Here is a 144,179-nt window from a genome sequence, read left to right on the forward strand (position 1 = left end):
TCAATCAGCCTCTTTCTCCAGCATTCAGGTCACAACCCAATGGGCTCAAGAACCAAGTGGCCAAGTGGCAAGGATGGAGGTTCTTCTCAGCAACATGGGCTTCCACTCGCCAAGGCTGATGTCACTATAATCACTGCTGAGGGCCCGATCTGCAAGAAGCAGAGACCAACAATGAGCCCTTGATATGGCATCAGTCTCCAGAGTGATGGGCCAGTTACCAGGTGGCAGGTGATTACACTGGACCACTTCCATTAAGGAAGGGTCAGTGCTTTGTCCACACTCAAATAGACACTCTAGATATGGATTTTCCTTACCATCTGAAGTGCTTTGGAGAAACGAATATTTATAGACTTGAAAAATGCCTGATTCACCATCATGGTATTCCAATCCGCATCACTTCTAAATAAGGAACCCATTTCACAGGAAACGAGTGCAGCAATGGAGCAGTGTTCATGGAAGTCACTGGTCTTATTGTGTTTCCCCTCATCCTGAAGTGAAATGACCTTTGGAAGACTCACATATGTTTTTAGCTAGGTGGTAAAAACTTGAGGGGCTGGGGCAACAACCTCTAGGAGATGGTAATGCTCTATCTAAGTATTTATATGCATAGATATATGGTGCTATTTCTCCCATCAAATGGATTCACGGGTCCTGCAATCAAGGTATGTAAATGGGAGTGCCTCTCCTCACTATTAACCCTGGAGATACAATAGAAAAACTTTGTGTCTTGTCCCCACAACAAGAGCTCTAGCTCTTCCGAGGTAGAGATCTGAGTTCCAAAGAAAGAAGTGCTTTCACCATGGGATACAACAATGACTTCATTGAATGGGAAGTTGGAACTTCCAGCTGACCACTTTGGACTCCCCGTCCCTCTCAATCAACAGGTGAAGAAGGGCTATACTGTCCTGGCCTGGGTGATTTAACCTGACTATCAAAGGCAAATTGATTACCTACTACTCAAGGGGCTATGGAGGACTATGATATATCTAGAGAGCTGCTTGATACTCCCATATTTTGTGATTAAAGTCAGCAGACAGTGTATGCATATCAAATCATCACAGTGTACACTTTAAATATCTTACAATTTTATTTGTCAATAAAGCTGGGGAGAAAAGTCAATGGATAATTATAATAACCTAATTGAGGCAGAACATCTAATGGCCAAAGCATTCAAGAATGAACGTTGAGTCACCTCCCCAGGGAAAGAACCATGAAGAGCTGAGTGCTGGCTGAGGACAATAGTATTGAAAGAAGGTAGTTATAAATACCAGCAATGTGACCTACTGCACAAACCAGGACTGTAATAGTATTTAGCCTGATGAGTTAATAACATACCCCTCCTCAAAGGGAAAACAAATAAATAGGAAAGCAAACTATATTTTCAAAGAAAATTCTTAGGGCCAAAGCCAGATTTTACTGACATAGAATCATAGCAATAAAAAGCTCCACTGCTTTTTCTTTCTGGAAGGCAATTCCCTTGAATGCCATATTCTAGGAAACTTCAGCAATATCCAACACCATCCTACAGCACAGCAAGCTTTTCTTTGTTTCTCACTGATGGTTGTAATAGGATTATGTTTTGATGTAATTAACTTTGTTGTGAAGATGGTGGGAATTTATTTTTCTAGTACCTTCTCAAGGTCCTGAATCTTCTTTTAAATCTGAAAATAAGCAGGTATTTCACTAACCAAAAGACGCCTAAAACACCTCTGTTGTATAAGACATTGTGAGGGATACAAAAAGGAGCTTACAATCTACCTGGGATTATAAAATGAAACCCCATGGAAAGTTTCAGGATGCAAAATCAACACACATAAATCACTTGCATTTCTATACACTAACAATGAACAATCTGAAATGGAAATTAAGAAAACAATTCCATCTATAAGAGCATCAGAAAAATAAAATACTTAGAAATAAACCTAACAAAGAAGGTGAAAGATTTGTACACTGAAAACTACAAAACATTGCTGAAAGAAATTAGAGAAGACACAAATAAATGGAAAGGCATCCCATGTTCATGGATTGGAAGATTTAATATTGTTAAGCTGCCCATACTAACCAAAGCAATCTATAATGTAATCCCTATCAAAATCCCAATGTCATTTTTTACATAAATAGAAAAATTGATCTTAAAATTCCTGTAGCATCTCAAGGGACATTGAATAGACAAAAAAAATTTGAAAAAGAATAAAATGGGAAGACTTACATTCCTGATTTCGAAACATATTACAAAGCTATAGTAATTAAAACAGTGTGTTACTGGCATAAAGGCACACAAATAGACCAATGGAATAGAATAGAGATCCTAGAAATAAACCCTCACATATATGGTCAAATGCTCTTCTATATGGGTGTCAAGACTACTCAGTGGAGGGACCTCCCTGGCGGTCCAGTGGTTAAGACTTCGCCTTCCAATGCAGGGGGTGTGGGTTCGATCCCTGGTCAGGGAGCTAAGATCCCACATGTCTCACAGCCAAAAAACCAAAACATAAAACAGAAGCAGTATTGTAACAAATTCAATAAAGACTTAAAAAAATGGTCCACATCAAAAAAATCTTTAAAAAGGAAAAAAAAAAGACTACTCAATGGAGAAATGAGTGTCTTCAAAAATATGGGACTTACCTGGCGGTCCAGTGGTTAAGACTCCACGCTTCCACTGCAGGGGGCGCAGGTTTGACCCCCTGGCTGGGGAACTAAGATCCCGCATGCCACGCAGCGTGGCCAAAAAGTTAAAAAAAAAAAAAAAGTGGTGTTGGGAAAACTGCTTATCTACATAAAAAGAATGAAGGGACTTCCCTGGTGCTCCAGTGGCTAAGACTCTGTGCTCCCAATGCAGGGGACTCAGGTTTGATACCTGGTCAGGGAACTAGATCCCACATGCTGCAACTAAGAGTTCACATGCCGCAACTAAAGATCCCACATACCGCAATGAAGATCCCGCATGCAGAAATTAAGACCTGGCGCAGCCAAATAAATAAATAAATATTTTTTTAAAAAAAGAATGAAGTTGGACTCTTACACCATAAACAAAAATTAACTCAGAGTGGATTAAAGACCTAAGTGTAAGACCTAAACTATAGAACTCCTGGAAGAAAACATAGGGGAGAAGCTTCATGACATTGGACTTGGCAATAATTTCTTGGATATGACACTAAAAGCACAGACAACAAAAGCAAAAATAAACAAACGCTGTAATGCAGAAAAGGCTTTTGCAGGGGAATGAGTTCAGAAGTTCAGTTTAAACACATGGAATGGATTGAGTTTTAAATGTCTCTTAGACATGCCAGTGGAGATAACGTGTACGTATTTGAATTTAAGTCTGGAGTTCAGGAGTAAGTTATAGTCTAGAGGTATAAATTTAGGAATTGTTGAAATACACATCATATTTAAAGCTCTAAGACTATGTGGGATCATCTAGGGAGAGAGTATATTCAAGGGAAGAAGGCCCAGGATCCAGATTTGGGGCCCTACAATATTTAGTGGTGGGAATGAAAAGAAACAACTAGAAAAGGAGAATGAAAAGAGTATCGGCAAACAGGGAAGAAATCAGGGAAATGTGGTTTCTGGAAGCCCAAGAAGATTTCCAGGGAGGAGTGAGTGAAAAACTGTATCAAATACTGCTGAGAAGTTAAAAGCAACATGGAGCAGACACTGGGGACTTGACATGACAGTTTCAGTGGAGTGGAAGTTGCAGAAGCCAGACTCCTCTGGATTAGAATATGAACAGGAGGTGACAACATGCAGACCCATCCTCTTGTTGAGCCCATCCTCTCCTACTGCTTCAGGAACCTACTCCATCCTCCTAACACTTGCAGCAACTCCAAATTGTTGCATCTTATTAGATTCTTTCTCTTCCACTTGCAAACATGCTCATATCTCTCTGTTCCTCAAAGACATAATTACCATTTTCCTTCCTATTTCATCAACAGCAAGGCCATACTCTACCTTCTCTTAGATGAGGAAAGACTACTGGGTTCTTTAGGACTTTTCATTTTGTTTTCAAGTCCTGCAGCAAAGTCATCAGCTTCATCAGTCATCATTCACTGAAAAAAATCAATCAACATATTCCATTAATGACAAAAATACAACCATCACAAAATTCAAAGTCTTCAAATGTGTATACAACCATGCGTTTTCACCATTAATATGATTTTAATCATGGGGCAAAAATTTGCCATCCCCCAAGGAACACTCTGTTCTCAGAAATGCGACTTAATTTTAATCCAGTTTAAGTGAAATAAGGAAGTTAAAATGCAAGGTGTTGTCCAAAGCCAAACATGGTACAGCCATGATTAATCAGAATGTTTGGGGAAACAGCAGCTCTCATCAACCAAAAGGGAACAAACGCATAATCACCCATTGAAGAAGTACAACTCATTCTGCATCAACCCTTTTTAGAGAAAGTCATTCTTTTGTGTGTGTGTCCTTTTATACTTTAAACTCATCATTAACAAATACTGATTACCACTTTACCCAGTGCTACACATAGATGGTGAAGGGTAGGGTGGTTTGAAAATGTAAGTCCCCTAACCCCCAAACACAAGGAGATTCAAATATGCCCACCTAGGTACTGGGTCGGTGGGGGGTACTTTTCAATGTTGGGGGATAAGGATCAGAAGTATAGAAGGCCATCCTTAAGCTGTTATCATCCAAGGATAACAAAGACTTTGTCCCCCCCCATTATTTGAATAGGGTCATGATAAAGAATGTTTCCATACCATTTGCATTTCCCATTATAGAACAGTCCAAAGAGGGTGAAGACATTTCATTGAGCACTTACTACCTGCCAGGTACAATTCTAAATGCTTTACATCTATTAACTCACTTAATCCTCTGCAGAACCCTATAAGTTAGGTGTGATTACCATCCTCATTGTTATAAATGAGGAAACCAAGGCACAGAAAGATTAAGGAAAAATCTAATTAATTGAGGATTGGGGTAGATGGAATAAAATTATGTCTAATTTTTGTTAGACAAGCATTATTGCATGTTCTGTACCTTAATACCAATGGTCTCTTCCATGAGTACAGATATAATGTGCTTCTCCCATCCCTGCCAGGACTGAGATAGAGCTCCAAAGAAGAGCCACCCTTCAGGGCTTAGAAAGAACACTCAAGGGAAAGTACCACTCCCAGGACAGTTAGAGCACCCAAAGAAATGTCCCCACCAGGGCTGAGACAACAGCTCCCAAGGAAAGCCTGCTACTGCATAGCTGAGATAGGGTCCCCAAGGAAACTTCCTCCCCCAGTACTGACATAAACACCCAAGAAAGAGTGCCATAACTTGGCTGAAATAGAGTACCCAATGAAAAGTCCTCTCCAGGGCTTAGAGGAAACGTAAGGGGAAAATACCCCTCTCCAAAAGGGTTGAAATCCAGTTCTTGTTAGACAGACCCAGCTGTGACTCAATGTGTGGCAGAGAATTTTTGTGGTGCCACAAACCCACCCTCTGGGATTAGAGATGTAGCACCCAAGGAAGAATCCCTTTGGCTAGGGCTGAGATCAAACACCCAAGGGCAAGCCCCTCCTTTAACACTACTGAGATAGAAGGCCCTAGGAAGAGCTCCTCCCTGCCATGGGGCTGAGACAGGGCACTCAAGCACCTCCCACCCATGGCAAAGATAGAGCATCCAAGGAAGAGCCCCCGCCCCAGGGCTAATATAAAGCACCCAAAGTAGAGTTCCTCCCCAAATCTAAGAAACAGCCCCAAACCCAGGGCTGAGATGGAGCAATCAAGGAAGAGACTCCCCACTACATGGCTGATAAGCAAGCAAGGAAAATCCTTTCCCCCAACATAGCTGAGATGGGGAGCACCCACAGGAAAGTCCTCCCCCAGCACTGAGATAATCACGCAAGGAAGAGATCCTCCTCAATGGACTGAAATAGAGCACTCAAGGAAAGCCCCCTCATCAACACGGCTGAGAGACAGTGCCCAAGGGAAAGTTCTCCCGCAGTGAGAGAGATAGTCACCCAAGGAAGAGTCCCCCCACCCCATGGCTGATCTATAGTACCCAAGGAACAGTTCCCCCTCCCAGGGTTGAGATAGATCGCCCAAGGAATAGTACCACCCCCTAGACTGAGAACACACAAGAAAGAGCCCCCTTGCAGGGTAAAGCACCCAAGGAAAAGTATTCCCCCGCCCAAGGGTTGAAATCCTGACCTTACTGAAGGAAACTAGAAGCAACTCAGAGAATGGCAGTAAAGTTGTGGCACCACACCAGTGGAAATTTCTAGAAATCTGCCTCTGGGGTATCTGAGAATGTTGTATACAGAGATGTCTCACCAGAAGCAGTCTCATGTATACTACTGCCTGAGAGGGTTTCAAGGGAAGCTGCTGGCCATCGAGTGCTGCTGGCCACTATGCCTTGCACCAGCCTGGCAGTGGAGAAGCTGTGTGCAGTGCAGGGCCTGGCATTGGAGAAGCCTGATGCCCAGCAGGAGCCCTCTGTGCCAGCAACCCAGGACCCAGAAGCAAAACTTTCCCCTTACAATGTCTCTGGCGCCCTCTACAGACAAACTTCTGTGACAACTGTTATAAGAAGAAGAAACAAAAATTAAAGGAAACCACCATTTCCACAGATCAGACCAAACAGATTAATTTGGAGCTGAGAGGCAAGAAATGGATAACCAGCACACTGTATTAACAAATAAAGGAGGAAAGTCATACAATCATCTTAATTAATGCAGAAAACACAAGCGATAAAATGCAACAACTATTCATGAGGACAAAATTAAAAGCATTTGTTAAGAAGTGAATCTACCAGAAATCTATAGTGTACATTATTCCTAGTTGTGAAAAATTAAAAGTATTCCTTGTAAGATCAAGACAGGGATGTCAATCACTTCTATTCAACACTGCACTCCAAGAATCCCTAGCTTGCACCCTAAGACAATAAAAGATAAATAAGTTACTTGGCTAAACTAAAAACTCAAAGTTGTCTACAGACAAATAAAGAATTTGACAACGAGAACAGATATAAAATCAACACATAAAAATTAATTGTATTTCTATATAACAGCAACAAGAAATTCAGGAAATGTAAGTTTTTAAGCTATTACTAAAATTAGCAAGATTATATAATAAATAAATATTAAAGATATATATATAGGACTATATATAGCATATATGAAATATATATAGAGAGAATGTGTGTGTGTGTATGGAATGAATATAACTAAACGTGTTTAATAACAGCAGACAATTATAAAATTTTATTGAAAGATATCAGAGAAGACTTAAAGCAAGGTCTACACATAGATAGGAAGACTCAGTGTCCACTTCCTCCACCCCTCAATTTAATGTATAAATCTAACACACTTACAATCAAAATTCCAATAGTTTTTCATGGAACTTGACAAGCTGATTCTAAAATCTATATGGAAAAGTAAATGCCCAAGAATAGCCAAGACAAACACAAAGAAGAACAAATTAGGGGGATCTGCCTTACTATCTCAAGACTTATTATTATTAACCTTTAGTAATAAAGACAGTGTGATATAGATGCAGAGGTACACGAGCTGAACAATGATATAGAATAGCAGAGCCCAGAAATAGTCTAATGCATATATGGGAATGTGATACATTTCAGAGGTGTCATTGAAGATCGCTGGGGAAAGACTAGACTTTCTTTTTGCAGCATATGGTGCTGAGACAATTGGCAATCTATGTGAAAAATAATACAATTGGATCTCTTCCTCACACCATATACAAAAAAAATTTCAGATTGATTAAGTACTTAAATGTGAAAGAAAAATTAAGACTTTAGAAGAAGTTAGAGAAGAATATCTTTAAGACTTCAAAAATAGGAAAATATTTCTTAAAGAGGACACACAAAAAAGCCCACTAAACATAACAGAAAAGGTTGATGCAGTAGTATTGGTAATACTCTTGTTCTTAAGTTTGATGCGAGTTTATGCAAGTCCCTTTTGTTAAGTTTCAGCTTACATATATGCTCCATACATTTTTGTATGGACCAAATACTACATTATAAAATGTTTGACTGCAAAAAAAAGGCATATAAATTACAGCAGAGAAAGAAGTCAGTACCCTTAATAACAAAGGAAGAAATAACCCAACTTTTAGCAGAAATCTAGTTTCACTAGTGAACATGTGGTTTAAAGAAAGTATTATAAAGGCAGGGTTAACATTAAAGAAAATCATAAAAACCAAAAATCCTAGCAAGCTGTTATCGTTAATGGATATTTGCTTCATCCCATGAATGCAAAACTGGGTCAACACTTAAAAGTCTATTCTTAAAATTCACCATTGTAATAGGTAAAAGAAGAGAAAAACACATGACTATCTCAATAAATACCAAAATTACATTTGACAAAATTCAAGATCCATTCCTGAATTTTTAAAATAATGATAAAAGGGAGTAAGATACAAGGTAAATATACAAAAGTCAATTGCTTTCCTAAATGCCAACAATGACTACTGGAATTTGAAATTTAAAAAAGAATACCATTTACAATAGCACCAAAATAATGAAATACATATAAATCAAACAAAATATGTACAGGATCTCTATATGGAAAACTACAAGATCTATATAAATGTAGAGATATTCTATGTTCACAAAATGGAAGATTCAATATTATTAAGATGTCAATTCTTTCCAATGTGATCTATGGACTCAAAGCAATCCCAATCAAAATCCCATTAAATTATTTTGTAGATATCGACAAACTGACTCTAAAGATTATAGAGAAAGTTGAAAGATCCTGAATAGCCAATGTAATACTGACAAATAATGACAAAGATGGAGGGCTCACACTACCCAATTTTAAGACTTAGTGTAAAGCTACAGTAATCAAGACAGTGTGGTATTGGTAAAAGAGTAGACATGTAGATTAACGGAATAGAGTAGACAGCCCAGAAATAGACCCACACATATATAGTTGACCTATTTTTGACAAAGGAGCAAAGGCAGTTCAATAGAGAAAGCAGAGTCTTTTCAACAAATGGTGTTGTAACAATTGGGTGTCCGTATGAAAAAAAAAAAAAAGAAAAAGAACCTAGACACATCTTATATCTTTCACAAGAATTAGCTAGAAAGGAATCATAGACCTAAATTTAAAATGAAAAACAATAAAACTTCTGTAAGAAAACATAAGAGAAAATCTAGATGGCTTTGGGTTTGGAAATGAGCTTTTAAATTTAATACCAAAAGCATGATACATGAAAGAGAAAATTGATAAGTTGGACTGTAGTAAAATAAAAATTTCTCTGTGATAGACATTATTATGAGAATGAAAAGGCAAACCATGGACTGGGAGAAAATATTTGCGAAACACATATCTGTAAAGGACTTGTATTCAAAATATACAAAGAACTCTTAAAATGCAACAGTAAGAAAACAACCGGATTTCAAAATTAAGCAAAAGATCTAAACAGATACTTCACCAAAAGAGAAATACAGATGGCAAATAAACATATGAAAGATGCTCAACATCCTTTGTCATTAGTGAACTGTAAATTAAAATGAGATATCACTACACATCTATTACAATAGCTAAAATTTGAAACCTGACAATACCAATTGCTGGTGAGGATGCAGAGTAACAGGAAGTCATTCATTGCTGATGGGAATGCAAAATGGTAAGGCCACTTTGGAAGACAGCTTGGCAATTTCTTATAAAGCTGAACATAATCTTACCATATGATCTAGCAATCATGCACCTTGGTATTTACCCAACTAATTTGAAAAAATAGGTCCACACAAAAACCTGCATGCGAGTGTTTATTCATAATCATCAAAAACTGGAGATGTCGGGCTTCCCTGGTGGTGCAGTGGTTGAGAATCTGCCTGCCAATGCAGGGGACACGGGTTCAAGCCCTGGTCTGGGAAGATCCCACATGCCACAGAGCGACTAAGCCCGTGAGCCACAATTGCTGAGCCTGTGCGTCTGGAGCCTGTGCTCCGCAACAAGAGAGGCTGCGATAGTGAGAGGCCCGCGCACCGCGATGAAGAGTGACCCCCACTTGCCGCAACTAGAGAAAGCCCTTGCACAGAAACGAAGACCCAACACAGCCATAAATAAATAAATAAATAAAATTAAAAAAAAAAAAAATTAAAAAAAAAAAAAAAAAAAAAAAAAAAAAAAAAAAAACTGGAGATGTCTTTCAATAGGTGATGGATAAACAAACTGTGGAACATCTATACAAGAAACTATTATTCAGAGATTTAAAAAATGAATTATCGGGCTTCCCTGGTGGCGCAGTGGTTGAGAGTCTGCCTGCCAATGCAGGGGACACGGGTTCGAGCCCTGGTCTGGGAAGATCCCACGTGCGGCGGAGCAGCTGGGCCCGTGAGCCACAATTGCTGAGCCTGCGCGTCTGGAGCCTGTGCTCCGCAAGGAGAGGCCGCGATAGTGAGAGGCCTGCGCACCGCGATGAAGAGTGGTCCCCGGTTGCCACAACTAGAGAAAGCCCTCGCACAGAAACGAAGACCCAACACAGCCATAAATAAATAAAAAAACAAATACTTAAAAAAAAGTAAAAGTCTATTAATTAAAAAAAAAAACTTCCTTGTTAAAAGACAGGGAGTTCAGAATCAAAGCCATCAGACTCACTGTTAAAAAAAAAATGAATTATCAAGCCACAGAGAGACATGGAGGAAACTTGAATGCATATTGCTAAGTGAAAGAAGCCAGTCTGAAAAGGCTACATACTGTATAATTCCAACTATACGACACTCTGGAAAAGGCAAAACCATGGAGACAGTAAAAAGATCAGTGGTGAACAGGGGCTCAGGGGAAGGAGGGGGTTGAACGTGTGAAGCACAAGGGATTTTTAGGGCGGTGAATTTATTCTATATGATAATGCAATTGTGGATACATAACACATGGATTTGTCAAAACCCACTGAACTTCAGATCACAAAAAGTGAAACTTGATGTATATTTTAAAAAATCATTTAGGTCAGGGGAATCCCAGGATAGAATGCAGAATGTGACAAAACAATCTAACTATTATTACAAATTTTTGAAACAAACGTACTGAAGAGAGTGGGCAGGAAATGTGCTGACCTAAGTAACTTCGGAAATGAGTGGAGTCTATAAAACGAATGGCAAAAAAAACTTACACAATCACTGTGCTTTGGTTGAAAAAGTTGTTTCCCATGGGAATATGTGTTAACAATTCTGAAAACACTGCACTTGTGTACTGGAATTAAACAATTCAAGTAAGTGGGTAGCAGACGGTGGGAACCAGGTCTCTCAGTGTTGGAGTGGTTTACAGATAAGCAAGGGGAGGAGGTTGGAATGATACATGTGGTGGTGGATCAAACATCAGTAAGAACTTGTGTTTCACTTAATTGAAATACAGATGTTACATATAGGAATATCTATACATATGTGTATAGGCACAGGTTAGTACACACCCATATATTTCCTTGCTGTTAGCTGGAAGGGCCTTGAAGAGACAAACCCCAGAAGCAACTGAGCAAAACTAGGGCCCAGATCTTGGTTTCTAATACCATTCTCCAATAAAAAGAACCAGGTTCCTTGGAGAAAAGGCTGACTCTAGGACTGGGGAAGGAAATATACAAGATGAGCCTGGAACATCTCGTAGTGCCAGAAAGTAAGAAATGCTGGGGGAAAAATCCACAGTAATGGGAGTGATGTCAAAGGGAGTGATGTCAAAGGGACACAAGAGTCAAATGAAAGAGCTACCAATGTTCAAAACTGGAACAATCTCAGCAACAAAATTAAGTAGTATTACATGATAACCCAGAGTACAAAATAAATTAATATCCATGAGCCAAACTCATATAAATAAAATATGGAATAAATTAACAAGTCGGGGAGAAGAGACATACCTCCCGTGCAGAATTCCAAATAATTGATGTAGGTACTCCATCCTCAAGGAGCTGGAGCCTAACTCCCTACTCCCTAAGTGTGGGCTGTGCACAGCGACTTCTTTCCAAAGAGGACAGTATGGAAAGGGTGACTCTACAATGGAGAAACCCGACAAACACTGCTTTAGGTGATCAAGAATAACATCAACAGGGAATTCCCTGGCAGCCCATTGGTAGAACTCCGCGCTTTCACTGCCATGGCCCAGGTTCAATCCCTGGTCGAGGAATTAAGATCCTGCAAGCTGCGTGGTGCAGCCAAAAAAAAAAAAAAATCAACAGTTATAATTCATGTTAATAAATGTGTGCCCTGGGTATGATAACAATGGCACACATAATCCAAGTCTAATTATGGTAAAAAAAAAAAACACTGGACAAATCCCAGTAGAGGCACATTGTACAAAATACCTGACCAGTAATCCTCAAAACTGTCAAGGTCACCAGAAGTAAGGAAAGTCTAAAAAACTGTCACAGCCAAGAGAAGCCTAAGACATCGCAGCTAAATGACCCAGCACAGCCAAATAAATAAATAAATAAATATTTTAAAATGAAATTTAAAAATGTAATGTGGTATCCTGGATGGAATCCTGGAACACAAAAAGGACATTTGCTAAAAACTAAGGAAATCCGAATATTAACTCCAGTTAAAAATAACGTAGCAATATCTGTTCAAGGATTGTTATCAAATGTACCATGCTAACATGTTAACCAGTGGTGAAACTGAGGCGGGCTATGTGGGAATTTTCTGCACCATCTTCCCAATTTTTCTGTAAATCTAAAACAGTTCTAAAAAATAAGTTTATTTAGAAAATACCATTTTAAAAAGGAGGTAGAAGGACTATTTAAAAGAGACTAGAGAGACAAACTAACCAATGTAATTTGTGAACCTTGGTGGGGGCAGCTATAAGTCATTCTGGGGATGCATGGGTAAATTTGAATAGATTAGATGGTTCATCCTTTCCTTAAGTGTGAGAATGGTATTGTGGTTACATGGGAAAATGTCTTCACTCTCATAGGAGAGGCATGCTGACATATTTAGGAACGTCATGATGTGATTAAGTGTTATGATGAAGTCTGTAACTCACCACAAACAATTCAGGAGGGTTTTGAAAGAAGCACATTTGGAGAGAACAAAAGCAAAAGTAACAAAATGTTAGGAATGGTGAATCTAAATGAAAAGTATTTTGGCACTCATCAAACTTTTCTTTCACACTTTCTGTAAGTTTGAAATTTTTCAAAATAAAATTTTAGGAAAAATATCAATAGGATTTTAGAATTGGATAAAATGATACTAAAGTTCATCTAGAAATATAAACATGCAAGAATAACTAGGAAAAAAAATCCTGAAATAATATTGTGGTATGGACTAGCAATGCCAAATATGAAAATGCATAATAACTTAAAATAATTAAAAGACTGGTAATTTTTGCAAGACTGCAGAGTTCAGAAACAAATCTAAATATATATGGAAACAATGTATGAGGGATGGTTTTTCAAATCAATGTGGAAAAAAGTCAACAAATAGGGTTGGAATAACCAGATAGCTATTTGGAAGAGAAAAATCTTGAATTCTTACCTCACTCCTTCCACCTAAATAAATTCCAAATGAAGCAAAGATTTAAAGGTTAAAAAAAAAAACTTAAAAGTACTGGAAAAATACATTAAATTTATTCTTAAATGTAAAGAAGGCCTTTCTAAAGCAAGGCACAAATCCCAGAAGCCATAAAGACTGATAAGTTTAACTACATAAATAAATAAAACTCAGGAAAATATTATTAAACATATGACAACGGACCAATTTTCTTAGCTTACAAAGAGCTCATACAAACTAATAAAAAACAAATCATCTAATAGAAAACAGAACATGACCACACAGTTCACAGAAAATGAAATATAAGTAACCAATAAACATGAAAATGTGTTCCATCTCCTTCATTAAAATGCATTATAACCATTAAGATGCAAAATACCATTTATTCACTTTCAGATGATCAAATTTTTAAAAGTTGAGGGCCCAGTATTTGCAAGAGCCTCATAAATAATTATTCTTATACATTATATGTGGAAGCATAATTGGGCAAAGATTTCTGGAGATCAGTTTGGCAACAACTACTGACCTGAAAATGAAAACTATCCTTTAACCCAGCAATTCTATTGCTAGGAAGTAACCTTGTTAGTTTAATCTCATTATATGTACAAGTAAGTTCACTGCAATATGGTTTAGCAATAGTAAAACATTGCCAACAACCTGAAAGCCCATCAATGTTTGAACATTTATTACACATCATATATTAGAATACCACAGTCATTAAAAAGAATGAGGTATTTCTGTACATACTGATACAGAAAGATCTTATAAGACACAGGTAGCAAAAAAAGCAAGGTACAGAAGAGTGTATACAGTCTGATTCCATTAATGTAAAAACTTTTTAAGTATATATTTGCTGGCAAATAACTTTTTTCCTGAAAGAATATACAAGACACTTAAAGCTGGTTACCTTTGGAGAGAGGTATTAGGAGCAGGAGGGAAGGGAGCAAGTTTTAATCTCATGCCTTTCTGTACCATCTGGTTTTTTTTTTTTTGCCATGTGCATATATTATCTTTCTTTTTTTCCTTTTAAAAGAATACTTGATTAGTAGGTTATTTTGAGATATTCCTATGTAGATTTGAATACTAGTAGTGCTATCTTTCAAAATACTGCAGATAAGCGCCAAGCTTTGTGAACCAGAACTTCCTCTTGGATTTCCATTAAACTCTAGATTTGTCCCTTGATGCTTTAATCATAATGATTTCCTATTAAGTATAAATTGCCATTTTGTAATGGCAGTTTGGCTATATAACACATTTGTGCTGGAATGATTAGACATTGCTACTCAAAGACCAATATTCTTATACTCCAAAGGGCATTTGATAATTCATAAATATAAATATAAATGAGATTACACATTCTATTTCAACTCTAAAAAAAACATAAAATTGCGATAAGACTTTACATGTACAATGAAAAGTAAAGTATCCACTGAATTTAGTAAAACAGCATCACATTGGAAAAAATACAGTCATTAAAATTAGATCTTACATTTTTCTGGGGACAGAGAAACAGAAGAAAATGAGATTAAAAGTAAAACGAACAAACAAACAAAACAAAACAAAAAAAAAAACCACTACCAAAAACAGGGTGAGACAATCATTTATTTATTGGACAGGGCAAGGTCATTTAAAGAGAGGAAACATATCCAAAAGAATGTGTTTAGCTTGGTGTTACAGGCATCGATGCTCACAACAAACAACACTACTCAATACATCATGGAAACAGGCCACATACAACCAGGGGGATGCTGTCATGCCACTCAAAAATAAGCCACAATGCTTAGAAAACAATCATTAGGGAGTTACAGAGCATCACAGTCTCTAATTCACAAATCTGCATTTTCTGCAGCTGGCCCACTAGGCCATAACATTTGGCTGGTTCCCTGGTCATTAAGTCTTCCTATATTCTAGAGAGCCTTCAACAGTACACACTTCTGAATGTCACTGAAATCATAGTCAACTGCAGGCTTAACTAGCTCGCATGACTACATTTTTGGCTACCTTAGTACTGCCTCATAGTAGTATAAATAGAATTCTGAACTTAATCCATTTAGCGCTGTTATGAAGCACCCAAATCACCCAAATCCTATGGTACCTACTTTTAAAAGACAGCATAAATTCACTGGAGGAAATTAAAGAAAAAATTTGGGAAGCTCACCTGACCAGAGGTATACAAGCTCCTAGCAAAATGAGACACAACTGAAGACTGCTATGTCAATTATTTGCCACGTTATTTGGCATCATATTTAGCAGGACTTTCCTGACTGGGCTATCCATATCAATATCCATTCTAGAGACTAGACAAAAATATTATAAGTAGTAACATATCATGAATGCTTGGTTCTGAGAAAAAACTATTCAGCATAAGACGGACTGAGAAACCTGTTAGGTATGTGACCCTCCCTCCTTACATCTACTGATTTTTACAAACCACTTCCTTTTACAGCAATCACAGTTCTCAAGAGGCGAAGTTCTCACTCCACATAGAACAAAACCATATTTGGGAAGCCAGTCATGAAAGCCCAGATACTGCAGGAATCCATTCATATTAAATGACCAGAATAGACACATGTACAGAGACAGAAAGTAGATTAGTGGCTGGGAGGCACTGGGGGAAAAAGACAGGTAACCACTAAAGGGCACAGGGTTTCTTTCTGGGCTGATGGCAATGTTCTCAAATTCACTGTGATCATGGTTGCACAACTTCATGAATATATTACACCACTGAATCGTACCCTTTAAATGGGTGAATGGTAAGGTATGTGAATTATACCTCAGTAAAGTTATTATTAAAACCTATTAGGAAAGGAAGACAGGCCCCCAAAGAGAAGAAAATAAGACGCTCTTGCGAATCAAGTCATACCTGAGGAAACGGTACACAGGCCTGACGTAAGGAGCTTGTTTCTCATACACTGTTCTGATTTAAATACAACCACTTTAACTCCTGACTTCACATTTTAAACTCATTTCTAAATTATTTTAGGTTTTCAACAGACTTCTAACTTTGTTCTCCTTAGAGAGCAGAGTCAGTGTTCCACAGATTGGGTTGGCAAAACAAAATTAAACAATGGATAAAAACCCAATGACAAAATAATCTTGTATTTCAGGCTGCGTTACCAGGCAGAAGAGCTGAGGTTCATTACTAATGGAAAAAAATGCCTTCAGGAATAAGGACATCTCATGACTCTTGCCTAAAGCACATTTCCTTTTCAAATCTGCATACAGTTATTCCCTTTATACCTATACAATTCAACAAAAGCAATGTTTCCATACCTGTATGATTCAACAAAAGCAATGTTTTCTAAGAAGAAATGTAGAAATGTTAAGCTTCCTGCAGATCAAAGAGCTAGCCAAATTCCCCTAAAACTTAAATTACTGTTTCTAAAAAAATTCTTCTCTGTACCCTCATCCTCACCTTCAGCAACATACAATGAAGATGGAAAACAAATCAGAAGCTATGAAACAATTTCTTCAATGACCTTAATTTTTTTTAAAGACATGAGTTCCAAATATTTAGAACATATTTGGCCCAATTCCGTTGAAGTCTACCTTTAATGAGAAGGTTTCCTTTATTTTTACTAATTCACTAGTTTAGTATGCAATAAAATAACAGAGATTTTGAATAAGTTAAACTGGCTAATGACAAGTAATCAGTTTTCCTCAGTGATTACTATTCTTCTACACAGGCAGGATAATTAATTCGTGGATGGTCTTTTTGGTCTATCTTCAACTATTCTTACACTACACAATCAATTCGGGACATTTTTTACCAATAAATGAAGAGAACACAAGTAGCTTTACAGCAAGCTGAGTTTGTTAAATATATTTGTTATGACAAAGGATTTCTGACACAAAAATTGCTTGCTGCACACAGAACCCCAGAGAAGTGATGAAACAAGACTGATGTTAGGAGGTATATGGGAGCGGGGTAGGGTGAGAAGTAATGGATAAATTAAAAACTGGCAAGTATCTGCTGAAGCAGAGCCACTTTTTAGGGTGCATAAGAGAAACTGATAAGTCACCATTTTGGTCTCTTTAGAGAAGTCCATTTGTTGTTAAGAACTTAAGACCATTTTACTAGCATTCATGCTGCAAAATGCAGTAGTCACACTATCTCCAAAAGGATCCTGAAAACTGTAGTGCAAAAGAAAAGAAATCTAAGAAAATAAATAATTACAAAACCACCATTTTTCAAAGAAATGTGTTCAAAACAGTGACTTTTACAAAACATGTGAATTTGTTTTAGATGAAAAAAGAATTCTCTATGAAAGATCAAAGACTCATTTCACAGATAACTTATATTGCATTCATGATTTGATTAACAGTGTATAAACAAGGGTCATAGACTTTTTTAATTAGGTCTGAAAGATCAATATAAATACTGATGGGGGGGGAGTGTTTTGTACCCCAAACTCCAATATTCCAGCTCTGTGTCCTGTCCTATTCTGTTATTATAATTTGTAAAAATCTTAACGACGCAGTGATTCAAGTTTTCGTAACTTCAATGATGTGTTAGAGGACAACGCATCTTGGTTTGAAGAATTTGTTGTATCCGAAGGCCGGAACAGTACTCGACCGCGATGATTAAATACATAAAATGATGGGTGATTCCTTAATGTGTCAAATGTCCTTAAAAGAAAAAAAGCATCAATTTTAGATAAACCTTTATAAAAGCCTATTTGAAAATAAGCAGGCTTCTAATAAATTACGAATTTGCTATGGGTTATAGTTTTAACTAAGTTTAAATCCATAAAATCAGACTATAATTGGTAAACATACTGTATCTCACTTTCTTCCTGTACAAGGAAAATAAGAAACCCAGAAATGCAACATAAAACCCTCAAATTTTTTAATTCAGGCATTCCTTCCAAGATGCCTATGAAAACACAAATAATTGCTCAACTTTAATCACCTCTATAAATCTAACACTAGCCCATGCCAAATAGTCCTTAAAAAAAAAAAACAGTACATAGATTATAACTTTGATTATTCTCACCTGGCCCTCACTATTCAAGCCATCTGATCATTGTACAGATCTGTCTTCCAAGAATCAAGTACAACGAAAAATTCCTTTTGGCCCTTCTGTACCTGCTGTTGTCCAAACTCGTACATTTTGCTACCACCTACTAAATTCATGTATTTTGCTACCACCTACTTAATGCCATTCTGTTTTACTTCTTTCTTTCTAGGCCCCTTGCATGTGATTCTTGGTAGACTCTTTGTAGGAACTGTAGTGGGTAGTGATAGTGGAGTATCCTTTCATTTTTCCAGTGAGATATATGCAGTCTAAAAAAAGTTCACAAACACCTAAGTGTATGGCTTTTGGTATTGGTTTGTTTTTAAATATTAACTTCCTGGAAGGAAAGAGAACTTTTCTTTTGATAAAAACTCAAATCTCAACGTCAGCCCACCTGAAAATCCAAGCATACCCCAACATAAAATGGGAAGCCTGAGATGTGACTATTTAAAATGTAAATTAAAAAGTAAAAGTAAAAAGGGGATGAATTTCCTCTAACACATAAATGTTTACTGTGAATTCTTCTAAGGAAATACTGTGTTGAAGTTTCTAGGATCAAGAAGGTGGGTAAAGTCCAGAGACGGAATTGAATAAAGCTAAAGGATGATTTTATGCAAGTCAGAAATACGGAAAAGAAAAGCAAGCAAAGCTCATGAAAATAGCTTAGAAGTAGTATAGGAGAAAAAAGGAAAGCAGAATAACAAATATACTTTAGTCCAAGGATAGAAAAGGGCCTAAGAGCAGAGTTTATGTCACAGACTAGGTTCAAGTGATAGAGGAAACAAAAAACCTCTTAATCTTCCAAAGATTAAGCTGGGACAAGAGGATAAGAAGAGGAAAAGGGAAGGGAGGGAAGGGAGGGAAGGGAGGGAGGAAGGAGAGGGGGAAGCAAGGCAGGTGGGGAAGAAAGAAGGAAAAAATTCCTGAGGGAATATCTTCCTATATATCTATTTCCATCCACCTATCTATCCAACCAGTCAACAAGTAATTTTAAGCAACCATAACATAACATCTTATTCTAATGTCAAAAACCTGTCATTCAACTTCCATTTTTCCTGTCACATCAAACACTGCCTCAATTTTTTTACCTCATTACTCATACAAACTGCATAATCGAAATGTAAAAACAAAACCAACTTTTATGTACCATAAAAAACATAGATTTTAAATTATGTAAATGAAGCAAAACCCCCATGAAATTAAATGCCTATGAAAAGGAAAAGACTTACTTATTTTTTAGTTCTGAAGTGGCATCCATGTCTTTAAACTCCCCTGCAATATGAACTATACCATAACAGGTAACTGCAAAGGCCAGAAGTGTCTGAAGAACTATCTGTGAGTATAAAGATTGAAATTACTAAACAACATACAAATATTATTATAAAAGTTTACAATTTTCTCTCCATCTCTTTCTAGCCTCTTAACAGGTATTTCTTCTAGATCCTATCAAGGAGTCTCACTTTAAATGATTTGGACTCAGACAAAACAGTATCTTCTATAAGTTCTGTGAATCGGCTGCAAAAATACTTCTGGGTTTTGCGCAAATAGCAAAAACAGGTACCAAGCCATTCAGAACTCAGTTATCAACTATTACCAGCTTCTAAGAGCAACTATGAATGTTTTAATGTATTACTGTTAAATATCACAGAGTATAAAAAGAACACCCCTTAGCCACCACCTAGAGCAACTATGAATGTTTTAATGTATTATTGTTAAATATCACAGAGTATAAAAAGAATACCCCTTAGCCACCACCTAGCTTAAGAAATAGAACATTACCAGTACCTTTCAAGGCCCAGGTATCCCTCTCCAATTATATCCTTCACCCTCCCTCCCAGTTAACTGTTGTCCCCAATTGTGTATTAATCAGTTCCTTGCTTTTATTTATAATTTTACCAGCTCTGTATGTACCTCTAAAACATACACTGCTTACTTTTTCCCATTTGAGCTTTTTTTTGGGTGAGATTCCTCCCTGTTGAAGTACATAGTTGTAGTCCATTCATTTTCATTGTATTTCATTACACGAAAATCCCACAATTTATACATTCTACTGTTGATGGCTATGTGGGCCGTTTCCTGTCTGTGACTTTTACAACATCAGGATGGCTATCTTTGTGTATGTCTCCTGGCACACGGCAGTGCAACCACTGGCGTAGAGTATACACAAATTCAACTTTATTAGGTAATACGAAACTGCTTTCCAAAGAGGTTATGCAAGCAAAAACTTGCAATGTTTGATATTAACCAACATGGGATTACAGGCATATTTTATTTTCTTGATTGTGATTTTCTGTATTTTTCAAATTTTCCCATTTGTAAACAGAAGAAAGTTATTTTAAATAGATATAAATGAGTGTGTATATGTGTGTGTGCGTGTGTGTGTGCGCGCATCTACCACAAAACAAAGGTGACGGGAGAATGAGTTAATAGCCACATCTACCGTGTCTTTAATTATGACAATTAAAGTCAAAATTAGCCACAGGCTACTACTCTTTCTAAACTAAAATCTAATGTCATCTGTTATACTGGTTTACATCCCCACCACCAGTGTACCAAGACCCATTTCATACAATGCAGTCATAGGCATCATTAACAAGGATGTGGTAAATCTATGAGTTGTCATGAAAATATGTCAAGATAAATTGTTAAGTAATAAAAAGCTAGTTATGAAAGTATACATATATACACATAACTTTTTTAAAAGAAACACTCTGTGTTTTGATTACGTAAAACTATACATACACAAAGATAATGTTGTTTATGCATAGAAGAAAACTAAACTACTGATATACTCCAAACTGTTGGGAGTAGAGGTAGAATTGTGAGCAATGGGGTCAGTTTTTTTTTTAATTGTATGGGGTCAGTTTTACTTTTAACACTTACTGGTTGATTCTATTACAAAGAACTTACTACTTTTGTTCTTTAAAATCCAATAAAGATTTAAAAAAAGGTGGGGGGGAATTCCCCGGCAGTCCAGTGGCTAGGACTCTGTGCTTCCACTGCAGGGGGTACGGGTTCAATCACTGGTCGGGGAACTAAGATCCCGCAAGCCACACGGCACAGGCAAAAAAAAACAAAACAAAAATCCAATAAAGATAAAAAACTGTGAGTGAAGTTCACATATTATTTCAGCTTTAAAAAAAAAGTACTTCCTTATTTTTCTTTAGTTTTACCACCTATGTATCTGTCCCTAAACAATGTTTTGTTAGTTTTACTTGTTTTTAAACTTTATGTATAAAAGGAACTTTCTAAAAAAAAAAGTCAAATAATCAACTTAAGTCCATCTCACACTACAGACAGAGCAACTTCTAGAAAGACTATTATAAACTAAGTTCTAGGGAATTCCCTGGCTGTCCAGTGGTTAGGACTCCACACTTTGACTGCAGGGGGCCCGGGTTCGACCCCTGGTCAGGGAACTAAGATCCTGCAAACTAAGATCTGCAAGCTGCGCAGCATGGCCAAAAAAATAAACTAAGTTCTAGAAACCAAACAGAAATCTTTTGTTTACAAATCTTTGGGTTTTACAATGAGTGACAAAAAGTAGATAACAGATATGCTATTTCATGTCTGGAAAATTAAGAGAATAAAAAACCAAAAAATTTTAAAAATATATTTTAAGCTATGTGGCTGATTTTTAAACTATACATACATATATATTTTTTATTGAAGTATAGCTGATTTACAATATTGTGTTAGTTTCAGGTATACGGCAAAGTGATTCGGTTATATATATTTTAATGGAATATAAATGACCAACTTACATCTATTGGCAGTGATTCATCTTCTTTTTCTGTTAATCGCATATAAGAACGATCTATAAACCAGAAGCATACCATTAAAGAAATTGTAGCCCATTTTTCTTAAAATGCAAGCAAATCTATATACCAAACAAGCAACTGACATGTGCTACAAAAAGTAATGCTAATCCTGGATTCCTCAAAAACCTCTACCTTCTAAGGCAGTCAGTCTGATCTTAAACTATTTTATTCCCATCATGACCTGCTCTGTCACCTTATAAAACAGGAGAAGAGTGAAAAGTGAGCAAATATGAGGAAGAAATACCTAAACATAATTTTTCTTTCATTACTACAGGAAAACTAGAATTCTCTGAAATTCTTTCACTAACTGGTCAAAGAAATCACAATTATTTAAAAATTAAGTCTACAGAAAATCTCAACTCTGAAATAGCACCACCATCACATAATATGGACAAAGTAATATTGTTATGGAAATGTTTTTCCTGAGACAATATGCTGGGGGGTTGTTGGAATAGGAGAAGTTCCTGGACATCAATTGCTGCTTCTATGATTTAATTATAATTCTGCTACTGCCTTAGCCTCAGGAGGCAGCAAGGTATGAAGGAAAAGGATCAGGATTTGGAAGCTGAAAAGCCTAGATCATAATACCAGCTCTTCAATTTATCGTAATCTCATTCAATGTAAGACACCCTCGTGGATTGTAACATGTATCTCAATTTCAGAGTGTTAAAGTGTAGGAGTGGGAGGTGGAATGTACCTGAGAATCAAAAAAATACAGTATCTATCTTTTCACTGCCTAAATTTCTGCAACTGTAAATTGGTAATAATATGAGGATCAAATGAGACACAGGATAGGAGCTCTGCCATAACAAAGTTCGTCACGGCAAAGACCAGCATGCCACAGCACCCCAGGGTGCTACCTGCTGCCACAACCTGACAGGACACAATTAGCCTCAAAGGTAAATATTGGTCTCTTTCCAACATGAGGACTATAAAGAGGTCCCACTGCAGTGACAAATGCCACAAGGCATCCTCACCTCACATAAAAACACAAAATCCTAATTCTAGAGGAATCTTGCACAATCCCTACCTAATAACATGCTTAAAACCTCAAATTACTGTGAGTGAGCATGCATTGACTCTTAAAAGAGAATGTGTTTAGAGACATTTCTTAAGTTTTATCTCACAGGTTTCATCATAAGGACAGGTGTAAAAGAAAAATCAAACCAATACCCAAATAGGTTTTGGCTAACTTCCTACTGCCTGTTCAATTCCCAGCTCCCTTTCTTCTTTGCATGAAGCATAATCTGACTCTAGCTTTAGCAGGGCATTTCCTCATCTGTAAAATGAAGGGGTTGGACTTCAGTCATCTATCTCCTTGCTCTAGGACAGTAAGATTTTACAGCTGAAGTCTATTGTAGAAAATGACGCAGTACCACTGTATCCTAATCTCCTCTAGGGCAGCTATTCTAAAATGAATGTACATACAAATCACCTGGGGATCTTATTAAAAAGCAGATTCGGATTCCATAGATCTGGGGTGGGGGGCTCTGAATTTCTGCATTTCTGACCAGCTCCCAGATGATTTCCAAGATGCTGGTCTAAAGACCACACTTGATCAGCCAGACTCTAGGTACCTTTCTTAACCCCTTCCCCCCACCCCCTGAAAAATGACTACTCCCATCTCCATGTATTTTACATACTTTTAGCATAGCATCTATATCACTTTATGGTGATTGTTGCTTGATCCACTTGTTTCTCCACTTGACTTTGAACTCCCTCAGGACATCACTGCACCTTCTAGCACCTAAGCACAGCGCAATTTCAACCAATTACTGAAGACTGAATTTTACCAAGCAGTGTAGCACACAGGCTCTAAAATCAAACTGCTTGTCTCTGAAGCCCAGCCCCACCATTTATCTCTGTAATTTTGCACAAGTTTCCTAGCAGTATGTCTCAATTTCTTCATCTTTCAAAGACGATAATAACAATAGTATCTACCTCCCAGGGTTTTTGGTAGTATTGAATTACATAATGCACGTAAAATGCTTAGTTCAGTGCCTGGCACATGGTAAGCACTTAATAAATGTTAGCTATTATTATTGTTGTCATTCAAGATTGGAGTTTTGGAGAAACTGTCACAGAAAGCGGAGCCTGAGGAAACATGACAACTAAATGTAATATGATACTCTGGATTGATTCCTGGAATAGAAAGAAGACACTAATGGGAAAACTGGTGAAATCCAAATAAAAGCTAGACTTTACTTAATAGTACTATACCAATGTCAGTTTCCTAGTTGTGACATTATAACATAGTAATGTAAGGTGTTACCAATGGGGGAAACTGAGTGAGGGGTATACAGTAACTCTCTGTACTATCTTCGCAACCTTTATGTAAATCTAAAATTTCAAAATAAATTAAAAAAAAATAAAGCTGAATTTCTGCCAGACAAATGTTGTCATAATACCTGTATGTAAAAAGTAACTTTAATAATTGGATCATTTTAATTATATATAATAAATAGAACAAAAGGTTTTATCTTGAAAACAATTGGAGCTTTGAGGAATTCACATTTCATTTTCTACTTTATTCCTGAAGATGGAAAGTAATGTAGCAAATAAAGGAATAAAGTTCAACTCTGAATTTCTTTCCTTCATTCAACAAATGTATTGAGTACCTAGTTGGGAACATTGTGCTGGGCACTGACATTACAGCAATGAACAAAATATATATTGTCCCTGCCCTTATGGGCTCTATAGGTTAGGAAAGAGCTCAGCAAACTTTTCCTGTAAAGGGCCAGAGAATAAATATTTTAGCCTTTGCAGGCCTTACTATCTCCATTGTAACTACTCAACTTTGCCCTTAGAAAGCAGCCAGACCATACCTACACGAATGGGCGTGGCTGTATGCCAATAAAACTTCACTGATGGACATTGAAACTTGGATTTTATATAATTGTCATGGATCATAAAATTATATTCTTTTGCTTTATTCCCCCAACAAATTAAAAATCTAAAAACATTCTGAGCTCACGGCAAAAACAGGAGGGAGGCTGCATTTGGCCCACATGCCAGAGTTTGCTAACTCCTGGTCTCGGAGAGAAGGTACACCTCAAAACAGATCAGCTGTCTCACTGTACTGCATCCTCTGCTGGACTCCAAGTTTTCTCTTGACAATACAATTGTATATGTGTGATAAAGCACTTTTTTTTTTCATTTAAACTTCCCAATCACTCTGTGACATAGAAAGTGCAAGAATTAAAATCCACCTCAATGAAGCCTCAGAGAAGGGACATGATATGCACAAGGTCACAGATTTAGCGGTAAAGCAAGTTTTTAAGAAGCAGCCCCCCAGTCCGGTGCTCTTTGCCCCGCATCACAGTGCCTCCCTGAGGCAAATGGTCACTTAACTTGTCAGTCCGCCTGGACAGCCCAGGAGTGCCCAAGACGTTGTCCACCTAGTTGTCATGGGACCATGAGCATCCGAGGTCCTCGATCTGACACTTTGCCAGCCCCACGCTGGATCTGACATCACTTGTCCTGGATTCCCGGATAGATTCCCTCTCTGCCCACCCTGCAGCCCACCGGTCCCGTACTGAGCCCTCTGCCCAACACCCCCTTCCAACCCTGCTGCAACCCCAGGTGCCCCACTCTTCTCAAACTCAGACTCCAAGCCCTCCACCGGGGAGCCCCGCACTGCTTCTCACAGTCACCCCAAACTCTAAGGTCTCAAATGACCGTTCCCGGGACACGCGGTCCTACACTCCCTCAAGGGTGCGCCCACACGCCGCCCCCGGAGTCCCGCACGGAAGAGGTCGCCGTCCCTCAGGCACTTACGCTGCGCAGCGGAAAAGGCCGCGTGGGCTAGGGCAAAGAGGCCGATGCCCACCAGCCCCTTCCACAGCGACGGCGCCATGACTCCGGAGGAGTAGCAGCCCAACAAAAGAAGCGAAGGGCGGCGGAGCTGCTCCTTCCTCCACCGGCGGGTATCCGCGCAGCGCAGAGAGATGACGTCAGTGAACCCCTGGGCGCGAAGCGCCTGAGAGGTGGGAGAACCAAAGAGCCGTGAGAAAGCGGAAAGGGGGATGCCGGGAAGAAGGGGAAGCGACACGGAAAAAGTCCGCGAGTACCGAGGGGCCGGGCCTGCGCCGCGCTGCGGCTTTGCGAGGGGCGGAGCTGAGCGGACGGCGTAAAAGAAGAGGCGCAAACGGATCAATGGGGAAGCGGAGTGGAAGGGCGCCAGCAAATGAGCGCGGACCGCGGGGCAGGGGGCGGGGCCTGTGGAGAGTTCCGGGCGGGGCAGAGGAACGTGGGGCACTGCAGGCGGTGGTTAAAGGCGGTCAGTGCTGGCTCACTACCGCTGGGCTGGGAATTTTTGTTTGTTTGTTTTGCTTTTCCCTCAAGCTGTGCCCTTTGTTTTCTGTCGACCTTTCCTGTACTTCAGCCTACTGGGAACCGGGGAAGGAGGCAAGGGTGTGAAAGCGAGGGGGCGGGTGGGGTGTAGAGGAAAACCACCCGGCATTTGGAGCCGCAAACACGTCGCACGCGGGGGACACTCAGTAAAAGTTAGTTCCCTTCTCCTTACCTTCAAAAGGTCTATGAGAAAGATTCGCGCCCAAAAGGGTGTAGCGCGGCGGGAGTGTTTCGTCACGAAGAGAACCAGTTTACATTAGGGAGAAATGAAAGGAGAAGAATAAAGTGATGCTAACAACACAGGCCCATCCATCTTCTGTCTCTCTGATCAGAATAAAATATACTCTCCTTTCTCGATTTTTTTCTTTGTCTTCATCCCCTACACTATAGACATTTTACATTGACCTCTTTCCACTCTATTCTCCTTTGGCCAGCTCACCTATTCATTCCCACTGCTTTAAGCCATCGTCAATATTAGTGATTCCAAGTCGACATCTCTATCTCAAATGTCTTTTCCTGCGCTCCAGACCTGCATTTCCAACTCCCTGCTGATCATTTATTTCTATCCTGTGGCCCTTAACACTTAATATGGCCAAAACAGAATTCACCCCTTTTTCCAAACTCCACCAACTCCTCCAGTGCCTCCTGACTGGTTGGCACAATGTTGTAAACTGCATATCACAAGGTAAATGCAAAGTGTGACCACCATCCTTTGCCCTTAACCCTGTCAGAATTCTATGTTTTAGCTGCATCAATTTGCTCACTCTTACTGGCTACTAGACGCCTATCCTGTCCACCCTTTTAAATTTGCATTCTTTCCATTCCTGATCCCCCTCACCTCTATTTTTATATCACCTTCTAACATACTCTATAATTTACCTATTTATTATGTTTGTTGTGTTATTATTGTTTACCAGCTCTCTTCCTCCAGGAATGTAAGTTCCAAGAGGACAGAGGTTTCTGTCTATACTTAGAACGTTGCCTGTCACATGGTAAGCATTCAATGTTTGCTGAATGAATGAATGAATTATGGGAAAGAAGTGGAGAGGGATGTATCCTCCTTTGAAAGAATCTCTATAGAGAGTCCGTCCATTATTTTTGAATTGGATTCAAAAATCCCTGTGGACTTGTACACACCCTTAGATTTTGGTAACACTTTGATTGATGATAAGCATTTTCCGACATACTTTAGCTTCCTCAAAGCTGAAAAAATTGAGAAAATAAAGAAGGCATCCAAGAGTCATCAGATTTCCTCAACTTTACCTATATAGTTTTTGTTCTGGATCCCATTTTCCAAACCTTTAATTATAGTCATTATTTTTCTCTGGGCCCTCTCCAATTTCTTCACCTCTAAGCCAAGAGTTGACACGGTACTTGATCAACGTCAAGTACAGTATATTGTATTCCTTACAAATGTAGCCCTATTTATAGACCTCACAATCAGGAAGAACCAGGAAATAATCTCTCTGCACTTAACAGGAAAGTGCTTCCTTCTCCACCGCTGGGAGGTGGCAAGGTTGAAAACATAGGTGATCCAAAAAAAATCTTAAAACTTTGTTTTGGCTTTGATAATGATCAAATTGAAATTAGTCTTTTCAGGTACCCTATTAAATTACTTGTGTTAATATTAATTTATCTGAAGCAGAAAATGATTAGGAGGTTTCTTAAAGGAGCTGAGATCTGGTGACTTTCTTTTAAAAAGATGAGGTTATAGAAAAAAGAGAGAGCCAGTAAGGAGTCTGGTATTTGTATAAACCACCAATACATTATCCTAGTCTTCAGGGAAGTGACCTCTGTCCAGGCCTTGAATTTTGTTTTCTCCATTACACTCTTAAAATGCATTCCCCACTCTTTTGAATCTGTTACCCACATACTGAGTGCAAGCTACCTAGTTTTACATTTTCTAGAAATAAATGGTTAACTCATATTCATGAGGTAGGATTTTGTCTCATCTATAGATTCCACCCTGAAAGGAAGCCAAAATATTCATAGTCACAATTACTAAGGAATTTACTAAGCCACAGTTACTAAGTACCTTGGGTCCACTCATGCAGTGTTCTCTACGTTAGAGTTAATCCCAAAGGTGCAAGTTACAGCTAATGGCAGCAGTGTTTTCACGAGCTCTTAGAACAAAAGTCAGACCTCATGAGAAAGAGCATTTAAATTCCTGGGTGACCCAAGAAGTGCCTTTACTTTTCCCAAAGAAACAGCCATCGTCCACATGCACAGTGGATAAATGATGTGGATGTTATTAAAGGTGGGGATAACCATCTCTAAAGCGTTTCCTATGGAGATGGAGATGTTGTTTATGAAGGCTCATCGCTGTTTCCCCAGGATAGTTGGTTGAATAGAGAAAGCACTGCAATCCCAGAATTGTCTTCAAGTTAATTAACTTTGTTACATGCCACCCAACTGGAGGAGTAACTTCATACACCACATCCATGTACCCACTTCCCATGCAGATTCTCCCTCTACCTAGCACACTCTGTCCTTTCCTACTTAGTTCAAAAACCCACCTTCCCTAGAAATACATTCCTGACGATTATAGGTATCTATAGGAGCCTTATATCTATTGTAGATGCTAAACCTTTCTTCAAGCTATTTATTACAACCCCCCTGGATCACAAATTCTAGAGGTTTACTACTATATAAACTAGGGTTTTATATATATATATATATATTTTTTTTTTTATTCTTTACAAAAGTAATGTCTGCTCAGTCTAAGAAATTCAACAAAGCAATGTGTCTTCCTCTTAAAACATTAAGTGGTGTGTTGGTATTTTGAGTTTTGAATCTTAGTAAAAAGACTGGTTACTTGATTCATATCTTTAAGATTATTTTGCTGGAAGGTTTATACTACTGTGGTTAAGAGCATATGCTCAAGAATCAGATTGGGTTTATTTTTTATTTTATTTTTTATTTTTTTCCTCCAGTTTTATTGAGATATAACTGACATTCAGCACTGTATAAGTTTAAGGTGTACAGCGTAATGATTTGACTTCCATACATCATGAAATGATGACCACAATAAGTTTAGTGAACATCTATCATCTCATATAGATGCAAAATTAAAGAAATAGAAAAAAAAATTTTTTCTTATGATGAGAACTCTTAGGATACTCTCAACAGCTTTCATATATAACACACAGCAGTGTTAATTATATTTATCATGTTGTACATTACATCCCTAATACGTATTTATCTTTTATAACTGAAAGTTTGTACCTTTTGACTGCCTTCATCCAATTCCCCCTCCCCCTAGCCCCCATCTCTGGTAACCACAAATCTGATCTCTTTTTCTATGACCTTGTTTGTTTGTTTTTGAAGTATAAATGACCTACAACACTATGCTAGTTCCTGTTATACAACATAGTGATTTGGCATTTCTATAAATTTCAAAATGGTCACCATGATAAGTCTAGTTATGATGTCACCATTCAAAGATTTTACATAGTTATTGACTAGATTCCCCACACTGTACATTTCATATACATGACTCATTTATTTTTGCAACTGGAAGTTTGTACGTCTTAATCTATATATGTGATTATTTTAGGCTTCTGATCTCTTAAGTTCAAACACATTTTAACAACCCTGCATTTTTACTCCCCTCCCCCCATATTTACTGTTTTGATATCATATTTTACATCTTTTGGTTTTCTGTATCCCTTAACTAATTATTGCGAATATAGATAATTTTATAACTTTTGTCTTTCAGCCTTCGTACTAGCTTTATACATGGTTGATTTACTACTTTAATGTGTTTTTGCCTTTACCAATGAGATTTTTCCTTTCATAATTTTCATGTTTCTAGTTGTGGCCTTTTCTTTTCGACCTCAAGAAGTTCCTTTAGCATTTGTTGTAAAGCTGGTTTAGTGGTGCTGAACACTTTTTTTTTTTTTTTTTTAGAGGTTTGAGAGACGACAATTATTTATTTATTTATTTATTTATTTTTGGCTGCCTTGGGTCTTCGTTGCTGCACGCGGGCTTTCTCTAGTTGCAGCGAGCGGGGGCTACTCTTCGTTGTAGTGCACTGGCTTCTCATTGCGATGGCTTCTCTTGTTGCGGAGCACGGGCTCTAGGCGCGAGGGCTTCAGTAGTTGTGGCACTCAGGCTCAGTAGTTGAGGCTCTAGAGCGCAGGCTCAGTAGTTATGGCGCATGGGCTTAGTTGCTGCGCGGCATGTGGGATCTTCCCAGACCAGGGATTGAACCCGTGTCCCCTGCATTGGCAGGCGGATTCTTAACCACTGCACCACCAGGGAAGTCCGGTGCTGAACTTTTTTAGCTTTTGCTTGTGTGTAAAACTTTTGATCTCTCCATCAAATCTGAATGAAAGCCTTGCTGGGTAGAGTATTCTTGGTTGTAGGTTCTTCCCTTTCATCATCACTTTAAATATATCATGCCACTCCCTTCTGGCCTGTAGAGTTTCTGCTGAAAAGTGAGATGATAACCTTATGGGAGTTCCTTTGTACGTAACGTTGCTTTTCCCTTGTTGCTTCTAATGTTCTCCCTTTATGTACAATTTTTGCCATTTTAATTACAGTATATCTTGGTGTGGTCCTCTTTGGGTTCCTTTTTGGGATTCTCTGTGCTTTCTGGACTTGGGTGTCTGTTTCCTTTCCCAGGTCAGGGGAGTTATCAGCTATTATATCTTCAAATATGTTCTCAGTCCCTTTCGCTCTCTCTTCTCCTTCTGGGACCCCTTTAATGTGAATGTTAGTATGCTTGATGTTGTTCCAGAGGTCTCTTAAGCTGTTCTCATTGCTTTTTTTAAAGATTTTTTCCTTTTTTTGGCTGCGTTGGGTCTTAGTTGTGGCACGAGGGATCTTCGTTGAGGCATGCAGGATCTTTCATTGAGGTGCGCGGGCTCTTTGTTGTGGCGCACGGGCTTCTCTCTAGTTGTGGTGTGCAGGCTCCAGGGCGCATGGACTCTGTAGTTGTGGCGCACAGGTTCCAGAGTGCGTGGGCTCTGTAGTTTGCAGCACATGGGCTCTCTAGTTGAGGCACGCAAACTCAGTAGTTGTGGTGCGGGGGTTAGTTGCCCCACAGCATGTGGGATCTTAGTTCCCTGACCAGGGATCGAACCCACGACCCCTGCATTGTAAGGCAGATTCTTTACCACTGGACCACCAGGGAAGTCCCTGTCCTCATTGCTTTTTATTCTCTTTTATTTTATATGTTGAGCTTCAGTGACTTCCACTATTCTGTCTTCCAGCTCGCTGATCCGTTCCTCAGTATCATCTAATTTACTGTTGATTCTTTCTAGTGTATTTTTAATGTCAATTATTGTATTCTTCATCTCTGTTTAGGTCTTTATATTTTCTAACTCTGTTAAAAACTTCTAACTTCTCACTCTGTTCATCCAATCTTCTCGCAAATTCTTTGAATATATTTACAATCATTACCTTGAACTCTTTATTGGGTAGATGGCCTATCTCCACTTCACTTAGTTCTTCCGAGGTTTTATCTTGTTCCTTTGTTTGGAACATGTTTCTTTGTCACCTCATTTTACCTAATTTGCTGTATTTATTTTTATGTACCTGGTAGGTTGGTTACATTTCCTGACCTTGCATAAGTGGCTATTTGTAGGAGATATCCTGTGCATCCCAGCAGCACACCCCCCTCTGGTCACCAGAGCTATATGCTCTAGGCGTGCCCCCTATGTGAGATGTGTGGGTCCTTCTATTGTGGTGGGTAGTCTGGTAGGCACGGCTGGCCCCCAGTCTGATTGGTTGCCAGGTCCTAACTTGTGCAGAGGCTGTAGGCTACTGGTGGGTGTGGTCAGGTCACAAGGTTGCTGGCTTGAGAGCCCCAGTGGGTCCCAGGGCTAGTGCTGGCCCACTGGTGGGCAGAACCAGGTTCTGGGGTGGGTGGTTGGAGGGCCGAGGTTCCCAGATCTGCTGTTGGCCTGCTGGTGGGTGGGGCTGGTTCCTGACAAGGTTGGCTGTGGTGTCTGCGGTGTCCCAAAGCTGGCACTGGCCCGCTGATGAGTTGGGCCAAAACCCGGGGTGGCTAGCTGAGCAGTCCAAGGTGTCTCACAGCTTGTGTTGGCCTGCTGGTGGGAAGGGCTAGGGCCCAGGGGATCCCAGGGCTAGTGCCAGCTTGCTGGTTGGGCAGAGCCAATTCCTCGGATATCTGGCTGCAGGGCCTTGGAAGTCCCAAAGCTGGTGTCAGCCCACGGGTGGGTGGGACCAGATCCCAGGCCACTGGCTAAGGGGCCCAGAGTGTCCCGGAGCTGGTGTTGGCCTGCTGGTGTACAGGGCCAGGTCCTGAGGACAGTGTCAGCCCACTGGTGGGTGGGGCCAGGGCCCTGGGGATCCCAGGATTGGTGCCCACCCACTGGTGGGTGGAGGTGATCCCAGGGCTAGTGCCAACCCACTGGTGGGTGGGGCCAGGTCCCAGGGTCTCTGGCTGCAGGGCCCTGGGCGTCCCAGGGGTGGTGCCAGTGCACTGGTGTGCGAGGCCGGCTCCTGGGCCCTCTGGTGAACAGGGCTGGGTCCCAGGGCAGCTGTGGGCTCAGGGGTTCTTAAGGCAGCAGGCCTGCTGGTGAGTGGGTCTATATCTCCTCTCAGCCAGTTGCTTGGCCTGAGGTGTCCCGGTACTGGTGCCAACAAGCTGGTGAGCAGGGGCAGGGCCAGGTCCCTGCACTAATAAGCTAGAGGGAGAATTCCAAAATGGCACTTGATAGCACCAGTGTCCACGTGGTAGAACGAGTTCCCAAAAATGACTGTCGCCAGTGTCTATGTCCCGAGGGTGAGCTGCAGTTGCCTCCCGCCTCTCCGGGAGACTCTCCAAAATCAGCACGTGGGTCTGACCCAGGCTCATTTCACATTACTGCTTCTGCCCTGGGTGCCGGAGTGTGTGAGATTTTGTGTGTGCCGTTTAAGAGTGGAGTCTCTGTTTCCCATAGCCCTCTGGCTCTTCCAAAAGTAAGCCTGCTGGCCTTCAAAGCCAAACATTCTGAGACCTTCTCTTCCTGGTGCAGGACCCCTGGGCTGGGGAGCCTGATGTGGGGCTCAGACCCATTGCTCCTTGGGGAGAACCTCTGCAATTGTAACTATCCTTCTGTTTATGGGTTGCCCACCCAGGAGTACGGGTCTTGAGTATACTGCGTCTCTGTTCCTCCTACCTGTCTCATGGGGGTTCCTTCTTTATATCTTTAGCTGTAGAAAATCTTTTCTGCTAGTCTTCTGGTCTTTCTCATCAATAGTTGCTCCACAAATGATTGTAATTTTAGTGTGCCCATGGGAGGAGGTGAGCTCAGGGTCTTCCTACTCTGCCATCTTGGCCACTCCTCCTAGAATCAGATTGGGTTGAAATCCTGGCTTCCCCTTTACTACCTTTGGCAGATTGGACAAGTTACTTAACTTCACTGTGCCTCAGTTTCCTCATCTGTAAAGTGGGAATAATAATAGTACTTACCTGATAAGATTGTTGCCAGAATCGAGTGAGATGATGCCTACAAGTTGTTTACAATAATCTCACACACAGGGAGCACTCAGTAAATGTTAGCCATTGTTATTATTGTTATTGATGCTCCTGTTGACTCCTCTAGCTATTTTTCCAGACTGAACAGGTTCTTTATCCCTTTAGTCTTTCCTAAAACATCAGTTGCTCCACCCCTTTGATTATTTTAATTGCTATTCTCTGGACTGTTTCCAGATCCACTAATATTTCTCATGGGGTTTCATTAGTACATCTGCACAAAGTATCCTAGGTTACTTGTCTGAGGTTAATACGAGTATTCATTTCAAATAGCCTTGACACTGAAAATGACACCAAAAATCTTATTTGCTTTTTTTAGCACATTGGGCTGGTATGTTCAGGAAATAAACTGAAAACTCCAGCATAATTATGTTGAGTTCTAACTGATATGTGTGACCTTCTATTCTTTCTTCTACTCTTTGAATATAGGCTTTCCCTATACTACTGTCCTAGTACTGGCTCTCTTTCTACTCCCTCTTCTTTGGAGAACACATGACTCCCACGCTTCAATATTGTGCACATAGCTCCAATTTCTATCACTGGTCCTGACTTCACTCCTGAATTCCAGACCCCAGCTTCTAACCACCCATTTCGATACCTCCACTTGGATGTCCCCCCAGTCCCTTAAATCCAACCTGTCCAGAGCTGAGCTCTACCTTCTGACTCCCATTTTAATGCTATTAGTAGTCTTATGCTTTCCAGTTGTCCAGGTTCAAAACCTTGGAGTCATCTTTCAATCCTTCTTCCTCAAACGCTCCCCATCCACCCACCAAATCAGCTGCTAAAACAGGTTATCCTACCAACCTCCACGTTGGCTTTCTCACCCAGCCTCCCGTTTCCATTCCTATTGCATCCCCCAAATTAAGGCCTCATTGCTTTTCGGCAAGACTACCTTTCCAACCTCTTAACTGGCCTCCCCCATCGCCCATCACTCTGCATTTTATTTATCCCCCTTTCTGTTGCCAAATTAATACTGGAGAGGTTTTGAGCAGGGAAATGAATGAGTTAAAATTTTTTTGCGGCATTAAGACCTTCCACAATATGGCCTCAACTTAGCTTTTTCAGCCTTTCCCCCAACATATGAATTAATTAATTCAATGTTTATCACGCACCTCCAAAGAACCAAGGACTGCAGCAAACGCTGGCCTAAACTTATGTACATTTTTCAATTATTAAGTCCTTCCTGAGCACTTACTATGTACCCAGTACTGTAAAGTCCTCTTTCTTTTATCCTTGAACTGAATCTAGGTACCTAGGGGAATTTAATGTCATCTGCAAACATGGAGATTTCCTTGGTACTCAGTGAAATTGAAGAGACATTCACTGATGCTCAGATATGTTGTATTGAGTACCTGTTTTGGTTAGGCCTTCGGCTACAGGCTGTCAGTAAAGAAATAAGTAACACCTGGTTCCTGCCCTCAAGATACTCATGACCTGTGGCATCAGAAACATTTCAATCAAACATAATATTTCAGGAGGGCTAAGAGAGAGATTTGCCTGGGGAGGGGGCGGGGCTCTGGAAGCCCATAAAAGGAGCCCCTAACTCAACCTGAGGGCATCCTGGAAAGCTTGGTGACCTTTAAACTGAGTTTTGTCAGATGAGAAGCTAGTTAGGTGAGGAATGCGTTGAGGGACTCTTCAAGCAGAGGGAGAACATGGCAAGGCACATAGATACATGAGAGCACATGAAGCTTTCAGGAAACTACAAGGAGTTCAGAAAGGCTGAAGCACAATATATTTGGGGGAGTAAGACAGGATATATGGTGAAGAAACAGCCTGGAGTCAGGATGTGTGGCGCTCCGTGTGCCAAGCTAAGGAGCCAGAACTGAAGGCCATGGGGTCAGTGGAGGGTTTGGAGCAGGGCTGTGATATATATAATCAGACTTGTGCTTCAGAAAGATCCCTCTGGTAAAAGTGTAGAGTAATGATTGGCAGAGGCCGAGGCAAAGGTCAGCAAACCTTTCCTGTAAAGGACCAGGCAGGAAATACTGGAGGCTTTGCAGGCTATACAGTCTCTCTCTCTTTTTTTTTTTTTTTTCCCCCTCATATTTTCTTTTTTTTTTTAACATCCTTATTGGAGTATAATTGCTTTATAATAGTGTGTTAGTTTTTGCTTTATAGTGAATCAGATATACATATACATATACATATATCCCCATATCCCCTCCCTCTTGCGTCTCCCTCCCACCCTCCCTATCCCACCCCTCTAGGTGGTCACAAAGCACCAAGCTGATCTCCCTGTGCTATGCCGCAGCTTATAGCTGAGTAATATTCCATTGTGTATATATACCACATCTTCTTTATCTATTCATCTGTCGATGGACACTTAGGTTGCTTCCATGTCCTGGCTATTGTGAATAGTGCTGCAATGAACATTGTGGTACATGACTCTTTTTGAATTATGCTTTTCTCAGGGATATGCCCAGTAGTGGGATTGTTGGGTCGTATGGTAGTTCTATTTTTAGTTTTTTAAGGAACCTCCATACTGTTCTCCATAGTGGCTGTATCAATTTACATTCCCACCAACAGTGCAAGAGGGTTCCCTTTTCTCCACACCCTCTCCAGCATTTACTGTTTGTAGATTTTTGGATGATGGCCATTCTGGCTGGTGTGAGGTGATACCTCATTGTAGTTTTGGTTTGCATTTCTCTAATGATTAGTGATGTTGAGCATCCTTTCATGTGTTTGTTGGCAATCTGTATGTCTTCTTTGGAGAAATGTCTATTTAGGTCTTCTGCCCATTTTTGGACTGGGTTGTATGTTTTTTTGATATTGAGCTGCATGAGCTGCTTGTAAATTTTGGAGATTAATATGCAGTCTCTTTTGCAACCACTCACTCTGCCTTGTAGTCCCAGAGCTACCACAGACAATCAGTAAACAAATGGGCATAGCTGTGTCCAGTAAACTTTTACTGGTGGACACTGCGATATGAATTGCACGGGATTTTCACGTGTCAGAAAACAGTCTTTCGATTTTACTTTTCAACCACTAAAAAAATGTCAAAAGCATGCCATACCAAAACAGGCGGCGGTGTAGACGACTCTTTTGAGAAGCTCGGTCTGAACGGGAGGAGAGAAATGGGAGGAGAGAAATCGTGCGGTAGAAGAGGGGCGTGTGGACTGGAGGGGCGCGGGCGGGGTGCTGTTTCTTAAAAGAGACCTGAAAGCGGTTTTAGAGAACAGGAAGGGGGGTGGAGAAGGAGCCGCTGAAGATGGTGGAGGGAGATGACTGTTGGAGTAGGTCCTAGAAGAGGCAGGAAGGAGGTGGCGGGATGCGGAGTGTAGACTGGGGCTTAACGTTTCAGAAGGGAGGAGGGAACAGCTCTGGCACTGCGGCTGGAGGGGAGGAGGAACCCGTGGGCACTGATGGTATATTGAAGGGAGACTGCAGGCTGAGGACGGTGAGGACTGTTTTCCTGAGGATCTTTATTTTCCCAGTAAAAAAGGAGGCAAGTCTCGAATTCCGTGTGACTTACCTGTACGAGCATCGAAGGCGGGGCTGAGGTGGCCAGGCGCGGGGCGGTGGGGGGGAGGGGAGAGGAAGCTGTGAACCAGATGCCCAAGTGCTCGGTGAAAGTGCGAGAGAGACCAGGAAGTCGTTAGAAGACCGGGAAAGGAGAGGGTGTTAGCGCTGCAAGGCAGGGTGGGGCCGTAAGGAGCTTGGAACCACAATCAATGGGGAGTGAGTGGAGTGCCAGCTCCTTCAGGCCACCTGATACAGGGCGTGAGCGTGTGTGTGTGTGTGTGTGTGTGTGTGTGTGTGTAGGACAGTGGAGTGCTGAGGAAATAAGCAGCCTCCACTTGAAACAGCGGCAGAGCTTGTGATGTCCTGAGCAAGATTCAGGTACCGGGAAAAGGAGGAGATGGAGAGGGCATCGGTGCAGCACCTGAGAGGGCTGGGTAGTTTGTTCCTAGCGGAGGGTACTCCAGAAAGCACATGACAAGGATTGGCAGGGGAGAGCAGTAGTGAGAGGAGAAGCTGGAGGGCGAGGGGCACACAGGGCACTGCTGGGTTGAGACAGAAGTGTATTCTGAGGGGAGCCAAGGGCTCATGGGGTTGGCCTGCCTGATAAAATTATCGGCCTCTCAAGATTCCTCCTGGAACTCTGCTCTAACCAGGTTGCTGGGGAAAGGGTGAGAGTGGGGATACTAAATTGCTGGGGCCAGAAAACAGAGGTAGAGTCTGGAGCTTGGAGACGTTTGTTAACTCTTGCCAGGCAAGCAATCTGTGACTTTCGTTTTGTTTTGTTTTCTTCTTGAGCTCTGAACACTAGGAGAATGAAAAATGGTTTTGTGCCGGGGCAAAACAGCCTTGGGTTGGGTGGTTAGGCCTGAAGAAGCAGGGATACTCCTTCGCTAGGTCTTCTGGGGTGACAGAGATAGGTCTGGGGAGGGGGCGCAGTGGGGAGACTGGGAAGGATCCTCACTTGGGTTTCTTGTCTCTACACAGCCCGGCCCTGTTCACACAGGCCAGTGAGGTTAGGCTGGAGGCAGGGTGTAGGGGACCGGCAGCCATGAGGTTGGGAAGGGACAGGCAGACCCAGGTACTAAGAGGAGAGACGGCTCAGTCACTGGCACAGCTCTTGAGCCGACAGGGATAGAACTCGGAGTTAAGCACCATTCCAGCACTTTTTTTTTTTTAAGCTCACCATCCTCACAGAACTTAATGAGCTGGTTAATGGGAGTGAATCCACACTGGGGCAGCTGGGAGTTGCCTGCATGTTGTTTGCCTTAGCAAAGAGGTTATATGGCCGTAACGTGGCCAAAACGTTTGAGAATCATGACTTCTAGGCAGAATGATAGGAATTGGATTGATAGCTAGTATCATCAGTGGTCTGAAAGAATTGAGAAAGACTATGTGTCGGTAGGGGTGAAATGAGCTCATTTAAAAACATTTTTAGTTTTGGAGATTGGTAGGAGCCTCACCAGGATATGCTCAGTATCCAACAGGTAGAGGCCTGAAGGGAGGGTGGCAGGTCAGGACTTGGGATTTGGAGTTCATTCCTGCAGAGGTAGAAATGAAACATTCTAGAGAAAGTCTAGAGGGAACAAAAAGCCCACAAAGACTAATGAGTGATCTGAGGAGAATGGAGAAAATAGAAATCCGCTGTTCTCAAAGAGGTGAGAACTATGAAAATTCTGGTGTGCAAGGTTGAGCGGCTGAGAACAGGGAAAATACTCTTTGAGGAAGAGAGATGAGATATGGTGTCAAAGGTGGCTTCTGAGCTGGGGAAATCTGCTTTAAGATAGCAGGGAAAAGGAGCAAGAGGAGAAGGAGAAACTGATCACACCACAAAAGATTTCTTCCTGGGGAGGGAGCGGAGTGTTTGGAGTATGGGTAAATTTGAGCACAAACCGATTGAATCTTTGTGAGACTGAGGAGTTTATCTGCAAGAGATGACTCACATCAGGTAATTTACGTGTAAAGAAAACCGAGCATACAGACACACACATAATCCTTGCCTTTGAGTCAATTATTTGTGAACTACTACAGTGCTGTTGGTTTTTTTCCCTATGAGGACAGAAGAAGGAGAATCCGATTTAAATTACAGATGGAGATTTAGGCCCTTCCCAAGAGGACGACTTCTTATCCTGTTAAGAGACACTGGGGGACAATATTGAGATGGGTTATGAAAGATCGATTCCCCTGAGAGCTCTAAGAATAGGATCGAACTAGACAGAGCGCAATCTGCCACGCTTTGATTACGCTGAGCCCAGGTTTCTTTTCCAGAAGGCAGTGGGCTAGATTCGACGGTCTTTCACTGCCTGGCAGCGGAGCCTGAGCGGGGAGCTGGTGCAGTGGGGGACAGAAGGCCAAAGGCTTGGGGCCCAGTGAGCTGGGAGTGTCGCGTCCCCTTTAAGAGCGGCGGCGGCGGCGGCGGCGCGCGCTCCGACGGCTTCCCTGGGGCCCCGCCCCTTTCCCGTGAGGCCTCGGGGAGTGGTCCGACCGCGGGCGACTGCGGGTGAGGAGTGGGGCGGGGGGTGGGGGGAGTCATGGCTCGGCGCGGCTGGCTGCGGGCGCCCCTCCGCCGCGGCGTCGGCGGCGGCGGCCCCCGGGCCCGCCGGCTCACGCGGCCCCTCTGGTTACTCCTCGCAGTGGGAGTCTTTGGCTGGGCCGGGGCTTCGGACGGCGCTGGTGGAGAAGCGAGAGCCATGGACGAGGAGATCGTGTCAGAGAAGCAAGCCGAGGAGAGCCACCGGCAGGACAGCGCCAATCTGCTCATCTTCATCCTGCTGCTCACGCTCACCATTCTCACGATCTGGCTCTTCAAGCACCGCCGGGCCCGCTTCCTGCACGAAACCGGCCTGGCTATGATTTATGGCAAGTGCCTCAACCCCGTGTCCGCCCCTGGCGCTCCCCCCCTTCTCTGCTCCCCGGCTGCCTCGCCTCCTCTCCTGGCCCTGCACGGCCTACGTTCGGCTCCCCTTCCAATTCCTTCCATTTTCCGTCTCGCCTTTCTCCCCCACCCCCGTTTCTCTCCCTCGCCTCCCTTTTTTTCTGCTACGCCCCTCGTTTCTCTGCCTTACCCCATTTCCTCCTCAGCCTCGCCCCCCGTTTTCTCCGCCTCGCCCCCCCCTTTTCCTCTGCCGGTCCACACCTTTTTTTCCTCCGACCCCACCCCCTTTTTCTTCCGCACCCGCCACCCCCTCCGCCTCTGCCTACCGAGCTCGGGACCCGGGACTGAGGATGGGAAGGGAGTGGGTGCGGTGTCTCAGATTGGGCTGAGGACTGGGGGAGGGGAAGCCAGCATAGCGATCCATTTCTCTGGGTGTCAGTTCGTTTAAGGTCCATTGAAGCTGCAGTAGTATCTCTGCTGCTCAGCATCTGGCGTTCTTTTGGAGCCGGAGTCCACCTTTCCCCATCACCCAGATCTTGCTACGCCCTGTCCTTTGGAGGTTGAGAATGAAAAACTGACTCCCGTGTACCCCAAGTAAAAACCTGAACAGGAAAGAAGCCGAAGAAGGCTTAGGGCATTTTTGATGACGTCCTGATGTATTGTACTATGCCTGTAATATCTGATATGGATACGTATGGTTGCCTCTTCTAATTCAGGCCGTGCCGCGGTGAGGACAAGAGGTAAAGATCTTCCAGCAGCATGTTGTACTGTAGGATGATCAGGACAGTTCGGCCAAACAGTAATTAGGAACACCACGCATATGCAGTATTATGGGTGACTTGCTGGTAGCATAAGATTATTGACAGATCGTTGAGTAAATGGCTTCAGTTCTCGTGTCTTACTGTGCTTTCTTTGCGAGGTTTCTTATTTATCTTTATTTTTTGGTCATGAGGAGAGAAGGGCAAATCAAGCCCTGGACTCAGAGGCATTTTGGCCTCATGAGAGGAAAAGATGCATATTGCTGACTGTCTTAATCTAAGATGACCGCGGAGGCATATATGGCTGGAGAGATGAGAGCAGACAAACAATCCTTTCTGTGCAGTACATGAGTGAAGATTATCTTCATTTGGAACAGGCTTAAACTGATGAGCTTGTTGAGCTTTGTGTCTCAGACTTGCAGACAGGTGGGAGAAGCCTTGGCACAAAAGGACGTTTCTCCACGCACGGCCCCCCCCCGCCCCTTTCCAGTAAATACAGACTTCTGGAATGTGCAGCTCAAGGGTAGCACAGCAAGGAAAGGTAGTTGTGTCCATCAGGAAAATGCAGGAACTCAGGCTTATTTTTCATTTGTAAGGTAATAAAATTCTAAGCCTGTGTGCAAAATATCTTTGCTCCCTAGGATTCTTAGTTTTTGGACATATTGGGTGGTTTTCATATTTCATGGTTTTGTTTTTTTTTTTTTTTGCATTCTATTTGCAGCGCTCCTTAAGCTAAATTAGCCAGATAAGCTATATATCTCTATATAATTTCTCTGTATACCAGTGTGTGATTTATTTACTATCCTCAACAAACCTTTGCTACTCAGCCTACTATGTTATGCACAGAAAATACAAAGAAGTATATGATCCCCACCTTCAAGGAACTTATCCCTCTTGGGTAGACAGGTCATATAAAGAAAATAAAGGCATCTTAAATTCCATTAAATGCCAAGTGAGTATTACGGTGTTAAAAGAAGGAACTGATCACAGAAACCTCTTTCCTGTAGAGAGATATAGTGTTATGAAGTGGTTAAAGATGTAAGGCTTTAGACCAGAGGTCTGCAAATTTTTTCTGTAAAGGACCGGAGAGTAAATACTGTCGGCTTTGTGGATCACATCAATCTCTGTGTTGTGAAAATGTGTTGTGTTTTCTTCTTTGTTTTGTTTTTTTCCTTTCTATAAACCTTTAAAAATTTTAAAGCCATTCTTAGCTCTTGGACCATACAAAAACAGACCATCACTGTGATTTCCAACCCCTGCTTTAGAGTCAGACCTGGGTTCCTGTCTTACTATGCCAATAACTCTGTGTGATCTTAGGCCAGTCCCTTACCTTCTTACACTGTCATCTATAAATTAGGAACAATGATAGTAGCATTATTGTGAGGAAGAAATGTTTTTAACTTAGTACCTGACCCCTAAGTAAATGCTCATTAAATGAGAGCTGCAATACTATTATTATTATTGCTGTTATAACTGCATTTTTTCAGGTTAGGCTCAGAATAGTTCTTTTAATTATTCAGTCTTGTAAGTTAAGAGGCAGATATAGTATTTTTTATAAAAATCAAATAGGGACTTAGAATTTCCCTGAAAATATTTGCTCTTTGGTAGTTGATAATCATTAACCTCCTCTAACTCTTGGGCTAAAGGAGAAAAGTGGGATTACTGATTGCTTTCCCTGATGTTTCTAAGTTAATGAAAAGTGATGGAGTACCTTAGTGTTGGTATTTTGTGAAGGAAAAGCAAGGGTATCTCTTGTGGAATATAAAGTGAAAGAGTGTTATCTGTGAGTCAAATTGGGTTGATTTGCTACGACTTGGCATTCTTTAGCCTGTCCCATTTTCTCAATATGGGTGATGGGGACTGTGGATGAACAGCCTCCTGACCAACTCCCAAGTCCAGTTTGAGAAAAGATGGGGCTGGGTCAAAGTATTTTCAATGCCATGGAAATGGACATTTGCTAATCCTAATTACCATCTGCCATTTACCTTTTTTTACGACTCTTGTACCATTATAGCTATTACGTTAATATATTATTTTAAGACCTTTATTTTTCAGCTTGACTTCCAGATGAAAGGGCTTCTTACTCTGGGAATGTCCAGACCTCCAAGATTCAGCCCACTGATGATTTAGCTATCTAAATACGAGAAAAATGCTACTTAAAATAAGCTTCTCCTTTATTTTTTTGAGAAGCCAGGTTACAAAGAGAGAGAGAGATTAAGTTGCCAATGTGGTCACTTTCTAGATTGTAATATAGCCTAATTGCCCCAGTTACAATGTCGAAGCACCCAAGTGTTCTGTTCATTGGGCTAGCTTGCTTAAGAAGCTTAAAAGTGAGTCACCGTTAGTAAGTCTGAAAAGTGATCACTCACTGCAGTATGCTTACAGATGGTATAAAAAGCAAAAGACAGGGAAGCAATATTTATTATGCCTTAAACTACAGCATCCAGAGTCCTAAGTTTAGCTAATGCGATTTATCAATAAATATTTATTAAGTGTCTTTGATGTATGAGATATGATGAGAAATACAGATATGAGTCATCATCCCTGTCCACAAAGCACTTACAATCTAGTGACTGAATAGGTAGTGTTTATTGAGCATTATAATGTGTTAGACACTGCTTAGGTGCTCAACAAATATCATCTCATTTAAACCTCATGACAACCCTGTGAGATGGGTACTATTATCTTTCCCATTTTACAGATGAGGAAATTGAGGCACAGGGAGGTTAAATGACCTGCCCGAAGTCACATAACTTGTAAGTATTAAGGCAGGATTCAAACACAGTCGGCCTCAGGAGCCCCATTCTCTTAGCCCCTTAAACCATATTGCCTCATGTTGAAGAGATAAAACTTATCTATAAAGACAAAACAGGTTGGTATTATCATCACTACATATGAGGAAACTGAGGTTCAATGAGAAGTTATGTACCCTAGGATCACAGACTAGAACTTGATAGAGCCAGAATTCATACTTCTATCTGCCTTCCAAACTTGTGCTTTTTCTCCTACACTCTACTGTACTAAATTTAATAAGATTGGATATGAAGGGAGTTAATACTTAAAGTTACAGGGGTTTTGGAGGTGAGTTGTGAGGGAAGCTTATGAGAGAATGGAGACATAACCACCGGAGAGCAAGTTAGTAGTGATGAGAGAGCAAGGAGGTGATTAGAAAATTATAGAGACTTTGGAAATAGAAAACCCAGATTTCAGTTCTGGTTTTGCCACTTAATGCCAAATAACGTTGGGCAAGTCATTTATCCCCATTTTATAGATGAGAAAATAATGACTGAGAGATTTGTAGTAGTTCAATTAGCTTTTCAGACAGAATCTAACAGCATTCTTCAAGAAGTAGATAAGTGTTATATATGTACATACACACAATATACACACATACATAAATAAATATACACACACACATACATACACTTTTTAATCTGTAGAAATTGTATCAATTTTGGCCACACTCAATACCCCCAGTGATGTTCCTTCCATATTTTTGACTATTAGAGGCTTCTAGTGTGATAATCTGGAAGAATGTGCTGAAATCCATTAGAAAACCAATTTCCACTGTGAGACTCATACAGTGGTCGGCCTTGGGTGATACTGAGTTCTGTATCCCTGGGGGGGTCTCCAGCACAAGAGGGTCAGGAATGTGTAGGAGGAATGGGACTTCTCTGTTTTGTGAAAGATATCTCTTTGTGGTTGTACTCTTTGTTGCCTGTTAGTGGTAATTTTAAATTTCATGATATCAGTAGTTTTTGTGCCTCTGTCTATGTAGGAGGCTAGAATTTTCTGCCTTATCCCCTTAACAAAGCACTCCTTTTGTGTACTTTCTGTTTAGTGAGAATTGCTTTAACTCCGTGATTAGGATTTGACCTTTCACAGAACCCAAGTTAACTTGATCTGTCAACTGTATTCAAAGAAATTCCAATTTTTCAGCTGTCTGATGCTGTAATAAAAGGATCTTGATTTTTTCCAACCTAAGTAATTATTTAATTATTCTTCTTGCTGGTGTTCTAACTGCCAAGGTGTATGTTTCAGATTTGTCCAAGTGCTGAGCCCTCCTCAGGGCACCCAGTGGCGTTTCAGCATTGGGTTGGGGCACGGTAGAACCAGTGGGTAGTCTTCCTTACACAGTCAAGCTTGGGGATATGGAAAGAATTTATGCTGATATTTTTACTGTTTGTAGTAGCTTAACTGTGATTTTTACACATAAATGTAATGGGACAACTTAGTACTACTGAACCTCTTAATTAGGAGGTCTTGTGAGATAGTAGAGAAAAGAGCTGTTCCTGTGTCATATAGGCAGGGTGACTATGGAGTGGTAGCCTTTTCTCTCCCAGGTTATGTTTGTCAAACACGGTTGATATCCAGCCATCACTTTTTAATTCGGTTTTTTTTGGAGGTGAGATATTTTCAAAGTGTATCTTTCATTTATTATTTTTAAATTTTAAATAAATTTATACCCCCTTCACCCATTTCTACCACCTCCCATCCCCGTCCCCATGTCTCTGGCAACCGCCAATCTGTTCTCTGTATCTATTGAGCTTTGTTTTTGATTTTTTTTTTTAGATTCCACATATAAGAGAGAGAATACGGTATTTGTGTTTCTTTGTCTAACTAATTTCACTTAGCATAATGCCCTTGAGGTCCATCCATGTTGTTTCAAATGGCAAGATTCCATTCTTTTTCATGGCTAAATAATATTCCATGGTGTATATATGTACCACATCTTATCCATTCATCCATCAGTGGACACTTACATTGTTTCCATATCCTGGCTATCGTAAATAATGCTGCAATGAACATAGGGGTGCATATATCTTTTTGAGTTAATGTTTTCATTTTCCTTGGGTAAAAACCCAAAAGTGGAATTGCTGGATCATATAGTAGCTCTTTTTAAAATTTTTTGTGGAACCTCCATACTGTGTTCCATACTGGCTGCACCAGTTTACATTCCCACCAACAGCGCATAAGGGTTCTCTTTTCTCCACATCCTTGCCAACACTTGCCATTTTTTGTCTTTTTTATAATTGCCATTCTAACAAGTGTGAAGTGATATCTCATTGTGGTTTTGATTTGCATTTCGCTGATGTTTAGTGATATTGAGCATCTTTTTATGTACCATTGGCCATCTGTATGTCTTTTTTGGAAAAATGTCTATTTAGCTCCTCTGCCCATTTTTTAATCAGATTGTTATTTTGCTTTTGAGTTGTATGAGTTCTTTATATATTTTGGATATTAGCCCCTTATCAGGATATGATTTGCAAATATTTTATCTTTCATTTATTTTAAATCTGAACCTTTGTTAAAACGTTTTTTAGAGTCGATGTCATTGTGCTGTTTACCAGTTACTCGTTGCTGCTCACTTAAAAAAAATACATGTGACTATAAGTTGACCAGAAGGATCCTTCACCTCTGCTTCCTCCTGCCTTCTCAGCCAACTACTGCTCTTACACTCCCCGTTTCTGCTTTATCACTTCCCACTCTGGTCTGGCTTCCGCCCCCACCTCTTCACTCAGACTGCTCTTAGCAAGGTCACCTATGACCTCCTTGTTGCCAAACCCAATGGACACTTCTTAATGCCTGTCTTCCTCGACTTTGCTGCAGCATTTGCTAGTTTTCACCACTTCCTCCTCTGTTCTTCCTACTCCTGTGGCTTTTCTTTCTTAGACTCCTTCATCATCTCCTCCTCCTCTACCAACCCCTTAATTTTGGCATAAACTCCGAGCATATATCCATAGTCCTCTTCCCGCTTTGTTTGCTCCCTCAGTAATCCCATCTGTGCTTCACTTCAACCATCTTATAACTGCTAAGTGTATATCTCCAGTCCAGATCCACCCCCTTCCTTGAGGTCCGGATCCCACATACTCAACTGTGCATATGTCACAGGTACATCAAACTCAACATGTCCAAAACGGAGCTGCGCATTTCCCCCTGTAAATCTGTTCCCTGTCCCACTGACTGGCCCTCCTACCCCCCTGATTGCCTAGGCCAGCTTACCCACCTAGTTGCCAAGTCAGTTTAGGTTCCTCTTAGCTTTTCATCTCCCTTCCTCCCAGTCCAGTCAGTCACCACATCTTTCTACAAGATAATACTTTCTAAAAAAAATCCCCCTCTCTCCCTATCTCTGCTCTCTTAGATTAGGCCCTGCACTCTTAGTGCGTGAATGACCTCAGTGGCCTTCTATCTGGCCTTTCTGACCCTCTGTAGTCTAGACCAGTCTTGCTAAAATAAAAATCTGATGTCAAGCCCGTTGACATCTATGGTTCTGTGGCTTCCTTTTGCTTTCAGGATGAAGTCTACACTCCCTTCCCCAACATGCAAGGTCTCTTGTGATTCAGCTCCTGCCAGTCTTTCACACCTCAACTCTTGCCACTTTATATCCCAGCCGTACTGAACTATTTATGATTCCCTAAACGGGCTGTTTTCTCACTCTTCCTTGACTGGATATGTACTACTCTTCCTCCTACCTGGGAAACCGTTTTCTCTTACTTTGTTACTTGCTTAGGTGACACCTCTGGAAAGACTTTCCTAATGTCCCACTCCCTCAGGCTTGCTTAGGTACATCTTTTCTGTTTTTATAATACCTTGTATGTATGTGTATGTGTGTGTGTATATACATATATATATCTATATCTATCTATCTATGTATATATATACACACACACACATATATATCGTGTTATAATTGTTTATTCAGTCTGTTTTCACCAGCTGGACTGAGAGCTACTTGAAGGCGGGACCTTGTTTTCATCTGTGAACCCCGGGGGCCTACTTAGCATAGTAGTCCATTCACATATATTAAAAGAAAGACTGACTGGTTAGGGTGAAAGAGAAAGGAGAAAGGAGACAGGAAGGTAAAATGCCACTAATAGTGGAGTTAAGGAAAGTTCCAGACGTTTGAGTTCAGTTTGCAGTTGAGGTATATCTATACAGTGGAACATTATTTGACCGTAAAAAGGAATGAAGCACTGATACATGCTGCAATATGGATAAACCCTGAAAACATTATGCTAAGTAAAAGAAGCCAGATATAAAAGGTCACATATTGTAGGATTCTACTTATGTGAAATGTCCAGAATAGGCAACTCTATATAGAGAAAAAGTAGATTCGTGGTTGCCAGGGGGTGGGAGTCGGGGTGGGGGAAATGGAGAGTGACTGCTAATAGGTCTAGGGTTTCTTTGTGGAACAATGAAAATGTTTTGGAATTGGATAGTAGTGATCAATATCCAACTTTGCGAATATACTAAAAGCCACTGAATTGTACAGTTTAAAAGGGCAGACTTTGTGGTATAGAATTATATCTCAATAAAATCATTATTAAACATTTTGATCAGTATAGGTTTATAGTACCTAGATCATTGTGCATATTTGAATGTCAATATGATGATCCAAGTAAAATTCCAGCAATACATTGATATCATAGTGTCAAAGTCAGGACTTCTGTTCCATGTTTTGATTTTGAAACATATTTTAAAATTAAAATCTGACCTTTTAGTATTAGAAGAACTCAATCTAGAAAAATTATTGACTTTACAATTTGTAAAATTTGTGTTATTTGGCCAGCCATGTGATTTAGGAATGACTTGAGAAATGCATGTGTTTAAGTCTTGTGAATTGATGGATGGAGGTGGTAAACACATTTCTAACATGATTACACAGTTAGGTTGGGACACCTTGGAGCATATTCTGTGTACAGATGACTTGAAGGTATTGCCTCATTTTGTTACCTTCCTAATCACTTACTTATATCTTGATCTAGGGATGCAATGATACACGTTGTTACCCTAGGGAATGTTTTCCCTTCCTGTCCCACTGGCTTATATGAATATCGAACTCTTAGATTTGTGATTTTAGTAATACTTTAAAATGTAACTTCATTTGGTCTAAAAATGAGTTTAGAATCACAAGGGACTATCATAAGAGATTTTCTGTTATCAATTCAAAGGTATGTGTGGGGTACAAAAGAAGTAGTTTCTGTCTGAAAGGAGAGCTTATATTATTCTTTTATTATTTCCAGGTCTTTTGGTGGGCCTTGTGCTTCGATATGGCATTCATGTTCCAAGTGATGTGAATAATGTGACCCTGAGCTGTGAAGTGCAGTCAAGCCCAACTACCTTATTGGTAAATGTTAGTGGAAAATTTTATGAGTATACGCTGAAAGGAGAGATCAGTTCACATGAGCTCAATAACGTTCAAGATAATGAAATGCTTAGAAAGGTAAGTTCTTCGTTAAAGGGAATCTTTGGATTTTTTTTAAGGTATATAATAGCAGCAAAGTGATTCAGGAGAAAAATAATGAATTTTTAATGATATTTAGAATAATCAGTCTTTTCAAATTGAGTAAAACCTCAATTAACGAATGTAATGCAAGGCTAAGGAAATTGACATGTCTATAGTTTGCTTTTCTGATTGAGGCTAAGTACTACAACCCTTTTTGTTTCACTCTGTAACGTTTACAGTTGTAATAAATGGTGACCAGCATTGAGTGAGGCAGAATTTATAAGTGTTTCTTTCAATCTGCTTATGGCCCTTAGAGTTTTATAGTAGTTTAGCACATTGAGTTTATTTGATAATACCTAAAATATTCCATTAACATTTTTTTGAATTCTTTCTTGCCTTGACTGTGCTGAGCACAATTTAATCTTTCTTTGATTCATAATCTGGCACAACGTCAGGGGCCTCAGCCTGAGTATCAGGTACTGTACCACGGTGTGCATGAAGCTTGATGTAGGTTGGGTTGCAGTCTTACTGGCTTCCAGACATTCCTGGAGCTGCTTTCTCCTGTCCTCCCCATAGTTGCCATCCTGAAGCTTCTCAGGGCCTCTTTGCTCATGTCTCTGTTTTCGCCCACCCTTGGCCATTGGCCTCCACTTCTGCCTTCTACATTGGCAGGACTTGGCTTTTATAGCTACTTGGTTGTGTTCCTGACCATCTTTAATGCTTTTAAAAATTTCATACGAACTTACAGTTTACTTTGCAGAAAGAGTTTTTTTTCCACCTGTGGAAAATTCCAGTTCCTTAAAAGTTCTAGGAAATTAAATTTTAGCATGAGTATGTGTAGCTGCTCTGTGTTCATGTCAAATACTACAGCCTTATGAACAGAAGGGGGCATCTGTATTATTATAGGGAATAGGTATTAAAAGGAATGGGCTGTCAGGACTAGAAATTTGACTTGTACAGAAACTTTTTACCACAATATTATGTTATATACCTTTAGAGATGTTACCTATGCAAGAAGTCTGTTTCCTCTTGCCAACAACAATGCTGTACCCCCAAATTTTATGTTACCAGTTTTGGGTCTCTTATTTAAAGCAGACATGTTCATACTTTCTCTTATTTAAAAAACTTTTGCTATCATAGTATTTTAAGATACTTTGCACAGATAGGACTTAACTGATTGTTCCAACGCTATCATCTCCTTGTCATTTGGTTGAGAAGTGGAATAACAGCTATCCTATATGAAATATTTTTCACTTACCACAGTGGTAATATTCTTGCCTTTTGCCAATTTAACATTTAATCTTTTTTTCTTTTTGCTCATTTGATAATGTAATAAGAAATCTTCTCAGGGAATTCATCTAAAAGAACTCTTTATTTTAACAGGTTACTTTTGATCCAGAAGTATTTTTCAACATATTACTTCCTCCTATCATATTTTATGCGGGATATAGTCTGAAAAGAGTAAGTGCCTTTGTATTTCATATACTTTGAACAACCTTAAACTCCATGGGCTTTATCATCTTTGACACTTCAGAAACAGGCAGTTCTTTCCAGGTTCCCCTCCCTCCTCCCTCTCCTTATCCTTTTGACATACTGAAGTTTATGCCTATACAAAAATTCTTTCTCTTACTTATTTCCTTTAATGAATAATGCATTTAATATTAGCATAGCACACTAGAATAGAAAACCTTTTCTTTTTTAAATAATTGGTGAGTATTCTAACATGGTGTAACTTTTTTTTTTCTGTCAGAGACATTTCTTTCGAAACCTTGGGTCTATCTTAGCGTATGCTTTTCTTGGAACCGCAATTTCTTGTTTCGTAATTGGGTAAGTACTTGAAGCTTAAAACACTTTTAGCCTTCAAATTATCATTTTAAAATAATGCATGTTTGACTTCTGCAGTATTGTATTCTCGAGTGTGTCCAAGAACTTTTGCAGTAAAATGTATTCACACAGATAAGTTGTTTGAATTTTCCTTAAGGCTAAGGCATTACCATATTTAAATGACATGCAGTAAATTTGGGATTAGTCACAAAGTACTACAGTAGACCCATCTTTCTATTCTTACTGTATTGTAACTTCTTTAACAGTTGATTTTTTTTCTAAAGTAGACATATGTTTATTGAACAGATCAATAATGTATGGCTGTGTAACACTGATGAAAGTAACTGGACAACTTGCGGGAGACTTTTACTTTACAGATTGCCTGCTGTTTGGTGCCATCGTATCAGCAACTGATCCAGGTATGTTTTACATGAGTGTGGAGCTTAAGTACTTAAGTTGTACAGTGGTTTTCCATGAACACACATGTACATATTTCTTCCTTTGAGGTGTAGAATTCAGGATTAGGTACTCCCCATCTTACTATACTTTCCAACTGTGGAGGAAAAAACCAAAATTAATGGCTCCTTTTGGCTTAAGCACACATTTTTTTCTTTTTACTCTATTTCCTATTACTAGTCTACAATTTGATGATGTTTAAATGAGGGCCGTAAGGTATTTTCTTCAGAATTTCAGGTTGGTCTCTATCCCTAGTGACTGGGTATAGAAGATGAACTATATTAGTTAAGATGGGTAATAATTATACATTTCCTTTCAAGCTTCTAAAAAACAGATCCCTAAAAATCTGTTTACATTCAGCTATCTGCATTTAAGAGTAAGAAAACAAGTTTTAAAATGATTGTTAGAAGGCTGTTGTGCTAGAACAAGTGTGATTTGGGGTCATTCGTGGGCAGTAATATACATTAAAGAATTGTTTTTATAAAATTGGCTTTCTGATTATAAAATAGTTTTGATATTAGCATGACTAGAGAATGAATTTAATTGTATTGAGTTAGATGAGTTAGATTGTAGTTTTTCTAATACAGTATTGGTGAGCTTCACAGCTACATTCAGATTAAGAACTTAGAGAATATATAGGCTGAAGAGCAGAGACTACATTTTTTGAACTAAGGATGCAAGTTTTCTTCTACTGATACTAGATTTTAGATCCTTGGCAGAGGTTTGTTCTGTTTTACCCTTTGACCTTGTAAGTTAATAATCTTCTTTAATTATCATCCAGCATAGTCAAAGGTTATCTCTGAATTCCTGTGTTAACTCTGATAACACAGGGTGTTATAGAAAGTAGGAAAATATGCTTGTACTCTATAAGAGACGATTTTAGAAGCTCAGAGGACATTTTAGAGCGGTATTTGTATAGTTTGGCATTTTTAGAACTGAAAAGCAAATCACCTCCTTAAAGATAGTCAGGGCTGCCCCCTTACTGTTTGTAGCTGTTCCCATTATCAGTATGAAGGTGGGATGGTTTTTGCAGGAAGCCAGTGGTCTCTGTTTTCCGTGTTCTCTTACTAGAAGCAAGGTCCTCGACTTTTCAAAATCTATGAGAAATCTGAGTCAGTTGGACTGGCTGCGTTACTTAAAACTGGTTTTGTTTTGGTAGGAGTATTGCCTGGATGGCTCAAGCAAAACTGTTCTGCTTATATAAAGCTGGATAGTTATATTTCTTCTGAATTATATAGGTATTTGCCCTATAATAATTCTATTATTTTGCAATTGTTCACTTGATAGAAGGATGAGCCATAGGTTCTCTTTTTAAAATTCTACAGCATTGCTCCTGCCCTCATTTCCTCCTTCTCTTGGTTAGCTTTGATATCAGGATATTCCAGATGAAATGCTTTGCAGTAGAGACTATATCTTTTAAAATACAAGCTTCCTGTTTTTTGGTTGGCATTTGAAGAGGCTCTCCCAACTCTGGTTATAATAATCTTTCATGTCTGCTTGGGTTTATTTAGCAAGCGAGCTGTACGTGACTCAGCAATTAAAGTTATAATGCAACTTCAGTCTCTTCTGATTTTCTAAGAATTCTCATGTAATTGTTTCCTAAGAGAAGGTTTTTTTTTTCTTCTCAAGCTGTAATAGCCTGATAGTTGGCTTCTTATTAAGTTAAATATAGCAGCTGTAATTCTGGTCATAAATTTTATCCCAACCGAAAACCAAACTTGTGTTTTCATTTCCTACTGTCTTTGCTAAACTGATGTGCTTGAAATTTGCAAGTCAAATAGAAGTGAGTTGTAAGGCTCCGAGGAAAAAATGAAGCTTGCAGCAGGAAATGCTTTTCATAATAGTCTTCTTCATCAAAGATTAATGATCACCTGGTCTGTAAGAAATTCTGCATGTATTTTTTATGGAAAAGAAATGTACAAGACAAGATTATTAGCATTTGCATGAAGAATGTAGGCCAACTCAGTCCTCCAAGGTTATTTTCAGCTGTTTGTAAGAGAGAGAAGGGAGATATTACAGGTACACAGTTATGGAAAAGAAAAATATTGACATAAAATTACTGAATCTTTGATATGGTAAGAGAATGTTTATTAGGATTGAATTCTGAGATGAAGAAATGAATTTCTAAATAGCTATTACAATCATCTGTGGAGGGAAAAATGTTATATTTGTAATGTCTTAATATTCCTCTGACTCCTTCTACTTGCTAGTGACTGTTCTTGCCATATTCCACGAGCTTCAAGTTGATGTTGAACTCTATGCACTTCTTTTTGGTGAAAGTGTCCTCAATGATGCTGTTGCCATAGTGCTATCTTCGTAAGTGTTTGTTTTCTTATTATATTCTGTATATTGAATGTTAGGGTTCTAAGAACCAAAAGTCACTTATTGAGTGAAGTGCATTATGAATGGAAACATTTGAAAAACTGAAGCATTTGTTTCCTCTTGAAGAAATATATACTTATAGATAACATGGAAAATGCACGGAAGAAAAGGAAGGGAAAAAAATGATATGTACTCCTGACACCTAAAGACAATTACTGTAAACATTCTAGGACATTTTTAAAAATTCTTTTTTTTTCTATGCATAGTATTTTTACATAGTTGTGATTGTAGTGTATGTACAATTTTGTATTCTGCTTTAACATTATAACATGGACATTTTAGTTTTTCATCAAATTAAATTTTTGGCATAGATATATATTCATATGGTTCAAAAATCACAACAATATAGAAAGGTACACATTGAAAAGTCACGTTCTTACTCCTGTCCTCATCCGCCTGTCCCCGTAGCCCCTTATATAGGTAACCATTTTATTAGTTTCTTGTGTATCCTTGTATTTCTTTATTCAAATGTAAGCACACACATGAATAAATATTCTTATTTACCTCTTATTTCTTATTTCAAAAGTAGCATGCTGTATATGTTCTATACCTACCTGACTTTCTCTCACAGAATTATATTCTGGAAATCTTTCTGTATCAAAACAAGGAATTTTCTCATTCTTTGTTTGTAGGCACATAGTATTCTATGTACAATACTATGAACTGTACTATAGTTTATTTAATCAGTCTCCTATTGGTGGAAACATAAAGGGTTTTCAATTCTTTGCTATCCCAAATAATGCTGCAGTGATTAACCTTGAACTTAACCTGTTTTATACATGCACTGGTATTTTGGTAGGATAAATTCCCAGAAGTAAGATGAGTGGCTTAAAGGGTAAATACATTTGTAATTTTGTTACACTGCTAAATTGCCTGTCAAAGGTATTATGCTATTTTGCATTTTAACCACCAAATTGTGGGAGTTCCTGTTTCCTCATAGCTTCACCAACAGAGTATTTGTCAGACTTTGGTATCTTTGCCAATTTGATGATTGAGAAATACCTTGTAGTTTAATTCATATTTCTCTTATTTAACATAATCATTTCAGAAACTTTTTAATTTTTAGAAGCATTAAATTATACACTTTTTAAAGACAATGAAAATGAGCAATATTTTAATCTAATTATAGAAATTACTATACATGCTACCAGAAGGTGTTTGCAGGTGAAAGAATGGGTCTGAACCTCTGAGGAACTCAGTCCTGCCAACTCACTCCTACTAAGCAAATATCTAACCCTATAGACAGTTGCCTTTACTCCACACTAGAACTTTCTACAAGAGAGAATTAAAACCCCTTCACCTTTCCTGCTTACTTTTATTTCTCTCCTTAATTTCCACTTCATTAACTATAAAAGAGTAATCAGTCACTGACTCTGGTTCACACAGCTTGATTGCCCCCATTGTCTAACTGCAAAGTGGAAAATTATCCTTTCTGAGATGTAACACTAATCCCTTAAATGTTGTTTATGAAGATGTGCAAAAGATCAAATCTTCTTTTGTGAATGTAATATATATAAATTCTACCTCCTCCACCATATTTATTGCCAGAATTTTTTGCAGCTGTCTACAACTAATGTAAATTTAATTTAAGAAATAAAGCCTAAAGGCTAGAACTAATATTGATACTAAATGTGTGTACCTTCAAGGATGATAGGTGCAAAGTAAAAGTTTTCTATTGTTTGAAGGGAGGAAGAAATGGATAGTGTGGTTATAACTTACGTGTTATAAAAAAAAAATGAAGCTACAAAGATTGTTGAAGTTTTCAGCACATAAGAATGTGTAAGATCACCAGTGCCACCAGACGAAGAGAATAGGGTACAGGCAGTTACTTTTAGCATCAATTCGCCATCCTAGATAATTATTCTGCTACTTAATCATCTTTACTAATACGTGTTCCTTCCTCATTGCCCTAATGGATTAAGAGTCAGAAAAATCTCTTTTCTGGTCCTATCTTAAGCTGATGTGCCCTGTGCCTTAGTTTTTCCATTAATAAAGTAACTTATTTCCTGCAACTTTAAGAACAGTTGAATAGTGTTAAAAGAAGAAAACTTACCAGAAAATTTTGAGCTTGGGGGTGTACGTATCAGTGTTGGTGAAGAATAAATGTGTTAGAAAGAGAATGCCCTTTCTGTTACACTTCTCACAAAAGGGAAAGGACTTCTTGTCCTTCTGTTGCAACCTTTCTCAAACAGGGTCGTGTGAGAGAATTTAAGCCTTGCAGAGAACGATTCAAGTGATTCTTTCCTCGATTTTCCTAAGGATGGTACATAGCTAGTACTATTCTAGATTCACAGGCGGTGAGTTAACTCATTCCATAGTCTGGTGGAACTGTGGTGGAGAAGGACTGTATCTAAAGAGTATCATACCCGGGGAATCGTTAGCTGTGTAAGTATCTTAATAGAAGTGAGCAAATGAGTTCCTGCCCAAAAGATGAAGGGAAACCAGTGATGTTGCTGGCTATGGGAGGTCACTAGCTGGAGCGCTCGGCGTTATGTTTTTCATCATCTTTCATTTGCCTCTAGAAGTACGTTAGATAGAAATAGTCGACCTTGTGTTGACTTCTGTTTGATGATTTTCTAATGAGTATATTCTATAGGAACAGGCTTTTACAAAGAGGGGGGCCCCTTTCTGAAGGACTTCTGCTTGGCAATTAACAGGTTAAGACATCTGTTCTTGAAATTTATGTTGGAAGTTGTTTTTGTTTGCTTTTTGACCTGTTGGGTTAGCAGTGACTTTTTTTTTGTTAATGTTAATGCTTTTCATCTGGTGAGGGTGGAGTGAAACTGGTTCCCTCATGTATTGCTGTATGAGGTAGAGCTGTGTGTACTGATACAGTGTCGTACATATCTAGTTAGAGATGAAGTCTAAGTTGCACAGTATACCTCTGAATGGATATACCATGATTACCCTGGAGACCTAAATTCATACTACTTTAAAATATGTTTTTAGGGTCATTTACATTTTATAAAATATAAGTGTGAGTAAACAAACATGGCTGATAAACTGTTTAACTTTACTGGTTATCAGAGATATACATATTAAATTAGTGGTCATTTTTACCTATTCAGTTAACAAGAAAAAAAATTGTTAGTGAAAATAATTACTGCTGGCAATGGTCTAGTACAGTCGTTCTTAACCGGGGACAGTTTTGCAGCCCCCCGCCCCCCAACCAGGGGATATTTGGCAATGTCTGGGGACATTTTGGTTATCATGAATGGGAGGAGGTTGCTACTGGCATCTAGTGGGTAGAAGCCAGGAGTGCTGCTAAATATCCTTCAGTACACAGGACAGCACCCACCACCCAACAAATGATTATCTGGCCCCAAATATCAATAATGCCAGGATTGAGAAACCCTGGAGTTGTAAAACTATATCACTTGTACATTGTTGTTGACATTGAAATTGGTATTACCTACTCTTTTATATTTTATCTTTTATCATTATGATAATAAAATTAATATTCAAAGTGGTTGACTTAGAAAGTAGAAAATTCCTGAAATTTCAGCTCTCAGAAATAACCACTATTAAGGTTTTCATCCAGATTGTTTCCATTAGGATATTAGCATACATATAAATATATTAACTTTTAAACAAAAAGAGGCGTAGCACTATACACACTTTTCTATAACTTGCTTTTTTCACATAGACATTGTACTGTATTAATACCTTCATTATCCCATTGTATGAATGCACTACAAATTTATCTCTGCAACCCCCTGTTGATTCATATTTGGTGTTTTCTAATATCGTACTATTGTGAATAGCACTGCTGTGAACATATTTATGTGTAAATCTGTGTGAATTCTTGAGAGTATTTCTGTAGGATATTTTTTAGAAGTAGAATTTCTAGGCCAATGGATATGATCACTAAAACATTGAGAGATGTAGTCATATTTCCCTCCTGAAATGTAATACAGATCTATTTGAAAGCCATTGTTCAACATGTAAAAGGAGCCATAGGTATAGTACTACCCTATTTCTAGGAATGTAGCACAGGAAAATCGTCCAAAATTTGTAGAAAGCACAAATAAGTTCTTTCACACTGTTATTTATAGTAGCAAAAATATTAGAAGCAAAACTTTTAAATGTCCAACAGAGAGGAAATGGTTAAATAAATTATGTTATATCCATTTGGATCATTTTTGAAGTCTTAAAAAACCACGGTTAGAGAGACTGTAATAGTTCTTATGTCATTGTCAGTTGAAGAAGCAGAATTCAAAACCATATGTTCACTATGATTACAACTAAACATGAAATAGCATGCATGTAACAAAAAGAGGGGAAAGAAATACAGAAGGAAAATAATAGATTTGTCAGGGTAGTGGAATGATGGGGTGATTTTTCCCCCTAAATTGTACATTGTTTTACTCTCAGAATTTTTTTTAAAGTCTTCATAAAAATGCTACTGCCTCAAGATAAAATGTTGACTGATGTAGAAAAGATGAATTAAGATTTCAATCCAGAGGCCAACATTTGACTGAAAAGGAAGAAAACAAACCTGTCATCTCTTCTTAGCCCACCATGCTTTTCCTGTGTTCTTATACATTTTAGTGATTAAAGAATAAAATAATGATTAGTGTGAATCTTGAATTTCCATGAACCAATCCAGGGAAAGCAGTCTCAGGAGGCATGGCATCGATATTTTGTTCTTGCCAGCATTTTGAAAACTATCGCCAGGGAGGAAGGTTATTGTAGCGATATCCTTTCTTTTCTCCAGCCAGCCGCTATATTTTCATGCTATAATGTAGTCAAATCTCATTTACAGTGGTGGGGCCCTTTATGTGTAGGTAAGATAGCATGACATTAAAGGCCATTTCCTATTCACTGAAATAATATCAAATCTACCGGTCCCAAAATGATCTGGTCACTTTGAAGATTTAAATGCAAATGTTTAAATTTTTCAATTCAGATTGAGTCTCAGAAATTTCTAGATGCCATTACCAGAAATTCATGTTAGAGTCATACTTCAATAAAATAGGTAAAATTAGGAAATTTTAGCTTGGTCTTAGATTTTGTTTTGTTTTGTTCTGTTTTTTAGCTTAACCAGGGAGGTATGAAGAGAACTTGGTAAACATGGCATAGCAAGGCCATTTTTTAGCCTTGAACCGTAAAAAACATTGCAGTAACCACAGGGAGAATTCATTATATTCTTCGGAATGTGTTTTTTCTGCTTCTTTTCTTCGACATGACTTGCGTGATGTCTTTGAGTCTGGATTTATTATAAAAGCACTGGCACCTCAATTAACTGAGATGAGAACTGATTTAGTAATGGTAGGCGCTCTTGCCAGAGACCCACTAGCAACAGTGATTTTCTCCGCTGTATTTACTTCCTGGGGCGGCTGTTTTAAAAGAAGTATTTTTAGACTAGGTTTGAACTGTGAGTTCAAGATGGAGAGTGTCCCTTCTAATTGCTTGTCTTGGCCTCTTACAGAGTGACTTTCTTTCAGAAGTTTGAGGTGGAGGATCCAGCTGGGTATGCTAAAAGTACTGTCAAGTGGATTCTAATTCCTTGGCAGGCCTTTCAAGCCCTTTTATCTATAAAAGTCCATTTCAGTGAATGAATAGATAGGAGGCATTGGGCCCATTCTGGTATTCTGAAAGTTGAAAGGGTACTTTAGTCATCTTTTTTTTTCCCACAGGAAAAACAAAATGTGACCGGGTTGAGTATTGAACAATATTCTTTATATTCTTATGCCTCTGTTGGAAATACGGGGAATTTTTCATTAGTTTGTTCACATTAGTACATTAGGGCTTTCAGGCACTCAGTACCAGTAAGTCGTAAACAGAGTCACAAAAGAATAGTACTGCACAGTATCTTGAGGCTGGAGGAAAAGGCTTGGTCCAACCTTATTTTGGCAATTCAAATCCAAAGTTTTTGGGTTTTACGCCCTCTGATTTCATCTTCAAGCTCTACACTAGGTAATTTTTTAAAATTTATTTTACTCTTTTTTTAGATAATGTTTTAAAAGTAAAAGTTGCTTCTAGAAGTAAGAACCATCTCTCTTTTGTAGCTCAATAGTAGCATACCAGCCCGCTGGAGACAACAGCCACACCTTTGATGTCACAGCCATGTTCAAGTCTATTGGGATTTTCCTTGGAATCTTCAGTGGCTCTTTCGCGATGGGTGCTGCTACTGGAGTGGTGACAGCTTTAATATCCTTTTATTATATTTATCTTTTCTTGTTAACCTCACAGAGTCATTGAATACTGTGTTCCATGGTCTCCACTAGTTCCATAATTGACATCGTGTTATAATTATGAACCTTATAAACAAGTACTTTGAAAACATTAGGCAATCATCTTTACCAATAAATAAATAAAAGAATTTCATTGTTTTGTGTAGGACTTCATGCCCTCAAACACTCACTACAGAATTCTAATTGGACACAGTGACCCTTTGGGGGTGAACTTTTTTTTTTTTTAAAGATCCATCCACTTTATTTTTTTATTTTTTAACATCTTTATTGGAGTATAATTGCTTTACAATGGTGTGTTAGTTTCTGCTTTATATGGGGGTGAACTTTAAGGTTGTAGACTAAATTGATACAAAGGTAGATATATTCCAAAGAGCCTCTGCTTGTTCTATGCGGCTGTTCAGCCTGGCAGTCTTTTGCTCTTCGTTTAATAGGACAAGTAGGAACGTATGACCTCGATGCCAGTTGAACAAAATAAGGTTCCCAGGTTAGGATAGCTGGGAGTTCATCTCAAGTCTCACCAATTTTAACCTTCTGCTCTCGAGTCCTACAGACTGCCACTAATTTGCTGTTAGAAATATTGAGCAAGTCATTCTTGTATTCATTCAAAAAAACCCTCTTTTTTTCTTACTCATTGTAGTTTTACTTCCACAAGTTAAAATATAATAGAAAATGATAGTTTAATAAATGGATCTAAATTTTCTGTTATTGGATTCTTTAAGTGCAAATATCCCTAAAATTCTGGAACTTCAGTTTTCCTTTTTATATCAGTGTTTCATTCTTCAAAAAAAATTCTTGATTGCCTGCTACATGCCACATGCTATGCCCTGTGTATCAAAGATAAACAAGACAGATGTGGCCTCTGCCTTTTGGAGCTTCTGATATAGAAGCGTTGACACTTCACCTCATGGGACCTCAGTGTAGGAAGGTAGAGGGCTGGGACAGCAGGGAAGATGAGTGGGGCTTGATCTCTAAAGAGCTTCCAGCTCTAAAACTTCAAAGGTACTTTCATATAAAACAAGTACTTTTTCTGAGAATATATTCATTTTCTATACTTCAGCTTTGTGGTGGAAGAAACTTGTCTTCGGGCTTTTTACAGACGAACTGAGGCATAAAAGGACAGTGAAAAGAGTTCTGAAGAAGGACCAGGATTTCTTCCCTAGCATGAGTTCCTTAAGGAACTTGATCTTTGTGTTGTAGTACACACTTGTTGAAGTGAATGTAGACTCCAGCCTGAGATTCGCCACAGCTTGACACGGGCCCTTCCACTGGCAAGTAACATATACTTGTTAGACTAGTATGAGTGAGGGATGTGCCTCAGTTTCTTCATCATGGAATACTCCACATCACAGAGGTGTTAGAGGATTAAATAAACATGAAATCTCATGGAAATGACATATTTTTTAATAGATGTATATTGCTATCATTATGGAAGCTGTCTTGCTTTGGGTCACAAATTAATAGAGTTGGCATGTTGCGTATCTGATCTGTCACTCCTGTCCTTTACTGTCATGTCTATTCTTTACTGTGTGGTTTCTAGCAAGGCATGTGATACCCATAAAACAATTGGATGGACTAAGCTGTAGGACTTTCTCATGGAAGGGAAGGCTGCTGACTCCTTAGTACAATGCTTGTATTCAGAGTTTCTTTGCTTTGGTACCTCCTTATTCTGTGACTTTTGTGTTAGAGACTGGAGAACACTTCTTTTGCTTTTATGCTTGCTTTGCTTCGACTACTATTTTTTCTAGTCACACTTCTGTATTATGAGATCTTGTTATCAACCTTGACAGTCTTACGTGACAAAGTTCACCAAATTACGAGAGTTCCAGTTGTTGGAGACAGGCCTGTTCTTCTTGATGTCCTGGAGTACCTTCCTCTTGGCTGAAGCATGGGGTTTCACAGGTAGGTTACTTTTTCCTTTTAATTGTAAACCCTTACAAGGGGGGACTTAGCCAGTGATATTTTTTCTGTGTGTGGACCAACTCCTCTAGTGTTTGAACACACTTGTTAGGGTTGGGATTTATGCTGTCGCTTTAGAATGTAAAAGATTTTCAGTGGAAGTGGTTCCTCTCAACAAAGTAAGTCACAACTGAAAATTTTAACACTAAGCATCTAATTTACTTCTATAAAATAAGAGCCTCCGTATAAAAGTTGGGAACTCCCCTTTTATGTGAACTTGGAACTTGTTGTATTTATAGGTGTGGTTGCAGTGTTGTTTTGTGGCATCACACAGGCCCATTATACATACAATAATTTGTCCACGGAGTCTCAACATAGAACTAAACAGGTAAGAGAAACTTTATAGTTTGTGAATAAACTTTTCCTCCTTGCAGCAAAACAAATTTTTTCTTTACTGAAAAATAATCTTTGTTCTGTTCAAAGTGATGTCTGCTCATTTCAACTCCTCTTCTGTTGACTCCAGAAATAGATGGGATTGTCAGATTGAAGGGTGACAGCTTTTAGGGTATAGATAGGTCAGCAGAATAGCCAGGGGCTGTTATTATTGTGGCTCCAGTGGTCAGTCAGTTAGCTTCCTTTCCTTGTTTCCCTTGTCTAATGGCTTTTTTTCCTTCCAGTTTTATTGAGATCTAATTGGCATACAGCACTGTCTAAGTTTAAGGTGTGCAGCGTAATGATTTGACTTACATACATCATGAAATGATGACCACATCATCTCATATAGATACAACATTAAAGAAATAGAAAAAAAAATTTTTTCTTGTGATGAGAACGCTTAGGATTTACTGTCTTAACAATTTTCATATATAACATACAGCAGTGTTGATTCTATTTATCATGTTGTACATTACATCCCTAGTACTTATTTATCTTATAACTGAAAGCTTGTACCTTTTGACCACCTTCATCCAATTCCCCCTCTCCCCACAACTTGCCTTTGGTAACCACAAATCTGATTTCTTTTCTATGAGTTTGTCTGTTTGTTTTGAAGTATCATTGACCCACAACACTATGTTAGTTCCTGTTATACAACATAGCAATTTGGTTTTTCTATACATTTCAAAATGATCACCATAAGTCTAATTACCATCTGTTACCATACAAAGATATTACATAGTTACTGACTATATTCCCCACACTGTACATTTCATCCCCGTGACTCATTTATTTTGCAACTTGAAATTTGTACCTCTTAATCTCCCTCACCTATTTCTTTCCTTCCCCCACCCCCATCTCCTCTGGCCAGCACCTGTTTGTTCTCTGTATCTATAACTCTTTTTCTGTGTTGTTATATTTCTTCTTTTTTTTGGTTTTTAGATTCCACACATAAGTGAAATCATATAGTACTTGTCTTTCTCTGACTTATTATACTTAGCATAATACCCTCTAGGTCCATTCATGTCGTTGCAAATGGGAAGAATTCATTCCTTTTCATGGTTGAGTGATATTCCATTGGGTACACACACACACACACACACACACACACACACACACACACACACATACCACATCTTCTTTATCCATTCATCTATTGATAGGCAGTTAGGTTGCTTCTGTATCTTGGCTATCGTAAATAATGCTGCAGTGAACAGTGGAATGCATATATTTGCTGAGCTCTTAAGTTCAAATGCATTTTACCCCCACCACGTTTACTATTTTTGACATCATATTTTACATCCTTTTGTTTTATGTATCCCTTAACTACTTATTGCAGATATAGATTATTTTACTACTTTTGTCTTTTAACCTTCCTACTAGCTTTAAATATGGTTGATTTATTATCTTTATTGTATATTTGCCTTTACCAATGAGATTTCTTCTTTCGTAATTTTCATGCTTCTAGTTGTGGCCTTTTCATCACAGTGATGTGAACAGGTGGAGGTGGGCAGGCAGCAGGGGAGGGTACAGAGCACCAGACTATAATGTGTAAGCCCTTACTCCCTCAGTGAGGGCTGAGACCCATGTAGAAAGTGAAATCACATGGCAAGGTGGTGTTGTGAGAGTCGTCATGAAGCATTCTGTGCCAGGATAAAAGGATTTGAACTGGATCTTACAGCCCGTAAAGAAGGACGTGTCTTGGAACTGCCATATTTTTAGGGATTGCAGGGTTACCAGTTAGGGCCCTTTCACAGCGTTATGGGTGGGAAGTGATGAAAGTTAGACTAAGGCAGTGGCAGGGACAGCAAAGAAAAATTGGCAGGGTTTGCAGGATGAGGATAAGAATGACTGACTATGGGGATTGAAGAAGGGAAGCTGATTGGAAAAGTGAAGGGGTAACATTTCTGGCTTTTTCTGTGGGACCAGAAAAATGTCATCTCTACATTCGCTCCCCTCTGAATCATAAGTTTTGGGGGATATACATGAACGTTACATATTTGAAGTATCTGTTTCAATATCTTAGTAATACTCATGTTTTCAAATTATGTAACTTTATTTACTGGACTAACCTTTTAAAATTTCGTTTCAGTTGTTTGAGCTTCTCAATTTCTTGGCAGAGAATTTCATCTTCTCCTACATGGGACTGACACTGTTCACATTCCAGAGTCATGTCTTTAACCCAACATTTGTAGTAGGAGCATTTGTATCCTTTATTATGTGTTCCATTTTGGAAACTTCTTTTTAAATTGAGATTTGCATGGGTTTTCTGGAGGGGTGATTGACAAGAACACACTTAAATATGTAAAATTTTCCTCTGAGTAAAGCAAATAAGGATTTCAACTTTTTTATCTATTCTATTCTATTTCCATTTTTGTTTATCGCACAAATAATACTGACAGATTGAAATGACAGAAAAAAAGGCTCCTGCCATTCCGCCAACCCCAAAAGGTAAAACTGTTTGTCCTCTATTACTGAAGGGAAGAAAGAGAGATTGGATGGTGGGGAGCAGTTTGCAGTCTGTGCCACAGGGCAGTCGTTGAAAGATGATGAAAGATGGAAGGAGGCTCACCCACCTCTCCCTCCTTCCCCCCTCCCTCCCCCCATCTCTCTCCCTCTCTCTCCCTCTCTCTCTCTCTCTCTCTCTCTCTCTCTCTCTCTCTCTCTCTCGCTCTCGCTCTCGCTCTCGCTCTCGTTGAGTTTTTAAAACCCAGCTGAAAAGGAGAAGCTGATTACATGAAAGACAGCAATCAATAGTGCCAGCCTCATGAGAAGGCAGGAGGAGATGGAATCCAAAGCACGTGGGGACGGGCGGGCCTTCAGTGGGCGGGAGCACAGCTCCGCCATTGTTCCAGGAAAGGGTAGGGTATGTAGAGATGAGGGTACATTTGCAAGATGGCGTTCCTGTCTGATTACTTCTATTTATATCTGTAAAGTAGGAGGTGAGATCATCTGCTGAAAGTGAGATAGGAGCAGGTGGCCTATCAGTTGTCTATTATATAACAAATTACCCTAAAATTTAGCAGCTTAAAACCACAAACATGTATTATTTCACATGGTTTCTGAGAGTCAGGAATCCAGGATCAGCTTCACTGCTGGTTCTGGCTCAAGGATCCCTCATGAGGTTGTAGTCATGCTCTGGGCTGGGGCTTCACTCTCTCGAGACTTGACTAGGGATGGAGGAGCCACCCCAGCCTCACTGACACGGCTGTTAGCTGGAGGCTTCAGTTCTTCTCCACATGGACCTCTCCATGGGGCAGCTCACAACATAGCTTTCCCCAGAGGGGGTGAGCTGAGAGAGCACCAAGATGGAGGCCAAAGTGCCTTTTATGACCTAATCTTGGAGGTGATGTACCATCATCCCTTCTGCCATTTTCTATTGGTCACACAGACAAAACCTGGTACAGTGTTAGCGGAGGCTACGCAAGGGTGTGAATACTAGGGAACCGTCTAGGAGGCTGGCTCCCATAGGTGATAGGAGTTTTGAGGAGAAGGTTTGGAAATAGCGGTTGCAAGAGTGGGAAAGTGAGTTGACCAAAGGAATGCAGTAGAATCGCTGAGCAGTGTTAGGGACCCATTTGAGTTTGAGGAATAAGTATTAACAGTAGAATCAATCTGCCCCGTTGTATGACTTTGTCCAGGAGAATTTAGCTGTAAGCGTGGAGAAAATAGATAGCTGAGTCCTTCTGAGTTTGGAGTTTTGTCAAGTCGGTGCAATGAAAACAGAGGGGTAAGTGAATGCAGGGTATTGGAATGAGTTTTGTTAAGATGTGGCTAAAAAAGGAAATGAAGAAGGGAGAGGACTGACTGATGGGAAAGTAGCAGGATCTTTGGACTGGAAGTCCCAGTGAGGTGGAAGAATTTACCCGGGATAGATGAACATGAAACAATGTGGTCAGAGAGAGGGATGTTTGAATTAGTGATTTTCAAAAGAAGTACTGTTTTTAAAAAACCACCTCAGAATGAAGATTCTGCCAAAAGAGATTGGCAGAAATATTTCTTTAATTAAAGCTCTAAGTAGGATCTGTGTTAGAAAGTGAAGTATTACTGAAATGCCATTCTGCAGAGTCTTAGTCTTCTGAGAATTAACTTCAGGCAAAAAAAGATAAAGCCTTATTCATAAGAGAAGAACCTTAGCTGGAAGACTCCCATGAGATCAGTAACTTCATATCCTGCTAGTCTATGAGAAATTTTTTGAGCAGTCAAGTGGCTTGATCCACTATACTTATCCAGAAACAAGGCTAAATATTCTCTATAGGTTTCTGAGTCTGTTAGGAATTGAAGTTCCTCAATACAGAATCCTACCATGGAAATTGACTCTTACCAGGAGAGAGTTGTTCTCTTGCTGGCTATATTTGTTAGGATATAGGTTTGGTTTCATGTGGCAATGACCCAAGTTAACCAAGGTTTAAAGAGGATAGAAGTGTGTTTCTTTCTCATGGGAAAGTCTGGACTGATGTGGCAAGCTCTGCTCCACAAAGTCATCAGGGACCCAAGCAGCCTTACGAGCATCCTTAGGGAGTTGCCCTTGTTCTTAGGGTCCCAGGTGGCTCACCCCCACCAGAATATGCACACACCACTTCCACCTAACACCCATGGGCTACACCTTCCAGCAGAGGAGGCTGGGTGTCTATATACTCAGATGAAAATTGGAGGTGACGGGGAGGAGTATCTACTACTATTGAGGGAAGAAAAAATAGCTATTGGGGATATAACTAGTGGTCACTGCCACATTGACCCACATGTTTTGTTGTTACTGTTTTATTTTCTTGTTTATTGTTTTTTTTTTTCAGGGAATCACTACTTTTAATAACCTTTGGATTCTAAACTAGTTTTAGATTTACAGAAAAATTGTGAATACAGAAAGTTCTCATATACCCCACACCCAGTTTCCCCTATTATTAACATCTTACATTAGCATGGCATGCTTGTCACAATTAATAAACCAATGTTGATACATTATTATTAACTGAAGTTCATACTTTATTCAGATCCCCAGAGTTTTTCCCTAATGTCCTTGTTCTCATCCAAAGTCCCATCCAGACTGCCACATTTTGTTGAGTCATCATGCCTCTGGAGGTTCCAGTTGACTGTGACAGTTTCTCAGACATTCCTTGTTTTTGATGACCTTTGACAATTTTGAGGGGGTACTGGTCAGGTATTTTGCAGCATGTCCCACGATTGGAATTTGCCTGATGTTTTTCCCGTGTTTAGACCGGGCTTGTGCGTTCTTTGGGAGGAAGACCATATAAGTAAAGTGCCATTCTCATAACATCATGGCAAGGGCACATACTTATCAGCATGTTAATAATGTTGGTGTAAGTCTTAGTCACTTGGCCTAGATAGTGTTTGTCAGGTTGCTTCATTGTGCAGTTCCTCAATTTCCCCCCTTTCTATGTTGTACTGCTTAGAAGGGAGTCACTACAAGGAGCCACACTTAGGGACTGGGAAGTTCAGTTCCACTGCCTCGAAGACAGAGTATCTAGAAAATGATTTGACATTCTTTCCACTGGAGATTTTTCTATTCTTCCCCATTTATTGTTTTAAGCTATCACTTATTGATATCAGTACGAACTCATGGATATTTATTTTATACTTCAGGTTATAATACAGTACTTCTTTTAAAATTGTGTTGCTTGACCTGTTCCAGCTTTGGCCACTAGAAGCTCTTTCAGTGGGCTCCTGTGTCCCTTGTGTTTTTTTGTTTTGTTTTGTTTTTGATTTTGTTTAAACTTTTGTGAGTGCTTCCTCACTTTCTGGAACTGTAAGGTGCTTCAGGCTCATCTTATATATTTTCTGCCCCAGCCCTAGAATCAGCCATTTCTCCAAGGAGCCCTGGTTCCTTTTATTGGGGAATGGTATTAGAAACCAAGATCTGGGCTCTAGGTATGCTCAGTGCTACTGGGTGTCCTGGCTTCTAAGCCCTTCCAGCTGACAGAGAAGGAATATATATGTATATATTAGCTCCTGAATATATGTGTATCTATAAATATTTACATAGGTAGCCATCTGTATTTCTATTAAGCCAGATACCAGTGTCTCCAACCCTAATCCGTTACCATATGGGTCATTCTAGCCTCCTCCCCTGCTGATCTGTGAATCCCCATTCCAATAGTGGGAAACCTGGCTCCCACCTCCTACCATCCATTACTTAACTGTTCCATTCCAGCATGCATAGTAATATCAGGATTGTTACCCAGTGCTCCCATGGGAAGCAGCTTTATCAATGAGCATATAATGCTTATGTGCAGTTCCTTTTGCCTTTAGTCCTACAAACTCCACCCATTTCCAAAGTCACTTAGGTCAGCACTGTTTTCCCCCACCTTCTTTTGTTTTTTTCCCACCTTCTTTTGTTTTTAATCTTAGATTTTCCTTTATATTCCTTTCAGAAAATGAGGTGGAGATTGTATTGTAACCCCTGAAACCAAAATTGTATTTTAAAGCAATAGTCTCTATGGAGAGCAAACTGGAGAAAAACACACTAAAATTGGTTTCTAGTTAAAACCATTCTTAATTTCAATTAAGCCTTCCCTTTGAAGCAGGGTGAAGGTGTAAACTCAGAGGAGTACATCAAGGTTAGCAGGAATTGCAGTGGTATGAGGTGTTTGAGCTGCCCTTTGTTCTGAGGAAGCAAGGGCAAGTTTAGCCAGTGTTACTCTTCTCCCTACCAACATTGTCAGTTAAGATGAACTAGACTGTTATATTAGTAATCTTAAGGTTATGCCAAAGAAGCTCTGTTTTTAAACATGTTCCTATTCATCCAATGAATGTCCTGTATCTTAGACCTGCACTGTCCAATTTGGTAGCAACTAACCACATGTAATTATTTAAATTTAAGTTAATTAAAATGAAATTAAATGAAAATTTCAGTCACACTAGCCACACTTCAGGCACTCACCATGTTGGACAGTACAGATATAGTACTATCGTGGCAGAAAGTTCCATTGGACGGTGCTGTGTCAGACAGTGGAATCTAAAGGCTGTTACAGGGAGGGGAAAGGGTAAGCTGGGACGAAGTGGGAGAGTGGCATGGACATACATACACTACCTAACGTCAAATAGATAGCTAGTGGGAAGCAGCTGCATAGCACAGGGAGATCAGCTCGGTGCTTTGTGACCACCTAGAGGGGTGGGATAGGGAGGGAGGGAGGGAGACGCGAGAGGGAAGAGATAGGGGGATATATGTATACATATAGCTGATTCACTTTGTTATAAAGCAGAAACTAACACACCATTGTAAAGCAATTATACTCCTGTAAAGATGTTAAAAATTTTTTTTAATTAAAAAAATAAGTAAATAAATAAAGACCGTGTTAGAAACTGAGCTCCTGAAGATAGTGTTTCACCATCTTGAAGGTATAGTGTAAAGAATGTTCATAATAAAAAGAATTATCCTTAACCTATTAATAATTTTAGATTGCTATTTTCTTGGGAAGAGCTGCCAATATTTACCCCTTGTCCCTCTTACTTAATTTGGGTAGAAGAAGTAAGATTGGATCAAATTTTCAACACATGATGATGTTTGCTGGTAAGTTATAACTCCCTCTCTTGCTTACTCCAAAAAACAACTCACAGTGCATACACCAGCTTGATTTTAGACGGAAATGATATGCTGGTAATGTGAGACTCCCTTAAATATTAAAGTTGCAACCTCCAGTAGAAAATTCTTTTTAAAAGTGTGCCATTCCCTTCTATGGGAATTTTTTCATGTTCTGGTTCCAAATTCCCAGTTTGGAACTATGTCATGTGTAGTGGAGGAGGTAAAGATGACGCATTTTCACACAAAAACCTGTATGTGAATGTTTATGGCAATTTGTAATTGCCAAACCCTGCAAACAGCCCAACTATCTGTCTTCCAGCGAGTGAGGGACTAAGCAAACTGTGGTACATCCATGCCATGGAATGCTCCTCAGCACTAAAAAGAACAAACTAGTGATACACACAACAACATGCGTGGACTTCAGAGGCATTGTGCTGAGTGAAAGAAGCCAGGCTCAAATGGTTACATACCATATGTTCCATTTACGCGACATTCTCAAAAAGACAAAAGCCCAGCGATGCAGAGCAGATCAGTGGTTGCCAGGGTTTGGTAGGGTGACGAGAGGTTAGACTAAAAAGAGGGTAGCACAAACGAATTTGGGAGAGGGGCGATGAAACCGCTCTGTGTCTCACTTGTAGTAGTGGTCACACACCTCTATACATTTGTCAAAATTCATGGAACTGTACACCCAAAAGAGTGAACTTTAGTGTAACTAAATTTTAAAACAGGTTTCAAAAAATTGTTAAATGATCAATGCCTGTATCATCTACTAATTCTTTTTGTATTTGTTTGTATATACTTTTGTATGTTAAAATATATTATGTATTTGTTCATGCTCTTCTAAGGTCTCAGAATGTGCCCTATTTCTCTGAATTTATGAAGCTCACATTGTCCTTCTTCCATTCCCTTGTAGGCCTTCGTGGTGCAATGGCATTTGCCTTGGCCATTCGAGATACTGCCACTTATGCCCGCCAAATGATGTTCAGCACCACACTTCTGATTGTGTTTTTTACTGTGTGGGTGTTTGGTGGTGGTACCACCGCCATGCTGTCATGCTTGCATATAAGGTAAGTAGTGAGGGGCCCTCATTTTAATATTAAAATATAATGTGGGTTGTTTTCTTTTAATCATGAGACAATTTTGAGCTTTGACAGGTCCCTAATATTTCATTTCTTCCTTTTAAAAAGTATATAACATGTAGTACAGAAAAAAAATGGAAAATATGCAAAAGAAGAATAAAAACTGTTGTTAACACTTTTGAGGGCTGTCTTGCCAGACCTCTTGCTGTGCTTTACATATTTTTTTTTAACAAAAAGGGGCAACACTTCAGGTACTCTTGTAAACTGATTTTTAAATGTAACATAGCATAGACATTTATGTTAGTAAATATCATTATTTTAGTGGCTGCATATATTATAATTTATTAACCAAATCCCTACCATTGGACTTTTGTACTGTTTCTAGGATTTTGCTGTTATGGCTAACAATTGAGGATTTTGCTCTTACTAAGTGTGAACGTTTGTAAATGCATACACCATTGTGCGCTTATCTATTTCCTTAGGATGCATTCCTAAAAAGTGGAATTGCTTGGTCAAGGGATATGCCTCTATTTAAGGTTTATGATCCGTATTACCAGACCGGATCAAAAATTTTCTTACATTTGCAGCATATGAGACAGTCCGGTTTATCCCAACCCCAATCACAACTGGATATTGTCATTCTTTCTCATCTTCATGATCAGCATGGTTTCTGACCTGACAATCCAAGGCCAAGGTTGTGACATCTTAGTCTTGAATGCACACTAGTTAATGTATTCAACTGGAAAGCTCCCTTGTATCTCAAGAGTTTTGCCTTTGTTTCCATGGGTATAGCAGTGTATGTTGCTAAAGCCTTTGTAGATTTTACTTCTGTGTTTGGCTGTAACTTCATAGACCTTAAGAGCTACTAAGCTTCCAGCATGTGTAAAGTTCATTAGAGAAAACAGTATTTCACATCTTATAGGATCTGTTCTCCATTTTTTTTCATTCTATTATGCCTTTCTCTTAACACTCTAAATAGCAACCGGCGCTCAATCAGACTTTGAATGTTGTTACTGCCTTTCTCTCCCTTTACTGTTCAAATCCCTTTCTTACAATTCCTGTGCTGTTATTGTAGATAATTGAAAATACACCAAAATAATGTTCTTGTAACCCTGATTATTACTTCAGGGAGGACCTGGCGTTTGTTGAGCACCTACTATGTGCTAGGCATTGTGCTAGGTACATTTTACATATTTATCTAATGACAGTTGCTCCATTTTACAGGTGAGGAAATAGAGGATTAGAAAGTTTCTAAGTTATTCAAGGTCATACATATCATTAAGTGGTGGACAGAGGAGCCTCCAGTCTCACTTAATTTCTCCTAGAATGCTGCATCAAGAAATGAGGGTGGTCCATTTTCGAAGGATTAAACTCCTTTTTTCCCTCAAGAGCTTGTAAATGAAGGCTCTTCCTTATTCTACTAAGAACAACAAAATTAAATGTAAGATAATTTAGGAAAAATAACACTCTTAAGTGGAGTCTCAGTCTTTAAGTAGAATCAGTTCTCTTCCCTAACTGCCTTCCACATAAACCAAACCAAATACCCACGCTTACCCGCCCCCCCCCAAAAAAACCCCACAAAAACCTACCTATTCACATAAAGTCGAATGTACCTCACCAGCTTTGCAAGCTTTTTGGCTCCATCTTGCCTGTCCTGTAGCATAGTTTGGCATTCAGTTGTATCCATTACCTTACAGTCTTAGGTTAACTCTTGTTACTGTTGTTGTTGTTTGGGGGTTTTTTTTGGCCTCTTTTCAAACAGAGACCAGAATTTAAGTTTTTCTTACCTCCCCCTAAATTTGTCTAGTACAATTGTGAGGATACTAAAATGTCCTTCAGGTTTAAGATTTATGCAGGATCAGACTTGACTTTGAGTTCTTGCCCCTTCGTTTAGTAATTCTGTGATCTTGAGAAAGTTCTTTAACCTTTCTAAGCCTCTCCCCATTGGTGACGTGTGTGATAGTACCTGCCTCCCAGGGTTGTTGTAAGGATTCAGTGAGCTAATATCTGTAAAGCCTTTTATTCACTCATTCGATAAATACTGATTGAGAACCAACTATGTGCCGTGGTGCTCTAACTTAGTGGTTCTCAACTGGGGGTGATCCCCCCCGCCAGGGACATTTGGCAGTGCCTGGAGACATTTTTGACTGTCACAGTCTAAGAGGGGAGGCCAAGGATGCTGCTGAACATCCTCCAGTGCCCAGAGCAGCCCTCACAGCAAAGAATGATCTGGGCCAAGATGTTGGTAATGCAAAGGTTAAGAGACCCTGGTCTGGAGAGGTACACTGATAGTAATAAGATAGAAAAGGTCCCTGGTCTCATAAAGTCTATACTGTGGTGGAAGAAGACAGATAGTAAGCTAGCAAGTAAATAAATGAAGATGACAATTTTAGATGATGTTAAATGCTATGATGGCATACAAGGTACTATGATAGTAGCTGGGGATAGATGTATTTTATAGGTGGAGATCAAGAAAGGTCTCTCTAAGAAGAAGATATAACAATTGTAAATATTTATGCACCCAACGTAGGAGCACCTCAATACATAAGGCAAATACTAACAGCCATAAAAGGGGAAATCAACAGTAGCACAATCATAGTAGGGGACTTTAACACCCCACTTTCACCAATGGACAGATCATCCAAAATGAAAATAAATAAGGAAACACAAGCTTTAAATGATACATTAAACAAGATGGACTTAATTGATATTTATAGGACATTCCGCCCAAAGACAACAGAATACACATTTTTCTCAAGTGCTCATGGAACATTCTCCAGGATAGATCATATCTTGGGTCACAAATCAAGCCTTGGTAAATTTAAGAAAATTGAAATCGTATCAAGTATCTTTTCTGACCACAACGCTATGAGACTAGATATCAATTACAGGAAAAGATCTGTAAAAAATACAAACACATGGAGGCTAAACAATACACTACTTAATAACCAAGTGATCACTGAAGAAATCAAAGGGGAAATCAAAAAATACCTAGAAACAAATGACAATGGAGACACGACGACCCAAAACCTATGGGATGCAGCAAAAGCAGTTCTAAGAGGGAAGTTTATAACAATACAATCCTAACTTAAGAAACAGGAAACATTTCAAATAAACAACCTAACCTTGCACCTAAAGCAATTAGAGAAAGAAGAACAAAAAAACCCCAAAGTTAGCAGAAGGAAAGAAATCATAAAGATCAGATCAGAAATAAATGAAAAAGATCAGAAATAAATGAAGGAAATGACAGCAAAGATCAATAAAACTAAAAGCTGGTTCTTTGAGAAGATAAACAAAATTGATAAACCATTAACCAGACTCATCAAGAAAAAAAGGGAGAAGACTCAAATCAATAGAATTAGAAATGAAAAAGGGGAAGTAACAACTGACACTGCAGAAATACAAATGATCATGAGAGATTACTACAAGCAACTCTATGCCAATAAGATGGACAACCTGGAAGAAATGGACAAATTCTTAGAAATGCACAACCTGCCGAGACTGAACCAGGAAGAATAGAAAATATGAACAGACCAATCACAAGCACTGAAATTGAAACTGTGATTAAAAATCTTCCAACAAACAAAAGTCCAGGACCAGATGGCTTCACAGGCCAATTCTATCAAACATTTAGAGACGAGCTAACACCTATCCTTCTCAAACTCTTCCAAAATATTGCAGAGGGAGGAACACTCCCCAACTCATTCTATGGGGCCACCATCACCCTGATACCAAAACCAGACAAACATGTCACAAAGGAAGAAAACTACAGACCAAATCACTGATGAACATAGATGAAAAAATCCTCAACAAAATACTAGCAAACAGAATCCAACAGCACATTAAAAGGATCATACACCGTGATCAAGTGGGGTTTATTCCAGGAATGCAAGGATTCTTCAATATACGCAAATCAATCAACGTGATACACCATATTAACAAATTGAAGGAGAAAAACCATATGATCATCTCAATAGATGCAGAGAAAGCTTTCGACAGAATTCAACACCCATTTATGATAAAAGCCCTGCAGAAAGTAGGCATAGAAGGAACTTTCCTCAACATAATAGAGGCCATATATGACAAACCCACAGCCAACATCGTCCTCAATGGTGAAAAACTGAAACCATTTCCACTAAGATCAGGAACAAGACAAGGTTGCCCACTCTCACCACTATGATTCAGCATAGTTTTGGAAGTTTTAGCCACAGCAATCAGAGAAGAAAAAGAAATAAAAGGAATTCAAATCGGAAAAGAAGAAGTAAAACTGTCACTGTTTGCAGATGACATGATACTATACATAGAGAATCCTAAAGATGCTACCAGAAAACTACTAGAGCTAATCAATGAATTTGGTAAAGTAGCAGGATACAAAATTAATGCACAGAAATCTCTTGCATTCCTAGACACTAATGATGAAAAATCTGAAAGTGAAATTAAGAAAACACTCCCATTTACCATTGCAACAAAAAGAATAAAATATCTAGGAAAAAACCTACCTAAGGAGACAAAAGACCTGTATGCAGAAAATTATAAGCAACTGATGAAAGAAATTAAAGATGATACAAACAGATGGAGAGATATACCATGTTCTTGGATTGGAAGAATCAACATTGTGAAAATGACTATACTACCCAAAGCAATCTACAGATTCAGTGCAGTCCCTATCAAACTACCAATGGCATTTTTCACAGAACTAGAACAAGAAATTTCACAATTTGTATGGAAACACAAAAGACCCCGAATAGCCAAAACAATCTTGAGAACGAAAAATGGAGCTGGAGGAATCAGGCTCCCTGGCTTCAGACTATACTACAAAGCTACAGTAATCAAGACAGTATGGTACTGGCACAAAAACAGAAATATAGATCAGTGGAACAGGATAGAAAGCCCAGAGTTAAACCCACGCACATATGGTCACCTTATCTTTGATAAAGGAGGCAAGCGTATACAGTGGAGAAAAGACAGCCTGTTCAATAAGTGGTGCTGGGAAAACTGGACAGGTACATGTAAAAGTATGAAATTAGAACACTTCCTAACACCATACACAAAAATAAACTCAAAATGGATTAAAGACCTAAATGTAAGGCCAGACACTATCAGACTCTTAGAGGAAAACATAGGCAGAACACTCTATGACATAAATCACAGCAAGATCCTTTTTGACCCACCTCCTAGAGAAATGGAAATAAAAACAAAAATAAACAAATGGGACCTAATGAAACTTAAAAGCTTTTGCACAGCAAAGGAAACCATAAACAAGACCAAAAGACAACCCTCAGAATGGGAGAAAATATTTGCAAATGAAGCAAGTGACAAAGGATTAATCTCTAAAATTTACAAGCAGCTCATGCAGCTCAATAACAAAAAAACAAACAAACCAATCCAAAAATGGGCAGAAGACCTAAATAGACATTTCTCCAAAGAAGATATACAGATTGCCAGCAAACACATGAAAGAATGCTCAACATCATTAGTCATTAGAGAAATGCAAATCAAAACTACAATGAGATATCATCTCACACCAGTCAGAATGGCCATCATCAAAAAATCTAGAAACATAAATGCTGGAGAGGGTGTGGAGAAAAGGGAACTCTCTTGCACTGTTGGTGGGAATGTAAATTGATACAGCCACTATGGAGAACAGTATGGAGGTTCCTTAAAAAACTAAAAATAGAACTACCATACGACCCAGCAATCCCACTACTGGGCATATACCCTGAGAAAACCATAATTCAAAAACAGTCATGTACCAAAATGTTCATTGCAGCTCTATTTACAATAGCCAGGACATGGAAGCAACCTAAGTGTCCATCATCGAATGAATGGATAAAGAAGATGTGGCACATACATACAATGGAATGTTACTCAGCCATAAAAAGAAACGAAATTGAGTTATTTGTAGTGAGGTGGATGGAGTTAGAGTCTGTCATACAGAGTGAAGTAAGTCAGAAAGAGAAAAACAAATACAGTATGCTAACATATATATGGAATCTAAGGGAAAAAAAAAAGTCATGAAGAACCTAGTGGCAAGATGGGAATAAAGGCACAGACCTACTAGAGAATGGACTTGAGGATATGGGGAGGGGAAAAGGTAAGCTGTGACAAAGTAAGAGAGTGGCATGGACATATATACATTACCAAAGGTAAAATAGATAGCTAGTGGGAAGCAACCGCATAGCACAGGGAGATCAGCCCTGTGCTTTGTGACTACCTAGAGGGGTGGGATAGGGAGGGTGGGAGGGAGGGAGATGCAAGAGGGAAGAGATATGGGGATATATGTATAGGTATAACTGATTCACTTCGTTATAAAGCAGAAACTGACACACCATTGTAAAGCAATTATACTCCAATAAAGATGTTAAAAAAAAAAAGGTCTCTCTGAGGTTAGATTTGAGCTCAGTCTACCTGAATGACAAGATGATGCCAGTTAAATGGTGAGCAGGAGGAAGAGCAGTCCAGGCAGAGGGGAGAGCATGTGCAAAGGCCCTGAGGTAGGCACAAATGTAGCCTATTGAATGACAAGAAACAAAGCCCACCTAGCTGGACTACAGTGACTGAAGGGTAGGTAGGAAACGAGGTGGGCAAGATCCTTTAGGGGCAGGGGTTGGCAAACGTGTCCTGTAAAGGGCCAGAGAGTAATATTTTAGGCTTTGAAGGCTGTATGGTCTCTGTCTCAGCTACTCAACTCCAGCGTGAAAGTCCCATAGACAATATGTGAATCAGTTGCCATGGCTGTGTTCCCACAAGACTTTATTCACAAAAGTGGGAGGTGCACCGAATTGGCCTGTGGGCTGTAGTTTGTGGACCCCTGCTATCGGGTCTTGTAGGACATGGTAAGGAGTTTGGATTTTAAAATCCAATTGGCAATCTTGTAGGATTTGAAAGCAAGAAAGTGACATGATCTGTCCTGTTGCGTGGACAACGGCTCCTCAGTGAGCGAGAGCCGGCCAGCTCTTCGTAGGTCCTTTCGCATAGTCTGTGACAGTCACCTTTGGCTCCTTGTCATTTACCACACATACTTTGCATTTCTCCATCTCCGAACCTTTGCTCACACTGTTGCCTCTGCCTGGAATTCTCTTTCACTCCCAGGAGATGACACAGCTCAAACGCCTCCTCCTTTTGCCCTCTTCTTTTCTATCAGCACCACTCTTCCGTCTGCTTAACATGGGGTACCTCTGTTACAGCACTTGTTTCAGTCAGCCTTTTAATAATGATATTGTTATAAGAGCTACCATTTAGAGAATGTTAGTGATGTATGGGACACTGTTTTAAAATCTTTAGACACATTTTCTTGTTTAATCCTTGCAGCGACTCTGCGTGGGGTCTGTCATCCCCATTTTCCAGGTGATCGAACTGCGGTTCATAGGGCCGCATAACTTGACTGAGTTCAAACAGCTAGAAAGGAGATGAGGTCAGATTGGAACCCAGCTCTCCTGGATTGCAAAGCCCTTAGGGATTACGCTCTAGTTGTGTCTGTCTCCCCCACTAGTCTGTGAGCTCCTTGAGGGCAGGGCCGTGTCTAATTCATGTCTATGCCCTGTGCTTAGCACAGTGCCTGGCAGATAATAACTGCTCTGAGAAATGTTTATTACCTTGACTTGGCCTCCAGTACTGTTCCGTCTGAGAATTACAAATGTGCTGTCTTCAAGACCACTAGATGTCACTTGAGATACACAAATGTGATTAGAGTTTAATCTGGCTAAGAAGATATTAAACAGCTTCTGGCCATCTTAACAAGGAAGAAATGAGCGTTTCTTTGAATTCTGAATCTGGTCATGGCCATCTGTTTTCAAATCTTTGGCGCTGATTCACTTGCCTTCCACATAAGGTCGTGCATCATCTTCCTCCCTTCGGTGTTACTGGGCTGCTCCTGCTACAGCTTCTCACATTGCTATTTTTTCTGTGTTGTCTGTAGTAGTGACCTTAATCGATAAACATTTGAGCACCTATTGTGTGTCAGGTACTGTGCTAGACTCTGGGGATACGGAGATGAATTGGGACATGGCCTTTACCCTCAAGGAGCTCACAGTCTTTCTGGGGAGACTGATAGGTAAATAACTATACTGTGCTAAGTATTATAATAAAGGAATCTAGAAAGTGCTGTAAAAGCACAGAGGAAAAATGATCCCGCCTGAAGGGGCCATAGAATGGTTCCTTTGGAACTTGAAAAAGGAGGAGAAAAATAAAAATAAGGGGCAGTACATTTCCGATAGAGGGAACACCATGAGCAGAGGCGTGGAGGCTCAGGAGAGGACAGGATTTGGGGAGAGGAGCAGTCGGGTCTGGCTAACAGCGGGTATGTGGGCGAGGATGAGGGGAAAGCTAGGCTGGAGTGGCGGGGGAGGCTAGTTTGTAGAGTCTTGCATGCCACACAAAGGACTTTAGACTTGACCCTCTGGGTTGCAAGCTGCTCTCAGAGTCTTTTGTCCAGGGAACAAGCCAGTGAGTTAGTTCTCTGCTTTAGATGGCTAACTCTAGGGGAGAGCCTGGCAGCTGGGCAACCTTACAGCCAGTTGCTCCAGACCCCACGAGTCGGAATGAGGCCCGAGCTTGAGCAGTTGGAAAGGAGAGAAGACCTGAGAAACGGTTTAGAGGAAGAATGAGCAGAGTTGGTGAGTGCTCGTGCTGAGGGGGTAGAGGAGTCAAAGAGAGCTTCTTTATAATGAAGCTGTTCCCTGGGATACGGAAAGCAGATAAAAAAGAATTCTGAAGAACCAAGGCTGATGTCTATCCATTAGCCTATGGGAAAGCCCCTGTAATTGGACCCTCTCTGCAGTCATCATAAGAGGATGTTGCCGTGAGAGCCGAGAGGTCCGAAAACATGCAGCTCCCTCCTGGAACTGCATTGGGCCAGCCTTGTTTTTGGAACTACCTTGTAGTTCTTATTCAGCCACTGGGGCAATGCTGCTTTCCCTGACTCCTGCTTATAGTGGACTTAGAGAAGAAAAAGTTCTTTTTCTGAAACTGGTAAGTGGGATTGGATTGCAGGAAGAGAATATTAGTAGACCCTGCTTGCCTTAGGGTCCAAGCTGCTGCTAAGGAGAGTGGCGGGAGCCAAAAGTCTACATCACCAGCCATCGAGAAGCACGAAAATATTAACCATTGCATAGCTTCTGCGTTGAGAAAAGTAGTTGCCTGACAGTGCCCATATGTGAATAGACAATTTTTCTTTTGACTTCAAGATCTCATTTTCCTTTTGTGTTTCTCCTTTAGGGTTGGTGTTGATTCAGACCAAGAACATTTGGTAAATATGCATTTGTGTTGTCTCTGGCATTTCTGTCAAATGTGCAGTCGCTTGGAAAGAAAACAAATCTACTGTAGACTTCATGTCACTATTATTTAGATCCTGTCCTATTTGCATCAGCTTTTAACTGACATCATTCCTGGCTTTTCTCACTGCTCGATAGAGACAAAACTGAAATTTAGGCAGCGTGTGGTTATCAAGGGTGACAGCTCTCCTATCTTTGGGCCAACCTGGGCTTTGGCCACAGACGAGAGCAGTCCCTTAAGTGCTCCTGGGTTTTCAAGTGACTGCTCTGGCACAGGGAGCCTTTTTCCACTTTGGTTTGCGCATGAAGGCTTGTCTCTGATGTAAGCCCCACTCCAGCTGCTCTTCCTGTGTAACTTTCAAATTGGATGACCAGCAGCTGCCCTTGAGAACTGCCCAGAAGCGTTGGACTCTTCAGCCAGTCTTCCCTGCCTGTTCAGGAGAATGCGCTTTCTTACCCCGTGCCTCAGCCTTGCCCGTGTTTCCTTGCTTACTTCCATGTGTCACTTTCTCAGTTGTTCCTCTGAACCTGAACCTGGTAGACTGAGTGCAGTGTAACTCAGTGCCTTCCCTAGACTGACCACCCTTTTCTGGTATTTTCCCGCCACTTGTTAATGCTTTCTGAGCACCACTGACTATGTGCCTCTGCCCTAGACATGAGATGGGGAATCACGGAAATGAGGCTTTTGAAGATGGAAAGCATCTCTTTAAAAACACAGTTCTTTTTCTTGTCTGAAACAAGCCCTGGTTTATTTGTCTTCAGAGTGCAGTTTAAAAAAAATTTTTTATCAGGTTCATTTCCTGAATGCTAATTTTGCTAGCTATTGAGTGCTGAGTGTGTACGTGACATAGTAAGTACTTGCCTCTTTTGTGGTCAGAACCTTAAAGTATAATTTCATGGGCTTGAAATATTTGTACAACAAGGCTGGATAAATTCCCATGATGGCGAGCTGCTGGGGTAGTTTCCAAGGGGTAATAGCTCCTCAGTGCCTCCACCCCCACGGCCAAACAAGAAGAGTTACCACACAGGTCCCCGAACAAATGCTTGATCACCATCTGCATAAGTCTCCTCCTGCTATGTCCCCTCTGTCACCACAGAGGACAAATGGAAATGGAGTGACAGGGAGAGAGCCCGGTAGGTGAGTAGCAGCTGTGACATCCAGAAAAAAAATATCATTTTTACCTTGCCCTCAAAACCGTGTGGATGCCTTGGCTCAGTATATTGTTTACTCAGTATTTTGAGTGTCCACTGGGAAGCCCAGAGGAAGATTTTAGTAACCACGGAGCGTGTGGGAGTTGGGTGTACAGGTGCTCATGTGGTGAGAGGATCGTGTGAGATTTACAGGTTCGTCACTCTTCAAAAAGCGGAGACATACAAACCAATGCCTCCTGATGTGAAAGGAAATATGGGTGATTCTCCGTTCTTGTAAGCCCATACAGTGTTCTCAAACATTTTTATATTGTCTATGTTTTGATACACGTTGAGAGGAAGATTCATTTATTTCGAAGATCAGGAAGAACAGGAACCAAAACCCAGAATCTAAACTCCGTACTCTTCGAAAATCCCGGATACATAGAACATTCATGCTGGAAAGAGCCTTTGAGTAACATTGTATACATGAAAAAACTCCGCTGGAGAGAGGGAAAGGGAGTTGCCCAACTAGTTCATGTCAGAGCCGAGACGAACCAGGTGGCCTAACCGCGCCACTGCTGACCGACCGCATCCTATTACACATAAGGACCCAGTTTATGTTTTGGGGGAGCTGTTTTTGAAGAGGCCTGCTTGCTGTGTTACTTTTCCCTCCTACCCAGTCAGGCTTAACATGGAATTTCCCTACTTACTTACATTTTGCTAGTGTTCTAAGAACATAGTAGCAACTTTGAAAATGCCAGTTAACTTTGGGACCCATGACAACTCCCAAAGATCAGGATGTTGATGGGATGTTTTCTACTTAAGGTGCAGTTCACGTGGGTGTAAGCCTTTCAGAGTTAGGGGGTGGCTTATCCCACACTGATTTTTTTAAATGCCAGTATACTCATAAATCAGTAAGCAGCCTGAGTAATAGAAGTGTTCAGAAAAACACTTCAATTTCTTATTCCCAAGCCGCAGTGTACAAGCTATTAAATTTCTCATGTTACCCATGTTGGAGAGTATCTCGTATGTGGTAGGCTATGTTCCTGATTCTACAAAGAAATGACTCTTAAATAAATGTGTTTTTATCTTTGTGTATGTATTGATTTATTATCTCTTTGCAGGGTATTCCTGAAAGTGAAAGAAGAACTACCAAAGCAGAGAGTGCCTGGCTTTTCCGGATATGGTATAACTTTGATCATAAGTATCCTTAACTGAGAAAAAAAATGGTAGTATGGACATGGACAACTAGAGTTTAATGGAACAACGGTTTTGACCACTCTCTTCCTGAACTGGCATGTAAAACATGCCTTTGGTCTTCCCTTTCCCCTTCAGTGTAGTGGAGGTTACCAGAGGAAACCCACACAGATGAATCCTCTGAAAACCCATGGAACCAGTAAGGACTGTTTATTGCAGAAGCTTGCTGTGTGCAGGGACTCAGGATCCCTTATGATAGACTTGTTTTGATATATAGGTTTATTTTTAATATTTTAATAATTTTAATATTTATTGTTCTTTAGCTAACTGAGTGAATGCCGCAAAAGGGATTTGTTGGTGCTCGTCAGTGTGCTTGTTAGAGTAAAAGAGGAAAGGCTGCCTTAGGGAAAAACATGAGAATGAGAAACTCAGTGATGCTAGGTACCGCAGTAGTCAGCAATGTCTTTTTTTCTCTGACCTTTCCACAGACTGGGAGATTCTCCTCTCCATTCAGAATGCCAGTGCTTCATTGTTTACCAGATTTCTTTCTTGTCCTATCGTAACAGTCTTCTTCATAGCTATACTTTGGGTCGGGTTATATATAATAACCTGTTTAAATCATGCCTTTTAAAAAATATTTTATCACTCACTATTTATTAAAATTAATTTCTTATTTGAAAGTTGAACTAGGAAAAGGGACCATGGCGTTCTTTCTGGCTGAGACTTATCAGTAAGGGAATCAAAACCTGGTTTATGTTCCATTGAAGCAAATTTGGGACAACCATGTGAAATGTTTTTCCCTTGCTTTTGACTTTCTGATCAAAACCTTCTATGTTTAAGAAAAATGCGCTTGACAATTATCATTTGAAGCTACTATTTACTATATTCTGTTTGCTAGATTTTTACACTCACTTTTTGCAAGGACTCAAAATTAATATATGGAAACATGAATGCTCACTTATCTATGGTATTAAGACTCCTATTAGAGGGAGAGAGATCCTGGCTCCTTAAAATTGTTTAATGATTATGTCATTACTTTTGGCTCCATTATCAGCATTTTGGGTATAAGCCACTCCCGTATCTCTTGGGATTTTTTCAGCCCTCTGATTTAACAAAAATTGTTTAGTTTTTCCTTCATAAATGTTTTGTATATTTTCTGCATAATATACAAAAGAATTACATGATCCTAATATAGAGAAGGAGTAGAATAATATTTTTTTATATTCTTATAGAAGTGACCACCAAGAATTGTTTGACTCAGTACTACTAGACTAAGACTTGGTAATTTTAATACCTAGTGCCCTAGTAGAATTAATCATTCATCATTCTAGATTTCAGTTCCTTTGTGCAGTCAGTTTGTTCATTTGTTATAATTGAGATATAACTTAAATACAGTAATGTATACAAATCTTAAGGGTACGGCTTAATGAATTTTGACTTACATATACACCTGTGTGCCTGCCACCCATATAAAGATATGTAGAACATTTCAAGTACCCCAGAAGGCTCCCTGTGTTCCCTGCAGTCAGTAATGCCTTCCCTGAAGGCCTACCCTATCCCAGCCAAAAGGGCAGCCACTGTTCTGATTTCTTGCAACATGGATTAGTTTTACCTATTTTTGATCTTCATATACATGGAATTATATATTATGTATGACTTTATGTTTTGCTTCTTTCAGTCAACATTGTGTAACTTATCTATATTGTTGCCTGTACCAGTAATTATTTCTTTATCATTGCTGTGTAGTGTTCTATAAATAGTATGAATATACTACAGGGTTTTGGTTTTTGGGGGTTGTCTTTTCATTTTTTTTTTTTTTTTGGTCAAGGATATCTCAGAAACTATTGTTGATAAACATTTAGGTTGTTTCCTGCTTTTGATGACTATAAATAAAGCTAAATGTTTGTACATCTTTTTTATTTTTTAATAATCTTTTAATTAATTTTTTTATTTATGGCTGCGTTGGGTCTTTGTTGCTGCACGCAGGCTTTCTGTAGTTGCGGCGAGCAGGGGCTGCTCTTCATTGTGGTGCACGGGCTTCTCACTGCGGTGGCTTCTCTTGTTGCAGAACATGGACTCTAGGCACACGGGCTCAGTAGTTGCAGCACGTGGGCTCAGTAGTTGTGGCTTGCGGGCTCTAGAGCATAGGCTCAGTAGTTGTGGTGCATGGGCTTAGTTGCTCCACGGCATGTGGGATCTTCCCCAACCAGGGCTTGAACCCATGTCCCCTGCACTGGCAGGCGGATTCTTAACCACTGCGCCACCAGGGAATTCCCTGTTTGTACATCTTTTGATGAACATAGGCACTCATTTCTCTTGGGTATATACCTAGGAGTGGAATTTGGAGCAAGTGTATGTTTAGCTTTAATAGATATTGCCAACCCTTTTTCCAGAGTGGCTGTAACCAATTTACACTCCCACCAGCAAGTTAAGTTGTTCCACATCTCCTCCAAAACTTGGTATTTGTCAGCCTGTGAAATTTTAGCCATTTCAGTGGGTGTGTGGTGATATCTCATGTGGTTTAATTTGCATTCCTCTGATGACCAGTGAGGTTTCCTTTCGTATGTTTATTGGCCATTTGGATATCCTCTTTTATGAAGTGTGTCTGTTCGGTTCTTTTGCTCACTATTTAATTGAACTGTCTTATCTTTTTTTTATTTACTTGTAGTTCTTTCTACATTCCTGAATTGAGTTCTTTGTTAGTTATATGTATTGTGACTATCTTCTCCCAATCTATAGCTCATCTTTTCATTTTTGTAATCCTGTGTTTTGAGGAACAGAAATTCTTCATTTTTTTAAAATTTATTTATTTATTTTATTTATGGCTGTGTTGGGTCTTCGTTTCTGTGTGAGGACTTTCTCTAGTTGTGGCAAGCGGGGGCCACTCTTCATCGCGGTGCGTGGGCCTCTCGCTATCGCGGCCTCTCTTGTTGCGGAGCACAGGCTCCAGACGCGCAGGCTCAGCAGTTGTGGCTCACGGGCCCAGCCGCTCCGCGGCATGTGGGATCTTCCCAGACCAGGGCTCGAACCCGTGTCCCCTGCATTGGCAGGCGGATTCTCAACCACTGCGCCACCAGGGAAGCCCAGAAATTCTTCATTTTAATGAAGTTTATTTCATTAATCTTTTCTTTTATGGTTAGTGCTTTTTGTGTCTTAAGAGATCTTTTATATCCCAAGGTCATGAAGATATTTTCCTATGTTTTCTTCTAAACATATGATTGTCTTAACTATCACATTTAAGTCTTTGATCCATTACAAATTAATTTTTGTGTATAGTGTGAGGTGTGGGTCAAGACCTATTTTTTCCCATGAGTATTCAGTTGACCCAGCACCGTTTATTGGAAATGCCATCCTTAACCCACCGTATTGCAGTGGAACTTTTGTTGTAAATCATTTGGCCATATAAGTCGGGGGGCTCTTGTTTCCAGACCGTCTTTTCTGTTTGTCTATTTTTACATCAATACCACACTCTCTTAATTATTGTACTTTTTAATAAGTCTTGCTATCCAATAGGGGAAATTCTACAGGTTTGTCATTCTTTAGTATTGCTTTAGCTATTTTAGGTCCATGGCATTTTCATCTAAATTTTAGAAACAACTTGTCATTTTCCATACACACATGCACACTCACGCTCACACACACACACAAAAAAACCTGCTGGCCAAGTATTGAATTTGTATTAAATCTGTGGATGAATTTGGAGAGAACTGACGTTTTAACAATATTGAGTCTTCCAGTGCATGAACACGGTATATCCCTCCATTTATTTAGATCTTCTTTAACTTCTCTCATTAATGTTTTATAGTTTTTAGTGACAGGTCTTCCACATCTTTCATTATATTTATCTCTAAATATTTGGTATTTTTGGTGCTATTGTAAATGGTATGTATTTCATTTTATTTTATTTTCTACATTTTTGCCCTTAATATATAGGTATACAATTGGATTTTTTATATATTGACCTTGTGTCCAGAAATCTTAAGTTCACTTACATTTCTAATAGTTTTTAGAGTCTATTTTCTATGCATATAACCAAGTGAATAATAATGTTTTATTTTTTCTTGTCCAATACCTTTTATTTTTTTTTATGTCTTATTATATTGGCTGGACATTCCCAGTACAATGTTAAATATAAGTGATGATAGTGGGCATTCTTGTCTTATTCCTGACCTAAGGGGGAAATTTTTCAATATTTCACCGTTGAGTATGATGTTAGCTGTCAGTTTTTGAGATATCCTTGATCAATGCAAGAAAATTCCTTTCTATTTCTAGTCTACTAAGAGTTCTTATCATAAATAGGTATTGAATATTATTAGACGCTTTTTCTACATCAACTGAGATGATCGTGTATTTATTTTTTTCTCCTTTAGTGTGTTATCTTGCTGATTTTCATCAATTGTTTGAATGTTAAGCCAATCTTACATTGCTGGAACAAATCCCACTTGATTATGATATTATTCATTGTGTATGTCACTAGATTTAATTTGATAATATTTTGTGTCTGATTTTTGTGTCTTTTTATGAGAGGTATTGGCTCGTGATTTTTTTTTTTTCTTGTAATGTCCTTGTCAAGTTTCTATAGGAACATTGTGCTAGTTTTATAAAACGGGTAGGGAAGAATTTTTCTCTTTTTCTGTTTTTCTGGAGGAGTTTGTGTAAGATTGGTGTTATTTCCTAAGTGCCAGGAAGATTTTAACCAGTGAAGCCTTCTGGGCCTGGAACTTTTTGTATGAAAAGGTTTTTAGTTTCTTTAATAAATACAGGACTATTCAGATTTTCTTTTGTCAATATTTGGTAAGTTTTAGTTTTTAGGGAATTTGTTCTTATAGAGTTAAATACCAAGACTTATTAGCCTCAGTACTAGCCTGTTAAGTACCCCTAAACTACGATCTGGTACTTTCTGTACTTAATGCACTAGTAGAATTCGTCATTCCAGATTTTCAGTGGTTTTGTGTGGCAAGATGTTTTGTGAACTATGTAAGTGTGTTTATATGAAGTACTTTAATCTTAGAGTTTATAAATATGTGAATTTATGTAAATTTCTTTGGCCTCCTCATTTTTAATTGAGAACAACCTTAAGTTGTAATTTTAGAAAGTAGCGAATATGTATGTGTCCTTCTCCCTTTTTCTGCTTTTTCTCATGATTCCCTCTTTTTTTCTTCTGAGTATCAAATATATTGTTGCATCTGTTTTTATTTTTATTTTTGGAGAATAGATGAATACTGAAATAAGAGTCTATGACAGAGGACCTCATGATGCATAATTTTTTAAAATGTTTTTAGAATTGAGTTTCCTTTGATACTAAAGTTTCAACTCATTGAAGAGGCCAGCTGAATCTACAATAAATAATTAAAACCATTTTTATTACTATATTCTACTGCTGGAATATTTAATCTCTTTTTAGGCTCTTACCATTCTTTACTTTCTTCCGTGTCTCCTTCAGCACTAAATTGAGAGTGATTTTGTCTTCCTTTTGGCTTTAGTAAAATCAGAAAGGCAATATGATGTAGTGGAAAGGGCATAGAATTTGGAATCAAACCAATCTGGGTTCGAGTATTGGTCCTCCGTTTACTTAATTGTGTGACTTTAGGCAGATCATTGACTTCTATGAGCCTGAGTTTCCATATTTGTAAAACAGAGATAATAATAAAATCTCCCTCCCGTTGCATAATAGGGTCATGAAATGGGACAACATTTGCTATCTGAATTGGTAGGTACACTGTGACAGTGATTGTTATCAAACAGATTGTTCTTTTAAATTGGTAAAGAAAGGAATGAAGCTCTTCCTTAACTGGCACAGCTATCTGAAGCCTCTGCTGACGCACAGTGGGCCTCCTCTTACGACAACCCTCCCTGCCTGCTGTGGACCCGTTGCGAGATGCCTAACCAGCCCCCAGGCTTATGAGGTAAGTTGGTTTTATCCAGAACCTAAGTTCTTCATTAAGTTAAATTTAAAATTATCTGCTCTATGGATGGGTTACTGGTTTTTTGTTTTGTTTTGCTTTGCTTGCGTTTAAGGTATAAAATCCACAAGCAGGAATATAAACATATTTTGCTCAGCCAGAAAATGCACTGAAATCTATAAATATAATTCACAGCCTTTGAGCCGTCATTTGAAAAAAGATATAGAATAGCATCTCATCTTACTGTCAGTGATTTTAGTAAATAATTCTATTTCCATGCTGGTTTTCATTTATTTGCAGCATGTGGCCTGAGCTTAGTACTAACTGCGTATATTGTAATCTATAAATCAGGGTCGTCACGGTCATGTGGAGAGGATTACTAAAACATTTTTTGATGCCCCTAAAGTGTAACAGATGCTCTTTTATTTCGGGTATCAGGGAAAGTTTATCTACCTGTGTTCCGTATCGCTGGGAGGCATGGATATATCTAGATATAATCTAGATTCCATATTTTTTCCTTAGCTGCCAACATAAGATTAGTGATTCAGCAGGTATTGCCACAAAGAAAGAAATGACAAATGCTAACCAGTTTTTATTTTAAAATATGAACATTTAAAAAAAAATATGAACATTTAATTTTTCAAGTTCTTTTTTAAAAGCCTTTACTTCTAACCCAACCCTTCAAAAATAATTTGGTGCATCAAATAAAGTGCCCATGTTAACAAAACCCACCAATTTTGACTACTCTGATGCAACACCTTGAGTTGAGAGATGAGGCTGTGGTAAAGCAGTGTAGACGTGCACCCTCCAGTTCCCTATGACCGCCTCTGTGGTGTTTTAGAGCAGATTCCACAGAGAATGGATGGGGAAGAGGGGTCTTAGCAGGGGTGGCACCTGGGTCAGAGAGGAGTACCCTGCAGCGTTGTGTTACGTTGAGTCAGTGCACAGTTCCGACAGACTACTGGTGGGGTGGGGGGAACACCCCGTGTCTTGTCCCTCCCTCCCACTTCGCCCAGGCTCCCATATCAAGCACGGCCCCCATTCCCTCTTTACCCTGTTAGCCCATGTGGCTCTGTGCTGAGGGGTCAGCCAGCTTTGTCAGTTAAGTCAGTGAGGTCTGGCTCTGGGATTCCAAAGACCCACTCGCCATCACCAAAAGCCAGAAGAGTTCCACAATGCCTGTGTGTCCTGTGGATAGCAAAATACGGCATTGTTCTATTCGTTTCCTTGGGCTGCCATAACAGAGTACCCCGAACTGAATGGCTTAACAACAGAAATTTACTGTTTCAAGTTCTGGAGGCTAGAAGTCTGAGGTCGAGGTGCCAGTAGGGTTGGGTCCTTCCGAGGGCTCTCTCCAGCTTCTGGTGGTTTGCTGGCCATCTTTGGCATTCTTTGGCTTGAAGATGCATCACACAGATCTCTGTCTTCATCTGCACCTGGCATTCTCCCTGTGTGCGCGTGTGTGTCTGTGTCTCCAAATTTCCCCTTTTTATAAGGACACCCACCAGTCATACTTGATCAGGGCCCATACCAAGGACCTCATCTTAATGTGATCACCTGCAAAGACTCTATTTCCAGATAAGGTCACATTCACAGGTACTGGGAGTTAGGATTTCACATCTCTTGGGGGGTGTGTGCGGGGGGTGGTGGATACCATGTAACCCGTAACAACCATAAAACTTAATTTTTTAATTTTATTTTTTGCTATGTTAACTACTTATTAAATTATAAAAGTAGCATGCTTGCAGCCAGATAGTCAAACAGTATGGAATGTACAAAGTGAAAAATAAAAGTCGCTCTCTTTCTCCCACCTCCATCCCCCAGAGGCAGTCTTTATTAAGGGTTTTGGATACTCCCTGATATAGTTTATCTACACAAACTTATATGTGTATATATATATGTGTATATATAGCTTTCTTTGTTATTGTTTTACACAAATGGGATCATAATAAGAGTGTTGTCCTGCTACTTGCTTTTTTCACTTAATGATACAGCATGGATACGTTTCTAAGAGTCCATTTTTGCCAAGATTGATTTAATTAGTCTCCTATGGCTAGACCTTTACATTGTTCCTCCTTTTGTGTTTTTGTTATTATAAACAGTGTTTACAGTGAATATCCTTGTGTATATAAATTTACCCAAGAATATAAAGTTTTAAAGAATAGATTTTAAAGGTTAAGTTGCTGGGTCAAAAGGCATATGCATTTTAAAATTTGGTAGATATTGCCCCAAACCTGAAACTTAATAAAGGCATTAGAAGGTGCTGAAGAGCCCCTGCTGACGAGTGAAGGTGCCACAGAGCTTTGAGTATTGCTGAATTAAGCGATAGACACGCTTGTTAGACTTAACTGTTATAACTGGATTGGGCAGGAAGGGATTATGGCTGGTTGGCGGAATGGGTTTGTTTGGTTTTTAATTCACATGTCTTTGTCTTTGAGTATTTAGGCAAATTTCTAGCAACAGAAAATTTTTTTAAAGTTTAAAAATTTTTGTCCAATCGTGCCCTCAGTCTATTTGACCATCTTAGACAAATTTAAAGATTTTAAACACGCACAGGATAGGAGAGCTGAGTGTAGGATGTTTCTGTCAGCTCTACTTCCCTCAAGGAGTATTAGTCACAGACTTTTTTTTGCTAGATCAATATGAGTATTTAGAATGATTCTTACTCTATATTTTAAAAAATGACTTTCTGATTTTTAAAAGTAATATGTACTCATTATAATAAAATTTCAGATAGTACAAAAACATAAGAAAATAAAAACCACTAGCAATTCTGTCATGCAGAACTAACTATCATCATTTTGTTGAATACCTTCTAGACTTTCCTGTGCACATGTACACTTTTTAATTTGCCACAACGGCACTATATATGCTAGACATTTTTTCCCTTTTCTGGAACTTTATTTATTTATATTCTTTTTGCCCCCAAAGTTTCCATTAGAACCAAAGCCCATTGAGCTGGGTGACAAGTGTGTAGTGAGGGTTCAATATTTCTAGGTATTGTTGATACGGCAGTAAAAGCTTCATTTATATAAATCTGTTCAACAATCAATTGAACTTACATTTAGCGAATACTTTCTCTGTGCCCCCAAACTGTTAGGTGATTGAAGTACAGCGTACAAGGGACTTAGGGTCTAGTGCGGGGGGTGTGTGTGGCACAGACCACCCCCTGAGCAGTTACGCAAAGGGGTAAGTGCCACTCTAGGGAGAAGACTAAGTACAGGACGCTAGGGGAGAATACAGGAGGACACCTAAGCTAGCCTTGGATGATCAAGGAAGACTTCTGGGAGAAAGTGACTTTTCAACCAAGACCTCAGTGATAAGTAGGCGCTAGTTACATGAAGGAGAGGAGAGGGGACAGGACATAAGAGAAAGCACGAGAAATTTGGGGCAGCTGTCAGCACTTCAGTCTTTGGGCACGCAGTGGGGCAAGTGGGGTCAGAGAAACAGATGGTGGTGGGAGATGAAGCTGAGGGGCCCAAGTCGCACAGTGTCTTTTAAGCCGAGGTGAGGACTTTCGACTTTATCCTGAGGGCAGGGAGCGGCCCCTAAAGCGTTTTAAATAGGGCATCCTTGAAAATTCTGCTATTGGAAATGTTTCTTGAATTTCATAACAATTCGCAAAACTTATTTTATTTGAATTTAGAACCAGGAACAGTTGAAAGATGATGACTCCGATCTTATTCTCAATGATGGTGATATTAGTTTGACGTATGGAGATTCTACTGTGAACACTGAATCAGCCTCGTCCGGTGCCCCTAGGAGATTTATGGGGAACAGTTCTGAAGATGCCCTGGATCGAGAACTTGCATTCGGGGACCACGAACTGGTCATTCGGGGAACACGCCTGGTTCTTCCTATGGATGACTCTGAACCCCCGTTAAATTTGTTAGATAATACAAGGCACGGTCCAGCCTAAGCTTACTAATTACTCACTTAGTGATCTGTAAAATTTGCACATGTGATTGTGAAGAAATTCGTACTACCTAAAAAGTCCCAGTGCATGTCTCTGAATGTTTAAGCTGTATAAATGCTATTTATATGGCATCGAAAGACTATAAATACCCTGTACAAGGCAGATTGTGAACAAACTCTTATGTTTTATTGGCTGCACTATGTAGACCGGATCTGTTTTAGAAAGTTAATTTCAGTGATGTCGTGTGTCCAAGCTTTATGTCCCAGTTCAAGTATACAAGGTGACAGATTTACTCTTTCTTATATTTACCTGACACTTAACCGGAGTACCGAGTTCTCGTGATATGAATTAATTTTAAGGCAATGAATTTGTGGGAGGGGAGGGAGAGGAAGGAGGGAGTGCTAGCAGGAGAAGTTTCTTTGTCGGGAAACTTGTGTTGATTGCTGCTGCCTCTGTCGTGACCTTTTCCTTTCCTTTATGTCTGGTGGCCTGTTGTGGTGCGAGAGGCCAGTGGCTTTGGATCTTGCCCCATTCAGATTGGGGAGTGAAGTGCGGGGGCCCTTTGCCCCCCTTGCCGTGAAAAGAACAGATTTGTTGGCTACAGTACACTGCTACTCGGAAAAGAAGGCTGCACATGACTTCCAAGACTTTGTTTCTTTTCTTCCACTCCAAGACCTGGGAAGGAGTCGCGCCATCCAGCCCACTTAGCCAAAGTACAGTTGTATATAGTTCAGAGCACTTGATTTCGATTTGGAGGGGCTGGGGCAGGCGGAGAGGGGGCAGAGGCCAGGAAGGGGAGTAAGGAGCATGGTGGTTTTGGAGAGCTCTCCCCCCAAATATGTAAATACTATATACCAGATAAGTTTAAATAAGAAATTCAATTGCTGCTTACTTTTTGAGTATGTACTTTATCTGTATAGCAAGCTTTGTGGTCAGAAGTTTTTATATCGATTTAAATCGCTGCTCATTAGCAGCCAAACAGGAGCAAAATGTAAAATTTTTGAACTTACTTGTGTCTAATTGTCATTCATTAGTCTGTAGTTGATATTAAAAGTTAATTTATGAATCCATGACCGTTCCACACTACACCACAGCCAGTCATGAGAGAAATACAGCGCTGCGGAGAGCTTGCTGTGAGGGCGGTTGCTCCTTTGTGTGCACCAGGTGTAGTTGTCTTCATGCTCATGTGACTTTTTAATATGAAATACCTAAGCTGCCATGTTTGTTTTGTTTTTTTACAGTTTTCAAGGAAGAGTACATAACATTGCCCGTTTCATATTCAGAGTATGAAAGTGGATTCTATTTTGTAAGCTGCAGATACCTAATGGTGCATTGAATGCTTAGCAGGGGGATCCTTTCCGACATTGATTCTGACCCGTCAAAGTTTCAGAAGAAAACTAGAAACTTCTGTGGGTTTTTTCCCCCTCAGGTCTGAGTAGCATTGCCTTAAATTGTACCCAATTCAAAAACGGATTTGTTTATGTGATGTTCAAATTGTCCAACACAAAATATCTTTGCAAACAAAATATGTACTTGTCTTCCCAAAGGTTTCCTCACTGTGATGCAAACACTCCTTGCGATTTTGAGGGAATTCTACTGTTGGACCCTTGAGTGGCAGCTCTAACTGTTGGCATAGCCATTTGTTATGTAGTGGTAGCGACTTTCCTGCTATGCAGGAACCCCGTGAAGTGTGCATTTTCTACGATGTGTGCCTCTTCATGCAGTCAGTAATTTCTTGTTAATGTGTGTTTGAGGGGCTTTGAACTTCAGCGTCATTTACCCACGAAGTCATTCATGTTGTAAAAGGTTATATAAGAAATTCACAACTACCTTTTTTATCCTGTCAAGTTACTGAGCTCACTTTATGAAAATGGCTGTAAATACTTAGCATGACAAATTCAGTCAGTAACTCGTCTGTTTCAGCATGCATAAGACTTTTTCTTAGGGAAACTGATAAAGCTTGAGTCAACTAAATCTGCCTTCGTACTTTATCAGAGGGGAACCAAGCCTGCTGCGCTTACATCAGCATCTGGAAGATTCTCCTCTCCTCTAATCTGCGTGCGCATCTCCAAGCAAAGAAGAAAAAAACAAACTCTGCTCATACATCTATTGGTTTGAGACACCTGAATGAACTTGGATGAGGTACAGTCTGAGTTCCCATCATGCACAAGTAGAACTGTTCTCGGACTTGTTTTTCTGTTCTTTGTGGACCCTACACGTTTGAATGACTTGAACGTTGCATCTTTTCAAGTTATTTTTTAAGGTTCCTTGGCATTTTATCCTAATTGTCCGTGTTTGGCAATGTGCTGTTAAAGTAATAGACTTTTAATCTTTTATGTATTTTTTGTTTTCCCTTGGAGTTCTTGGACAGATGTTATAGTGGTTTCTTTTAGGAAAATCTGTCATTAAAAAAATTATAGCCTTGCAAATAACCACTCACAGTGTTTGAGTCACAGTTTATTCTAGTGAGAAGTAAAGAGTGCTGACTTCATTTATTTTTCTACCTATATACCTACCGGGAAAGGGGGAAGACTGATGTTTTAAAAAGCAACAAACAGAAACCTAATGGAACGTAACTTACGGGGTGGCAAATTTTTGGTGCTTATGTGTGAGGCTGGATGTATTTGCTTATGGGACCATTTAAGAAATACGACTCAAAGCAGTCGAATTCTGTTATATTGATTTGTAGCCTGTTAGCTCAGTGGTGGATAATGTCATGAAAATGTTAGTTCCATTATATGGGGGGAGTAAATTCTCTATCCAGTTAGGTAGAAAGGCAGTTGCAAGTTGGGTTGAGAGCACGATCACACAAATAGTCCTTTTTCCAAGTTAAAGACAGGTCTTTCTCTTTGTACGTAAGAAGTTTTGTAGGTTGGGGGTTTGCTGACAGCAGCTTCGCCTAGTCCAGGATTGGCGCCAAGCACGCCATGATTGTCTTTGGGTGCCCCCCACCCCAGCTTCCTTGCTCACTGTCCAGTGAGAGACCCGGCTGGTGGCCTCCACACCACAGGCTCGTTTCTTGAACAAACTCACGTTTTCTAATTCACAAATAAAACCCTGCGTTAGATTGGAGCAAGTCTATTGGTTTACCTGACTCAGTGCATAGGTGTAAGGAGATGAAAATGTAGATGTCTTGACTTAATCAGAAAGTCCTTGCTAGGAAGTACCGCACACAGGTGATGCAGCATTGAGGTATGAGACTTGAAATAAACTGGGAATGATAAAAATAGTAGTTCTCATCTTTTTGAGCCCCCTTAGATCCAGGCAGTGTATATAGGAGGTGTTCTTTTCATCCACATTTTAATCTAATCTTAATCATGCTTTGTGTTATTCTCCTTTCAAAGATGAGGGAACTCAGGTGGAGGGAAGTTGGCACACTGCTAGTAAGTGACAGATCCAGGATTCAAATCCAAAGTCTAGATTTGTTACCTGCTACTCTTCCAGCTCCAGTAGCACGCGATGGGCTAGTCCATCTTGAGTATAACTAGAAGGGTGATGAAAGGAGTTGCAGACGTCCATCCTGCTGCCCATCCACCACCTGCTTGTCATCAGGCCAGGGTAGGGCATGAAGTCTCAGCTCTGTCCTTCCGTTTGCTGCACTGTTGGCTGCCAGACACAAGTTCCCCTGGTTGGGAAGTTTCTCGAATTCTTAGTGAAGTGCCCTCCTGTATCTCTTTGAGCCCATGGATGAGGCAACCTGGCTAGTGCCATGCCTTCACACTCTGCCTTCCAACATTTTCACCAAGGGGCCCACCTTTTATGGCAGACCGCGAGGTCCTGAACAATGGCTCTGCACCCGCAGAGTTTGGTGTAGTAGAAAAAACCCAGGGTTTGGAGTTACACAGACCTGGGTTCAAATCTAGACTCTACTGCTGGCTTATTGTGTAACGTCGACCACTTACATGTTGCTGAGCCTTCAGCAATTTCTTAGTTGTAAAGTTAATTCATTCAAGAAATATTTGCATACTTGCTTTGTGCCCCACGCGATGGCTATAGCAGCAAATAACAGCAGTTCCTGCTCTCACAGAGCATATTCTACAGGAGATGCCAACAGCCATCTCACGGCATTGTTGGGGATCATTCAGGCAAGAAAGACTGAGTGCCTTCGGGTAGGGGAATATCTACCTCAAATAACCATCAAATAACATCAAATACAATCATCACATGATGGAAAAATACAGGAGGCTCTGAGAGGGGACTGTAATTTGGTGATAGGGGGATAGGGAAGCTTTTCCTGACGACGGGATATTTAAGGTTAGACCACAGAGTAACCGGAGGGTCAAGCAGATGACAGGCGGCGGGGGGGTGAGGATGAGGAACATTCCAGGCAGAGGGAACAGTGACAGCCTCCACCTGTAACTGATCTTCGACACAACATTCACTCAATCAAATAGTTATGGAGTGACAAACGTACCAGGTACTGCGCTATTTACATATAGAAAGGAATAAAATGGATGCCGGCCACCCTCTTAGTACTCACACATTAGTGTGCAAGGCAGGAAGTACCCAACAGTCCTAACGAGGAGCACCTTGAACCCAAGCCTGCCCCTGCAACTTCATCCCTCCAGCCCTCTCCCACCGCCCCTCTGAGGCAAGTCCACGGCCCTCTTCTGGATCGCAGCCTTCAGACATTGGAGAAGAAGAGATGGTGTGTCTTCCTTGAGTCTTTCCGCCCCCATGCTGACAACCCCATCGCCTCCCTGTCTTTCAGACACGTGCCGGAAGTCCACTGTTCTGGACATCTTTATGAATGCACCTGAGAGCACATTGGCTGTTTGTTTCAGTGGCCTCGTCTCCCTCATCTTACGGCGTCACCAGAAAGCCTGAGCCGGCACCCTGCCATCATGGAGCTTCCAGTTGGGGAAGGCCAACCATAAATAGACAAATACGCACATCAAGTAATTATAGAGACAGGGATAAGTACCAAACAGGAAACGGCATAGAGGGTACTGGGTGCGAGGCGGTGGCGGCCCGGTGGCCGTGGAAGGGCTCATCGAGGAGGCCTTGTTCAGGAGGTGACACTAAAACCAAGGCTTGAAGGAACTGCCCAGGCAGAGGACAGCGAGGAGTGGTGGGAAGGTCTGCTTTAGGGTAGACGCTCAATTAATGTTTGTCGAAAAGGAGCGAAACGTCCTCCTGCCCTTTACTGAGTTGGATTTGGAAGGCCAGCATGGTGGAGTGGGAAGACAGAGAGGCCGGAGGCCAGCCCTGCCTGCCGCTGGGCATGCTGAGGAAGCTGCTTAAGCCTCTCTGAGGCTGTCTCTTCCTTTATAAGATGATGACAGGGGACGGATCCCGCAAACCTTTATTGAGCTACTGTCACGTGCCAGCCCTGTGGTAGGTACTGGAGTATGGTTCCAGCCCCAAGTAGCTGCCAGGCCTGTTTGAGGGATCAGATGAAGTGATGTACCTTGAAACGTTTTGACCGGGATTCAGAAGGCTCTTGACATTGAGCTTGAGTATTCTGTCAGGTTTTGCTGACGAGGTGCTATATGAATAAATTATGGAAAACTCTCTGCAGACCGTGCTTCTACTGTGGGTGACTTTCCTTCAGAATCTCCAGTTCAGCAAGTTGGAGGTTTCCCAAGTCGTTGCCACGGTGAAGGCTGAACTCTGAGAACCGGCTTAGCCAGGGCTGTCATTGCTGGAGCCTGAACTCCATGAGACCTGATAGTTTCTGGACAATTCTGTCTGCTGAGTGAAAGAGCCCCTCTCCTTTACCAGGCACCCATACTGCCAGTGCAGCCTGGGAGCCCTGCCCCCTGGTGTCCTGCTCGTTTTAAACTTGCTGCTGTCCAATGGGCGTGGGATCCCACTCGAGAGATGCAGCTTAGCTGTGCAAGTTCTTTCTTTCACCGTGATGGAAAAACGCATTGAGAGCTCTGTGAGCGCTTCTTGGAAACAAGATTTAATTTCTCCAGATTTGTTGGAACTGAGGTTGTTCACTGTGTGTTTAAATACTAATCCTACCAAAATGGCTTGAGAAGTATTCAGTTCTTGGTTGCTTGGGGAGTCACAAGGCTTTATTGCATGATTTTTTTTCTTTTGTTCGCTTGAATTTCCTATACAGCTGTGTTCCCATGTGGACTAGGCAGAAAGCATGTGAGCTGTTTTTTCATCTGAAAAATCTGGAAGACTTCTGTCAGATCATGGAAGCTGACTGTTTTTCCAATCTGAGAGCCGGTTTAGTGTGAGAAAGCAAGATAATGGCGATAGGACCCCCTGATTGTGCTACAAAATTGGTTTTTTAACACTTTCTTGAGACCAACAATCAAAGCTCCCTTTTCTAAGGGGAACCAAGAAGTTGCTATTTAAACATTCCAGCCAACCAATATTTTACTTCCTAACTTCCAGGCAGCAAACACTGAGCACCTCACAGGGTCTGAGCCCTGGACCAGGCACGAGGAACACAGAGGTGACTTAAATCATGGTTTTGATCTAAGGGCAGCTGCAGCCAATTAGGTAAAAGCATTGCAATCATGTGAAAAGCATTAGAAAGGGACCGCTATATGGGATTCAGGGCCCTTACCCATTACTGCTTATGGTGGGCAGAATAATGAACCCTAAAGATGTCCACACCTTAATGCCTGGAACCTGTGAATAGTGACATGGCAAAGAGAATTACAGTTGTAGATGGAATTACGGTTGCTAGTCAGCTGACCTGGAGATGGGGAGATTATCCTGGATTATCCAGGTGGGCCCAGTCCAATCACACGGGCCCACAACATTGGAGAACATTTCCTGGCTGTGTTCAGAAAAAGAGATGGCCAACAGAAGCAGGGGAAGACAGATGCTGCATTCCTGGCTTTGAAGAGAGAGGAAGGCGGTCTCTAGAAGCTGGAAAAGGCAAGGAAGCAGAGTCTTCCCCCAGAGCCCCTGGAAGGAAGGCAGCCCTGCCAACACCTTGATTTTAGCCCAGTGAAGTTGTGTCAGACTTCTGACCTACAGAACCGTAAGATGACAAGTGCAGGTTGTTTCAAGGCACTATGTTTGTGGTAATTTGCTATAGCAGCAGTAGGTAACTAACCCATTGCCTTGGAGGGAGAGGGTATTTTGTCTCTTATTATTTAGTTTTGAATGTCTGCTCTGTGTCAGGCACTGTGCATGGTGTTGCGGGTACAGAACTGAACAAGATCCAGAGTCCACCGTCCAGTGAGGGAGACTAGCAAGTACACAGACAACATGGCACCGGGATGGAGGAAAGTCCAGATGATAAATGCCCAGCTGGGAGAGGGGTCAGGAGGCTGGGGAATACCCTGCCATTTCTGTGACTTTAGCCTAGCTTTCACGGACACTTCCACGTTACTCACTGGTGTAAGGGATTTTCCCAGGCCTCCACGCCCACTATCTGACCAGGGAGTGGCAGTGTGTGGAAGACATGACCATATTTGGGTTCTAGAAGGATCACTCTCATTGTGGCTGCAGTGGGAAGGATGGCTTTTCCGGACAGAGGAGGAGCAAACACAGGGATGATGGTTCAGGTGAAAGAGGGCGTGGCCTGGACTATAGAAACGTCAGGGGGAATGGAGTAGAGGGAACAAACGCAGGAGACGTGTCGTCAATAGACTCAACAGGACTGGGAGACTAAATGCGGTGAATGAGTGAGGGGGTGAGGTGGGTTACGATGATTCCCAGCGATCTGGGTTGGGCAAATGGGTGTGTGGAATGGTAGTACTGCAATTTTAGAGAATACCTTTTATGACAAAGACGTTCAGAGATGTAGGCAGGAAAGGTGCAAATCTAAATTTGCCTCTGGAAGGTGAGGGGAGATGGAACCCAAGCAGGAAAAGAGAGACGAGAGAAAGGAACTCAGGGCTCCAAACGAGAAAGTTGGGAGAGGATGAGAGGATGCAAGCTTGGAAAACACCAGAACTTGCAATCCATTCTCCCATTATGACCAAAGAACATCTGGAGCTTTCTGCTTGGGGTGGTGTCTGGGGAAAATAATTGCCTTAACCAAAGTACAATAGATGGAGGAAAAAGTAAATGATTTTCCCTCACAAAAAACAGAATGCTTCCGAAGTTCTCAGGGAATGATGGGTGGTATTACTAGGAAACTTTAAAAAGTGCATCACTCTGGATTTCGGTGTATCCTCCACTGGTCTGGCCAGGAGAATGAAAATATATGTTGTGGGCACTCTAAAAGGCAGTTCTTAGCATTTTCTGGGAGGGTCAAGGGCCAAAGAATGAATCCTGGCTCTCGAAAGGAAGCCTCGGCTAGTTGGCCAGACCATTTCTGGTTCTGGGGAGGTTTACGTGCGAGCAAGGAGACTGCTTCACTTTGTGCTTTTCCCCAAAGGCTGTCGCAGGAGTTCTCTAGCAAATCCAGTGTAGCGTCCAAAGCCCTCTGGTATGCTGTCCTCAAGCACTGTGTGCCATTCGCTTGCTGAAACCGTCGGTGCCGGAGCTGCAGTCTTTGTGGACATTTGAGCCAAATAGCAACTGTGGGGACAGAGTTCATCAAAAAATGCAGAGAGATTCAAACTTTTTAAAAATTGATTTTTGCCCCAAGAGAAGGACACCAGCAATTGACAGTATAACTGACAAAAGAAAGCATAGAGGCCTATATTAAGATGAAGGAAACATCTGGTTTTTGTTTTCTTAACTTTTATTAATTCATCTGAGGTGTGAGTCATCAGCTCACCCAGCCAATGTTTCCAAAATGAAGTCTTCGTTGCCTCCGGAGTTGTTGGGAAAAGTCAGTTCAGAACTACCTTGAGAAAAAGATGATCCACAGAGAGCTGTTATTTAAAAACAAAAAGTAACGTTGATCCCGATAGGTAGTTCCTAAAATTGCTTTTATGTTAACTTATGATTACATTCCTTCCTCAGCAGGATTTTATTCCCCCCATCCAGAGATTGTAGGACTGATGTGCTGATCTAAAAATGTATATTAAACTCAGAAGCTCACAAAGTATGCCCTTAACCTATACAGAAAACTTCATTGGCTTACCTTAGTCCTTCCCTGTAGATGGCGGGGTTAGATGTATAGCCCCTGGGGACACTAGGAAGGAAAAAAGTCTCCTCTCCCTCTCCCCAAGGTTTTCTTCAGCCGACACCAATCCCACCCCAAAAGGGGGCTCAGATGGAGACACCAATGAGAGAAGAAGATTACTTACTGGGGTGAGACCCTACCACCATCTGGGTTAGTGATGCTGCATTCTCACCCACTCCTCTTGATGACTAACATTACGTTTTCAAGACAGCTGGTCAGAGTTCACAGTTGGCCTAGAGTTACCGTCCAGGACAAATTTGGCTGGTCTGGGTAATAATGTAGCCAGCAACTTTGCTCTCATTACAGTATACTCTATCCAGCTGAACTCTACTCTTTTTTGACCCAATGGTAGGGACGTCAGTAGGGGGATTCAAACCTCTACCTTTCATAGGAGACCAATTACTTGATTCTACTAATCATTCATTCATTCAACAAACTTTATCTGAGCACCTACGCAAGGTATTGGGAATTCAGAGGTGAATAAGGCATGGTTCCTGCCCTCAGGGAGCTCACAGTCTAGTAGTAGAGGCAGACTTGTAATTAGATGAATTACTATTCTATGATTCCTGAGGAAGGTCATGTTGAATTGAGCCTTAAAGGATAATTTAGATATATAAGCCTGGAGCACAGGAGAAAAATCTGGACTTTGGGAGCAGATGAGATCCCCAAGAGAAAGTATATAATAGAAAGAGTCCTAGAAAAAAATACAAAACAACAACAAACAAACAAGCAAAACCAGTGATGTTTAAAGGGACTAGAGAGGTTGGTAGAAAATGAGAGCAGTGTTACAGATATTAAAGGAGAAAGAGTTTTCATTAGGAAAGGACAGCAAGTAATGTCAAATTCTGTAAAGAGATCAAGTCATACAAAGACAGGAGAGCATCCATTGGATCCAGGAATATGGAGACCAGTGGTAACAGTAAGGGAATGGCAAAGCAGGTTTAGGGGAGACCTTTTGACTGCTTGCATATGGGAGGTGAGGAAGAGTGGGATGTTAGGGATGACTGTCAGGTTTCTGGACTGAGTGACTGGTGAGTGGTGGTTCCATTCACCAAGATGTGGAACCCAGGAGGAGCAGAGCAGGGAGAGAGGGAAAGGGAAGGAATTCAGGTTTGGACACACTGAGCATGATGTACCTATGGGATACCCAAGTGGAGATGTCCAGTGGGCCGTTGGCTTTATGGGTCTAGAGCTCGAATTTCCTAGTTTGTAAATAAAATAGACTAACATGGCCAATTTTTTTTTCTGTAGAAAACTTCATGCCATCTTTTCATTTTGCCCCTAACCAGGACCCATCACTTAGATATTTTCTAATTTTCGGTATTTCTCTGTGATTTCTCAACTGATTTTATCTGAACCAGGAGCATCTGTACATGCGGTTTCTGTACCACGCATTTGAAGCCACTTCTGAGGAGAAACAGAAGAATTTACAGGTTAATAAAAAGTAACTGGAACAGCCCTTCTGTCTGTATTGAGCCTGTTGCCCATCTCCTTTCCATAACACTGATTTATTCTAGAATCTCCTCTTGTTATCGTTTACCTAAGGAAGAAATGAAAGTAGCTTCGATGCTACCTTCATTATAACAGCATCTAATGTCAGTATTTATGGACGATGATCTGATTCGATATTAAATAAAGGGCAAAGCAGTCTCAAATATTTAAATGATATGACTGAATTTGAACAACAGTGTCTACCCTGGTCACTCAGGACAGGAATTGTAGCACCCATCCCTATGCCATAGACACAGGGGTTCCTCAAGTCCTTTTGTGTGAAGGAGGGTCTGTGTCTAGGCATCTCTCTCTCCTTCTACAGATAATCTTAAGTTCTTGCCAGTTTCTGGTCATGTAGTTTCCTACTCAAAGATAGTCTTTATGTTGTGTCCCTTGCAGTAAATGAAAACCCCAATCTTCGTAAAGAAAATTGTGTCAGTGGCTTGCCCTTTTCTCGATTCTCCATCAGACTGAATTTACTTATTTATTTGTTTATTTATTTTTAAGATTTTTTTTTTGATGTGGACCATTTTTAAAGTCTTTATTGTATTTGTTACAATACCGCTTCTGTTTTATGTTTTTGGTTTTTTGGCCGCGAGGTATGTGGGGTCTTAGCTCCCCGACCAGGGATCGAACCAGCACCCCCTGCGTTGGAAGGCGAAGTCTTAACCACTGGACTGCCAGGGAAGTCCCCTGAATTTAGATATGATACTGGCAAGAGCAACAAGGTAAATGATCATTTTGTGATGTGTCTGGTCCAAGGGGGATTATTTTGACAGTCTGTTCTAACCATGCAAGCAATGTTTCTAATAATAATAAAAAGTTTTATTAGATGTTGTCACAGATGTAAATGTTTCATAAAGTTATCACTCCAGTTATAAATCATATACTTGAATTCATACTCAAGTCACCTCATTAAATACCAAGGAAAACTATGTCTTTCATATATCCTGGTCTCAGGTCACTTTAAAAAAGGAGTAAAACCAAAACACCAAACTCAAGCCCCAGCCATTTATGGCTGAACCTGAAGAGACTGAGAGGAATATGAAAATTTTTTTTATCTCTTTCTTTAATCTTCCTTTTGAGATCATATCCTCCAAATTTGTCATTATCTTCCTAGGTCCATTAGATTCTTCAAAAAATAATAGAACCGGAGAAATGATCCAGACTCTAACAAAAACAAAATCTGATTTATTAAGGAACAATTTATATACGATAAAATTTATCCTTTTAAGTGTGCAGTTCTGTGAGTTTTGAAAAACACATACGATCATGTAACTATCACCACAATCAAGATACAGAACATTTAAATCACTCCAAAAAATCCTCCTGGGTCCCTTTGTAGGTAGTCCCTTCCCCACCTCAGGCTCCCGGCAACCACAAACCTGTTTTCTGTTTATATAGTTTTGCCTTTTCCAGAATGTCATATAAACAGAATCACATAGCAATGCAGCCTTTTGCAGACTGACTCTTCGCTTTTAAAATTAACATTGTTTTTCAGATAACAAAGATTAATACATGTTCATTGTAGAAAAATGAAAATATTTAACTAAGAAACAAGAAGATATAAAAATGCTTCCCAAAGAGAACCATTGTTAATGTTTGTATGTGTTTCCTTACAGTCTTTATTCTGTATGTGCATTATGAACTCCCACGTACAGAAACAAACAAGTATAAGATTGGAATCCTATTGTATACAGGATTTGGGATTTTTATTTTGGATTTTGTAACTTAATATTGTGAGCTGATCCAGCAATCCTACTCCTGGGCGTATATCCAGAAAAAATGAAAACTGTAATTCGAAAAAGTATACACATCCCAGTGTTCATAGCAGCACTATTCACAATAGCCAAGACATGGAAGCAACCTAAATGTCCATCAACAGATAAATGGATAAAGAAGATGTGGTATACAATGTTCATTGCAGCTCTATTTACAATAGCCAGGACATGGAAGCAACCTAAGTGTCCATCAACAGATGAATGGATAAAGAAGATGTGGCACATATATACAATGGAATGTTACTCAGCCATAAAAAGAAACGAAATTGAGTTATTGGTAGTGAGGCGGATGGACCTAGAGTCTGTCATACAGAGTGAAGTAAGTCAGAAAGAGAAAAACAAATACAGTATGCTAACACATATATATGGAATCTAAAAAAAAAAAAATGGTGCTGAAGAACCTAGGTGCAGGACAGGAATAAAGACGCAGACGTAGAGAATAGACTTCAGGACACGGGAAGGGGGAAGGGTAAGCTGGGACGAAGCGAGAGAGTGGCATGGACTTATATATACTACCAAATGTAGAATAGATAGCTAGTGGGAAGCAGTCACATAGCACAGGGAGATGAACTCGGTGCTTTGTGACCAGCTAGAAGGGTGGGATAGGGAAGGTGGGAGGGAGATGCAAGAGGGAGGAGATATGGGGATATATGTATATGTATAGCTCATTCACTTTGTTATAAAGCAGAAACTAACACACCATTGTAAAACAATTATACTCCAATAAAGATGTTAAAAAAAAAGATGTGGTATGTATGTATGTATGTATACACACACACACACACACACACACACATACACACACAGTGGAATAGTACTCAGCCATAAAAAAGAATGAAATAATGCCATTTGCAGCAACATGGATGGACCTAGAGATTATCATCCTAAGTGAAGTAAATCAGAGAAGGACAAATATCATATGATATCACTTATATGTAGAATTTTTAAAAGTGGTACAAATAAACTTATTTACAAAACAGAAATAGACTCACAGACATAGAAAAAAAACTTATGGTTACCAAAGGGGAAAGGGGGTGGGGGAGGGATAAACTAAGAAATGGGGATTAACAGATACACACTACTATATATAAAATAGATAAACAGGGTCCTACTGTATAGCACAGGGAACTGTATTCAATATCCTGTAATAACCTATAATGGAAAGGAATCCGAAAAAGAATATATATATATATATGTATAACTGAATCACTTTACTGTATACCTAAAACATCGTACATCAACTATACTTCAGGGCTTCCCTGGTGGCGCAGTGGCTAAGAATCCGCCTGCCAATGCAGGGGACATGGGTTCGAGCCCTGATCCGGGAAGATCCCACATGCCGCGGAGCAACTAAGCCCGTGCGCCACAACTACTGAGCCTGCACTCTAGAGCCCGCGAGCCACAACTACTGAAGCCTGCGTGCCTAGAGCCCATGCTCCACAACAAGAGAAGCCACCGCAATGAGAAGCCTGCACACCGCGACGAAGAGTAGCCCCAGCTCGCCGCAACTAAAGAAAAGCCCACGCACAGCAACGAAGACCCAATGCAGCTAAAAATAAATAAATAAAGTAAATAAAGTAAAAAAAAAAGCTATACTTCAATTAAAACAATATTGTGAGCATTTTCTTAAGGATTAAGTCTTTCTTGAGGGTTGGAGGCAAGAGCCCAATCAGCAGGCTCAGGAATGGACAAGAAATAGCAGCAGAATCACCATGACCCAGAGGAACAAGATCCAGAGCTGCCTTTGCAGGCCCTGTGCCCTCTGTATTTGGTTTCCTGGGCTGCTGAATTCCATTTGTTTTCATCAAATTTTTTTTCTATTTTCATCTATTTTTTGTTGTCGTCGCTGGCTTGTTCTCAGACTAAAACAAACATACTCTCAGGATGAGTTCAGTGCCCGTTCCTCTTTCCTCTGGGGCCCAACAGCAGAGAACTTTCCACACCATGTGACAATTGCTCATTTATTTTGTCCATCTCCCCCAGTAGATGGTGCACTCCTCGGGCCCAGGCACCGTTGTCTCATTCGTCTCATTTTCCCCATACCTGTGGCATATTACTCAGCCAAGAGGAGATACTAAGAATGCCGTGAATGAACAAATTCACGAACCAAGATGAAACATTCCCTTCCCAGGACTGATGGCTGCCACTCTCTTTTTTTCTCTCTCTCTCTTCTGCTTTACACTCAGAAGAAGAAGGGAAAAAATACCTTTGGGGGCATTATTTTTGGTGGCCATCACAGAAGGTGTGGCTTTTGCTTTCAAATGCCTTGGTATTTCTGATTCACAGCTACACAGTCTGGCAAGATAGCCAACTGACGCCTTTTCACATTGCCAGGGTGTGCCCCGTGCATTGCCCTGTGGAACCAGGCCAAAGTGGCATTGTCAAGGAGATGTAAACTGCAGAAAACGGACCTGGCCGGGAGGAAGAAAGAGGCAGTCTGCTCAGAGTGGCGGTTGATGGGCACCCAGATCTGTGAGTGATTAGCTCATGCTTTTCGACGGTCAGGTCAGTTCTCGTCCAGGCTGCCCTTCTGGAGATTGGGAGAAAATGGATAGGGTCTGTGTTAAAGAGCCGGGGTAAGGTGAGAAGAGTGAGGGTGAGGGGAGACAGAAGGCAGAGTTAAGACCATTCTCGTTTCCCCCTTTGATCCTAATCATTTGATACTTTTCACATGGAATAGTAATAATAACAGTTGCCGCTTATTGAGTACCTCATATGGGCCAGAGGCAGGGTTAAGCCCTTCCCACGCATTGCTTTGCTGAATCTTCACAAGCATCCTCTGGTGTAAGCACCATCATTGCGTCTGTTTTACAGGTAAGCAAGAAATTGAGGCTAGGAGAGGTTCAGTGAATGTCCAAGGTCACAGGGCTGCTTAGTGACAGTGCCTGGGTGACAGTGACCACTCTATCCATGGTGGCTGTTACAGATATTATCCCTATTCTTAATCGGAAGAGATGGCTGGTGCCATGGGCTCAGAGGCCCAAAGGAGGCTCTGAGATGCCGACTCTCGTGGGCCTTCCAGAGCTCACCAGCTCAACGGGTGTGAGGTCCCCGACTCCCCTTTCTGCCCCTTTGAGGTTCGGGAAGGTGGCTCCTTGGGTGGTGGGAAAAGTGATGCCGTGCTTGTGTTTGGCTCCTTCTTGGTTCCCACAAATGCCCTTCACATTTTCCATTTTCTGAGTGCTTTTGTGAAACAGCTATGATGTGGTTGACAGTATTTGTAGCCGGAGCCAAGTTAAGCCTTCCTCTGGAGGAAAGCTGGAAGCTTTTAAAGGTCTCGTCAGTGCTCATGTAGCCCACAGGCCTCTTCTCGGCGGCGCCCGAGGCTGAGCGCGGTGCGCTCACTGATGCCCGCGCCGCTTCTCCGGCCGGAGAACCAGCACCGTATCAGCCTGGCTGGGTCTCACCAGGACCTTCCTGTCTCCAGGGAGGCCTGTGCTGGAGCCTCCAATCCACCCGTGATGCTCTTCGTGGTCTAGGAACTGTTCAAGATAATTTCCTTTTCCGTCTTTTCTGCACTTTTTTTTTAACCAGGACCCAGGAGAATCTTTGAAACTTAAAATCACCCACATGCCAGGAATCCCCACAGCCTCCTTGGGAGGGGTAGATGAGCACCATATGCTGTTTATAGAAAATAAATGGCTTCCCCCCTTGAAGCACAGGGTCCTGAATCACTGGCTAACCCCTCTTTTACCTTAGCAGCTGGAACAAGGCCCCTCTGGATGAGGATGCAGATGCAGAGAGCAATTTGCCTTGAAAAAGCCCCAAACACTTTGTGTGAGAGCCATGTCTCCTAGAGAGGCAGGTGGTAGGCAGGCCAGTAGCCCCCGTGGAGGGCCGGCCGAGGGAGGCAAGAGAAGAAGGCAAACAGGTAGTGCCCTACAGTGACCTACCGCCTCCCCAAGCAGACTTTCAGAGGGGTCCCCCTCATCCTCATGACCCCTCACAGCATGGGGAGCCCCAGGGATGGTGGGGGAGGGGAGAAGGGAATCTCTTTTCTTGGACTTCAAACACCGTAGGGTTTGGCTTAGGCAGTAGCTGTTCATTCATTCATTCACTCATTTGTCAAGTGATTATTGAGCAGCTACCAACCGTTTGTCCCCAGTGATGACCCAACCAGGACACTGGGCCAAAACTAAACGTCTGGAAGGGAGACAGGCTGAAACTTGACAGCCTGGGCAGCTAGTTAGTGACTAGCTAACTAGCTAGTTAGTTAGTTAATGTCAGCTGCTACATTTCAGTGGCGTTCCATTCATTCAGCAAACAATTCCTGAGCCTCTACCGCATTCCAGACACTGTGCTAGGCACTTGGGTTATCTGAAGGGAGAACCCCGGCTCCAAGCCAAGGGCGTTTCAGATAACAGCAGCTAACATTTACTGAGTGCTTACTATGTGCCAAGAACTATGCTGAGTGCTCCCCATTCCTTATCTCTTCAAATCCTCATTCCACAGCTGACAGGGAAGTCTACACAGATGCGAAAAACTGAGGCTTGGATTCCACCGACCTGCTCCAGGTCACCTAGCCAGAAAGTGACAGAGGTAAGCTTGAAACATCCAAGTGAGGCCAGATGTCTGAGGCTGTGTTCCTTGTGCATGGCTGCCTGCTGCCGGGGGCGGTCCGCTGCAGCCCTCAGTCCAAATCGGGCCCACCGCCTGCCTGTTTCTATATTGCCTGAGAGCTAAGAATGGCTTTTACATTTTTAAATGGTTGAGAAAAATCAAAAGCAGACTATTTCATGACATGTGAAAATTATATGAGGTTCAAATCTCAGCGTCCATCCGTAAAGTTTTATTGAGACACCGCCACACACATTCATTTATCTATGGTCTAAGACTTTTGCACTCCCAACTGCAGAGTTGAGGAGTCATGATGGAGGCCTTAACAAAGTCAAAAACGCCATCTAGCTCTTTACAGGAAGAATTTGCCAATCCCCTGGCCTTATAGGTCACTGGCAGAAAAGGAAGCAGCTCTTAGCCCTTGTCTGAATCCAGGTGGCTTCCAGAGCCCTGGCCTCCCACCCCAGCCTCCTAGCAGCTCAGGGAGCCTCAAGTGAGCATGTCCACCATGGCCGCATTTGAGTTATTTTCAGCACTTCTTTCAAAGTCTGTGAGGCCTGAAATGTTTAGGGTAGTATTAGGATTTTCCTCAAATGTTTAGATGAAAATGGAGACGGCAGATCTGGGGTTCTTGGTGAGCAAAGCCCTGAGAACAGTCCTGCTGGTCTTTGCTGAGAGGCGCCAAATTATCTCAGGCTCCACTGGAAGCAGCCTGCAGGGCCTTATATGGGCATAATCTCCGGGCTTGTCTCCCTCTGCAGTATGGTCAGACCCACTTTTAAGGTGATGTGTGAACATTTCTGGTTTTCCCAGTTGCTTAAGCTGTGGGGAATTTAACTTCTGCTGCCCTTGCAGGAAACATGAATGCTGTCAACTTCTGCACACGTCTTATTTGTCCAGGAAAGATGACAACTGCCTTCTTTCTGGCTTTCATCTCCCTTCTCATTTGTCTGTAGACAGAGGGAAGCATTTTTGCAAGCTGTGTAATGGGGGAAATGCGGCTTCGTTATCCTAGCTGTTTCCTGGGATTAGTGTGTTTGAAGAGATGTCGATAGGAAACATTTATAGCACGCCTATAGGCAATGGTGACTGTGTGGGGCATTCCAGGTGTATTATGTTACTCAGACCTCACGACATTCATTCATTCAACAGGTATTTATTAAATGCCAACTAAATGCCAAGTCCTGTTCTAGGCCAGGGCTACAACACTGAATAACATTGCCCCTCATGGAGCTAACCCTCTAGTGGGAGAGGCAGACAATAAACAAAGAAAGAAATATCACAAATCGTTACAGATTGTGATGAGTGACATAAAGCAAAAGAACGATGAGCCAAGACAGACTAATGGGGAGACCTACCCGAGACTGTGGGTCCAGGGAAAGTCTCTCAGAAGAGGAGACATTGAAGGTGAGACCCGAAGGGTGAGAAGGAGCCAGCTGGGAGACTCTCAGTAATTGGACTGGAAGAGTTGGGTTAAAGTTCATGAAAGAACTATGCCAATGACTCAGCTGACTGGAGCTTCACACTGAGGAACCCAGGACTACAGATGGTTGTGTTCTAGAGACCTTAACCTGGAGCCTTAACTTAAGCCCTGGAAAATATAGCTCTGGTTCAAAGGAGAACACCTGGGCAATATGGTGCCCCCACTATTGGACATCCAATTCCAAAATGCTTGTGGAGCTCTTTCCCACGAACCCAGCACTGTCTAGGCTCTGGAGATCCAGAGATGTATCAGACAGCAAGGAGCTCATGATCTGGTGGAAGAAATCAGTCATTTAATCAAACAAATGACTCAACAGTGTGGTAAATACCATGGGAGTAATATGTACAAAAGAGCCCTATGTAGCACAGAAGACGGGGTGCTGAACATATTTGGGAGGGTCAGGGAACAGACAAAGGAAGCTGAATTTTGACTTTTTTCATTGAAGTGTAGTTGATTTACAATATTATGTTAGTTTCAGGTGTACAAAACAGTGGTTCAATATGTTTATAGATTATACTCCATTTAAAATTACTATAAAACTTTGGCTGTATTCCCTGCACCGTACAATATATCCTTGTAGCTTATTTATTTTATACATATAAGGAGGCTGAATTTTGAAGGGCAAGAAGGGCCTTCTAGAACAAGGAGCCCCATGAGCAAAGGCCCAGAGGCATGAAACCACATGGCCCTGGGCCTTTGGGGAATTAGAAGTCATTGTGTCATGTATTTTTGAGGCTGGAGTACAAGATAGAGAGTGGTGGGCCTTGAGGTTGGAGATTCCAGCGGGAGCAGGTCACAGTAGGGCTTTGCGAATAAGTGTTGGGGATTTGAGCTGCACTAAAGGTATGTAAACACAAGAAAGAGATCTCCCCATCAATTTGCCTTGATAATGCCCCTCTTGTTACCTAATCCACTGCTTTAGACTCGATTTTCTAGGAAGCTATGGTATTTCAAAGAAACTGCCTGATCCTTTTCTAGACAAATTTCATGCTTTTGGAAGTAGCTTTTTCCCCCTAAGTAATTTCTACTTTTCTTACAACTTTTCAAAGCATCTACCATATGGTATTTCTCCCAAGTGAGAGATTGTTACCCCCTTTATTTGGGGCGGGGGGGAGCTGAAATGAAGTCATCTGGCCACTGGAGTGACAGCTGCAAGGGGCTATGTGCTCTGGGGTGAGCGGCAGTGGCAGCCGCCCGTGGCTCCCTTCCCTTTTCCCTTGCTTCCCATTATATAAGAGCATTTTTGCAGCGATGAGCTCGGGGCTTGTTCTGAATATTTTAGGTGTCGAGCATCCTGTTTTTCTCTGAGTAATATGACCCTGTCAATGACCCACTGCATTTCAGAATGACATCATGGGATTAAACTGAGAATGGTTGAAGAGAAGTGATTATAGGCGTCTAGGGATCTCAGCTTGTCCCTTTACCTTTCAGCAAGTTTGGAGATGCTGAACAAGAAGAAATCTGCAAATGAGCATTCGCTTAGCAGAGGGCAGGGGTCACCAGGTATGGACTGCGGGCCAAATCCAGCCCACAGAGCCAATCGGGCCCAGGCTGCTTTTGCAAATAAAGTTTTATTGGCACTTAGCCATGCTCATTGGTTTGCATATGGTCTACGGCTGCTTTCGCACCACAAAGGCAGGATTGAGCCTGTGTGACAGAACCCACAAAGCCCATGAAGCCGAAAATATCCACTATCTGGCTCTTATGGAGAAAGTCTGCCCAGCCTTGCACTGAAGCCCTCAGTGCTCCCCTCCCCATCAGGACAAGAGCATGTGACTTTAGTGGCCTCCCCCATCCCCTGCCCGTCCTCCCCAAACACCTGGCGCCACAAAAAAGTAGAGATTGATTTTTAACAAGCATATCAGAGCTTTCATATTTCTTCAATGACATCAGAACTTTTATGTTCATTAACTGAGTGTTGCCCTTCCAAGAGGTTCCCTCGGGACATTGCGCACTTCCGCCGATGCTGCTGCCAGCGTGCGTGACATCGCGGGGGCGCTCCTCAGAGGAAAGTTACGTGACACCTGAGAGAACCCCTTTCACCTTCTTTATTGGGACCCAAAGCTAGCACAGCCTTGTTGGAATATGTGCCTCGTGGCCATGGATCAAATGTTGACCGGGTGTTTAAAAAATTCCATCTAGCCCTCAGATTATCCCAAGAAATTGGCTGCAGGGTCTGAAGGTCATTTCCTAAAAGGTGCTCCACACACGAATTCTTCACGGGCAAGTTTGCCTCACCCAAGGAGTTGAGACTCAAGGTTATATTTTGCAAACACTGGGGGATTTTGCTGCATGTTTTTTGCACTTGGCCCATTTGATTTCTCAGAAAATGACCCCTCAGCATGTGGCTTTCTTCTCCCTATTTAGGGACTGCTTCTCTACTTCAGAGGCCTTTCCCATCCGCCCTGCATTTCCCCATCTCTTTACGGCTGCTGGCAGTGGATTTTACTGTGGCTTGGTGCATTGGACCCATTCGGCTAAAAACAGCCCGGGCTAAGGGCTGAGGGAGTCCTTTGCCCAGTTCCATGTCTCACAGCCAAGTCTGGATGGGAAAGAGTCCCCTGGGGGCCAGGATGTGGGATGCTGGGAGAGAGTGGAGACAGTGGGCATGGCAGCCTTTTGTGGTCCCTCTTGTCTCCCAGAGTGCTGTGTGCTCTGGGCTGCTGTGCCGGGGCAGGGCTAAAGTTTGGTGGTTTCTGCAGACCATGAAATGCTTTCTCATTTTCCTTTAAACTCATTCTGCAACAGGGATATTGTGTGGCCAGCCCTGAAGCAAAAAGATAACCAGTTCAGCAAGTTGCTTTTTCTGTGGCTGTCCTTTCTTTCTTTTTTTGTTTTTCCAAGAGCCACCGCCTCCCACACATAATGTCTACATTTCCTGAGCTTACAGTGGCTTTGCTGATTTCTGCGCTGCCAGAGTCTCAGGCGCCGGCCTTTGAGGGGAGTTCCTCAGCTCCGTGTTTGTACTTCTACCTCCCATTAAAGTAAATGTGCTTGCGTGATGGAGTGTGACCAAGTGGGTTACTAAGAAGCGAAGAGGTGCAGGGTTGGTGGGAATGGAAGCTGGTGCAGCCACTCTGGAGAACAGTATGGAGGTTCCTCAGATAACTAAAAATAGAGCTACCATATGACCCAGCAATCCCACTCCTGGGTATATCTCCTGACAAAACTCTAATTCAAAAACATACCTGCACCCCTAAGTTCATAGCAGCACTATTCACAATAGCCAAGACATGGAAGCAACCTAAGTGTCCATCAAAAGAGGAATGGATAAAGGACATGTGGCGCATATATACAATGGAATATTACTCAGCCATAAAAAAGGAATGAAATAATGCCATTTGCAGCAACATGGATGGACCTGGAGATGATCATGCTAAGTGAAGTGAGTCAGACAGAGAAAGACGGATACCATATGATATCACTGATATGTGGAATCTAAAATAGGACACAAATGAACTTATCTACAAAACAGAAACAAACTCACAGTCATAGAGAACAGACTTGTGGTTGCCAAGGGTAAGGGAGGGTTGGAGGAGGGATGGAGTGGGAGTTTGGGGTTAGCAGATGCAAACTATTGTATATAGAATGGATGAACAACAAGGTCCTACTGTACAGCACAGGGAACAATATTCAATATCCTGTGATAAACCATAATGGAAAAGAATAGGAAAAAGAATATATATGTATAACTGAATCACTTTGCTGTACAGCAGACATTAACACAACACTGTAAATCAACTATACTTCAATAAAATCAATTAAGAAAAGAAAGAAGCAAGGAGGATGAGGCTGGAGCCACAAGTGTAAATTCCTCCCCGTGCTCCTAGATTCACATCCCACCCCGGCCTAGGGGGTAAGGCTGGTCATTTCCAGTTGACTCAGTTAACAAACACTCCACTGGGGGGTAGTTTGGGTTGGGAGGCTCTTTGGATCTTCTGAGATTTTCTTGTTCCAGGGACCAGAATTTAAACTTGAGCTGTTATCACTAGCCCTGGATGAGGGGTGCGGCCTGATCCTGATGTTCTGGCATCAGCTCTTTTGTGTCATGGGGCCCAAAGGACAGCTGAGAGCTCAGCCCACTCACCAGAGATGGCACAAAGAGAGAATGCTGGTCACGCCATATGTGTCTGTACTACAAGTGTCTTCATTAACACGTATGTCCTTGGCACGTATGATTATCTGGCCCCGCTGGACCCTTTTAAGGGTAGGAATTATGTCTTCTATTATTTGAGCAGCACCACACAGGGTCCCTTGGACCAGAGGGCACATAAGGTGTGGAATTGCCTACAGCAGTATGTGAAACAGCAAGCAAATGGGACTTCAGGGAGTTTGGTCTTATACTGGGGGGCTTAGTGTCTATTCTGGAGGTACTTAATAATCAAGCAGTCTTTGAGTGTGAATCCTCTAAGGGTCGAATCCCACAGGACTTCCATCAATCAGGCAGCATTTGAGGGAACTTGTGCTTTGTTCATAAAAAAGTCTGGCATAAAAAGTCTGGTCCTTGGGAGGTGTCCAAACTGGCATGGCTGGCCACCAAAGGGGGAGTGGGGAGGAGGGCTCTTTGCGAGAGAGCTGTGTAGTTTTCAGTTTTTAAAAAAGAAAGAGGGTGGCTTCAGAAATGTTTGTTGGAAAGCTCAGAACCTTGATTTTGATGCTGAGCAAGGGAGAAGTTCTGTTGGAAAGGGCTCATTTAGGTTCACTTCTTAGTATTCACGGAAGCGAAGAGCTCGATTTAGTAAGTTGGACGAGTTCCTGTGGCCAGAGCTTCTGGAGGTGGAGTGATGACTTTCTGTTCTTGCTGTTGGAGGTCTGGGGGCGGAGGATGCAAGGGTAGGGGGTGGGGAGAGGCAGGGCAGCAGTGGAATGCAGGGACTGTTGGCCAGTATGTCTCTTCACTGCCCTCCAGCAAAGCTGAGACTGATCAAAAGCTCAGTCCTGCCCTGGGTCTAGCCAATGGTAAACAGGTTGTCATGAGTGTTCGTGTGACATCTGTGTCCCAGGCCTTACTTGTTACCAATTAACCAGCCTCCATCCCCCATCAGAAGTTCTGAGAAGCCACCCTCTGCCAGCCCCTTCCTTTAGGAAGCCATGGCGGGGGGAGACATTGGGGGCTATTTTTTCTTCTTGCCATACCAAAGGTCTGACCATTTGGAAATTTAAAAAAAGAACCTTCCCAATTGTCCTTCTCTCCTGAGTTCCAGAAGCCATTCATGCTGGGTGAATGTTGGCCACGGCCCTTAGGCATCCACCGATGACCCATCTTAGGCCCCAGCTTGTGAAGGAGGCTACACAAGCTCCTCACTTAGTTTACAGCTTCCACTTGAGAACTCTCAGCTCTCCTCTGAGAGTTGAGTTACATTTGATTAATTGATTGATGGATTGATTCATTCATTGGTTCACTCATTCAATTCGTCCAACATATGTTCATCCCACATTCATCCTACCACATGCCGAGTTTTAACCTAGGTGCTATATTATAATGTGGGGCAAAACTGGACAAGGTCCCCGTTCCCATGGAGTGTACATTCCTGCTGGGGAAGACAGGCCATGAACAGATAAAAAATAAACACACAGGCAAGGAAAATATCCAGGAGTGGCAAGTGCAGTGCAGAGGATGGAAGTAGGGTGATGTGATAGTGAGTGGGTAGCTAGCTCTGATTGGTGGTCAGGGCTAGCATCCGTGAAGAGATGACCTTTAACCTGAGATCTGAAAGATGAGCAGCCAGACTTTTAAAGATGCTGGTGAGGAATATTCCAGTATAAGGATAAGCTGGTGCAAAGAGCCTACTATGAGCTCGACACATGGCATCCGGAGGGGAACAAAAGACAAGAGCTCCCTGCCCTCCAGAGCTTCTAGTCTAGATGGAGACACAGAAAGTCGGCAGTTACAAGGCAGTCAGATCGACGCTATGACAGGAAGAGTATGTAGAGAGCTCTGGAAACATCGAGCAAGGACTCTGAGGGCTGAGCTTGAGGGTCAGGGTGGGCTTCCTGGAGGAAGTGGCATTTGAGCTGTGACATGTAAGATGAGGAGAAGTTAGCCAGGTCAACAGGGTGAAGGTGAATAGTGGAGAAGAGGGGAAACACATGTGAAGGGCCCATGCTCACCATGCACATCTGAGGGACCAAGAAAAGTTCAGAGTTTAAGGAAGGGGAAGGAGTCATGCAGGGGAGACCAGAGAGGTCAACACGGGCATGTCGTGGATTGGGGATTTGTATTCTGATGACAATGGAAGAACCATTGTACAGTAGTGAGTGAGGGAGAGACATAAGCCAATTTATGTTTTGAAAAGACTATTGATCTGCTGCAGTGGGGGAGCAAGCGCAGAGGCAGGAAGAGCAGTCAGGACGTGAGTCCTGCCATCCAGGTGGGAGGGGATGCTGGCGTGGATGGGGTGATGGATGGAGACAAAGACATGTCATGAGCTATTTAGAAGGTAAGACTGACAGGCCTTGATGAGGGATTTGTAACTGGAGGTGAGTGAAAGAGAAAGAGGAATCGGTGATGTCGCCCAGGTTTTTGGTCAGAGCCACTGGATCTGTGCTGATGCCATTTAAAGAGATGAGTGACACAGAGGAGTAGATTTGGTGAGGGCGCTCTGTTCTGGACGTTTGAGTTTGAGGCGATGTCTAGTAGGCGGACAGAAATACTGAAGTCCAGAGCCCAGAGAAGAGTCCTGGCTAGGAAGAGCTGTCAGGAGATGGATGGGAGTCTTGGCAGCGGAGGCCATGGGAGCGGAGAGGCAAAGCCAAGGGAAATAGCCAGAAGCAGGATGAAGGCAGAGAAAAGAAGAAGACCACAGACTGAGCCCTGGGACCCTCACGGCCACGTTGGGAGTTCAAGCAGCGGAGAAGGAGTAGCTGTTGAGATGGGGGGAAGCCCCAGGTTATCTTCACGGCAGCTGAGAGAAGAAAACGTTTCAGGGAGGGGAGAGCTGTCGATGTGTCTCACCCTGCCGCCGAGCACTGAGGCCGAAACGATGGAATGACTGGGTACAGGAGGTCACTGGTGTTCTTGACCGGACCTATTTCAGTAGAGGCGAGGGGAGGTGGAGCCTGACTGGCGCCAGTGGAGGTAAAAAAGGATGGGATGCGAAAAGATGGAGATAGAGCCCCAGAGGAAAGGCAACATTTTGCAGTTGGACGGCAGCCCAAGATCGAGTTACTCCTCCGCTGGCTGGGAACCCAGCTTGAACCCACAGTGGGCTGTGCACGGCGAGTCGCTCGCATGAATTCTGTATTTACTCAACATGTAACAGCCAACACTCTCCTGAAGGGAAAAAATAGTGGCCACACTTTACAGAAATTGAGGACTCCTCACTGGTCCTCCACGCTTCTCAAGAACCCCCTTCACAGAAACCCTCATCACCAGCTGACACAGGCTCCCCCTCCCCTGAATGCATCCTGTTCACCCCACTTTCCAAAGGCTTTGTAAAGGGCCCTCCTGTACGCTGAGAAGGCAGCACACTCATGATCAAACTTATTCATTCTTCTCTTTCATTATTTTCTAACTGCCGGTTATTAAGTGCATTGTATGGGCCCTGAGGATAAAGCACTGGAGAGGACAAATTCATGGAGCTTGGATTCTATTGGAAAAGGCAGACAATAAGGGGGAAGAAGATAACTAAAGAAGCATGATCTTTTCAGACAGCGATGAGTGCATTAAAGAAAACAAAATAGAGTAATGGGATGCATGGGTGACGGGAAGGGGAGGAGAGAGGTGTGAGAGAGGCTCATTTAACCACGAGAGTCAAAGAAGAAGAGTTCCCGGAAGGGGAGACATTGGGACTCCCTACAGAGCTGCCCTTGTCCCCTTCCTCCCAATAACAATGACGTCTGCTTGGGCTGCCATCACAGCCACGACCTTTTCCACTAATAACACCACCGCCACTTTGGTATCCACTCCAGCCTCTCAGTCCCTTGACATCCTTTCCGCCAATGATCTTGTTCACCCTCATCCTCACCTCAGCCACTCAATTCCATGATCATACCCTAGACCTGGCCATTACCAATTTTTCTACCAAAACTTTCAATGTGTCATTGCAATGCTAGATGGGGAACTAGCATCTCCTATCTGTCCAGCTCACTCCCAACTATCTTTTGACCCCATGAGACTTCCCATCCATTGATCCTACTACCTTTTCACCATACCTTACCCCCTTGATGTCTTCTGTCCCCTCCTTACTGAGCCTGCACTCCATACTCAGTCATTGTAATCACTCCCTTGTGTATGCCCCAACTTAATGCCCTTCTCACATCTGCATACTTACTTGGCAAAACCCCAAACCTGGTTAAGTTCACCTCTCTCCCTGCTCTGCACCTGCAGCTGAACTGTGGCTGAAGGAAAATACAAAACCACACTATCTGGCCTCACTTTATATTCATGACCAATAGCCACAAGTGGATCCTTGGAGTTGCCTGGCAACCAAAGTATTTTCCTAGACATTCACTGTCCAACTCGTGTGCAAGACCACGTCACATCTACTCCTCTCTCCTAAAGCCTCTGACACCTCTTCCCCCATTTTCACTCTCAGTAAGTGATCTAGTTTCCTATTTTATTGAGAAAATAAGTGAGCAGAAGATAAAAAGAACTTCCCAAAGCTCCCACAACCAAATCTGTTACATTGGAAAAGGTGTGTTTTCTACCTAAGGGCAACTCTTCCAATTCCTCACTAGATCCCCACCCCCCTATCACCTACTCAAGGATGTAGCTATAACAATTCCCCCCTCTCTCTTCTAAGTCAGCCATTTTTTCTGCTCTACCACATCATTCCCTTCAGTGAACAAACATGTCTCTTGACTTACCTCCTTCTCTAGCAACTGCCCCATTTTTCATTTTTCTCTTTCCTTTCACGCTAAAGCTCCTTAAAAGAGTTGTCTATACTCACTGCCTCCAAATTCCCTCCTCCCATTCATATCCCTGTGTGTGTGTGTGTGTGTGTGTGTGTGTGTGTGTGTCTGTCTGTCTCTTTCTCATTAATTTATCATACACATACGGAAAAGAGGCAGAAAGATGGTTAGCAAGGAAGGCACAGAGTTCTAGAGGGCAGTGGAAATGGAAACCATACAAAGTTAAGACCAAAGGAGTCCTCCATTGAACAGTGGATCAGTTCTAGTGTCCAAGAGGAATAGAAAAACATTGTAATAAAAATCTAATCTTGAGAATTCCTTAGAAATGTAATTCCATGAAAACTACGAGACTTCCTGGATATACAATAAGAATTCCAGTTGTATCAGCAAAAATTTCTAGACATCATAGATCCAGAAAAGTATAAAGCAATATATTGTGATTCTTCTATTAGATTTTTTTTTAAAGACTATGTTTTTACAGCAGCTTTGGGTTCACAGCCAAATTAAGAGGAACATACAGAGATCTCCCATATACCTCCTGCACCCACACATACATAGGCTCCCTTATTAACATCCCCACCAGAGTGGGACATTTATTGCAATTGATAAATGTATACTGACACATCGTTATCAACCACAGTCTATAGTTTACAGTAGGGTTCATTCTTGGTGTGGCACATTCTATGGATTTGGGCAAATGTATGACATGTATCCATCATTATAATATCATACAGAGTATTTTCACTTCCCTAAAAATTTTCTGTGTTCTGCCTATTCATCACTCCCTGCCCTAACCCCTGACAACCACTGATCTTTTCACTGTCTCCATAGTTTTGCTTTTTCTAGACTGTCATAGAGTTGGAATCAGACAGTATGTAGCTTTTTAAAGAATGGCTTCTTTCACTTAGCAATATGCATTTAAGGTTCTTTCATGTCTTTTCATGGCTTGACAGCTCATTTCTTTTTAAGTGCTGAATAATATTCCATTTTCTGGATGTACCACAGTTTATTTATCCACTCACCTATTGAAAGACATCTTGGTTGCTTCCAAGTTTTGCCAATTATGAATAAGGCTGCTATAAATATCCATGTGCAGATTTTTATGTGACATAAGTTTTTAACTCCTTCGGGTAAATACCAAGGAGTGTGATTGTTGGATCATATGGTAAGAGTGTGTTTAGTTTTGTAAGAAACCACCAAATTGTCTTCCAAAGTGGCTGTACAGTTTTATACTCCCACCAGCAATGAATGAGAGTCCCTGCTTCTCCAAATCCTTGCCAGAATTTTGTGTTGTCAGTGTTCTACTTCCATCTCTTTTTTTGCCCTTAGAATTTATCTGTTGGAAAGAACTGGTTGTTTATCCTGTAGAACTCCCCACATTCTCTAATTCACTGACTGCTTCCCTGTAGTTTCATTTAACATGCTCCTTTGTCTCCTGTGTCTTCTGTACATTGGTAGTCGGATCTAGAGGTTTAACCAGATTTAGTTTGATTTGTTTTTAAAAAGCAAGACCATTTCATTGGTGGTGGCATGTGCTTCGATTAGGAGGTACGGAAGTATGATAATGCCTCCCGGTGTGATTTTAGCAGCTATTGCTAGTATTGCTAATCTAATGCACAGGTTTACACTGAGGATTACAACGTGGTGATATTAGAATTCTATCATCCCATCTTCACTTATTAGCTAGAAATACTTCTATAAAGAGAAATGCCCCCTCACCTGGTTTTATAGTGGTACCATTTTCCTAGAAAGGCAGGAAGGATGCTTGATTCTTTCTATTTTGCAGTTTTCAAAATAATGAGTTGGATCCCTGGCATCTTCCAACAGTGACCAATGGGTTTGTTCCCCCATCTAACTCCAGTCAAGGCTTCACCCCCACCATTCCACCTAAATGGCTCTTCTCAAGATCATCAGTGACCTTCATGATGCTAAATCCAGTGATGTAGCTGCAACCTAGGTTAAGTCTCAGCAGCATTTGATAACACTTCTGTTGAAACATTTTTTCTCTTTCTTTGCAGGACAGTCCACTCTCCTGGTTTTCTTTCCACCTCACTGACCACTCCTTGTTGAGTCCTCCTCTTCTTTCCAACTTCTTTTTTTTAAAAGTGAGATATAATTCACATACCATAAAATTTACACTTTTATAGTGTACAGTTAAGTGGTTTATAGGAGAGTCACAGAGTTGACAATCATCACAATGATCTAATTCCAGAACATTTTCATCACCCCAAAAAGTAACCCCTTATCCATTAACAGTCACTCTCCATCCCTACCTCCAGCCCCTAACAACCATAAATCTACCTTCCATCTCCATGGATTTGTCTATTCTTCTCTCTGACTTCTTAACGTTGGAGTGCTCCAGGGCTCAGTTCCTCTTTCTCTTTATCTATCCTTACTCCTTGGTGACCTCCTCCAGTTCCATGGCTTTTAACACAATTCATACACTGCTAACACCAGCGTGGACCTCCCCCCTGAACTCTAGACTTGGATATCCAACTTCCTACTTAGGCTGCCGGCGGGGTGTCTAATAGACATCTCAACCTTAACATGGTCAAAACAAGCTGCTGATCTCCTGGAATGTGCCTCACCTCTATAGTCTTCAGCTCGGATTACGACAAGCCCCTCCTTCCAGTTGCTCGGGCACCAAAACCTTGCAGTCATCTTTGAATCCTCTCTTTCACTCACACCCCACATTTACTAAATCAGGAAATCCTGCTGGCTCTAACTTAAAATATATCCAGAATCTGACCGTGTCTCACAACCTCCACTGCGGTTACTCTTGTCTCAACTGCCATCATCTCTCATCTAGTTATTTCAAAAATCTCTCTGCTACCACCCTTGTGCCTTCTATAGCTTTTAACCCAGAAAAGGGTGATTCTTTAAATATTTGAGTCTGGTGACAATGATGGCGTTATATAAGAATACCTATTACATATGTAGCACCTACTCCCTGTCAGGCAGTACATGGCCTTACGTGATCTCGTCCGTATTACTTCTCTGACCTCATTTTCTACTTCTCTCCCCATCGTTCATACCACTCTACACTGGCCTCCCTGCTGTCTGAACATCCCCCGCATGCTTCTGTTTCAGGGCTTTCGAGTTGCTATTGCATCTGCCTGAAACATACTTCCCCCAGATAGCCTTCTGGCTCCTGGCTCACTCCTTCACTTCCTTCAGGTCTTTGCTTACACGTCACAGTCTTAGGTGACCACCCATCAAAAACTGCAATCCCAAACTCAATCCCAGCTCTCACTATTCTCTTTCCCTGCTACGTTTTTCTCCAAAGTAATTATCACCTTCTGACAAGCTACACATTTTACTTATTTATTCTGTTTATTGTTTGTTTCCCTTCAGTCGATTTAAGATCTATTAATGAAGGAACTTTGGTTTCTTTATTCACTGCTGTGTTCCCAGCACCTAGAACAGTGCTGGGCAAATAGGTGCTCAATAAATATTTGTTAAACGACTGAATCCTAATACCAAGTACCACTTAATAGACACAAACTGTGTGGCTAGACACCTTACATGCATGGCACTACCTAGTTTTCATAACAACCCTAGGAAGTCGTATTATATCCATATTTAGCAGATGAGGAAGAGTTAAGTGAATTGCTCAAACTCACATATCTGGTAAGTGCTAGAACTCCAAACCAAGCTTCCACAGGGTCACAGCATGGCTACTCTTACCTCCTCTCAAGCTGCCTTGTCTCAGAAGAGTATTATTCCATGGGCATCTCTAGATTCTCAACAAAAACACGGAAAAGGGACCCAAATAATAACATTTACATTTTAGAAGATGTCCAAAAGCAGGCTGTGCTTTGTGGGTTTATTTTTCTTTCATGGTTTCTCATCTTTGGAGCTCCAGCCACTCAGGGCAAACTTGGTCCTGTTCAGACTCCAGAGACAACAGAACTGACATACACATCAATGGGAAAGAACAATGTGATAGGAGTGGGAGGTGAATCATTTTCTGGAGTGAAAATTGTGTACAGCAGAGGCCACTTATCATGTCATATCATCACTGAAATTATCTCCCTGCTGCCTGCCGGACCATCAGATGCTTTGCTTCGGTGGCTTCCTTAGTGCTATTGAAGCAAATGAAATATGCTTGCTTCTAGCTTGATTTGTTTATGTAATATTTTGTACTGCTTTGGTAAGAGAATGTGTTTTAATAACTTTATGTCCTTTATAGATAGTCACAGATACTTGTGACAATATTTTTTCAGCCGTATAATAAAATAAGCATTGCATTCTGGACAGGGTCAGATTGACCAACACTTGCTGGCATAATCCTTTATATTTGATGCAACTCTACTAAATTAAATACAGTGAAAGCAAAATCACTTTATCGTAAGTATAAAGATCTGGTGGATTTTCTATGTTGGTGGACTTTAGTTTGGGAGGGGCAGGAGGAGTGAGGTTGAAGAGAATGTCCTCAAAAAGGGTCATAATAAGGTTTTTTTCTATGCTGCTTCATGAAGGCAAGGTTTTTATAAATTTATTTATTTTATTTATTTTTATTTTTGGCTACGTTGGGTCTTTGTTGCTGCGTGCGGGCTTTCTCTAGTTGCGGTGAGCGGGGGCTACTCTTCGTTGCGGTGCGAGGGCTGCTCACTGCGGTGGCTTCTCTTATTTCGGAGCACGGGCTCTAGGCGCACGGGCTTCAGTAGTTGTGGCACGCAGGCTCAGTAGTTGTGGCACACAGGCTTCAGTAGTTGTGGCGCACAGGCTTAGTTGCTCTGCAGCATGTGAGATCTTCCTGGACCAGGGCTCGAACCCGTGTCCCCTGCATTGGCAGGCAGATTCTTAACCACTGTGCCACCAGGGAAGCCCCAAGGCAGAGTTTTTAATGGGTGGTCCTGTAAATGGACTGGAGAGGCTAGACAGCATTTGAAACTGGTCTCTCTCTCCTGAAAACATAATGCTGGGGGTTGATATTAGCTCCATTTACAGAGGCACCTCGGGGAAGTTGCAACAACCTTACCTTCTATTTCTGGTCCATTTCTAGTTAAAAATGTATGATGCTTTACCTGCATAGGCATCCCCACAGACTACTTTCAAGAGATTGCAAATGGATAGTAAGGATTGAACATAGGTGTCAACATTTTCCTTTCTTTGAGATTTCACCTTCCTTCCCCTTGGTGCCGTTCTTTGCTTCTTCATATCTGGAAAGAGGCACAATGCAGCAGGACTCCTCTGAGCACCGTCCACACCGAGGTCATTTAGCAACTGCTTAAACTCTTCCATGATGGCCAGCTCTCCTCCTTTTGCAGAGCCCCTGGCATTAGAAGGTTCCTTCTTAATACAGTAGAACCCAAGTCAGTTTCACCATCACACCTACCACAGGTTTAGCTCTGCCCTTGGGCATGAACAGATATGCCCTCTTCCAAATGCCAGCCCTTCCAATATTCAAAATAAAAACTCTTCCACATCCCTCCTTAGTTGTTTGTCTCAAGTTCTTCCGTATATGGCAGGGTTACTTCTCATTACCATCCTAACTCTTGGCCTCTGGTTCCTCTTAAATTTGTCAACAACTTTTGAAAAATGTTGTATCTGGTCTCTAAATCTAAGTCCAGTTACCAACAAAACAACTCATTGGACTTTTGCTCAACTTTAGATTGTTGTCTTAGTTAGAAAGATCATTCCAAGGCTTTATTTTCCTAGTTAAGAGTTCTTTCTACACCCCCATTTTGTCTTGCATGACAGAATTAAGGTCCAAATAGTTTTGAAAATGATGGGCTGGAACCAACAAGATGAAATATAACAGAGACTTTGCGTCTGCTAAAGTGGCTTAAATTACTTGCACTTTAAAAATTGCCATGTCACATGGCTGACTCATACAGAACTTGTGGTCAGCTGAAGCCCCCAGGTCTTCCTCATGCTCTACTTTAAAACTGTTAGACATTAAAGATCATTTTGTTGGTTTCAACCCATCCTCCTAGGCTGTCTGGATCTTTTTATTATTTTAACTTTTTATTAGGGTATAATTTAAGTGCATAGGTCTTAATTGTACAGCTTGATTGATCTTCACGCATGTGCACACATGTGCGTGCACGCACACACACATCCCTCTAACCACCATTCAGATCAAGAAACAGAGCATTATCAGCACCAACAGGCTCCCTTGTGCCTCTTTCCAGTCAATAACTCCCATCCCAAGGTAGCTACTATCTTGATTTCTAGCACTGTAGATTAGTTTTGCCTGGTTTTGAACTTCATATAAATGGAATCATACAGAATGTACTCAATTATGAATGGCTGTTTTTGCTCATCCATTATGTCTGTGAGATTCATCTGTACTGTTGCATGTAGTAGTAGGTTGTTCTTTTTCGTTGCTAAGTCGTAGTTCATTGAATGGATGTGCCACAACTTGTTAAATCGTTCTCCTGTTGATGGAAAATTGGGTTGTTTCCAATTTCAAGTTAATACAAATAAATGCTGTTATGAACATTCTTGTACATGACTTTTGGCGGATACATGCATTTATACTAGGTCTAAACCTGGAAGGATACTTGCTGGGTCATAAAGGACATATATGTTTAGCTTTAGTATATGCTGTCAAACAGTTTTAAAAGGTGAATGTGGCAATTTACCATCTGTGATGGCAAGTTTTATGTGTCCTGGCTAGGGTACAGTCCCCAGTTATTCAATCAAACACTAATCTAGATGTTGCTATAAAAGTATTTTGTAGATGTGATTAAAGTGCCTAATCAGTTGACTGTGAGTAAGGGACATTATCCTGGACAATCTGGGTGGTCCTGATTCAATCAGGTGAAAGGTTTTGAGAGCAGAGCTGAGGCTTCCTTGAAGAGGAAATTCTGCCTCTGGACAGCAGCTTTGGCTCATGACTGAGAGTCCAAGACTGCCTTTCCTGTTGGTCTACTCTGTGGATTTCAGACTTGTCTAGCCAGCACCTACAGTTGTATAAGCCAGTTTCTTCCAATAAGCCTCAATATATATTTCATACTGGTTCTGTTACTCTGAAACCTTAATGATACAGATTTTGTACCAGGAGAGTGCTGCTGTAACAAATACCTAAATATGTAGAAGTGAGTTTGGAAGTGGGTAATGAGTGGAGGCTGGAAAATTTTTGAAAAGCATGATAGAAAAATCCTACATTGGCCTGGACAGACTGTTAATAGAAATATGGATGTTAAAGATTCTCCCAGGGAGGGCTCAGGAAGAAGTCAGGAGCATTGGAGAGGAAGCCTGTATCATCTTAGAGAATTCATATGTCATCATAAAGAGAATGTTGGTAGGATAGTTTATCCTCTTCATTTTTCAAATATAGATAAATCAAAATATAATTCTAGAAAACGTTCAAGTGATCCACAAGAAGGCAAGAAAAAAGAAACAGAACAAAGAGAAAACAATAATATGGCAGACTTAAATCCTAACATATCAATAATTGTATTAAATTTAGTTGGTCTGGACTTCCCTGGTGGCACAGTGGTTAAGAATCCGCCTGCCAATGCAGGAGACACGGGTTCGAGCCCTGGTCCGGGAAGATCCCACATGCCACGGAGTGGCTAAGCCCGTGTACCACAGCTACTGAGCCTGCGCTCCAGAGCCCGCATGCCTAGAGCCCGTGCTCTGCAACAAGAGAAGCCACAGCAATGAGAAGCCTGTGCACCGCAACGAAGAGTAGCCCCCGCTCACCGCAACTAGAGAAAGCCCATGCGCAGCAACAAAGACCCAGCACAGCCAAAAAAAAAAAAATTAGTTGGTCTAAGTATATCTATTAAAAGAAGGAGAATGGCAGAGTAAATTAAAAAGCATCACCCAACTATATGCTCTCTACAAGAAACCCACTTCAAACATAACAAAATAAGTAGGATAGGAAAAGATATATTGCACACTCATTAATTTTTTAAAAAGTAGGAGTGGCTACATTAATATCATATAATATCATATAGAGCAAAAACAAAACTTACCAGGTAAAACAGGAAATATACGAAATGATAAAAGGATCAATCCATGAAGAAGACACAGTGATGCTAAATGTGTATTCATCAAACAACATAGCTTCAAAATACATGAAGCAAAAACTGATAGAGTCGAAAGGAGAAATAGAAAATCCACAATTATAGCTGGAGACTTCAATGCCCTACTCTCAGCAACTGATAGAAAAATTAGATAGAAAATCAGCAAGGGTATAGAAGAACTCAATATCATTAACCAACAGTATCTAATGGACATTTATAAAACATTCTGCCCAATAACAGCAGAATACACATACTTTTCAAGCGCCCATGGGACATTCATCAAGATAGACTCTATCTTTGGCCATAAAACCAACCTCAATAAATTTAAAAGAGTACCAGTCATACAGAGTGTGCTCTCCAGCCCCAGTGGAATCAAACTATAAACCAACTAGAAACTAGAAACTAACACAAAGATAACAGAAAAATCTCCAAACACTTGGGAACTAAGCAACATAGTTCTAAATAATCCATGGGTCAAAGAAGGAGGCTCAAGGGAAATCAAATAAAACACTGCACAAAATGACAATGAAAGAATAGCACATTAAAATTTGTGGGACAGAACTACAGTAGTCCTGAAGGGAAATTTACAGCACTAAATTCATACATTAGAAAAGAGGAAATGGCGCAAATCAATAATATAAGCACCCACTCAAATTGAAATGGAAAGGCAAGAACTTAGAAGAGCTTAAACCAATTTTGAAAAAGAAGAATGAAGTGGGAGAGATCATCCTACCGCCCAATGGAAGCCTTATTATATAGCTCCGGTAATCAGTTCAGTGTGGTATGGTTAGAGGCATAGACACACAGACTGGTGTTTAGCTGGATTGGGGCAGGTGTTGGCAAAAAGGTTTTCTGTTGTGTTAGACCACCTTTTTTCTGGCCCTTTGGGTAGGGAGAGCAGGCCCCTCAAGGAGCTTTTCTTGTCTGTGCCTGTTGGTGGTTCCAGGTTGCAGACTTTCCCAGCTCCCTGTTCCGGATATATGGGAGGCAAAGGGAAACCCAGAGAACTCACTGCCTTGTCCTTCCTGAAGTCCCGAGGTCCCTAGCCAAGTCCACCTTCTTCTTTCCACCTTTTAGAGTCTTCATACGTTGGTTTATGTCCAGGGTTTTTTTTTAGTTGTTAGAGGGGCTTTTCCATCTTGACTAGACCAGGAAGTCAGATTTCTTTCTGGGTCTTTTTGAAACCTAATTCTGTCATGCAAGCTATTTAACCATCCCTTCCAAGCTGTATGCCCCTCCCAAATGCAATGAATTTGTCCTCTAGTCTTTATTCCAATTATCGATAAGAAATGTTGAGCAGAACAAGGGGATACAGAGTCTGTCCCTGCTTTCTTTCACTTGTTGTGCTTCATTCCCTGTCTATCTCTGGCCTCTTACAGCTTTCTGGCTGACACCCCCAATTCTGCATGTTGGATCCAATTTGTCTATTCCATGATTACTCTCTTCCTGTGAATTTATTCTTGGTCCAGCACAAAATAGCCCTGCCAAGGAACTCCCATTTATGGGTAAAGTATATGAAAAAGCTCTTGCTTACATAAAGATAATCTGATGGTGGTGGCTATCTATATACATTAACATGTAGGAACACCATTTGACCCAGAGGATTTTTTCTCCCTCCTCACCCTTCTTTTTTCTGAACCCCAGTCAGATCTGGAGCACAGAAGCCGTCTAGACTGCCAAGGAATGCTCACATGGGATGCATCTTTTTTTATTGTCTAAGATTTTATTTTCAAGATCTGTCATTTCTGATGTATTACCAAATGCCAGACACAGTGTTAAGAGCTTTGCATATACTCTGTCTAATCCTCACAGTAGTGCTAGGAAGAAGAGACTAGTATTATAACCATTTTTCAGAGACTGAAACTAAGGCACAGAGAGGATAAGTAACTTTCCCAAAGTCACACAGTCAGGATTTGAACCCAGGTCTCTATAACTAGAGATCCCAAACTCTTCCTCATGATGTTATTATATTCCCTTCCCCAATGACCTTGCAATAAAGAGATTTTATCCTTGACTGACATAACAACTGACCCAACTGGCTACGCTAATTCACCCTAAGCCATTGCCTCTCATTGCTGCCTTAGCACGCCTTCCTTTTCAGCTTAGACCAAACATGGAGCAGGGTTATAGGGAACAGGGAGAATGTCTGGGGAATTTCGATTGGGAGGAGCAAGGGAGTATGGCGCCACGGGGAGAGTAAAAGCCTGGATTATGAGCCACAGTCCCAGGGTGATAGACCTATCAGGGCACTTTGGGGCAAGTGCAGCCTGTGGATAAGGATGGGAAGAGGACTGGGCAGAGAGTGAGGAGAGCGCATTTTTTTTTAGCATTGTAACATTTTTTTAATTTATTTTTTATTTAGGTATAGTTAGGGTTAGTTATATATAGTTATCATATAATAACTATATATAATAACTATTATATATAGTTATTATATGATAACTATATATAATAACTATTATATATAGTTATATATAGTTATTATATGATAACTATATATAATAACTATTATATATAGTTACATATAGTTATTATATAATAACTATATATAATAACTATTATATATAGTTATATATAATATATAACAATACTATATTAGTTTCAGGTGTACAACATAGTGATTCAATATTTTTATAGATTATACTCCATTTAAAGTTATTGTAAAATATTGCCTCTATTCCCTGTGCTGTACAATATATCTTTTTTTTTTCATTCAGCAGTAGGTATTTATTTATTTATTTATTTATTTTAACATCTTTATTGGAGTATAATTGCTTTACAATGGTGTGTTAGTTTCTGCTTTATAACAAAGTGAATCAGCTATACATATACATATATTCCCATATCTCCTTCCTCTTGCGTCTCCCTCCCTCCCACCCTCCCTATCCCACCCCTCTAGGTGGTCACAAAGTACCGAGCTGATCTCCCTGTGCTATGCGGCTGCTTCCTTTATAGCTTATTTATTTTATACATAGTAGTTTGTACCTCTTAATCCCCTACCCCTCTCTTGCCCCTCGCCCCTTCCCTCTCCCCACTGGTCACCACTAGGTTGTTTTCTAACCTCAGCTGTCAGTAACAAGCTGTTTGACTTTGGGTGAATTACTTGGCCTCTCTGAATCACAATTTTGTCATCTGTCATTGACGTGGTTGGTATATCAAAGGGTACACACAGGTGTCCTGTGGGCTGATAAGGCAAACAGATTTGTTTTGTTTGGCTACCTCAGAGTTATAAAAAAAATCTTATTTTAAGCACCTTTAAGGGAGGCATGTGCTTTGCAGATCCGTGTAGGCTCCACCACACTCTCTGTCCATCCCACCACCCACCCCAGGCGGCTGCACTCTTAGTTTATCTGCCAGCTCCTGAAGGCATTTTGGATCTTGGCCACTGGCCAGTCTCCTCCATTCAGCTTCCTAAAGAGATATCCAGCCCTCATCTTCTATGGATGTTATGCTCATTGCAAAGTAAACTAAGTCTATCCTAGCAAGTACCGCCTGGTAAAGGGAAAAGAATCCTGGACTAGGACTCAAAAGGGGTCTAGGCCGGCCTCTGCCCCACACAGCTGAGTGATCCCAGGTGAGGCAGCCAACTCCTCTGATTTTGTTCGCTTGTCTGTGAGATAACATGCCCTGCTGTGCTCACAGCGCCATCGTGGAAACCAAATAGTATCAATGGTATGAGAAAACACCGAAAACCAAGTGACTGCCTAAATGTGAGGGATTAGTAATTAGTTACTACTGCTCTGCTCCCAATAGACACCAGCCTAGAAGTGCCTGTTGATTATGGTGGGTGCCATCCTGATGGGCTGCGGCATCCATTCTGATGGGTTGGTACCTGCGCTAGATCAGTTGTGCAGTATTTTGAGTATCACCCCGGTGGCTGCCTGGAAGGAGAGATAAGAACACTGTTGTCTAAATACAAACCTGTCGGCTATACTTTATAATATTTCAGAGCAAGAATCTATGCACACCTAGTTTGACTTTGTTTCTCTTTCTCCTATGTAAGGCCTGAGGCATTTGAGAAGGGCCAGGTTTCAGGAGAACCCTGTGAGGGCTCAAATGTGGTTGGGATGGTCATGGGGGGGACTATGGATCTGTTGATGTTATGTCACCAACTGTTGTAGTGGCCCCCAAAAGATATGTCTACGATCTAACCTTTAGAACCTATGAGTGCGACCTTATTTGGTAAAAGGATCTTTGCAGATGTAATTAAGGTTCAGAGATCATCTGGATTCTCTGGGTGGGACCTAAATATAATGACATGTCCTAGTATAAGACAGATGAGAAGACACAGATACAGGGAGAAGAGGAGAAAGCCATTTGAAGACGGAGGAAGAGACTGGAGTGGTGCAGCCACAAGCCAAGGAACGTCTGAAGCCAACAGAAGCTGGAAGAGGCAAGGAAGGATTCTCCCCTAGAGCCTTTGGCCGTGCCTGACACCTTGAAGTTCAATACTTCTGGCCTCCAGAACAGAATAAATTTCTGTTGTTTTTAGTCACTAAGTTTGTGGTCGTTTTCTATAGCAGCCACAGGAAATGTACGCCCCCCAACCCTTCACATTCAAAGCGTATGTTCACTCAGTCCAGGCCCTGCTTAGAACACCGAATGGCATTACGTTCTTGGTAATTCTTGTACTTTTAAGTTTTAAATTGTATGCTGTGACCTGTTTTCTTTAACCATTCAATCTGTGATAATGTTTCATTTCACCCCTCAAAAAAGGCTCTGGCATTATTCGATACTGTTGTTTTTTTTTTTTTAACTATAAGGATACATCATGAAATGTACCAGAAGTGGCACAGGCTTTGCAGTCAGACAGACCCAGGTCCCAGTCCCACCTGATCTACCTACTAGCTGAGTGGCCTTTGACAATCACTAGCCTCAGCTGCTTCATGTGTGCAGTTGGCTTGGCACCGCCTCCCTGGCAGGGTCATCGTGGGTGTTAAGGGCAATGAGCCCACGGCAGGCGTGCAATAAACAACGGTTCTTGATGCTCAAGAGATGTTATTCTGTGTTGGCTGTTGAACATCAGTGAAGTTCCCTGTCTTCCTGAGTCCACAATCTTCTTTATTTTCAAAGGTGGTCCTGCCCCAAGGCTCAGCGATGCTGCTTACCACTTTCCTTATTCATGCTGTTCCAGCCATTCTGGCTTCCACGCTGCTCCTCAAACATGCCCAGCACGATCCATTCTCGTGGCCTTTGCACTTGCCATTCCCTCTGTCTAGAACACTCCCAGGTGTCTGCACGCCTTGTTCCCTTACTTCATTCAGGTCTCTACCCAAATGTACCATCTTATGCAAGAGGCCTTTCCTCACCACCCTAAACAGACACTTCCCCATCCCTCTCTATCACCCTAACCTGCTTTATTCTCATTTAAAGGCTTTGTCACCACCTGACATATGTATTGATATTTGTGTATTACATGTCTCCTTCCATTAGAATGTAAGCTCCAAGGAAGCAGAGCAGAGATTTTTGTCTCCTTTGTGAACTGCTGTATCCCCGGTGCCTAGAACAGTAGATGCTCAACACATATTTGTTGAATGAATGAATAAGTACCTAGTCTAGCTGAGCAGAGAAGTAAATATTCAATTATAATGCAGTGTATTCAGAGCTCTGATCTGTTTGTACAGGGTAGGGGCCCCTAGTCTGGCTGGGGGCTGGAGTCGGCGTACGAATTATTTTAGAAAATTTTCTTGGGGCAAATACCATCTCAGCTGAATCTTCTTGCAGCATGAATAGGAATTTCCACGTCTGGAAGGTGGGAGATCAAACAGTGTTGCAAAGTCCCATAGACCGGAGATCTCAGAAATTTCGATATTTCAGTGTGACAGAAAGGAAGGATGGAGGGAGAGAGGGAGGGAGGGAGGGAGGAAGGGAGGGAGAGGGAAGGAAGAGGAGGGAGAGGAGGAAGAAGAAAGGAAGGGAGAGAAGGAAGGAAGAAGAGGAGGGAGGGGAGGAGGGAGGGAGGAAAGAAGGAAGGAAGGAAGGAAGGAAGGGAGTCTATGCTTTCAAGAAGCTCACAGTTTAGTCCAAGGGATAACCATATAAACAATTAAAATACAGTTTGCTAAAATTGGTGGTAGAGATATTTTCAGGGTACCGTGGGAACCCACAGGGAGAGGCCCTCCCTCTGTGAAAGAGGCAGGAGCTGTGGAGGGAAAGAAAAGCCTTAGCAGAGAATCATTCACTAGGCAGGCAGAGGGGAGCAGCCCCAACTGAAGAAGTACCAAGACTTGCAAAGATGGACTTCCCTGATGGTCCAGTGGTTAAGACTCTGTGCTTCCACTGCAGGGGGCACGGGTTCGAGCTGTGAGCGAACACCAGCGATGCGAGAGGACTGGAATGCCTGGTGCTACAGAGGAGACTGGGCCTTGGAGGCTCGTGGGCATAGAGACCTTTGGTGCCACAGGAGAGGGTCTGGATGGTATTCTAAGAACGTTGGAAGCCACTGGGAAAATTTAAGTGGAGAGAGGTGAGAATGTTACAGATCCACGATTAGCTTCTAATAATTTCTATCTTCTATCTTCTCTAGGAAAAATCTGTTGCAAGTAAGATCAAGCCTAGAGCCAGGAGACCAGGTAGAAAGCTGCTGTAAATATCCAGGGAAGACGTGTTATGGTGGCCTAGACCCTGGCTACTCAAAGTGTGGTCCAAGACCAGCAGTGTGCGCGTCACCTGGGAGCTTGTCACACGACCACTACACACCTGTGGAATCAGAATCTGCATTGTAATAAGATCCCAGGTGATTGGTGTCCACATTAACATTGAGAAGCATTGGCCAAGACTGAATGGGGTTGGAGAGGAAGGTATAGACACGACAGGGCTATTAAGGTGGAATTGACAGGATCTAGCATCAGATGTAGTGATCCTTTCAAAATTAACTTATTTCCCCAGCTGCTGACATTTCCATGTTTTCATCAGCGAGAGCTCCAGTTGACGGCACACCCTCCTGTACTGGGTTCACAGCGTGGCTGAGGAGCTGGCCTCTCTTTGGGTTCAGAGCTGGCTGTAGACAGAAAGCTGGTTTCTTTACAGGAGCCCCAGCAGATGGCCCCTTAAGCAGCTCAAAGTCAATAAAATGTAAAATAGAACAGTGTAGGATAATTCCACACTTTTTTTTGTTTTCGCCAAAGCAGATTTAGACTCCAGCTGTTTCAATAATTTCTTTAAGTCTCTTCAAAGACAACAGTTGACTTTCATTTAAAAGCGCTGGAGGGGAGGGAGGAATTGAATTACCTTGAGAAGTTTGGAAAAGTAAAACGAGATCTCTTTATTCTAGTTGCAAAGGACAAAACTTATCATTGCTTTCATTGTGGCTACATATCTTAAAATCGGGAGTTCACAGGTTTCTATAACTGCTGTTTAAAATATGGGGAATGGTGGGTGGGTTGATCTGGAGCATCCTTAAATACCAGAGGATCCAGAGAAGAACCCCTCCCCTTGAATAATAATTCCCATATGGCATTTTTAGAAGGAAACTGACTTCACCAATGCGTCAACATGTTTATTCCTATTAGATTAGGATGACAGTTACTTCAGCTGCTGACCTCTTGTTTCTCTGTCCTCTGAAAATTCCAAGGAAAGCTGTCAATTAACGAAAAAGAATACTCTCCGTTAGACCATGGCAGCCATGGTGGAAAAGCATGGGACTCCTTACTAATTTCGAGTTAGGAGAAAACTTATTCAGACACTTATTTGCTGAATGCCTTCCAAGTTCAAGGCATTGTGCTAAAAGTGTTCTTAGTTGCAATCAGCAGAGACTGACTCTGGTTAACCTAAGGAGAAAAGGAATTCACTGGCAGGAAATCAGGTAGCAAATGGAGTTGACAGGAAGGCCGGTGAACCAGGCTTGGAAACGGTCTGAGGCTGAGGGAAGCTCAGGGGTCAGCATCCCAGCCAAGTTCACACCCCAGGAACAGACTGGACACTGCATGCTGACACTGTCACCACCAACCACTGCCAATGACCACTTGGGTGCTGCAGCTGCTGCCATCAGAAGGAATTCGGAACTGTCCCTTGCTTCTTTGCAACACTGGCTCCAGATTTAAAGTCCCGGACAGGAGTCCCAGGTTGACTGAGCCTAGGTCACTGCCTGTGTCTGGGCTGCCAAGGGTCAGGGACTGTGGGTGTCCGGCACAACTCATACAACAGGGGTTCCCTAACACACTCTCTCCCTAAGTGATCTCATCCTGCCCCTTGGATTTAAACACTACCATATACTCATGGCTCCCAAATTTCTCTCTCTAGCTAACATCTCTACTGAGCTTTAGACTCATAGGTCTACACGCCTTCACGACATCTCCATTTGGATGTCTAATTGGCAACTCAAACTTATCACGGCAGACAAGAAATTCTTGATTCCCTCGTCTCTGCTCCTATAAGCCTGCATCTCCCTCAGACATTGCTGCCTCAGTAAACAGCACCACCAATCACTCAAGCCCCAGTCCTAGGAATTTCCCTCCCTTTCTCTCTTTCTCCCATCCTCCACATCTAATCCGTAAGGATGTCCTCTGGTTTCTACCTCCAAAATATATCTCAAATGGGCCCTCTTCTCACCATCTTCAGTACTACTACTGTAGTGCAAGCCGTCAGCATCTTATTTGACTGTAACAACCATCTGTGCCATTCAGGGCACCAACTCAAAAGAGATTACCCCAAAAGACTCTAATGACTATTAATTATAAACTTTGTATATTATTACTGTATATATTATATATTATTACTATAAACCATTATGTGTAAACCATTAACTATTGACTATTAACCAAAGGGGGGGGCAAGCTTAAGAAAACAACCCAAAGATGGTGAAGTCCCAGTGAAAGCACCAGGAGCTGCAGGAACTCAGCCCCAGACAGGCCCTGGTCTAGGAAGGAAGGAAATGGGTGGGGGGCAGTGGTAATGAGTACCCTCATCTCCCTGCTCTCACCTCTCATCTCCTGCCAGTGCCTCTCATGGCCCAAGCTCAACTCAACCAGAAACCAGCCAGCAAAGGGGCCCTGGAGATGCTGTCTGCAGTTGTCAGCCTTCAGGGTCAGAGAAGGGCAGATAATGAAATGGTGTAAGAGGTAACGAGGGTAAGGGGAATAACCAACACACCTTCTGACTGGTCACTTTGCTTCTCCTCTTCCCCATTCCCCAAATCGATTCTCCACAGAGCAGCCAGAAGTGATCCTTTATAATGCAAGTCATACCATGGGCCTGTTTAAACCCATCCAGTGGTTTCTCATCACACATAAAATAAAATCCAAGCTCTTCACCATGGCCTATATGGCCCTACTTGATCTGGCCCTTCCTCTTTGATTCATCTTCCACCACTTTTCCCTTGCTCGCGAAGTTCCAGGCATGTGCCAACCTCAGTGAGCAGAGGGTACGTTCTTCTCTCTGCTCACTGCACAGCGTCCTAATTACCCAGTTTAAAACAGTCCTTTGTCCAGTCATTTTCTATCACAAGACCGTCTTTTATTTTCTTCATGGTGTCAAAGGATTTTGAGACCACCATTCAATATCTGAGTTCCATTTGAGATGCCTGTGTAATCACCCGTCAATTAAGTAGTTGGATATATGAAGTCTTTTTGTTGTTTCAGGCTTTGGGGCTTTGTGTTTTAATTTTCATTGTATTTTAATTTAATTTTAGTTTATAAAAATTAATCAATCTTAAGTTTAATGAGTTATATACCTCTGCATAACCAACACCTCAATCAAGCCATAAAATATTTCCATCACTCCAGAAAATTCTTCCATGCCCCTCCCCCCACCCAATGATCTGATTTCTATCCTGTAGATTTGTTTTGTCTGCTCTTGAACTTCATATAAATGAAATCATGTGGTATATACTCTTATGTCTGGCTTCTTTTGTTCAACATAATATTTTTTAAAATATTTATTTATTTATTTTTGGCCGCGTTGGGTCTTTGTTGCTGCGCACAGGCTTTCTCTAGTTGCGGCGAGAGGGGGCTACTCTTCGTTGCCTTGCGCGGGCTTCTCATTGCGGTGGCTTCTCTCATTGCAGAGCTCTAAGCGCGCGGGCTTCAGTAGTTGTGGCGCATGTGCTCAGTAGCTGTGGCTCACGGGCTCTAGAGCGCAGGCTCAGTAGTTGTGGCACACGGGCTTAGCTGCTCCGCGGCATGTGGGATCTTCCTGGACCAGGGATCGAACCCAAGACCCCTGCATTGGCAGGCGGATTCTTAACCACTGTGACACCAGGGAAGTCCCCAACATAATATTTTTGAGATTCATCCATGTTGTCGCATGTATCAGTAGTTTGTTCCTTTTACTGGTGATTAATATTCCAGTGTATTAATTTACTACAGATTTCCCTTTTTCCTGTTGATGGATGTATGTTTTGGTCCTTCACCCCTAGTTTTTGACTATATGAATAAGGCTGCTGTAAGCATTCTTATATGACTCTTTTTGTGGACCTATGATTATATTTATTTTGGATAAACAACCAGGAGTGAAACTGTTAGGTCATAGGAAAGATGTATATTTAACTTTATAAGGATCTGGTAAACAGTTTTCCAAAATGGTTTACCATTTTATATTCCCACTAGCAATGCGTGAGTTTTCCCATTGCTCCACGTCTTTGCTAACATTTTATGCTATCAATCTTTTTTATCTTAGCCATTCTAAAGAGTGTGAAATGGGCTTCCCTGGTGGCGCAGTGGTTGAGAATCTGCCTGCCAATGCAGGGGACACGGGTTCGAGCCCTGGTATGGGAAGATCCCACATGCCGCGGAGCAACTAGGCCCGTGAGCCACAACTACTGAGCCTGCGCGTCTGGAGCCTGTGCTCCGCAACGAGAGAGGCCACGACAGTGAAAGGCCCGCGCACTGCAATGAAGAGTGGTCCCCGCTCGCCACAACTAGAGAAAGCCCTCGCACAGAAACGAAGACCTAACACAGCCAAAAATAAATAAATAAATTTATAAAAAAATAAAGAGTGTGAAATGGCATTTCATTGCAGTTGTAGTGTGCTTTTCCCTGATGACTAATAATGTTGAGAACCTTTTCATGTGTTTATTGGCCCTCCATCTACCTTCTTTTGTAGAGTGTCAAGTCTTTTGCCCATTTTTCTATTGGGTTTTTTGGTCTTTTGTCAGCTATATGTATTGTGAATATTTTCCCCAATCTGTGGCTTGACTGTTCATTCTCTTAATGGTGTCCTTTGATGAGAAATTTTTAATTTTGATGAAGTTTCATTTATCTTTATTTTTTCTTTTATGTCAGTGCTTTGTATATCTTGTCTAAAAACCTATTGCCTATCCCCAGGTCATGAAACTATTCTCTTATATATTCTTCTAGAAGCATTATAGTTTTAACTATATCTAACTGCATTTTGGTACATGAGGCATCTCAAATTAATTTTTAAGTAAACAGTGAGGTAGGGGGTCAAGGTTCATTTTTTTTCCTTAAGAATATCTGGCTGTTTCCAGTACCATTTGTTGAAAAGACTATCCTTTCCCTATTTAATTGCCTTTGCACCTTTGTTGAAAATCAACTGTATATCTATATATATATATATGTTTTTTTTTACAGGCTCTCTATTCAGTTCCATTGATCTATTTGTCCATCTTTATGCCAGTACCACACAGTAGATTTAGAGTATGTATGTATTAATTCATGTAGTGTGCATCATCCAAAGTTTTTCTTTTTCAAGATTGTTTTGTCTACGTCCTTTGCATTTTCATATACATTTTAAAATCAACTTGACAATTTCTACAAGATAGATTTCTTGGGATTATAAATGGGACTGCATTAAATGCATAGATCAATCTGGGGAGAACTGACATCCTAACAATATTGATTCTACCAATCCATCAACATGATGTATCTCTCCATTTATTTAGGCCTTCTTTAATTTCTTTCAACAATGTGTTTCTTTTTCAGTCTAGAGAGCACAAATGTCTTTTATTAGATTTTTCTCTGGGTGTTTGAAGTTTTTTTGATGCTATCATAAGTAATAATGTGTTTTAATTTTTCTTTTCCCAATTTTTCATTGTTAGTATATAGAAATACAATTAATTTTGTATACTGACCTTTTATATTGTGACCTTACTTAATTTGCTTATTAGCGCTAGTGATTTTTTTTAGATTCTTTAGATTTTTTTCTATACACAATTATGTTATCTGAATAAAAAGTTTTACTTCTTTCTTTCTAATTTGTATGCTTCTTATTTCTTTTTCTTGACTTATTGCACTGGCTAGGACCTCCAGTATGATGTTGAATAAAGGTGATAAGAGTGGACATCCTTGCCTTGTTACCAATCTTAGGGAAAAGTACTCAATATTTCACCAGTAAATATGATGATATATAAGTCTCAAAGTGAACACTCTCTCTTCTGTGTGAAAAAAGGGCTCAGTGGATAAGAAAGGCTAGAGATAGAAATTGTGACTCATAATTATGGATGGTATATAAAGCATGAGTCCTGAGGAATAATGAAATTTAGAGGTTGGGTAATAAATTAAGAATAAATCACTAACAGGACGGGAAAAATGAAAAAGATGCCATCAGAAGGCCAGAAATAATAATAGATACTGTTTATTAAGTGCTTACTATTTACCATGAACTATTCTAAGCACTTTTAATGTATTATCTTATTTACTCTTTGCATGAATAGAGAAAGACAGGGATCCAGCAAAAAGACACTGAAGGAGAAGCTTGAAGAAATTCAAGATGTGGGAGGTCACAGGAACCAAGAAAAGAGATTGTCCTGAGAAACAGTGACTGACTTCTGGATATTGCTGAGACGCAAGGTAAAAGACAGAAAAATGTTCCTTTGATTTGCCAACATGGAAGTTGGCTGCCTCGGCAAGGGTGGTTTCAGTAAAATACAGTCTGGAAGATAGATTGAAATGGGTTGAGGAGTAGATGGGAGCTGAAGAGGAAGAAGCAGTGTTAAGGAGATGATCTTTGGGAAAGTTGGGCTATAAAGGGGGCAGAAAAAAAGGGTATCAGATGGAGAGGGCTGTGGGGTCAATGGAGGAATGTTCATGCCCCCAGGGCTCCTGCAGCACTGGCCTTCTCAGACTTCTTCCAAAGTTGCCTTTGTCCACACTATTCTTTCTACATGCAAAGTTCTGTCCCCACTCTTCTCCACCTGACAAGCTCTTATCCTTTAAGATCCATATCAAATGTCCCCTCCTCTGTGAGGACTTCATTAAGTCATGGTAAAGTGAACCACTTTCTCCACCACATCCCTAGGTACCACGTACACAATTCTATTAGAACATTCAGCACGTAGATTATAATGTAATCATTTTGTTTGTCATTTGTCTCCCCTATTGAACTTCCTCCAGCACAGAGGGCAGGTCTTACTCATTTTTGCTTATTTCTTTGTTAAAAACCCTCCATTGGATGGAATATTACTCAGCCATAACAGAGAATGAAATAATAACATTTGCAGCAACATGGATAGACCTAGAGTTTATCTTTCTAAGTGAAGTAAGTCAGAGAAAGACAAATATCATATGATATCATCTATATGTAGAATCTTTAAAAATGATTCAAATGAACTTATTTACAAAACAGAAACAGATTCATAGACATAGAAAACAAACTTATGGTTACCAAAGGGCAATTGTGGGGGGGAGGGATAATTTAGGAATTTGGGTTCACAAATACACACAACTATACATAAAATAGATAAACAACAAGGACCTACTGTAAAGCACAGAGAACTATATTCAACATCTTGTAATAACCTATAATGGAAAAGAATCTGAAAAAGAATATATATATGTATATATATATATATATCTGAATCACTTTGCTGTACACCTGAAACATTGTAAATCAACTATACTTCAATTAAAAAAATAAAAAATAAAGAATAAACATTTTAAAATTAAAAACGAAGATGTGGGGCTTCCCTGGTGGAGCAGTGCTTAAGAATCTGCCTGCCAATGCAGGGGACACGGGTTAGAGCCCTGGTCTGGGAAGATCCCACATACTGCAGAGCAACTAAGCACATGCGCCACAACTACTGAGCCTGCGCTCTAGAGCCCGCGTGCCACAACTAGTGAAGCCCAAGCACCTAGAGCCCGTGCTCTGCAACAAGAGAAGCGACTGCGATGAGAAGCCCTCAGCCACAAGGAAGAGTAGCCCCGCAGGCTTCCCTGGTGGCGCAGTGATTAAGAATCTGCCTGCCAATGCAAGGGACATGGGTTCGAGCCCTGGTCCGGGAAGATCCCACATGCAGTGGAGCAACTAAGCCCGTGTGCCACAACTACTGAGCCTGAGCCCTAGAGCCCGCAAGCCACAACTACTGAGCTCACATGCCACAACTACTGAAACCCGCGCACCTAGAGTCCATGCTCTGCAACCAGAGAAGCCACGATAATGAGAGGCCCGCGCACCGCAAGGCAGAGTAGCCCCCACTCACCGCAACTAGAGAAAGCCCGAGCACAGCAATGAAGACCCAACGCAGCCAAAAATGAATAAATAAATAAAATTTTTTTTTAAAGATGTGGTATTTTAAAAAAAATCCTCCATTGGAAATGAGTGACTGGTTACACAGGTGTGGTCAGCTTGTGAGAATTCACCAAGCTCTACACTTACACTCAACAAAAAGGATTTTTTTTAAATGCACAAAAAGAAAATAAAATACTGTTTCCCCTCCCCATTGTCTTCAGGTTAAAATCCAATTACTGAGAACCTACTGGGTTCCCAGCACTGTGCTGGGTTCTCAGATGATCCCAGCAAGCACCTTTCGGCCCCTCTGTCCCTCCCCAGCTCTTAGTCTATGCTGGCTGGAGCCTGGAGAGATCATACTCATGTCCTGCTCTGGGACTGTGGGTTCCAGAATGGTCAAATCCTTGCTTGGCTCTGTAGGATACTTTACAAGGAGTTCAAAACTGCTGGATAAACAAAGAGAATGAATTTACAAATGTTTTGGACTGCATGTTATACTTCTGTTAATATATTCTGGAAAATAGCAGGGTCTTTTGCAATAATATCTTCATATTTCACATTCTGCTTGTGAGCAATTATCTATACATTCCTGTTGGGCCACATGCCATTAGCCAAAGTTCTGAGAAATTGATTTCTGGACCAGTGTGATGGAATGTTCTACCTACTTTTTTTTTTTAAACATCTTTATTGGAGGATAATTCTTTACAATGGTGTGTTAGTTTCTGCTGTATAACAAGCGAATCAGCTATACATATACATATATCCCCATATCTCCTCTCTCTTGCATCTCCCTCCCTCCCTCCCTATCCCACCCCTCTAGGTGGTCACGAAGCACCGAGCTGATCTCCCTGTGCTATGTGGCTGCTTCCCATTAGCTATCTATTTTACATTTGGTCTACCTACTTTTTTAAGGTTCAGCATAAACTTTCATATGTTTCTCCAAAAATGAAGAAGCAACCATCTTATTTCTTCACTTATAGCACTGGAGTGTATTACTCACACTTAATCTGTGTTTAGCAATCTGAAATGGGACCTTAAGGGTGTTTGAATTCCTGGAGCCTTTTCACATTTCCGGACTTCAATTGAGTGAGATGAACACACTACAAGAGTAGCCATCTGTAAACAGGGAAAATCATCCCATATTAAGCAATTAGAATCAGAATATGGCTTGTGTAACAGTCCAGTTTTGAAGTCTAGCCTTGGCTAAATGTCTGACTTCAGCTAAATTGTTTAATTTCCCTGCTCCTTAGGCTCTCCAATTTATAAAATGGAACAAATACTGTAATCTTTAAGATGAGTAGTTTGAAGGAATATGCTAACAATTATAGAGCTGTTTGCTCGGAGAGAGTATGATTACCCATATGAATCCCTTTATTTGAAGGAAAGATAATAATTCTGTCCTCTGCTTACAAATCTCCTTAAGTGTTCTTATGCAGACGTCTTTAAGAAAACATAGGGACATAGAGAATTGTACACTTAAAATGGGTGAATTTTACGGTATGTGATTGATACCTTAATAAAGCTGCTTATGAAAATAGATACAGGTCCACTTCAGCACCATGTCCCCAGTCTAATAGGATTCATGAGAGAAATTTCTCTCAGATTTCTATGCCAGGAAAAACTGACCTTATCCTGAGCAAGACTATGGTTTATCTTATAGACAATAAGAACTTGGTCTTGCTTCCTTCTTTCCTTTGTTCACCAGGAAGCCCATATCTAGGTTTGAGATCCACTTGTAGCATTTCAGCATACTGTTTTAACTTGACTTTTGGTTTTATTTTTTTTTTCCTACCTGAATTTTCCCTCGGTAGTGAACTTTATATATTGATTATTGTTTTATCCTGTTATAATACATGGATTTACATGACCCACTTCACATCCTCTTTGGAAGTAGGCAGTATATAACTGAGCAAACTACTACCTTAGTTACTTACTAGCAGAGGAAGGCAGTACAAAC

At 41.0% G+C, this 144,179-nt stretch overlaps 2 protein-coding genes across 3 annotated transcripts; one reads left to right on the plus strand and one right to left on the minus strand.

Annotated features, from left to right (window-relative positions):
- Window positions 1-15,039: 15,039 nt before the first annotated feature.
- Window positions 15,040-40,119, minus strand: MMGT1 (membrane magnesium transporter 1). The gene is made up of 6 exons (XM_059910474.1): window positions 39,887-40,119; window positions 37,141-37,283; window positions 26,063-26,542; window positions 22,229-22,281; window positions 19,697-19,800; window positions 15,040-18,079 (listed from the first exon to the last, which is right to left on the minus strand). Exons 1-6 carry the CDS (start codon window positions 40,117-40,119, stop codon window positions 17,920-17,922), a joined length of 1,173 nt encoding a protein of 390 aa, XP_059766457.1. The 3' UTR covers window positions 15,040-17,919.
- On the plus strand, window positions 40,118-93,683 carry SLC9A6 (solute carrier family 9 member A6). Of its 2 annotated transcripts, XM_059910866.1 has the most exons (17): window positions 40,118-40,445; window positions 49,244-49,443; window positions 50,830-50,907; window positions 51,197-51,273; window positions 51,577-51,689; window positions 53,937-54,042; window positions 60,120-60,261; window positions 62,099-62,204; window positions 62,501-62,589; window positions 64,729-64,842; window positions 70,053-70,164; window positions 71,090-71,243; window positions 79,219-79,308; window positions 80,472-80,502; window positions 82,783-82,862; window positions 88,656-88,761; window positions 92,405-93,683. In XM_059910866.1, the coding sequence occupies exons 1-17, from the start codon at window positions 40,118-40,120 to the stop codon at window positions 92,675-92,677; spliced, it is 2,199 nt and encodes a 732-aa protein (XP_059766849.1). In that variant the 3' UTR covers window positions 92,678-93,683. The 2 variants fall into 2 exon arrangements, with proteins under 2 accessions (XP_059766849.1, XP_059766848.1); XM_059910865.1 differs by lacking the exon at window positions 79,219-79,308.
- Window positions 93,684-144,179: the final 50,496 nt, after the last annotated feature.

This window comes from Balaenoptera ricei, chromosome X (assembly GCF_028023285.1).
Source record: "Balaenoptera ricei isolate mBalRic1 chromosome X, mBalRic1.hap2, whole genome shotgun sequence".
NCBI classification, from domain to species: domain Eukaryota; kingdom Metazoa; phylum Chordata; class Mammalia; order Artiodactyla; family Balaenopteridae; genus Balaenoptera; species Balaenoptera ricei.

Bases quoted from the DNA above. Each gene is read 5' to 3' on its own strand.
- MMGT1 (XM_059910474.1), bottom strand. From the start codon at position 40,119: ATGACTCCCCCCACCCCCCGCCCCACTCCTCACCCGCAGTCGCCCGCG. The intron at 37,284-39,886 runs GTGAAAGACCGT...AACCGCTTTCAG, and splicing joins TCAGGCTCCGCTGCCAGGCA to GTCTCTTTTAAGAAACAGCA. The intron at 26,543-37,140 runs GTATGGCATGCT...CACCGCCTGCAG, and splicing joins CTACACCGCCGCCTGTTTTG to TGCCCCACGTTCCTCTGCCC.
- SLC9A6 (XM_059910866.1), top strand. From the start codon at position 40,118: ATGGCTCGGCGCGGCTGGCTGCGGGCGCCCCTCCGCCGCGGCGTCGGC. The intron at 51,690-53,936 runs GTATGTTTTACA...TCTACTTGCTAG, and splicing joins CGTATCAGCAACTGATCCAG to TGACTGTTCTTGCCATATTC. The intron at 54,043-60,119 runs GTAAGTGTTTGT...TCTCTTTTGTAG, and splicing joins GTTGCCATAGTGCTATCTTC to CTCAATAGTAGCATACCAGC.